This window comes from Panthera onca, chromosome B1 (genome assembly GCF_046562875.1).
Source record: "Panthera onca isolate mPanOnc1 chromosome B1, mPanOnc1 haplotype 2, whole genome shotgun sequence".
In the NCBI taxonomy this organism is placed as follows: domain Eukaryota; kingdom Metazoa; phylum Chordata; class Mammalia; order Carnivora; family Felidae; genus Panthera; species Panthera onca.
Genome location: NC_138342.1, coordinates 182373168 through 182517346, shown reverse-complemented (window position 1 = coordinate 182517346; position 144179 = coordinate 182373168). Strand labels below are relative to the sequence as shown.

Genomic DNA, 144179 nt, shown 5'->3' with positions numbered 1-144179 from the left:
CGCCTAAATGGTTAAATAACTGGCCTACAAGGTCAGATCATTTTATTGCTAAGTTATTTTAAATTTAATATTTTCCTTAAAATTCTGGCTGATTCCATAAACTCAAAGTATTTAATAAGGTAAAACAATTGGAAAATGGGAAAGAATTTTTAACTCATTGTATAATTATCTAAAAATCCCAGGAGAATATTAAGCCTAAAGAATATAAATAAAAGATCTACACAGACACACAATACACGCCCCAAACACGCCTCTGTGTGAATGCCTGTGTTTTACTCAATATCTTTCCTATCATGAAGCAAAACAATAGTTGGAAGATATTTTATCAAAGCAAAACAAACCTTACATTCAAATTTTAAAATAACGTGCATGATTGCAGTGATAACAAGTTAATGCCCAGGTCTCACGGGATTCCAAGCAAAATTCCAATTACCTGAAAATTAACAAAATTATTTAAAAAATTTTTAAATATTTATTTTGAGAGAGAGAGGCGGGGGGCGGGGTGGGGGGGGGGGGCAGGTGTGAGGAAGGAGAATCCCAAGCAGGCTCCAAACTGACAGCACAGAGCCTGACACGGGGCTCAGTGTCACCAATCATCATGACCTGAGCCAAAGTCAAGAGTCAGATGCTTAACTGACTGAGTCAACCAGGCACCCCAGATTCTAAATTTTATCATGAATAAGAATACCTATAATTTAGAGTGATTACATAGTCTTAATAGTTTAAAAATATATAAAACTGTAATAAAATCATTTGTTGTCAGCACATAAACTAGTACATGAATTAATTGGGACAAATTTATATTATTATTAATATTGAGTATTATTTTATTATTTAATATACAACATAACCTTCATAGAACCAACTTATTTATTTATATATTTATTTATTTTTGTTTACTTTTGAGAGAGAGGCAGGGTGTGAATGGGGGAGGGGCAGAGAGAGAGGGAGACACAGAATCCGAAGCAGGCTCCAGGCTCTGAGCTGTCAGCACAGAGCCCGACGCGGGGCTCGAACTCAAGAGCTGTGAGATCATGACCTGAGCCGAAGTCAGGCGCTTAACCGATTGAGCCACCCAGGTGCCCCAAACCAATTTAAAAACCACATAATAATCTCAAACAAAAGCTGACATTGTTTCTGATAAATTGTATATGGCAACAAGACTTTCTATAGAATAACCATAATATGACACTCTTAAAATCAACTTCTTAGTTTTGAACGGGTTTAAGAAAGCTTCACAAACTGAGGAGGAAAAACAGTGGTACTCAACACTTTTTCTTCTGAAAAAAAAAAAAAATGTGCCCACCATAAAAGAGGAAAATTCAAGTTAGTTCTTGGCTTGCCACTATATTCTAAAATATCGAGGTGGATTAAACATTTAAATGCACTGGTAAGCAGAAGCCAGCTTCCACAGGCTTGCAAATGCTGATGGTTAAATTTCCAGAAAGGTCATGAATGGTTTTGTTAGTAGCTTGGAATCCGTCAGGAGGGCAGTATTTATACCATGGAATCAGCAACCGCTACTAATCAGCCTACACCCCAAAGTCAGTTTTTAAACATTTGCCAGCATCCCAACCTCATCTTTCTATGTAAAAAGAGGAAATTGTTATTTTCTTAAACGTGGAAACACACCCAAGTAATTTTAGGAGCAGTGAAAAGTTGCTGAAGTGTGAAATCATAATAGAAATGACAATAGAAAATACTAATAGATTTGTAAATATAAAATTGTTTAAATTTTTTGGATGCTAAAGAATGGCAAGTAGTAGGTAGCAAGGAAAGCAATCTGTAAAAACGTGTTTTGTTAGTTTTTTGAAAGAGAAGAGAGTGCCAGCAGGGGAGGAGTAGAGAGAGAGGGAGAGACAGAATCTTCACCAGGCTCCACACCCCGCACCCGGCATAGGACCCAACTTCGGGCTCGATCTCATGACCGTGAGATCATGACCTGAGCTGATATCGAGTTGGACTCTTGACCGACTGAGCCACCCAGGCACCCCAATACAAAGCATTTTGCATTTAAGAGTTACTATAATACATGAAGATATCAGAAAAACACTAATCTTAAAAAATATTAAGCAAACAGAAAAATACTGAAAGTTCACATAATTAAAGCTTCAAATTAAATTTAAATTTGTGAAATATGAGGCACTGCATAGTAACCAATAAATATAACTTAAATATGGGTCACCCATCAAATTGGCAAGTACTGTTTGTAAATAATTCATGGTGTGAAAAACTGCTGGGTAAAACAGGCAAATCATATCTTGCTGGTTGAAATGTAAATTAACCTGAATATTCTGACATGAGGTCATGGCTTTAACCAAGAATTCAACTTTTAGGATTCTGTCCTAGTAAAATAACTAAGTGTATGTATGAGAATTTATGTGTAATAATTTTTATCAAAAAGCAATATTTATGCCCCAAAGCAATCTATTTATCAAAAAGAGAGGAATGTTAAGTAAATCAATAAAAATAGTGGCATAATAGCCAATAAAAATGTTTTTTTCTATGACTATTTAGAGATGTGGAAAAAGGGGCACAGTGCAGGATGAAATATAAAAAGCAATTATACACATACTGTGATCTTAATTAAATAATATCTTATGAACTAAAAAACGATGAATGCCAGAAAATATGCCAAAATATTAATCAAATTTATTTTTAAAGGAATGCAAATGAATATATAATATACACATTTGCAAATTATCTGTGATGTTCACATATTACATTCGGAACATAAAAATACAAGATAATTCTCAAGTTTTTAAAAAATACTGTCAGTTGAATATATACAGTTCTATCATTTGCTCTTATACATAATTACAGAGAATTTTTCCATGTCAATTACAGTATTACTAGTTGTGAAAACATTACTCACAATATATGTAGTCTGTTAGATATCGTAGCAATAATAAAATTTATCATTCTGCAACTATCTTATTTTCAACAATTTGTCTTAAAATATTGTAGTTTTGAGGCACCTGGGTGGCTCAGTCGGTTAAGCGTCTGACTTCAGCCTGGGTCTTGTGAGTTCGAGCCCCGTGTCGGGCTCTGTGCTGACAGCTCAGAGCCTGCAGCCTCTTTCAGAGTCTGTGTCTCTCTCTTTCTGCCTCTCCCCCACTTGTGCTCTGTCTCTCTCTCTCAAAAGTAAATAAAATGTAAAAAAAAAAAAAAAAAGTTTAAAATATTTCAGTTTTAATACCATTTTCAAAACTTAAACCTACTCATTTTTTGAGGCCTGTCTGCACACCAAGATTTGGGGAAGGAGGACTTTACTTTTTAACTTAATTTTGAGGCAAAATGTTTCAACTCAGTATTTGATAAATGGCTTGAATATTGCCCACCCAGAATAATCCCCCTCCACACTTCTTGGGATGTTAGTGACGGACGGCAGGAGAAGTTTTGTGTGATGCTCTCATGTGGACTTCGGAATCTGAGTTTCCATGATTGTATAACCAATATCGTCATATTATTTCTCATAAATAAGATATGATCCTGTAGAACAATTACCACTAGAATGATGATAGAGGGATACATGTCTTTATTGCTTCTTAATGAAAGAGGGTATAAGAAATAAACTTTAAGCCATGGTGACAAGGAGAGTAAACATGTGTTGAACTAAATACAAAATAGTCTTTTATAAAAATGATGTGTATAAAAAGACAAGACATAAAACAATTTAGAGGAAAAATCAGTGATACTTGGATATTTTCAAAATAGATGTCTGAATGAAAATTAAGACAAAGTATAGTTGTTTAAATTTTTTTAGAGGTTAGATCTTGAAAGAAACAGAATCAAAACAAAACAAAACAGGGGCACTTGGGTGGCTCATTCAGTTAAGCATCCTACTCTTGATTTCAGCTCAGGTCGTGATCTCATGGTTGGGTCTGTGAGATCAAGTTGGGCTGAGTTGGGCTCCGCGCTGGCCATGTAGAACCCGCTTGGGATTCTCCCTGCCCTTCCCCTGCTTTCTCTCTCTCAAAATAAGAAATTAAACATTAAAAAAAATTAAAAACAGGGGCACCTGGGTGGCTCTGTCGATGAGCGGCCGACTTCGGCTCAGGTCATGATCTCGCATTTGTGCGTTCGAGCCCCTTGTCAGGCTCTGTGCCGACAGCTCAGAGCCTGGAGCCTGCTTCAGATTCTGTGTCTCCCTCTCTCTCTACCCCTCACCTGCTCACACTCTGGGTCTGTCTCTGTCTCTCTTTCTCTCAAATAAATAAAAATTTAAAAAAAATTTTTTAATTAATAACAAACCAAAAGGAAAACCGATGTGTTTAGCATCTTTTGCAATTAATGAAGAAGATTTAGAAGAAACTGATTACCTGTGAGAGTGCTGTAAACATAGGACTGTCATAAGAGAACATGCAGTTCTTACATTGCCTTAAATTAACTTATTTCTGAGCAATTAAAAATATCTAAATTTTAAATTTAGAGGGGGAAAAAGGATCTTAAAATTTCCATTTTGTTTAAGTTCATTAAAAATAGAAAAAACAATGAAGACAGGAAAGAAGAAGACAAGGAGATGTCCTAGAGCTCACAGGTTTCCAAAGTTATTTCAGGATTCTGTTTTAAAGTGCCACTCGAACAGGAGATAAAGCACAGGATAGAACTCACTTCCTACATGGACAAGCCACATCGGACTTTACAACTAGCTCAGGGTCTAGGTAAAATTCTAAAGTGAAATGTGTGTTCACCGTCTATTACGGCCTTTTAAATAGCTTCTTCTCCCATCAGGTACCCAAAACCATCTCTTGTTAACCCATTTATCCTATCTTTACAGCAGCCACAAGGGGGAGTCACTTACCTCTTGGATCCAAGGTCCCCAATTTGCCGTTAACTGCCTAGATCCCAACCGCTGCTGCTTTATTCAGTCATCCTGTCGCTCGCCCCGAGTTCCCTCCTGTTGCCTGTATTACTGATGCTGAACATCAAACATGCTGCACCTACTGTCTGTAGGGATTGTCTGTTGAATGTCTTCTGGGCTCTGAATTCTGTTTTTTATTGTGCGCGGTGTTCTCTTAGATTTTGATCTCTTTCAAGTTCTTAATTGCTTTTTGAGAGTGTTTTCCTTCCTCTGTTTTGAGTTATTTGTACGGATTTGGTGTAGGAAGAGGAGACTTCAACATATGATCAGTCTGCTGTCTTGAATTGGAAGTATTGCCTATGTTTCTTGAAAAAGACACACCTAAAATAAGACAAGGCATGGTAGCCCTGAGAATGTACCTCTCAGATCTCTGACTACAATGATCAGAACAGACTGGGGTCTGAACTCCTCCGAAATCCCAGTGCTTACTCTGAGGCCATGCTTCTTACAGGCTGTTCCCCGTAGTCACTGGGCATGATGGTGGTACCAAGGCAGCTGTTCCTGGGAGAGACACAGGACTCCTCTGACACACAAGGTTGGCTTCATGTTTGCACCAATGGCCTCGCTGAGTTCTCTTCACAACAGCACTGTAGTCTCAGATGTTTCCATTCAACCTTCCTTCTCTGTCTCCTTCTCTGGGAGCCCTTGCAAACCTCTCTTGGCTTTCTTCCTATATTTTTCTCTCAGTTGTTGACATAATACATTTTTTTTTAACAGGATTAAATCCTGTTTTGATGTCTATTTCTCAAGGATATGGACTAACACACAAGGAAACAAACTACACACACATATGTGTATATGTATATATGTGTGTGTCACACACATAGATATATACACAGTTTTTACAAGGGTTTGTTGGACTCTTAGTCCAGAAATATGCCATCAAATTTGGTAATGAGTAGTAGGGACCAAAGGTTCATATAACTAGTGTCCTAGAGAAGCCAGGCTTCTCTACTACAGGAGACTGAAGGCTGAGGAAAAGCTCCTCTTACGTGACACAGACCTGAAAAAAGCTGGAACCACTGCCCTGGCCTGTGACTACAGAGAGCTGTGAGCCTCATCGGATGGAGAAAGAGTAAATGCCTCAGACAGGACTGAAGTGGGATCACAGACCGACAAGGTAAATGGATCCACTGTTGTTTGGATGAGAGCCCATGGCTACCAGCCAAAGGTCAGGTTTCATACTTTCTTGCTGGTTTGGAGGCAATGAGGGGACTTTTAGACAAGAGGGGAAGGTAGAAAAAGAAGAAGAATGTTCCAATCCAGATAAACTTTCTGGCTGAAATTACAAATCATGTGAGAAGACTAACACCAGGGAAGACAAAAAATCAGCAACACGAAGTCAAATCATTTCAAAGTAAAAACTTTTAAAAGCACAATGCTAAACAACTTGAAAATAAATGCACTTAAAATCTTCAGAAATACAAAGGTAAGAATAACATCTATGAAAATAAGAAGATGTGAAAAATTACCCTGTGACCTGTATGTTTTTATTTACCCCATATTTGTATAAGAAGATAAATAAATACGAAATAAATTAAAATGAGCAAACTTTAAAATTACATGGAAGATAGACTTAGAAGCTCCGATAGAAGCCTAAACGTAGTTCCCAGAACCGAAAAGCAAAATTGGAAGGGCAAAAGTTAGGGATTTCCAGAAAAAAAAGAAAGATGTGAATTTTCCAAGAACACACCAAGTAATAATAAGGAAGGATTAAAAAAAAAATCATAACCAGACACATATCATTGTCTACGAAACACCAAGAAAAAAGAGACAATGGTAAAAAGCTATCGAAGACAAATGAGAAAAAAAAAAAAAAAAGACTGCGTATTAGTCATCTTGGGCTGCTATAATAATAAAATACTGGGTGTCTTAATCAACAAACATTTATCCTCACAGTTCCAGAAGCTGGAAGGCTGAGGTCAGGTGTCAGCATGGTGGGCTCTTGCCGAGCGCCTCCCTCTTAGTCTGTCATCACATGACCCAGAGCTATGGTATCTCTTCCTCTTTCAAGGACACTTATCCCATCTGGCAATTAAGCCAAACTTTCTAGCGGTTTAAAACTCCCAGATTTAGGACATGGTAGAAAGCAGTATACATTCTTTTATTTGAGTTCTTTTCTTTTTTTTTTTAATGTTTATTTATTTATTTTGAGAGAGAGAAAGAGGGAGCGAGGGGAGGGAGCAGAGAGGGAGAGAGAAAATCCCAAGCAGGCCCAGTGCTGCCAGGACAGAGCCCAATGCGGGGCTCGATCTCACGAACCATGAGATCATGACCTGAGCCAAAACCAAGAGTTGAAAGCTTAACCAACTGAGCCCCCCGGGTGCCCCAGTAATACTTGAATTCTTAAAGCCTCCAATGAAAAAAATAAATTTTATATCCTTGATATGTGTAGACTTCCCGAGTCTACCTTGAATGTTTACATGAAAAGGAAATTAATTTTGTAATTGAGTGGGCGCAACATGTAAGAAATCAGAAGGAAGGAGAAACCTGGAAAACCACTACCACCTGAGCGAAAATCAAAGCTTGGCAATTCTGTGACATAAAGGGAGTCTAGGGCCAAAGCAATCTTAGAAGCCAGGGGATTAAAAGCCGACTTTTGTCTTTTAATCTACATGCACACATCTGCAAAATGTTGAACAAATGCTGTAGTGGTGCCATGAGAACTGTCAAGATTGATCTTGCTTATGGATAAAGGGAGATCACAAAGTAAAACGGACTAAGCAAACCAACTTCACGGGGTCAAAGAATTCCAGCATTTTTGTACCCCCATGCAACAATCTATTCATTACGCCTTTCATTAAGTGTGTCATTATATCTGTATCATTTTGTTCTCATTATAAATTGTTTGATTTTAAAAGTGATGTATTTGTATTTAGTTTCTTGACCATGCTATTTCAGATCACAACTTCTACCGTGATCCCATCTTGCTGGCAGAGTGCCATCAGACAGAGCAATGTGTTTAATTAGTTTTCTTCGTGTCATTCTGTCTGATGTTTTAGAAGGAAATTGTCTACAAATAACATTTTCGTTCACATAGATTGTCGTTATATGTTAATTGCTATTATGTGTTATGTTCACACAATATGTACAGACTGGCGGTTAGATAAGCCATCATCCCACTGTCATAAAAGCACCCGCTTTAAATATAAGCAGTCCTCACTTTGAATGACAGTGTGGGACAATGAAAATGACCATGCCAGTTGAAAATGCGATAGACAAGTTTAGTCAATGAGAAAAATTAGCATAGTTCCATTAACTTTAAAATTAACTTTTGTCCAAACATTAACTCTGTTACCAGAAGCTACAAATATACAGGAAAATTAAAAACAGAATAAAACTGTTATTTCTTTAATACACTGTAATTTTAAAAATGGAAACGAAGACTTAAGTGTTTTGCTCCTTTATAAAAAGAAAATATACCTGGAGTAGTATCAATAATGCTTGCTCCTTCTGATTGCCTAACGTTCTACAGAGGAAGCATCTTTTTTTATATGTTGCCAATTTTTAGTATCGTTTTCTATGATGGAATAGCTTCATGTTATCTTTTGCTTTCAAGCCATGAAATATCTCTGAGAGTTCCTTTAATGTGAAGTTTGAGCCAGTATCAGTTTCTCTAGAACATCGTAATTATTTTTGTCAAAAGCCACTTTCTGAAGTTTTGTTAGTAAGTTGGCCTTTGCTGTGTCCCTCTAGCTGCATCTCTAGTCTCTTGAATAGTAGCTGTTTGAACCCTCCCTACTCAACTGTTTCTCCTACAACTCTTTTTACACTTGATTTGAATTTGACTTCTAGCCTGAACACCTTTCATTTTCCTCTTCCTCCTTTCGTCTTTCTTGGCCAGTTTCCTCGTCTGATATCCATTTTTGTAAACTGTCACGTGGACTTATCGCTAGGGAACAAAGAGGCAACACAACCATGTGCTTCGCTGCCTGTGCGTAAACCTGATACCAGATATGCGGGGATTGACAAAGACATTGTGGGAGATGTGCCTGTTATCTGATGTAATGGTATGTGGGCTAAAGATTTATTTATTTATTTTGAGAGAGGGAGGGGCAGAGAGAGAGGGAGAGAGAAAAATGGTATTTGGATTAGAGAGTGAGCCTTGAGGTGGTACTTTACAAAATTACTAGGAGTGAATAGACCACCGTTAACTGACAGCTGAGCCATGTTGTTGAGGGAGTAACAACAAGTGTATTTAAGTCAACTGTGGTGCTAAAGAACAAAATTTAACTCGGTAAATTTCAAAGATCTTATCAGCTTTATTCAGTGAGTCATAAATTGCGCAGTATCCAAAGGATGGAAAGGAGCTCTAGGGATCTGTGCAAGATTAGAGATGTTTATAGACCTAAAGAAGCAGGAAGAATACTGGGCATTTGCTGGTATGTTAAAGCAGAGTTACTTTCATTATAGAAAGCAAAGGGAAGTCTTGCAACAGAGTTAGATAATATGCTGAGCCCACAAGCACTGATTTATTGACACAGGCCTTCCTTTCCTAGAAGATCTGAGCATGGAAATTCAGTTAAGTTTTGATTTCCTGATGTGGGGCTTAGAATGAGCAAGCCCATCGTGTCCCCACCTGGTTACTTCACCAACGGTAACTGAAAATTACTCATGTCAGAATTATTTAAAGTCAAGACAGCCTGTACAAGGACACAGACAGGTTAAAAGTTAAAGCATAGAAAACAATATTCCACGTCAGCACGCACACATAATGCACACGCACATATGCACATGCATATGCATGCTGGCTGTACTGATATCAAACAAGTAGATTTTAAGAAATATGAACAGGTTCAATAAAGCTCCTTCATAACATTTTAATACTTGTTTATTTTCTTGTCTTTTTTTTTTTTTTATTAAAATATTTTTATAGGCCAAGGAGCAGGTGCTAGAAAAACTGAAATAGTTGAAAGAACAGACAAGAGAGAGCACCAGTGATGGGGCAGAACCCAGGCTACAAAAAGGGATTGGATACAAAGATGAGATGCAGATATACTTGTTTAATATCAGGGATTGGAGAGACAAAGCCACCCTCTGCTATGAGGGGCAGTAGACATCTATTGCTGTAGACATCTATAAGGAAATTTGCATGTGGGAGTCAGTAACTGGAGGAAGTTCAAGCTTCTGTTCACGTTTCTATCAGGGATGCATGAGTGTAGATAATTTGCTAGAATTTGCTAGAAGTTCATTAGACTCGGAGGGGAAAAATAAGAACAAGTAAAAAGATTGAGATTTGTAGTACAGCCTTCTGCAGCATCTTATCTGTCCCTCACCAACCCCACAGCCCAGGAAAAGGAGCTGAGGAGTTAGGTCATAGGTTTGATTAAAGAAGGAGATTCGAGGGGCAGCCACTCAAAAGATAAAGGAAAAGGAAAAAAAAGATAAAGGAAAGTTTGTTGAAAGTGTTAGCGATCAAGTAGTTCTAATAGTTTTTTTTTTTTTTTCCCTCCTGATCATCCACAATGATAAAGGCAGTGGAGACTAGTAAAATAAGGACCAAGGACAGCATTGCCTACAGAAGTGACATTAAGTCATGGGTGGTCTTGGGTTAACTTGACCATTTCTTTCATTCTTAATTATGCCCGATTATATTGATGATATCTGACAGACATTTTTAAATGAAGATCTGTCCTCTGAAATATTACAGAATTCTATTTTAAAACTTTTGTTTCATATCTGGAATATTTACCCTTGAATTATGAGATTTTTTTTAAAAAATCACAGCTCTATAATTATTATATAGTCAATATAACTCACATGCAAATACAGTAAATTTGCACACAGGTGTCTCAAATCTCTGAAGGGCATTAGTGAATTATAAAATAAGAAATTTAGAAGTTGTCAACCCTCTAAGACTTAAATGAGAGCTTGAAACATGATATTGCAGTTTAGGAACAGCTAAATTGTTTATGTTTAAGAGTAGTTGAAGGCAAAGGTAACAAACCATAACAGCCCTTTCTTTATGTTGAATTATGGAAAAGTACTCATTTTTCTCTTTATTCTAAATCTGAAGTTTCCATTTCTTTTTTTTTTTTTTTCTTTTTTTGAAGTTTCCATTTCTTATACAATACTGAGAGTCCAGTGATTTAATTCAGAATCATTGTAAAACAGGTCTTTCTCCTACCTGGAAAGAAAGAAAATGTGTGTATTATAATATGAGTATTATACAACTATTTCAGCTTCTGACTTCAGAAACTGACTTTCAACTATTATTCAACTTCTGACTTAAGAAACTTTATATTTATTTCTGATATTGATACACATCATATGTCAACTTCTAGAAAAAAGGCTATTAACTTTATTGCCTCCACTTTAAAAGTCCGCAGTTTTTCAGTGTGTTTTTCAGCTTTCATATAGATTTACAATATGTCTTAGTAAGATATAAAATTACTACATTCAGGCAACAACCTAAAAGGAATCAGTATTGTTTATTAATGGTTGCAGAAAAAAAAATGAGATTATAATAATGAGAAGATTGAATTATCTGTTAAAATACTTTTTTTCCTCAGCCAGATTTTATTTCTAGATTTTAAAATATATCAAGAAATCACAATATATTCTCATAATTTGAAACTCCACGGGGTTTATGACATGACATAAAACTTGATATAGTTTGATTCGATTTACATTTAAATTCAGAAAATTTTTCAGAAATATTTACTTACTATCTTTACCAATATTAAAATAGGCTAGTTCACGTTTAATATAAATTTAAAACAGTGAGAATATTCTCTTCTTTAGAAAGACTAATGGCTCACTAATTTCAAGCTTGACACAGGTGTTAAAGGAATGATAACCCTTTTTGCTCAACTTCTGACTTATTAACGTTGCAATTCTCCCCTAACTTGAAGGTTAACAGGATCTAGCCAAGTTGTTACTCTCAGCGTCAGCTGAAATTTCAGTTTCAAAACGTTACCCAGGAATTATTTAATTAAAAACTCTTGTCAAATTGTATAATTAAAAGAAGACAAGTCACTCCTTTTCCTTCACTTAGAACAGATTTCTTTCATTTATACTAGGGATCTCATGGTAGTGAAATGTTACAGAAACTAGTGAAGGGATTTCTTTACATGTCCAGGAAATATTTTTAGTGACTATCACAGGACCGTGATTACTCAGCTTACTACAAAATCGCAGGGTGTGACGTCTCCACAGCAAGTGCACATCTCTGAAATCTTTCATTTTCCTCCTAATATTTTGATGAGTCCCTTCCTGAATCTCCATAGCCATCCTTTCAAACTGAATTGTTGAATTCGTTTCACAGCCTTATTCCTAAATCAAATGCTCTCCAATTCACTCTGTCTACATTCTTGCCTCCCTGCCTTCATACTATTGTCCTCAAGAAAGTCTACCTACTAGGTAAGAGTCAGTAACTACTCATGCTTTGGTCTGGGCTTCTTATCAATGATCTCTTCGTAGCATGTTCTATGTCAACTAACATGGCAATAATCATATTTCTATTAATTCTATGGAAATGCTCCTACATTAATATTATTTTTTACTACTCAAGCTTGCAAGGGGACTTTGCATGTTTTCTGATTTGATCAGAATCAAACTACTTTTAAGTAAAAGCTGTCATGACTCTAAGTATGAACAAATGTACCAATGGATAGCATCACTGAAACCAGTACATATATGCCAATCGTTTAGATTAGGATTATTTGAACATAAGCTGAGGTAACGTTTAATGTAACCTAATAAATTCCAAATATATTACTGTTGAAAAGTAAGCAGGAACAAAAATGACAAGATCCAGTCCCTACCGTCTAAAACATGTTAGTAACTAAATGGTAGTAAAAATCATGGCGCCACATTTAGGTTTAAACCCACTAAGGTCACCGGAGAACTCTCCTAATTAAACACATACATTGGTTTCCTTCTCTGAAATAAAATTTCTCATTTCTTTTTAAAAAAAAAATTTAACGTTTATTTTTGAGAGAAAGAGACAGAGCCAGAGAATGAGCCAGGGAGGGGCAGAGAGACGCGGAGACAGAATCTGAAGCAGGTTCCAGGCCCCGAGCTGCCAGCACAGCTCGCGGGGCTGGAACCCATGAACCATGAGATCATGACCTGAGCCGAAGTCAGACCCTCAACCAACTGACGCCCCTAAAGTTTCTCATTTCTAATGAATTAATGTTCAGGTGGACTTTACAAAAAATTAATAAGAATTAAAAATTCACAGCAAAACCATCTTCATATATTATCTTTTAGTTTTAATATTTATTAGTTTGACATTCACTAAAATAATTTTGCACTATTACCCAAGTTTTCATTTTATATACCCGGCATCACTTTTCCATATGAGCTCCAATAAAGTACATCGTTTTCAGGGATCCTGTTTAATAAAATGAAGAGTAAATTAGACATTTGCAGTCCTGAATAATTAAGTCCTGAATAATTAAGTCACAATGATGATGTCACATTAATGTTGCTATGTGATCCGTGAGATTTTCTCATTAACTAAGATATGTTCCTATACAACACCCTCCCAGCCGTGTGTCATCTAAATTTGTGCCTCTGCTAATTTACAAATTACTACATATTCTGAACCCTCAGGCTATTTATAAATTGCCAAACCTCAAATACCAAAAGTCTACTGTATCTTTTCTTATACAGGCCAGCTTTCTCTTGATCTTTATAATCTATCGCCAGAGAAGGGTTAAAAAGTAAGCTTCTTTTTTAGACACGCAAACTTACAGAACATATGGTTAAGGGGCCCTCATTATGCAATCTTTGGAACAGACAAGAAGAATATATGTGGGCTGCAATGGCCCATGATGAGTAATAGGTCAAACAAATTAAGCAATAACTCTCTGGGCAAAAAAAAAAAAAGAAATTAAACATGAAGTAAGTTGACTACCACAACTATATGAAATTTTACTCCACATGCAGTGTTAGACATTGCTTTGGAAAAGGGAAGAGTTACAAAGATCATAAACGTTCCTTATGTGACTTTTCAAATCAGTAGAGAAAAAATAAATCATCTAAAAAGGGGTGGTGGGGCATATGACTAATATTTGGGAAAGAAAGGCTAGACTCCTTCTCTACATCAACAAAGATTAGAAAATAAGAACAAAAAAAATGAGAATAAACGAGAAAAATAAGAATAAATGTCCATGCACCAGTTGTGTTACTTAATTTTGCATACGCTGCACATACAGAGAAGTAAATGAAATGGTATATATAGTTTAATAAATTATTAGCAAATGAACACGCAGAGCCACTCCTCAAATTTGGAAATGGATCGTTTTACAGCCTTTGAGAAGCCCAGCCTATTCCTGTCCCCATTCACAACTGCATCACTTTCCCAGATGTACAGAGGTAACTACTATGATGACTTTTGTGATGAACGTGTTTCTGCTTCTATTTTTTACCTCATGTATGCATCCCTAAAATAAGGGTTTACTTTTGCTTGTTCAAAACTTTATATGACTAGAATCATATGTGTTATTTGGATCTTGCTTCTTTTTTAAACAATGTATAGGAGGTATACGATTAATCTGTACTATTAACCTACATCTTTAGTTCGCCCATTTTCATGGCCGACTACTACACCATTATGGTAATGCACTAAAAGAGTATACCACTTCAAAGTGTGGTCTGTGGATACCTGGGGTTCCCAAATCCCTTTTAGGGGGTCAAAAAGATCAGAGCTGTTTTCATGGTAATAATATGATGCTACTTAACTTTTTCACTGTGTTTCATTTGCATTGATATGTCAAAGTCACAACTGGGCAAAAGTGCTGGTGCCTTAACATAAGTCAGTGCAGTGGCACCAAACGGCCCTACTTCCCATTGCTTTCTTCACTGCCCCACATTCACAGGAAAAATAACCCTGGCAGTTTCACTACAGCGTATCCTTGATGAAGCCCTTAATGTTATTATTTTTTTAAACACAAAGCTCAAGTACACTCTTCAAAATATTCTACATGTTAAAATGGGAATATGTGAAGCACTCTTCCAGATACCAAAATATGAAAGAAAAACACTTGTGCAGTTGTCTGTGTTGTTAGCTAAATTAGCCACTTTTTCATGAAATACTTTTTTACTGGAAAGAACTATCGGCAGACAAAATATGGTTGTTGAGACTTGAGTATTTAACAGACATGTTCTCAACAAAGAACAAAGTGAGCTTATACTTTAAGGGAGAAGGGGGGACATATTTGTTGCCAATAATATAATGAATACTTTAAAGCAAAAATTAGACATTTTGAAAATGTGAACTTGACAGATTCCCCAAACTTACTGACTTTTAAAATGAGACCAGCCGTGTGCTCGCTTCCGCAGCACATATACTAAAATGAGATCAATAGTGATCCTTTTAAAATGTATTTTTTTTAGAATACTGTATGAAGACAGGTATAGATATCTGGAAGATTTGCATAATAAACTATATTTTCCAAATCACCTTACCTAATGTTACAAAATCAGGCAGAGTAAAAGTTTTGTTCAAAGGACAAGACAGGTCGATCATTTTTAATGTAACAGAGTAAAAAAAAAAAAAAAAAAAAAAAAAAAAAAACGCTCATTCCACCCTGCAGTTAATCATCAAGGAACCATCACTTATCAAGGGTGTCTGGGTAGCTCAGTCAGTTAAGTGCCCAACTCTTGACTTCAGCTCAGGTCATGATCTCATGGTTCATGGTTGAGCCCCACATTGGTGTCAATGTGGAGCCTGCTTGAGTTTCTCTCTCTCTTTCTCTCTCCCCACCCCTTTAAAATACACAAATAAACTTAAAAAAATGAATCATCACTTGTCACATTTCGGTGTAGTATCAACATAGGATAGCAACAATAGTCTTAACAGTTTTTAAAATACTTTTCACTTTTCAAATGATATATCTGTAGGAGACTGGTCTTTCACATACTTTATTACATGTAACATATTGCATCAATTGAATGCAGAAGCCGATATGACAGTCGCCAGCTATCTTCTAATAATCAGGCATTAAAGAGATTTATATTTGCACAGATGTAAAACGATGCCAGTGTTTTCCTGTGTGGAAAATATGCTTATTTTACATAAAATAAAATATCAATATGAGTGCATACGATGGCTTTATTGCTATTTTAAATCATTTTTTAAATCCTCAATTTTAATTTCTGATATGATAAATACTGACAGATATAACTCACTAAAGGAAGCCCTGAGGTGATCAGTAATTTATAATAGTATGTCATAGCCTCTAAGTCTAAAGTTCTCTTTTGGCCAGCAAAAGAGCGGTCGCAGGATTAAAGCGAGAGATGGCTAATGTCCGGGAAAAGACAAGAAACCTGAATAAGGGTCCTTGCCCCGTATTTATCCAGATCAGAAGGCTTACAAACGTGATGGGTGTGTACAAAGAGACAAAGAAACTAGGAACATTAACTTGGGGACATGAGGGGGGAAAAGGGGATTTTGAAGATATACAGTGTTTGGGGTTTGGGTCAATATAAAACAAAATCCGGGAGCTGGGCAGATGGGTAGGTGGTTGTTCACAGCAGACAGGAGGCGCCATGCCTGTTTATCTTTGCTGGCCCAAGGGATAAGACAGATAGGAGGGTAACCTCAAGATTAATAAGGCACCTTTTCTTTTGTTAACGCTCTCCACTCCGGGCTGCTTTGCCTGCAGCACAGCGGTCCATAGTCCAGTTCACCAATTTACCTAACTGGACCTATCTTCCTGTGAAAGCAGCTTTCTGCCATAGTACTAAATTGGGGGTGCTTCCACTCTGAATATCTAATCTTGTTTCTTTCATATACCTATATTGGGCACCTTTGCACCATACCTATTTTAGGCCTTTGCCTCTCCCTATCTATTCTGGGAGCTCTGTCCCCCTCTCTATTTGGGGGTGCCTTTGTACCTCCCTATTCCTGGCACCTTTACATCTCCCTATTCTCGGGGTGTCTTTGCACCCCCCTATTCTTGGAGTGCCAATCTGGTTTACCCAAACTCGGGTGGGAGCATTTTATGACTTTGTATTTCTTTATGCCTTGTTAACCCGGTATAAACCCGGGGGATTCCTAAGTTCCCCCACAATAGTATAAAAGTTTCCTGAGATGAAAGGGTTTGGGAATCAATGCACCACGATATCTGTTCATTTTATTCCTAATGGATGTTTCAGTTGTTTCCAGTTGGAGCGGTTACAAAACCACTTATTTGAAGATTATGGGTAGTTACATCTCTTTGTGCATATATGCAAGAATCTCTTTGAGGTATTGGGATGGTTAATTTTATGTGTCAAGTTGGCTGACCACAGGGTGCCCAGATTAAAGCTTATTGCTGGGTGTGTCTGCAAAAGGGTTTCTGGATGAGATTAGCATTTGAATCGTGAACTCAGTAAATTGCTCACCCCAGTGTGTCAGCTGGACATCAGCTAATCCACTGGGGACCTGAATAGTATTTGCACAATTGGCTCCCCTCTTCTCAGGCCTTCAGCCTCGGACTGAATTACACCACTGGCTTTCATGGATCTCTCGCTTACACATGACAGATCATGGGATTCTCACCCTCCGTAATCACATGAGCCAATTTCTCTTAATAAATCTCCTTTACATAGCCATGTTACATCTATATACAGAGAGATCTCCTACTGGCTCTGTTTCTCTGGAGAACCCTGATTAATACAGGTGTATACTTAAAAACGAAATTACTGAGCTAGAATATCTTCTATTCTTTCATATGTTTTATTTACCAGGTAATTATTTGTAGGAATATTTCATATGGTCTGGATATCATTTTTTTTAGTTTTTAATGTTTGTTTATTTTGGAGAGAGAGAGAAACAGAACATGATCAGGGGAGCAGCAGAAAGAGAAGGAAACACAGAATCTGAAGAGCCTGATGCAGGGCTCAAACCCTTGGACCGCAAGATCATGACCTGAGCCAAAGTTGAACACTCAACTGACTGAGCCACCCAGGCACCCCTGGATATCAGGTTTTTTATATTAGGTACATTACAAGTATTTTTCTCTCATTTTGTGGCCTTTCTTGTCATTGTCCTTACTAAAACATTGTTTATATGACAATGAGTTAAGAATCTTTAAGAAAGAAAAAAAAAAGCAGAAAATAAAATCATAAAGGACTGATAGATTTGACTACCCAAAAAGTTTTAAAAATCATATTATAAAAATACCACAACAAGCATAACCAAATGCAAAAAAAAAAAGAAGGAAATAATTATAATAATAATCAAAACACAGGAAGTCATGGTCCTCAGTACATAAGATCTCATAAAATCAATAAGGCAAAAAGAAAAACTTCAAAAGACTATCCAATGGTCAAGTGATTCATAAAATAAATGTAAATAACCAATGCACTGAGAAAATCATCTAAATGCACAAGACATATTAACAAGAAGAAACCTTACTTGTTAAGTGGCAAAATTAAAAATAACAGAACAGTGGCGCCTGGGTGGCTTGACTCTTGATTTCAGCTCAGGTCACTATCTCACGGTTTGTGAGTTTGAGCTCTGCATTGGGCTCTGCACTGACAGTGCGGAGCCTGCTTGGGATTCTCTTTCTCCCCCTCTCTCTGACCCTCCCCTGCTTGAGCTCTCTCTCTCAAAATAAATAAATATTTTTTTAAAAAAATAACAGAACATGGGAACGCAAGCTGGTGCAGCCACTCTGGAAAACAGTATGGAGGTTCCTCAAAAAACTAAAAATAGAACTACCCTACAACCCAGCAGTTGCACGACTAGGCATTTATCCAAGGGATACAGGTGTGCTGTTTCGAAGGGACACATGCGCCCCCATGTTTATAGCAGCACTATCAATAATAGCCAAAGTATGGAAAGAGCCCAAATGTCCATCGAGGGATGAATGGATAAAGAAGATGTGGTATATATATATATATACACACAATGGGGTATTACTCCACGATGAAAAGGAATGAAATCTTGCCATTAACAACTATGTGGATGGAACTGGAGGGTATTATGCTAAGTGAAATTAGTTAGAGAAAGACAAGTATCATATGACTTCACTCATCTGAGGACTTTAAGAGACAAAACAGATGAACATAAGGGAAGGGAAACAAAAAGAATATAAAAACAGGGAGGGGGACCAAACAGAAGAGACTCATAAATATAGAGAACAAACTGAGGGTTACTGGAGGAGGTGTGGGAGGGGGAATGGGCTAAATGGGTAAGAGGCATTAAGGAATCTACTCCTGAAATCATTGTTGCACTAGATGCTAACTAATTTGGTTGTAAATTTTAAAAATACGAAATTAAATTAAAACAAAAACAAAAAAATAACAGAACAAACTTCAGAGCAATAAAGATTTAAGGAAACAGGTATTTGCTTCCATGAACTGCTAACAGAAAACAAAATAGTATAATTCTGGAACACAACTTTGGTACCTACCAAATTAAGTTTTAATCTTAACTCAATGAAAGCTATTCTTAACTATATACATAATGTGATTAAATGCATGTTTTTATTTCATAATGTTGAAAGGTAGATGAAAACCAGCAATAATTTCACCACATAGGCATAATCATTATAAATATTTTGGTGTATTTACTTTTATTGTATATGTGTAATTTTCAGTGGAGGTAGCATTGAAACAGTATGGGGTGAGAAAAAAAGAAGGAAAAAAAGTAAAAGTGTCAGAATTGCCTGGGAAAATTTTAAATTCACATCAACTCTCCCTTTGCTTTGAGATTTTAATCTGTTGTGAGCTAAAAGCACTACATTAACTGAAAAAAAGCAATATGTTAACCAGAATATATGATTGCAATCCCACTGATGGAATATTAGCATTTGACTATTTATAGATGTAGGCGTGTGTGTGTGTGTGTATAATTTTAGATATGCATTCTAAATATCCTGTAATATTTATCCTCTAATTAGATAATTTTAATGAGTATAATTGTTTTTATTATGTTATCAGGTGAGTTCTCCGTATTGTCTCTTTCAACAACTGTCCATTCCACCCTTCTTCTAGAAGGAGAGATTGAAAGCAAAAGACAAAAAAACAAAAAAGACACATTTAACATTTTCCAGACTCTCTTGCCTGGGTGCAAATTTCCCAATTAGAACAATTCTTTTGCAAATAAAGCAGAAGCAAGGTAGAGGCTGTCTTCCCAGTGTCCTGACCCATTGCTTCCGGCAAGCAGATACATGGAGCTTTGTACCCCATTCCTGAAGCAACGTTCTGAAGAATGGTGTTTATTCTTCAGTTCTCTGAGTGAGAGAAACAACTGAGGAGGCAGAGGCCTGCGCCTATTTCTTTGGGCCCAGAAACCTCCACTGGACACCTCCAAGGCAGTAGGTCCCCAGGGAGGTCGTTTCTAAATTGTTCTGGGAGAGGTTCCATGAGCCCCTACATAGACTTTTCCCTTTCAGCTCTTCTGGCAATTTTGTGGATACCTTATTCCTTGAATTAAATACTTTTCTGCTTGGGGGTGCCTGGCTGGCTCAGTATGGTAGAGCATGTGACGTTTGATCTCAGGGTCATGAGTTCAAGCCTCACATTGAGGATAGAGCTTACCTAGAAAAAACAAAAAAAACAAAAAACAAACCGTTTTCTGCTTAAAACTCCTAAATACACTAAAGAATATAGGTTTCTGTTTTAGTGCATCGAACTCTGAGTCAAATTAAAAATATTTAAAAGTTGATAAATTAATAAAAATTCTAAGTCTATAAGCAGGGCTAGTAAATTTGTCTCATTAAGGGTCATACAGCAAATATTTTCAGCTTTGTAGGACATACACTGTCTGTCACAAATACCCATCTCTGGAGTTGTAGTAAAAGCAGCCATAAATAATATGTAAGCAAATTGTCACACCTGTATTCCAGTAAAATTATATTTATAAAAACAGGCAGTTGGCCATAATTTCTTGACCCATACTATAAGGATAAGATCATTCAGGTTATAATAAAAATTTGAGTAAAATGTCTTGAGAAACTTAAATCTGTTTTTAAATGAGATTATTTTATTAAATTCCATGACTTAATATAGATACCCACATTTCTATAATTTTCCTTTTGTTTCAGTAAATAACAGAAAATAAGATTTTGAGTTCCTGTGATTCATGAACAAGATGGCATTCTTTTTCACAGAGCCTGTAAATATAATGAAGTTGCTTTCATTCTGAAGATATTTCAAAACATTTCTGAGGGTTCTATAAAACTCCTTTTATTTGGATTTTTTTAAACTATTCACAGTGACATTTTGCAAAACTAAGATTTTAAGATGTTCCATTTTTTTTTTGAAAAGAGACAAAGTTGCTACTCTAAGAAATGGTATTTTTAATACTAACATAAATGAATTGTATTTTTATATGACATGTTATTTTTGATGTCATGTCATTTTCTTTGCAATGTGTAATTCATTATTGAATAACCTTTGCAACTGTAAGATTCTAGTGTGCTTTCCTACCTGAACTCACACTTTGCATTGCCTTAGTCCAAAAGTGACTCAGATGAAAGTATGATCTCCCAAGGAAAGTAAGGAGAACCTAGTGTTGATGAGTGCTAACACTGTCTTCCATGTACGTGTCTCCCTTCCAGCTTTTCAACCTAAACACAAGGGTGTTTTATGGTTACAAGTATTTCACCCACAAGTCTTTCAAAGTGTCTAACTCATAAAAGATCCTCAGTAAACATATTTTTGAAATGCAGGTGATGTCAAAGAATTTGACATCTACCAAAAACTACAGCAAATATACATTCCAAAGGTCCAGGAGTGCATAAATCACACCAAGAATTATTATAATGATGCCAAAGTATGGATTATTCACTCTGTGAAAGTGATGAGGGCAGGCTGAGTCCAAGAATCTAGGGGAGGACCCCACAGGACCAGCCAGGAGGGTCCTTGGCTTCACACAGGAAGAAATCAAATGTGAGCCAGAGAAAGGGAAACAGAGTTTACTGAATGCTGTAGGTGACAGGTAGAGAATCGAAGCCAGTGTCTGGGAACTCTGAAAGGAAAGGAGAATGGGTCTGGTTACTGCTTGGGGCTAGGGGTTTATATTAGAAAAGGGTCTACAGTACACGCTCCTCGAGGAATCCAGGGTGGGTTCCAATCAAAGGGTAATGTCAGGTGAACGATAGGTGGTTCCATACCAAAGGTAGGGGTGTTCATGCCAGCATCAGGCAAGATTTGTTTGAAGCTAATATCCTGGGACATGTTTGGGATCTGGCTCTTCTTTGTCATCTGGTTTTGGAGCCTGAGAAAAAATTTTTTACTTCCACCTTGAAGTAGGAACATAGCTTCTTTGGCTACTTTATAGGCAAAATAAGGAACATGGGTAAATGGGGCCTAGCAGAAACATAGCAGAGACCAAATGGAGTCCCTTCTAAAGTGGGACTAAAATGGAGTCCCTTCAGATTCTCTACTTCAAAAGCACAGCTGTAAACTCATTTATTATTATTATTTTTTTAACGTTTATTTATTTTTGAGACAGAGAGAGACAGCATGAACGGGGGAGGGTCAGAGAGAGAGGGAGACACAGAATCTGAAACAGGCTCCAGGCTCTGAGCTGTCAGCACAGAGCCCGACACGGGACTCGAACTCACAGAACGCGAGATCATGACCTGAGCTGAAGTCAGACACTCAACCGACTGAGCCATCCAGGCGCCCCGTAAACTCATTTAATTTTCACAGCACACCTATGATAAATTGCTCTTTTCAGTAGTTTCCATTCCCAGCATGAAGCCCAAGGTGAGGCCGAATTCAGGACCCTGAGATCAAGACCCTGAGGTCAAGACCTGAGCTGAGATGGTGGATGCTTAACCTACTGAGCGCCACCCAGGTGCCCCAGGAGCTTGCTCTTGTATTATTTTATTTTAATTTATTTTTTAATTTTTTGTTAACGTTTATTTATTTTTGAGACAGAGAGAGAACATGAGTGGTGGAGGAGTAGAGAGAGAGAGGGAGACACAGAATCCGAAGCAGGCTCCAGGCTCTGAGCTGTCAGCACAGAGCCTGACGCAGGGCTTAAACTCACAAGCCATGAGATCATGACCTCAGCTGAAGTTGGACGCTTAACCTACTGAGCCACCCAGGAGCCCCTCTTGTATCCTTATTTTATAGATGAGAAAAGCAGAGACACAATGAAGTTAAATACATTGCCCAAAAGCACATAAGTAATAAGTAGTATTTCTGGAATTTGAAGCCATATAATTTGGTTCTAGAATCTGTAGTTTTTCCCATCACGCTAGATTTGATAAGCACATAAATCATGATGATTTACATAACAGGAATCTTTTCAACCATTATAAGATTTAAATCATTAATTCAAATTGCTGAGTTATCAAGGACAAAAAAAATTCTGTCAGAGGATAAAAGTAAATAAGAGAATAGAAAATACAACAACCCTTCATTTATAATTTTTTCAGTTCAGTTTACTCGGTAAAATGGCATGTCAATATTAAAAATCAGCTGCTGAAATTAAAAGAATATGACTAATTAGTTAATATTTCCTGAGAAATTGCTCTTTTGGGGAAAAATGTAATATTAATAAAGAAGATTCAATGCTGGTGTTACATTTTCAAATTTTAACATTTCAATTTGCTGTTACCAATTCAACAATGCACTTAGATAGGAGGTTCTAGAAGCCAAGCACTACTATATGTGCTTTACAAATATGAATTTATTCAATTCTAATAGTTTGTTTTAATCCTCATTTTACTGCTAAAAAAAACAGGTAAAATAATTTGCCTGATGTCACGGTCTGTAAATTCCAGAGGCAGGATTCAACTCTTGGAAGCCCATATTAGCATCCACACTTAATCTTGCATGCTATTTAAATAAGAATTCTGTGTATGATAATGAGTAAATTAGCATAAGAAAATAAAAATATTTAGGTCCTGGAAAGAGTGAGGATTTCATAATGTGTTTCTTGAATAACTAACACCATATTTCTTTATTGACTAGTTTGTTACTAGCCGCTTTATATAATTTTGTCATTAGAGGTCTCACCTTGCTCCTTTTTTTCCTATGTTGTGTGAATATAGAAAGTTATCTGAATGCAGGGAATATATTTCTAACATAAATATAATGTTACTAATGAATTTCCTAACAACTCTCCTTAATCTGTGTTAGCTGGTCAATATTTTTAAATGTAAGTACTGTAATGCAATGTTTTTTAATGTACTTTTAAAGACCAGCTGGAATATTTAAAATGCCAGTGTCCAATGTAGTTGAAACACACACGCACACATACATACATACATACATACATACATATAAACGGAATCTCTTCCATGTGATGTAAAAACCGCCAGGGAAGATTGTTCCCTTTGGTGAAGATCAATGCCATGTGAAGTCTATGTAAATTTGTTGTAAGCATTATGACAGATGAGAAAGAACTCATTTAAATTTCAAAAAACTTTTGCCTCACAAAGGAATTTTCCTGAGATAATGTGTATTCGTATCTAAATAATAGAAGGCTCAAGATTAAGCACTGCAATTGCCATTTATGTTACAAAGAAAAATGCAATCTTGAGCAATTTACATTAGTTCTATTTCTTCATTTTTCTGAATCATCTGCTTCTTTGAACTATTATTCAAAAGATGATGGTGCTTTTTGTCCTTTGTGGGGTATCCTTCACTTTGGCTGATGATAAAAAATTGCTATTTCCTTTCATCCTTATTATCATATTCATGGTTCCCCTTAGTTGGGTGCTTTTTAGATGACATCTGTGTCCCACAGAGAGCTGCAGGACTCCATCAGATCTGTTCAGGCACCTGAACTAATTAACACAATTCTAACTATTCTTTTTATCATAGATTTGGTAAATTAAAGTGTTTACCTCTATGTTGCTAAGGATTGAGTATTTTTAAATGGATCGTTATTAAAGATCACAAAGCATATCTCATATTCATATTATGTTTCTAATGAGAGGAAATAGAATATGACCAGTCTCCATGTATGAAATCCATTTTTTTCAAACTTGCCTATGATTCGGGAAAGATAGCATGCCATTTATAAAGCTACAATTAGAATAGGGTAAACTATTAACATTTTAACTCTTTACAACAGATTGAAAAAAAGGAGAAGAAAGAAAAAGAAACAAAGAAATAAAGAAAGAGAGAGAGAGGAAAAGAAAGAAAGAAAGAAAGAAAGAAAGAAAGAAAGAAAGAGGAGGAAAGAAGGGAAGGAAGGGAGGAAGGGAAACTTCTGGACAATGGTGATTACCCAGAGAAAAGTAATCAGGATTCTTGAGACTATCTGGTTTCTCTACATCAGCTTCTATTTGATTACATCAAGTACCATCACCATTGTAGTAGTAAGAACTCTGTTTAATGTAAGCAGCAATGAACTTTACTGGAAGACTATCTGGTCCCTCACAGAATCAATGGGAAGGCTAGAGAATTCAGCTTGAGAAAAGGGCACAAAGCAAAGACTTAAGCACACAAATCCAAGCCTCTTTGAGTTAAGGACGATGCTGATAGCACTACCAACACGGGATTCTTGATAACAAATCTTCCTCTAGACCCTCAGTCCTTCCACTGCCATGGATTGTTTCTTACCTATCCTAACATCTTTGTCGTATTTTCTCAAGACTCCAAACCCAGGCAGGGTTCAGTCTTGCCCCGGCCTACCTCACAGCATACACCCTAGTGATCAAGAGACAGGGAGAGAGAGCCTTGGAGCTTGCCTGGTTGGGGAAGCCTACCTGTTGAAAAGACACTCACAGTGGGGAATTTACAAATATGGAAAGGTTCTTTAATGCCATTTTGTCAGAAGACAGTGGCCCACATAGATTATCATTATCATATTTACAGATAATACAATGTGGCAAAGAATCATCAGTTATTCTGATTCAAACTGAATCCTTTATCTTCCTCGTGATTGTTCCTAAAGCAGTACCTTCTCTTAGACTTTGTTTCCTCAGTTTTAAACTAGGATTATATTATTCTGTCCAGAATATAAAGTCATTATAAAGAAGGAAATGAGATAAACTGTGTGCTTTCATTTTTTTTTCCATGCAAAAAAAGTATTAGGGCCTATTATGTGTGAGACCAAAAATAAATAAATAAATTAAATAAATAAAGGGATAGTAACAATTTATGCCCTAAAGAATGTATAAATGTGACATATTATTAACACTTTAAAATACATTGAGAATATGCATGCCTTTATTCTGTTTGGAAAATAGGACAAAGAGATGAAAAGTCAAGTGACAGATTAATATGAAACTTAGGAGCACAGAACGTTACTGCTGAAGTGTCCCCTCTACTAACACACCTGAGACATATTCCTTCTCCCAATCCAACCATCCATTTTTTTGTGAGAGATCGTCTTACAAAACCCCACCTTTAGACAAGAGTGATTGGTCTAGCAGCAGGCTCCTCACCAAACTTAGCCAATCAGAGCTCATTCCTGAAGCCTTTAAACTTGGAACCATTCATAAAATATGCTCCTTGGTCAGAAGCAATATTGCGTGGCATACATTAGTGTGGAATAAGGGATCCAGTGTATCTGCTGACTTGGTACTGAGAGAGATGCTGAAAGCAGGAGAGGAAACTCCACATCCTAAACAAGTGTTTATCCCAGTGAGATTGGACATTCCTCTCTGGAAGAGATCCAGTGTGATCAAGGTGCCCTCACATGACTGGTTGGGTCATATCATGATGCTTCAGTGTTTGCATCTGCTGTTGACATACCAAAAACCCAGCAGCAGCAGTATCCAGAGCAGCCCCGTTGAGAGAAAGCTCATGTTGTTCAGCCCATGAGTCACTTCCATCTCTGTTGCATTACTTTGTGTATACAGTGACTGGAAGAAAAAGCTGTTTGACTTTCACCAAAGAAAGTCATCTTGTTAACCAGATCATTGGACCACCATGGTGGATGCCCTCTAGTGGACATTTACATGGGAAATGAATGTTTTCATGCCCTTGCTCATTCTGAAAATTTCATTCACATGTCATTCTCCCGAAATCACTGCTTTGCAGTGTTAATATTTGATTGTGCCCTGATCCACTAGTCTTCCCAAGGGTCTGGAATGGCTTTTGGATTACCATCCTGGTGGAAAGGGAGAAGTCTCTAAGGCTTCTATTTGACCCTTCCTGCCATGAGAGTTTCTACCCCACAGATGAATAATATGTGGATTCTGCAAAATGTTTAATGTGTCTATTTTCAATACACATTTTGTGTCTGAGGAAATAACCACAGGGTAGATCTGTAGTCCTATAGTATCTACTATGAGATGAACTTGGGTCACGACAGTCCATAGGCACACAAAGTGGCATGAATTCTGAGCCTCTATTTAACAAGCTCTGGTAAGTCACCTTAGTATATTGCTTCAGGACCCTCTGGAGAGGGCGTCAGGGGAGGTTTATGATATAGTTGTCGTTATTAACTGAATTGTGTTCTCCTAAAATTCATAAATTGAAGCCCTAAGCCCTCATACCTGAGAATGTGACTATAGTTGGATATAGATCCTCGAAAGAGGTAATTAAGTTAAAAAGAGGCCTTTTGAAGGCCTTTTTAAGTTAAAAATCCAACATGACTAATGGAAACTTGAACACTTAAAGAGATATCAAGGGCAGTGTAAGCACCAAGGGATGACCATGTGAAAAAGAACCAAAAGGAGAGAGACCTCAGGAGAAATCAAACCTACCAACACCTTGATCTTAGACTTCAGCCTCTAGAACTGTGAGAAGTAAATTTCTACTGTTTAAGCCACCCAGTGTGGTCTTTTGTTATGGCAATCTTAGCAAACTAACACAGTCGTGTGTTCGTTTTCTACTGTTGGAATAACAGACACAAACTTAGTGGCTCAAAAGAATGCAGATTTATTTTCTTACAGTTCTATAGGTTAGATGTCCAAAATGGATGTGTGAAAGAAAGGAGAGTTAGTTAGCTCTTCATATTAATGGTCCAGAAATGAAATAAATATTGATAGTCTAGGAATGTTGAGTGGCCTCTTAAGGAGCTACATGACCTACATAAGCAGAAAACTTCTTAGTCTGCTAGGCAGAAACCTAGGGATTTTAATGTCTAAATGGGCTAAACGGCAATGTGGGCTAAAACCACACTGCCAGCAACGCTGCATTATTTTCTGGACACGTTAGGGGAAAATTTATGACCTTGCCTTTAAAAAAAAAAAAAAGGTTTATTTTATTTATTTTGAGAGTGCACTGTGGAAGGGCAGAGAGACAGAGAGACAGAGGCGAATCTCAAGCAGGCTCCGTGCTGTCAGTGCAGAGCCCAATGCAGGGCTCGATTTCATGACTGTGAGATCACAACCTGAGCTGAAATCAAGAGTCAGAGGCTTAACCAACTAAGCCACCCAGACACCCATATACCCTGGCCTTTTTTAACTGCTAGGGGGCACCCCAGTCTTTAGCCCAAGACCTTCTGCCTCCATTATCAAAGCCAGCAACCCTGTGTCTTTCTGGCCATTCTTCTACCATTACAACACTTTCTCTGATTTTCTTCTTCTGCTTCCCTTCTCTACTTTCAAGGATCCTGCTTATCACACTAAACCCACTCAGATAATCCAGATTCGTCTCATTTGAAGGTCAGCTAATTAGCAATCTTAATTCCCATTTACCCTGTAATACAACATTGTTCCTGGAATTAGGATGTGGATATCTTTCCGGGGGAGGCCATTATTCTGCTTACCCCAAGTCCTATGACCAGGTTTCTGGATTGTTTCTCAAGGGACCCATCGTTTAAAAAATAGTGGACTTTTGTTAACTATCATAGTTGTTGAGCTGGCTAAGACATTAAAATCCCTAGGTTTATGCCTAGCAGACTAAGAAATTTTCTGCTTGTATAGGTCATGTAGCTCCTTAAGAGGCCACTCAACATTCCTAGACAATCAATATTTATTTCATTTCTGGACCATTAATATGAAGAGCTAACTAACTCCGTTCTTTCACAAATCTGCCCAGCTGCCCACCTGCCCAACCTCATCAAAAGCCAGAGGTCAAAGAAGCCATTTGTTTCCATATAAGAAGGATAGGCTCTTGGGGAAAATAGAAGGGGAGTGGGTTTGTAGTTGTACATGAGAAAAGCTCAGGCCCACCATCTCTCACCATCAAGTCCATTATCAAGTCCCATTACATTTGCCTTTTAATATATCTCTGTCTACTCCTCCCCGTCACCACTGACACCAACACGTCCAAGCTGTCATCACCTTCCCCTGAACTTTTGCACTAACTTTCTAACTTGTTGACATGTGCTCAAACTTCCCACTTTCAAGTTGTTCTCCACGTGGCAGAGGCAATTTTCAAAATCCAAATGTGTCTTATTCATCCCACCACAAAATGAATGTCTTTCCACTGCTCTTAAGGTAAAGAAAACCTCCTCCACCCGCTGGCCTCCTACCTAACTCTCTGCCCAATCTGGAACCTTGCTTGCCACCTTCCGCTTTTTTTCACCCCACCCACATTGGCCTTGCCTCGTTTTTGATGTTTTTCCTGTTCTTATCTTCCTCGGTCATTTGAATGCACAATCTCCCCTGTGAAGTTCTTTCTTTTCAGCAATTCAGCTTCTCCTCCTTTTTCGGATGGTAGGTGTAGCCAGACTAAGTGGGTCCGCAGTGTTGTTTTTGCCTTGTGACACTACACTACCACGCATGACCCCCTCCCCATTGTTACTGTCTTCTCTGTGCCCCAGAGGAGATGCCAGAAACTACACTGCTTAGAATCACCTTCCCCATATGGCTCCTGGCTAGGGTTTGTGGTGCTCTCAAGAGATGTGAAAGGTGAAAGACAAAGGGATCTTCATTCTTTGGCAGCCATGTTGTGAGGAGATCAAACAGCAAAAGAGCAGAAGCGCTTTGGAAGCACTTCTGGAAATCATCAGCAATAGCGTCTGAAGATATAATGGAAGAAAATGAAGATGTATAGAAAAGCAATTATGTGTGTTCACAAAAGTGAAGGATCTTTGTGGTACAGTGGAAAGAACATCAGAGAATATAGACGCTTGTTTGTGTTCTGTCACTAGCCGGATGCCCCTAGAAATATTTGTGAACAGTCTTTAAGTTCTGCATTTTAAATTGGAAATGTTTCACTCTAAAAACAGGCTATGGAACATGAGAAATTGCTATACAGTAAGTATCCACCTTGCTATAATTCCCTTGGCTAAGGTACAAATCCTGTTCTCTCGTAGAGTGCGTGGGCTCACATCTCGACAATGCCAGGAGACTTCTGGGTAAGAATTTGTTTAATGAACTTTGCTCAGGCTTAAGTGGACACTTCCACCACTTTTTTTTTTTTTTTTTTTTTTTTTTTCCATTTTGGAGAGAGCTAGCGAGCACAGGGCATAAGGAGAGACTCTTCAGCAGTCTCCCCACTAAGCATGAAGCCCAAAGCGAGGTTTGATCCCGCGATCCTGGGATCATAACCTGAGCCAAAATCAAGAGTTGGAGGCGCAACTGACTGGACCACTTAGGCACCCAACACTTTTACCACTTTTAAACCTATTTAAATCGCATGGGTTTGCCACTTTAATTCTGAAGCCACGCTTCCCTAAACCCCAGGCAATGTGCATTTGTGTTTTTAAAATATCACTTAAAAATGAGCTCACATTTACTTGTTTTCTTAGCCGATATCTCTGTGTCATTAAGACATGAATCACGAGGAAAGGGTGACTTGTTAATGTTGCATTGGGGAGACAGCTGAGATGGCCAGGAAATTAGTCACTAGTATTTTGTGCACACTCTACCCCCTCCACTTCCCTAACTACCCAAGGACTGTGTGACTTTTAGGACCTGGCATGCACTTTCTTGACTTTTAGCCTGTCTTTTAATTTTGTGTTGAAAGTTAGAGATGATATATCATGTAACAGGAACCGAGGCTAATAGGCCTGGTAGGGTGAGCTTTTAGGATGACCTGGATAGGAATTTGGTTGGGCTGAGTATTTGCCGCATCTGTAGCTGTCTTTCCCTACAAACTTCCCTTTAAAAAGAACTTTGTTCTTTCAGCCATAATTCACTATTATCATAGGGGAGCCACATTGCTGGGTGGTGAGGTAGTGGGGAGGGAAGTGTTCCGTAATCCGGGACTAAATCCCAGGCCCAAACCATGTTGATAACTTGGTTTCTTAGCTCCCCCCCTCCCCCTTAAAATGGACAGGAAGAAGCTGGAGTTGGGTAATTGCCCTTCAGCCTTCCCAGGTGAGATAAGTTTCTAATAAAGCCTTTATAGTGGAGAATGCTTCTGGGTGTGTTTTAAAATGGTTACTTTTCCCCCCCTCCCTCTGCCTGAGGCACCAGGTGATTCTCCTTGGCTCTGCATTCTCAGAACCTGAGGGGCGTTCTTGGAGGCAAAGCCCAGAGAATTGCAGAGGTCCACTAAGACCGCAGCCCCAGGAGCTTCTGACACCAGCCCTCACTAGTCCTCCCAACAGTTTGTCAAAATTGCCACTTAAGTGTCCTCACTATTGTTGGATCCAGCGGCCTCTGCTCCAGGTAAGCTGCGAGTTTCTGTATTTACCTCTCTAAAATGTGGGTGGGAGTTTGCCCCAGGACCTCAATCCTCTGAGGGCTCCGTGAAAAGTCATTGATTTTCAGTTCGTTTGGCTTCTTCCTTGGTGTAGGGACCTGCATTCGAAGCTCTTTGGATATTGAGGCTGGACCTAGAAGACTATCATGCCCTCCCTTAAAAACGAACAGTGTGGTAAAGTGCATTCTCAAAGAAAAGTAAATATATTGGTCCCTCCACCTCACTGAGTGTTGATATATTGTTTTATTGTAATTTTATGTTAAAACAGAAACAGAAATTTAGACCTAAATTGCATGAGTGTATAGCTCCTAACCAGCTATGGAAATACGGTGCATTTGTAAATTAAATTAAAATTCCTGCAAATATCCTAAAACTTTAACCAATAATAGGACTTTAAGATGGTGTGGTTGAACCAAAACATTTTTATTAGATTTAATAGAAAGAAGATACCGTTCAGTTCTGATACCACACTTAGTCCATTTTAACTTTAATGAGTACTTCTGTAGAAAATTTCTGTTTATATAAAGTTATTTAAAATGTTACTGATAACATCAAGGGTTTTTTTTTTTTTTTTCTGTTTATAATCATCAAACAAAAGTCTGCTGGAATGAAAGTTTTCAATATCCGTTTGGATGAGGTATGATAGTTCTATAAATGCGTTATATTCACATGGAGAGGTGTGTCCATTGCAACATTATTGTATTTAAATCACTGCTTTGGGTTCTGAATAAGAAAAAAATAATATCTTTGCAAATTGATCGCATAAATCTGTGGTATAGCTTGGGCCCATGAGACTTAAGTCATTTTTTCTATTTAATTGTAAAACTTTATTTGAATATTGGCTTAATGTTATATAGCCTTCACACTAGATACGTATGTTCATAAGCAACCCCCAGCTGATAGTAAAGCCACTATGTAGATGGTCTGGTATGGACCCATGTTTGTGGTTTATTTTCCATATAACATTTGGGATAAAGACCCCTGATAATACATACACCGAGAAAATGAAGAGAAAAATGTCTATTTTGCCTAGTTTTGAAATCAGACTTAATTGGGTTTAAATACCAGCTCAGGTGACTCATAGTTCTGTGATCTTCACAGGTTTACTTAATATCTCTAAGGCCCAATTTCTTAATTGGGAAAACCACCTGACAAAGTTACTGCGGAATCAGATGGAATGATGAATGTTAAGCCCGACTCCTGGACACTCCTTCTGTTCTTTCAATCAATCATTAGCTTGACCTGAACATTTTCCACCTGATCCTCTGAGGAGACATCATACATAGAGTAAGCCCTAATAGCGAATATGTAATATAGTATAAGATTAATATATGCATATATATAGTTCACCCTTAAATGATGTAGGGGTTAGGGGCACCGACTTTCCAAACCCCCCCCCCACTTGAAAATCTACATATAAGTTTTGACTCCCCCAACACTTAATCACTAATAGCCTACTGTTGACCAAAGACTTAGCAATAACATAAACAGTTGATTAACACATATTTTGTATGTTATATGTATTATATACTGTATTCTGGCAATAAAGTAAGCTAGAACAAAGGAAATATTAAAATCATAAGGAAGAAAGATACATTTATAGTACTATACCTCATTTATTGAAAAAAATCCATGTATGAAGGAATCCATTTTATTCAAAGCCATTTTGTTCAAGGGTCATATGTGTATGTGTGTATATATATATGTACATATATATATATATTTGCGTGTATGTATATATACAAACACAGAGAGTCTGGCTGAAGATTGTGGAAGGAATCAAATAGAGAAGTGGTTAGCATTATGGCAGTAAAAATGCATACATATCAATATTATAGAGACATCCCAGAAATACAGTCCACTCTGACAGAAATAAATCTCATTAGCATAGAATTTTGGAAAGTTGATCTTAGCCTGCTATTCCCAGAGTCTGACTTCTAATCACATAGTGTTGACAGGGGCACATAAATTTAACCATATACAAAGGAGTTCTTAAACTGCAGATTTTTTAAAGATGCCGAAAGGACCATATTCTATAAAATGATGTATTTACAAATGATTATAAAGGAAGTAGAGTGAGTTCTGATGTTCACCTCCAGTTCTTCTTCCCTAAGAATTTGGTGATAAATTTAAACTAACGTGGTTAAGGAGTAGCCTAACCATCATCCGGGTCTGTGATCCTGACTTCTTGTCTAAAGCTACCTGGCTAAGTGGCTTTGCTGCTTGATTAAATGTCTCTGTTACGATTACTGCTAGCCTTTAAGAATGGCTGTGTGACACTGTTAATTTCTGTCTCCCAAACACCGTGTACTGTTCCTGCACCTGCATTCTTTCCACCAGGCCTGTTGCCTTCTGAGCTAGAGTTCTTTGGTGTCCACGGGCATCATGGCAAGGCCGTTTTGGCGGTCTTTTGTTAGGAAGTATGATCCCTCCCTGTTGGGAGCACCAAGAAGTTTCCATGACACGTAAAGAAGCACTCTCCCCCAGAGGAATTAGATCTAAAAATTAATTCATTAATCGAATGGTGTATGCTTTTATGTGTGTTCTACTGGGATTTGTGATTAAGTGAGATGCATAGCAGAAATGCTGACAGGGCGGTAGAAGGTGAAGGCAGTTTTTTTCCTGGAACCCATGTGTGAGACCTCTTTGCTTCACTGCACTCCTGGGGAAATCAACAACTTGTTAGGTGCTCAAAAGAGATCTATAAATAATGTTAACATCACTATAGATAGAGCTGAAGTGAGCATTATTGGACGATTACTTTTACTTAGTAGGTGTCCATATTCCTTCCCTCATATGTTTTGTGTTTGAAGCTCGAGGTGAGAGTTACAGGAAAGAGGGTGAAATAAAAATTACTTAAACATGGAGTCTTCCCTCATGTAGAATATGAAAGAGGAGATAATTAGAATTAATAGAAGACAGTGAGATTAAACAAAAATAATAGTGATAATGTTATAGAAGGCATACGTATTTTATAGAAAGGGAAAAATTAATCTGCCACACATCATGTATCCTGTTAACCATAACCCTTGTTTCTTTTTCCTTTTACTTCTCTTTTCTTTTGTAATGTCCTAAATGGGAAGAGGAATGAGTTATCTTACAAATTTAGATTTTGCAAACTTGTGCACTGATGAGAGTACTATTGAAATGCATTGTTAAGAAAATTTTCAACACACCAATGTGTCATTTCCTTTCTTCATGGACCAGATGCTGAAATACTATGTGATAAAGATTTTAGGTCTCAATTGTAAAGAGAGGGAAGTGGATAAATCAGTGCTGCCGTCTTTAGGACAAACGGTAAAAGAAGTTTATTTTAATGTTTTTCCAAAATTGCTTCTGTTGATTGTATGTGTCTACTGTGTGTGTGTGTGAGATAGGTGACATGTATAAACGTGTGTGTATATATGTATGTGTGTGTGTGTGTGTATATATGTATACACATATATACATGCATACACATACATATATAATTGATTTTTTATAGAATTTTTTATCCTAATCACTAATTATCTTGTCTGGTTGTTTCAGTGATTTTAAAAAAAGATTTCTGCTAGGTTTTCTGGGAGCAAAAAATGTGTGTGTACATAAATATATATGAAATATATTAAATACTTTGTAGGCTAAACTAGCAAGAAATTTTTGGCATGTAATTGTCCATATTTTGTTTAAGAGTTGTTGACTTTATTCAAAATGGGATTGAGGATATTTTAATTGGTCTCATTTCCTTTTCTTATAATACTTTTGGCTTTAACCTAATATTATTACCTGTTTTTGCTTATATAACAAATATTGGTCGGATATTTACTATAAGCACTTTACTGAACTATATGTAGGGAAGGGATCAGAAAAATATAATCTATCTCCGGGAAGTCCATGATCTAAGGCAAATAGGTATAATATGATTTGAGCACCTTAAGTAGCTGTAAGAGTGCTGTGGATAACTACTATGGTGAGGTAGGAGAGGCCAAAATCACTTAGGGGGAAAGGATTTGCAAAGATCTTCATGGAGATGTGTGAATTTAGGTTCCTCTTGAAGAACGGGTAAGATTTACACAGCACAAAATGGGGGTTAGCATTCTCACTGGCCATGTGAGAATAGTGATAGAAAAGTCACAGAACTGAGATTGTAAATGTTTTATGCAGCATTTAGGAGGTAATACTCTCTAAGACATTGCCTATCTTCAAATCCAAACCTCCCTACTTCCTAGTCGTGTAACATTAACTAGTCACTTAAACATTTTAGGTCTTAGTTTCCTAACCTCGTAAAATGGAGAAAATACCGTGTGTCTCATGGAGATACTACGAAGGTAAAAGAAGAAAAGTCCATATTAAAAAGCAAAAATGGTATTTAAAAGTGATTATGTATGGATATTACCTGTGTACCAGGAAATGTATAAAAAATATTTTAAGTGTTCATAATTCTTAAACCGACACTTTAATCCTTTTTACATATATAAAAACATCCAATTAAAATATTTGCCAAAGGTCACATGGCTAGGAAATGGCACAGCCAATATTCAGACCTAGACTTCCAATTCAAGGATGAATTCACTGCCAAGGTTGGGTGTCAGTAGCATCAGGCACGATATGGATATGTCCATCCAGGCCTTAATCCCTTTTATGGATATATTCCCTAAGTGTAGAGCGCTTGGAAACCTATTAACTCTGTTTTCATTCATATATACTTTTGACTGTTCATACAACACCCAACTTTTTGTTTTTAAATAATAAGGCTACAGAGTTATTATTTACCCTGAATCTTAAAGATGAAATTAAGAGTTTGATGCTAAATCTGAATAAGGAACACTCGTAGAAGAAAGAATATACATTAAATATATGTTACATATGAAGACTTTATTCATATCTACATAAAGAAACTCCTACTAGGGATGTATAAGCAATTGATAAGAAAAATAAAAAACCCGAGAAGAAAAATAAACAATAATTACTTGAAAAAATCTCCACACTAATAGGTAAAACAAATAAAAGCCACTTTGAGGTATCATTTAATGCCTATCAAAATCTAAGTGATTCTAAAATATTATTACTGAATAATGGTAAATTTGCCTAAAAACTGCCATGTTCCTCTATGACTGGAATCTTTGTGAATTTGTATAACCTTTATTCATTCATTCATTGATTCATTCAATCATTCCCATGATCTTTTTAAAGAGTTGTCAGGCAATAGATACCAAAAAGTTTAAATAGTTTTTCTTTGATCTGGTAGTGCAACATATGCTGAATTATCCTAAAGAAACAAAAGGGGCACCTGAGCGGCTCAGTCAGTTAAGTGTCTGACTTCAGCTCAGATCATGATCTCATGGTTCGTGAGTTCTAGCCCCGCAACGGGCTCTGTGCTGACAGCTCAGAGCCTGGAGCCTGTTTCGGATTCTTCATCTCCCTCTGTCTCTTCTTCTCTGCCACTCACGTTCTGTCTCCCTCTCTCTAAAAACTAAATAAACATTAAAAAAACTTATTTTAATAAAAAGAACAAAGCTAAATTATGCAAATATTTGTAATATCATCATCTATATTAGTGAAACATTGCCCTCCAAAGAGAAGGGAAAAATTTTTTTAAGTTACATTATAGGTAAATAGGTATATAAATAAGATACATACATTTGATGAATTATTATTTGGCCCATCTGTTTAATTTGAAAAAAATAATTTGACGTATAAAAATACTGATAAGATTTTAAGGGAAATGTGTGAGACCAGATGGTAATATACACTGTGATATTAACTATATAACATGGCTACATATGAAGGTATTTTTTCTTATATTAAGGTGATGAGGTGACCATTTTTTTATTGAAGTATAGGTATAGTTAGTTGACATATGATATTGTATTGATCAGGTATACACTATAATGATTTGGCATTTATGTACATTACAAAGTGATCACCATAAGTCTAGTTACCGTCTGTCACCATACAAAATTATTACAGTGTTAATAATGGCTGTATTCCCAATGCTGTGCTTTACATCTCTAGTTACTTAGTTACTTTATTTTATTTTTTTAAATGTTTATTTTTGAGAGCGAGAGAGCGAGAGCGTGAACATGAGCCTGGGAGGGGCGGGGAGAGAGAGAGATACAGAATCCAAAGCAGGCTCCAGGCTCTGAGCTGTCAATACAGAGCCAGATGTGAGATCATGACCTGAACTGAAGTCGATCGCTTAACCGATTGAGCCACCCAGGTGCCCCTTACTTCGTTATTTTCTACTGGAAGTTTGTACCTCTTAATCCCCTTCACCTGTTTTGCCCAAACCCCTATTCGCGTCCCCTCTGACTACTACTGGTTTGTTCTCTGTATTTATGAGTTTGTTTCTGTTTTGTTTTGCTTTGTTTGTTTACCCGTTTTGTGAAATTATGGTAGTTGTCTTTGTCTGACTTATTTCACTTAGTATAATATCCTCTAGGCCTATCTTAGGCTGTCACAAATGGTAATATTTCATTTTTTATGGCTGAGTAATCATCATATATATATCTTAAGCATGTCTTCTTTATCCATTTATCTATTGATGGACACTTAGGTTGCTTCCATATGTTGGCTATTATAAATAATACTACAATGGGGGCTCCTGGGTGGCTCAGTCGGTTAAGCAGCTGACTCTTGGTTTCAACCCAGGTCATGGTTTCACAGTTTGTGAGTTCAAGCCTCCCATGGGGCTCTGCACTGACAGTGCAGAGCCTGCTTGGGATTCTCTCTCTCTCCCTCTTTCTCTGCCCCTCCCCTGCTTGCTCTCTCTCTCTCTCTCTCTCTCTCAAAAATAAACAGACTTAAAAAATAATACTCTAACAGAGTGGTACATATATCCTTTTGAGTTAGTGTTCTTATTTTCTTCAGATAAATACCTAGAAGTGGAATTGCTGGATTATATGATATTTATATTTTTGATTTTTTGAGGAAACTCCGTACTTTTTCCACATTGTCTGAACCCATTTACATTCCCACCAACAGTGTACGAGGGTTCCCTTGTCTCCACGTCCTTGCCACCACTTGTCACTTCTTATCTTTTTGATACTCGTCACCCTGACAAGCATGAGGTGATACACTCACTGTGGTTTTGGTTTGCATTTTCCTAATAATGAGTGACGTTGAGATTGTTCTCATATGTTCGTTGCTCATCTGTATGTCTCCTTTGGAAAAATATTTATTCAATTCCCCCACCCGTTTTCTAATGCAGCTGGTTTTTGTTTTCGTGGTTTGTTTTTGTTTTTGGTGTTGAGCTGTATGAGTTCTTTACATACATCGAATATTAAGCCCTTATCAGATGATAGGATTAGCAATCTTCTTTTATTTGACCCAATGTATCTTTCATATTGTGTTAATATTTTTAAAATTAACACAGGAAAAACTGAAGGGTATGTTTTCAAATAGATTAACATTGAAACACTTTCATTATGGTTTTCCTATTGTAGCTTCTGTAAACTTTTCCTGACTTTATAAAAAGCTGATATTGCAGAGATGTGTTTCACTTCTCATGAGAACATGCTTTTAATAGATTATACAAACTCAAAAGATTTCACAACCCTTTTTCAGTGCATTGACATTTGGTAGGAATTGCAACTTGAGTCAGTTTACTTTTTCTCTTAACGTAGGAAATGACATTTAAAGACACATTCGAATTGTTTGAATTGTTCACCGGCTACTGACAAAACTTTACATGAGTATGTTCTCTAACATGTCCAAAAAAAATTACAATGATAATAATCAGAGTAAAGAACTAAAGTAATCTGGCAAGTCTAATAAATGGTTTGAAGGTAAAGTGAGAACGTTGGAGGTGAAAATTTTTGTTTCAGTTTCTTATGCACAATTCAGAGAAGAACCTTTCATTTCCCAATGTATAACAGAAGAACTTTTAAAACTTCCACATGAGTGAAGTATGAACTTATTTTGAGGAATAACCCCAAATATGAAAACTAATCATCTTGCAAAAAATTCTTTATTTCATTTATTTATGCAATTTCTTATAATGCATTTATATATGTGAGAATTGGCGGGAACTTAGTTTATTAAACCAAAGAGAGAAAAACTCCTGAATCCTGGATCTGTGGTGAAAGGAGACAGACAATAGACAAGATAAATAAGGAAAAAGTATGGCATGTTAGTCGGTGATAAATTTGGGCAGCAGGGTGCCTGGGTGGCTCAGTCGGTTGAGTGAGTCTTGATTTTGGCTCAGGTCATGATCTCACAGTTTGGTTTGTAGAATCGGGCCCTGTGTTGGGCTCTGCACTGGGCTCTGTGTGGGTGGTGAGGAGCCTGCTTGGGATTCATATTCTCTCTCTCTTTCTCTCTCTCTCCCTCTCTCTCTCTCTCCCTCCCTCTCCCTCCCTCTCCCTCCTCTGCTCCCCTACTTGTGTATGCACACATGTGCTCTTTCCCAAAATAAATAAAGAATAAGAAAAGGGGGGGGGGGGGAGGACGGGAATCCAGCCAGGAAGGAGAAGAGGAAGTGAAAGAGGTAGGTTATCATTTTAAATGTGATGCTCAAGAAAGGTATGAAACAGTGAGGTTTTAGTCAGGACCTGAGCAAGATGCGAAGGGGTTCACAAGTTTGGAGCGGATGAGTAAACCTTACCAGTTAGGGAGCTATTAAAACAGTCCAGGTGAGCAGGATCATGAAGCTTGAGCAAGGATGGTTGTAGCAGAGGTGATAAGAAGCGGTCAGTTTCTGCCGAGGATTTGAAAACAAACTGACAAGATGTGATGGTAGATTGGATGGGAGGCTAAGAGAAGGTGGGGGACAAGGAAGACCTCTAGGTTCGGGTCATACTAGAAATCCAAATAGTGACGTTATTAGGCTGTTGCGTATACACGTCTAGACAGTTCCGGGCTAGATATTTCTAGGAGATAAAGAGGGGATAGGTTGGGAGATGAGGAGTGAGCAGGGAAAGTAAAACTGCCCTCAGTGTACGGTCTTAGCGCCTTCATTCTTCAGTTGTCCCTTCTCAACAGAAAAGCTTGGCTGTGGCCAGATTTCTGATGTACACTTAACACCTTTCATTTGTACTCATTACTCCTTTTGGATTTCTCAAGTCTGCTTCTGCCTCTACCATACAACCAAAACAGCTCAAATTCCACGTGGCAGGTTATGGATGTCCTTTTACATCTTGAAATTCTTTATTTTATTTTCCATGACTCTGACTTGCTTTTTTTTTTTTTTTTACCATGATGTCAAAGGTTCTTGGCAAAAATACTTGCTTTTCTTCCTTTACTTGCCCACTCAACCTGTTGGTTGTCAACTTTATGTCCCGCAAATTTTTTTTTCCTGAAAGATATTTTCTCCTCTGATTTTTTTTTTGTCCCATTCTTTAAGTGCTACATTCTTGTGCTTGTTCATCAATTCTTTTAATTTCCTCCTCTTTTCTAATGCGTCTTGGATTCTCCACTTAATTGCCCACCCCATTGCTGCTATCCAAGATGCAAGGCTGGGGTAGATAAAAAATGAGCTGAAATCGAAGAATTGAGGTAGAGACGAAGGAATGGCTCCAGGGAAGTCAGAAGTTGTTTTACAGTCAGATATGGGTCCTGTGGGTAACAGTAATCTGGAATAAAGCCCTAACTTTTGGTTTGGGTTATCATGCTTTGCTTGCACCTCCGTATTACCAATATATATACCCATATGTCCAGCTGCATCATGTATGTCCCAGTACACAACGAATAGAAGGTAATAAATAATTATAATAACAGGTAATATGAATGGATGATATGCCAACATAAAAAATTCTAGAAAAAAGAAAACTTAGGTTAATGTGGAAAATATACCATTGTGACCAGTTGTATTATTTTTAAAAATATGATTCTGAGACTTGAGATCTGAGCTGAATATACTGGCTTGGTCAGTATGCAGATAATAGTCTAAGCCACAGAAGTGGATGAGATTCTTGGAAAGAGTATGGAGTCTAAGAACAAAAGAAAGTAACAATAGAAAATACCAGCAGTCCTATGACAGCACCATCTATGATTAGCCTAAGCAGCTTTTTAACATTTTTTTTCTGGAAAAGCCTATGCCAGTGTTTCATACAGTTCAAGATTAACCACCATCTCTCATACACTGTCCTGGAAAACAAACAGAATTTCCCATGGTGCACAGGAGTAGCCAGAGGGGAGTATTTTCACTCACCATTCTACTCCACAGATTTGAGTGTTCATCTCCCTTCCAGCCCCCCCCCCCCCCTTACCTCTCAGGGGTTTTATGTAGCCCACATATGGTCACTTAGACTAGTCTACTTGTAGATACATCTTAGAGGATTTTCTTTTTCAAGGTTTTAAAATATCGACTCAAAGAAACTATACTTTGAAATACAATAACTTGTACAATGTCATCTGCATAAGTCCATAAAAGGTAGATGAAAGGTTAGAGGCCTAAAGAAAAACAAAATTGAGCCTCAGCTCTATTTCAGTATGAAAGGGAGATAAATAAGATATTTAATGGGTGGTGTATATTTTATCACTTGTAATGTAAACCAGATCACAACTGCCAACGCAAAGAATAATTTTTTACTTAATTTGTATAGGTACTTCCTCAATAATATATTTTGGGTAAGTTGTGAAAGCCAGATAAATTTATGCAATCAACAAAATTAAAGAAGAAATTGATGAATAGAATTACCCCAGCCACATGCTTCTCTAGGCTCGTCTGCTCAGCTGTCCAGAACTGCTGCTTCTGTGATGCTGATCCACTCAAGTCTCAATGCCGTCCATGCCCTTGTGCCCTTTAATAGATTTGCCATCCCTGGGATATTCTTCTAATTCCTGCTCACTTATCAAAACTTGGATAAAGGCATCATCTTTTCTGTGTTCTCACCTTGACCACCCACTTGATGACGAATTAATAACTCCTTTTTGGACTGCGTCTATGGTGTGTGTGTGTGTGTGTGTGTGTGTGTGTGTGTGTGTGTGTATCACTGTCAGAATATTACTTCTAAAGATTTTACTCTTCCATATTAATGCATAAGAACTTTAGTGGTTGTGAATATTCTATACACGTTGATTTTGGCATATTAGTGCTTTGCACAGTGCTTGATATAAAGACACAAAATAAGAATTTGTTGGACTGACCTACATGAAGCGATAGGTATTTTGGGGGGAGGAGCGTGGGGAATAGGTATTTCTGCCTTAAGGTCATTGATTGAAGATATCCTAGAGGCACCTAGGGTGGCTCAGTCCATTAAGCGTCCAACTCGATTCCCTCATCCGGCTCACTGTGCTGAGTAGAGCCTGCTTGAGACCATCTCTCTTTCCTTCTGCCCCTCTCCCCTGCTCACTCATATTCTCTTTCTCTCAAAAAAAGAAAATAAATAAAAAAAGAAAATATCCTAATATCATCTTTTTTTTGTTTGTTTTCATGGTGTAGCATCTAGCATTCTAGAGCCACTTAAAAAAAAAAAAAACAAGTGGAATTTTTTCTTTCTCCGAAGAAAAGTCCTTTAAGCCTATGGGTTCTAAATTAAAAATTTAGTTGAAAGAACATGTGGCACTTCTAAACAAGTATATGGATAAAAATAATTCATCCTGCTTTATTGAGGGCAAACTTAGATCAGTAAATTATCATTCTGGACTTGCCACCTTCTTTCCTCTTTAATAAAACGTGTACGTTTTCTATAAGAGCATTTATATAGACATTAAGAGTTGTCGTATATGTATACATAAACAGGGAATGATTTGAGAGATACCTATCTCCAAAAAGCAATTTGAGCAATCTGTGTTGTTGCTGAAGTTCATGAAGATGTTTTTTTTTTTTTTTTCATGAAAACAAATCTTCATTAAAGACATGTTAACAGATTGCTCACGGCAAATATTGCAGAGAGAAAGTTCCCGACCTTCTATCCACATTGGGGATTTATGTTGAAGAGCAGTTCTCCAAGACAAATTGGTATTTGGAAATGTTATAGGGATAAAATTTTTGGAATTGTTTTTGGGGGGGCGGGGAAGCAATAATATAAGGACTAGGAAACATTATTGACATGGAGAGGGTGGCAACCAGGGATGATAAACACCCTCTACAGCAAAGATGGTCTTTTGCAAAGAAGACTTGTCCTAGCCACGATGCTCATAATCCTCCCTTGAGAACTACAATGAGGTGTGGCCGTAGCTAGGTGCCTACTGGAGCTGACAAAATAAAAATGGGTGCTGATAAGGAAAAGGGTAGGATGAATGGCAGTGTCTCAACAGCATGACTTAGTCACCCAGCCCTAAGATGTGGTTCACGTTCAAGAAAGCTATCAAAAGAGTAGGAATGCAGGAAAGGAAGGAAGTGAGGGGAGAGAAAGAAAGGAAGGAAGAAAGAGAAGGAAGGGAATGAATCTGAATCGTGGACACAACCTATTTTACTAGAAATTTCTCTGTTGAAAGAAGCACATCTATTTTAATTTATTTTGAGAGAGAGAATCCCAAGCAGGCTCCGCACTGTCCGTGCAGAGTCCAACGCGGGGCTTGAACCCACACTGTGAGATCATGACCTAAGCCGAAATCAAGATGACTGGCCACTCAATGGACTGAGCCACCCAGGCACCCCCACCTCTTTTTAAAAAAAATTTTAATGTTTATTTTTGAGAGCGAGAAAGGGAGCTTGTGAGTGGGGGATGGGCAAAGGGAGAAGGAGACAGAAGATTCAAGCAGGCTCAGTGCTGTAGCACACAACCTGATGTAGGGCTTGAACTCTCCAACCATGATATCAAGACTTGAGCTGAAATCACTTAACTGACCGAGGCACCCAGGTGCCCCAGAAGCACATCTTTGTGGTCTCAATAGCTACAAACCTCCATCTTGTTTAAAAAAACAAAACTAATATGTTTAAGTCTTCCACCTTACCAAAAAAAAAAAAAAAAGTCTAGACCATTCATTCAGCAAATATTTATTTGTTCTTTCTTATAGGTTGCTATAGGTTCTTGCTAATTCAATATTGAATGAAAACAGACATGGTCACCCCTCTTATGTAGCTCACTGTCTAGAGAGATATATCAGATTCAAGAGGTTTCATCTTTTTTACAAAAATATTCCCATCTGGAAGACCAAATAATATAAGAGATATTTCTTTTGCATTTAAGTGAAAATGAAGTTCTCGTACCACAAATATTAGGGCAAAGCCATGGTCATGGCCAAGGACAAGGGGACAGTAAGCAGCCTGACAGGACAAGATTTCTAGTTAAATGGCAGGCTATGTATAAATGTGTACTTTTTGAGCTCATTCTTTATAAGCTGAGTTAAAAGATAAAAACCTTTGCTACATAGTCCCAAGTGCTTTGAACTATAGTTTTAAAATGAATTCAGCTAAGCTTTCTTGTCGTCTCAGGTTTTAAAAGTGTTTGTTTTGCTTGGCAAGTAAAGCTATCCTCCCAATCAAATAATAGAATAAATTAAAACCAGGGAAATAGCAGGAGAGGCTCCATCTGAATTATCCAGTTTGGGTTTCTATAATGGTCAATTTTCCTAGATAATTGTCTGTTTCTTTTTCTTTGTCTCTGCCCTAATGAAAGAGGATCTAGGGACTTCCCTTCCACCTGTGTACCCTTTGTCCCATGGCCAAACCATTTAAAGATGGTCCTTGGTCAAATCATCAGGGAATGATGCTTACACAAGGAGTGTCATTGCAAACTGCAAAACAAAAAATCACCTGGGTAATCCTTAAAAATATATATTGACAGTGAAGTCACATCCTTACTTGCCAGTCTCCCCAGAGCAGGATGAATGTTTGCGTGTGAATGATTACCCTCCATTTCCCGGACAGGAGATGAGTTTGGTGCCCCAGAGATGCCTGTGCACTCAGTTAAAACTTCAGCTGTACTAAATCCCTAACTCAGCATTACAGAAAATAAGAAATGATCAGAAGATGTTGACTTTATGCTAAATTTATCAATCAAGTGAACTGAACTGTTTCCAAGAAAAAGTCACGCAATTTTTTTTTTTTTTTCCCCTGCAAAATGTTCTTCAGATGTGGTCCTCAGAATGGTGGCTGCAGCATCATTCAAAAAACTGGTTGGAATTGCAAATTCTTTTTTTGTTTTAATTTTTTTTAATGTTTGGGAACACAAGTGGGGGAGGGGCAGAGAGTGAAGGAGACACAGAATCCGAAGCAGGCTCCAGGCTCTGAGCTGTCAGCACAGAGCCTACCTGGGGCTCAAACTTACGAACTGTGAGATCCTGACCTGAGAAAGTCGGACTCTTAATGGACTGAGCCACCCAGGCCCCCCAGAATTGCAAATTCTTGTCCCCCACCTTAAATATCAGAATCTTTGGGGGTGAGGCCCATCAGTCAAGCCTCTCAAATGATTCTGATGCATCTTAAAGAGACATAGGCATAGGTTGTGTTACAGAATATAAATGTGCTTAAGCTGAAAAGACACACTTGTGTTGCTACCAGTCTATAACGAGGGAAGCCCTGAAAGAAAACAATATAGAAAAATTCCGTTTTTTTCCTGTGGTTCCTACTCTAGTGACTAGACTTTGTCTCTCTAAAGTGATAAACAGATGTCCTGGCCCAAGAAAACCTGGCTCATGAAGCTCTGATAAAAGATCACTGGAAATACTTGCTATAAATCATTCATAACTCTTTGTTCTATCCAGAAACTCTAATAAAAGATCACAGGAAATATTTGCTCCAAGTTTTGCACAACTATTAGCTCTAAGGGAATTTTTTTTTTTCAGCTAAACAGTTGTTTTCTGTCACGTGAGAAAAGTTGTTTTTTGTGTTTTGTTTTTAGGTAAGAAAGAAATGTCACTTCTCACTCTCGAAAAACACACATCTACAAACACAGATACACATCTGTCCATAGAACGATACATGAGTAGATTCCATGTAGGGTAGGTCTCTCTTTAGTGTTAAAATTAAAACTTGGTAGGTACAATATATTGCGGTGGATATGTAAATTTAAGTAATTAATGATACTTGTTTCCTTGCTAAAATTGAACTGTAAGTATAAATTTCAACCTGAGACATTCTGCCCAAGGGCCCTAGACATTTCATGGGTAACGAATGTCTTTTTCCACATGTCTGCTAGAAGTATGGAACCGTGGGATAGGTTTCCCGATCACCAGGATGATGCTGATAGCTGCTCAGAATCTGTGAAGTTCGACGCCCGCTCCATGACAGCCTTGCTTCCTCTGAGTGAGTAGAAGGGTGGGGTGCCCATGGAAGTTGTGTCCTTGTAGTTAATGACACTACGTAAAACTACAGCCCTGGGATTTACCTTACTTGTGCATGAGTGTTAACATAAGATTTATTGGATGAGTAGATCTTCTCTTCTTTTGAGACAGACTGGAAACTAAGCTTAGGTTCGAGTAAGGAAGCTTTGTCATAGGTTAAATTAGTCCACAGGTTGATGGAGTCCTCTGATTTCTCAGCCACTGGACTAGGTCCTGGCAATGGCAATACCCTTTGCACCATTAATTAATATTTGAAAATCAGGGGTGGTATGTACTTGTATTAGTTTCCTAGGGCTGCTGTAACCAATCACCAGAAATCGGGTGGCTTAAAATAATACTTATTCTCTCATAGTTCTGAAGGCCAGAAGTCTGAAGTCAAGATGTGCAGGCCATGCTCCTTTCAAGGCTCTAGGGAATAATCCTTCCCCACCTCTTGCTAGCTTCTATTTGCTTCTGCCAGTTCTTAGTGTTCCTTGCCTTATAACTGCATCATTCCTGTCTCTGCTTCCATCTTCACTTGGTCTTCTTCCTGTGAATTGATGTGTCATTTTCCTGTAAGGACACCAATCATTGGCTAAGGGCCCACCTTACTCCAGTATGACCTCATCTTAACTTGATTATACCTGCAAAGACCCCATTTCCAAATAAGGTCACATTCACAGGCAACTAGTGTTAAGTCTTCAACAGTAACTTTTGTGGGGGAAACAAGTCGGTGCACAACAGTACTGCACCATTTTTGCACAGGTTACAAGAGCCCAAAAGAATCCATATTCGGCTAGATCTGGACAGGCTCTCTTAAGGCAGCAGGACAGAGTTGTGTATGATTCTGCTGAGCTTCAAAGGTTGAATACATTTCACCAAAAGTTTTGGGTGGGTGAAAAGGATCCACAGAGAAATCTGAGTCACCGGAAGGAGCATATGCAAGTGACAACATCTATGAGTTCTTCTATAGACAAACCTGAAGTACAGACCACAACCCCAAGGCGCGACGGATACTGCACCACCAGTGGATGGGAGAACATGGCACCCATGAGGCAAAAGGAAAAAGACCCTAGTGAAAGCTGTTAAAGGTAGAGACGCAGAGAGATTGAAGAGGAGGACAGAGGTATTGGAGACAGAGGAAAGACGACAGAAACTGGGGAGCTTCTGAAAAGGCACAATGCAGAGGACTGATTGTAAATTGAACATAAGGGAGATGACTGGGTTTCAGGCTCATTCAACCTGACAAAGCGATCGCCCATCTTACCTGTATTGTGGGTTGTTCTTTTTCTTTTTCCTTAGATCTTTCTCTTCATAACTTTTTTTTTCTTATTTTTACTTTTAAAAATTTTCTCTAAGTTTCCTTGCAGTCTCTCATAGAACATTATCAAACAATAACTAAACTTGAAAACAAAATATTGTTTATTGTGTAATGAAAACAGTAGCCACAGGAAAGAATTTTTTAATGGACGTTTTATTCACTAATCAGAGAAAATGGCTTCGTTTTCTAACATTCCCCTCTACATTGAGTTAACTTTTCCACAGTTAGTATCCCACTATGTGAATTGCTGTTCCAAGTAAATGGATAATATAAAAATATTAATATTTTCTGAAACACCCAGAGGATCAGCTTCATCGATCCATTCCAAAGTTTAGTCAAAATGTGAATAGTTTTCTTTCTTTTTTTTTTTCTTTTTTAGTGTATTGAAATCAAAAGAGATCTCCAAATAACAAAATTATTGAGATGAAATTGGAAAAGAAAATTTGCATAATTACCGTTGAAAACAGATGTCTTTTACCTGATTTAAACTCTGAAAAAAATGCATAATTATGTAATGACTTGAGAAATGTTATTTTTACTCAGAATCTATTCCCCAATGAACCAGAAGAATAGCATTTATGTTTGAGTATGTTGGTATCATTATTAAAATTTATCAACTAACTAGTGCCCCAATATGAGACAAGTCGTGGAGGACACTAACTTTGTCATAGATATTTAGTTAATGGAAAGTAAATCAGATGTTCATAGTGATAGCTGTATTGGCTTATCCGGTGACTGTTCGTTTTGCTTCCTAGTAAATACACAACGACCTACTTTTGTGTTTCCCTGTCATTCCAACAGGCTTGGTAGTAATGATAGAATTGGAGATTGCAAAAATGTTAAGTAAATAAGAAGAGTAAGTTTTCTAACAGTAGGTTGGGCTTTTGTTGTTTTAGATCCTAAAAATGGTCCTACCCTTCAAGAGAAACTGAAGTCTCTCAAAGCTGCACTGATTGCCCTTTATCTCCTTGTGTTTGTAGTTCTCGTGCCTATCATCGGGATAATGGCAGGTACAGTATTCTAGAGTTTTGAAACTCAACAACGCATCTAGTTCTTGTAGAAACAAAAGAAAGCATTCAGTCTTTCACATATGGGAGATTCATAAGGGAAACATCATATGACAAAGTATTCCTCAAATTCATAAATAAAAAGATTCTTCAAAGTTATTAAGTAAAAAATATGAAATAGAGAATGGAAGATGAAGGTAAAATATAGATATGTAGAAAGGAGATGGGATGGATTAGACAGTTTCAAAAAATAGGTTATCCTCTGGAGTTTTATGCACTTCAAGCGGTGGGGGCACACATTTTATGATCAGTATTTCAGGTGCCAAGGTGAAGATATAAACAGGATCATTTACATGAACAGTGCCTAGAACAAAACAAAATAACAACAAAACAAGCCAGTTCGAGAAAAAGCTTTTTTGTTCATAGCATTGGGAGGAGAAAGAAATATTCCTATAAGTCTTCAAAGGGAGTAAAGCTTGTAAAATAATGGTCTACGCTTCAGTAAAATCTTTGTGGTTTATATGGTCACATGTTTCATAAGGCTATTATTTTAAATATTTCTAAAAATAACCTGATAGCATCCCTCAAACTACTTAGGAAGAATATTTTATAGGCACATGTTTCTTTGGCAAGTCTGACTTGAGTTGGGGATAGATTTGAGGGTTTCCACAGGGGTGGGTGGCCCACTTATAACTGAGTCAGATCCGTAAAAATGACTCCCCTTGGTAGCCTTTTTGGTGGATTTGATTGGCATTTGAACTTCTGTGCCTTGTGGCTGTCCTCATCTCTATGACTGGCAAAATGTCTGGATGTAGGCTCTAACAAGCGAGGGGTAAGATACATTTTTATATGCATACTACTCAGCTTAACAAGAAAGTGCTCCTAACACAAGGCCAAACCTTCTTGGCTAAGGGGTAACCTAAAGGAATATTCTAGGACAGAGCCAAAATTTGCTAAGAAATGATGATAAAACCACAACGGTTGTGACAGTAGCTGTCATTTGGGGGCATTTACTACATTCAGCGCACAGATTATCTTAATACACCTTTACAATTATCCTTGAGCAGACATACCATTATCCTCGTTATCCACAGAAGGAAACTGAGACTGTTGAGTAGTAGAACTGGAGTTCTTATCCATGGTTCTTGACTCCTAACCTCTATGGTCTACTATCTCCCAGTATAATTAAATTTTTAGAACAAAATGTGTCTGGCCAATTAAACACACACACACACACACACACACACAAACAGAACAGTCTCCATAATTTTAGCTGAGAAAATATTTCCACAGGTAAAAATTAATTAATTCCTATTTTGGCCATTAAAAACAAATAAAAACAAAAAACAATCACAAGAAACTAAACTGACCAATCAAGCCAACCACAGCCATCTACATAAAAGGACCTAATATAGTACGTCTGTCATTAAACAACTGACTTCCTGATGAATTTAGATTATCTGTATGTTGATCATGTATATGCTTGTTCACTCAAAATGCACAATTGAAAGGTGCTTCATTGCTTGGAATAATTAGCTATAAGCCAGTTAGAATTTGGGTAAATTTCATCACTTTTATACAAACCATGGCCTGCAGAGTCAACGGCAGGTAGTGCAACTTCTGCCTAACAGGCATGTGCAGAATGGATCCATGAAGTCTGGAGAGAATTCAGTATTCTAACCAAGTTCAAAATCTTTGGGCGGTTCGAAAATACTACCAAGTTTCCACATTCATTGTTGGGTTGAAATGACTGGTCTAAAGTACTTTTGTTTCCTAAAACTAAGCAGGCACCTGTAGGATTGACAAGAAGTTAAAAATGTTCAAATCTCCTATGTTCACATTAACATTCAAATTCACCAGAATTTGGACTAGATGTCACTATTTCTATCATACTTGAATAAACAATTGACAATCCATTTTCAACTTAAGTTACCGATCAGAATATTTTCCGAAAAATAAAAAACACCCAAATGTAATACAGATCTCTACTTGAGACAGAATAATTACAAATAAGGGCAAAATATATTCCTAAAAGATAAAAATTACTGTGTTTTTGGCAAACAGGAATTGATTGATGAAATAAGATGTTGTGCATAAAAACTCTTTCAAATTGAAAATGTCTTACACAGTGGAAGATACTTTTAATGATGAAGTCTACTCCATATGCTGTCATCTCTTAATGAAACTACTGGATCCTTGTCCTAGTACAACGAAATAATATCTCTGGACAATAAAATACAATCTAGGATTAATGTATACATAATTGTTGCTGAAATACTGAAGATTCTTTAGTTCATAATAATACAAATTTTTGGCAGGAGAAGATATTAGCGACATGAAGGAGTAAATGTGATCTGTGAAATCAAATATCACTCTCTCCCTGGGGGTTTGCATAAGCCATAAAAGTTTGTCTCCTTTCAAATGTGAAACAGAAAAGTCACAAAATGCCATCTCCCCAGTGATAATGAAAGAAATGAACATTTGAAAATCTGAACTCTGACGTTCTTTACCTAGATTTATGATACAGAGTTAAACAGTTTTTTGAGAAGTTAGTTCGAAATTAGTTTTTATACAGGATTTGGGAAAACAAGCAGTGTTGTGTTTGTAAATCTGTAAGCGAAATGTAGCCTTTATTGTCAACTGTATGTTGAGCTCAATGTCAGATAGAAACCCTTGATCACATGATATTCTGTCAGCTCAAGTCTTCCCTTTCCGTACTGTGGGAAAGATTTGCTCTCTCCATATGAATTAGAAGTCATTTTCAGTGAGCGAAGAATTCCATGGTTGAGCATTAGATCACTACGCTGACTAAAATAAAGTGCAGAAAGTACAATGCTCATTGCAACGCCCCACCTTCCCCCCTGCCATGTTTTAATATTAAACGATATTAATTCCCCCATCGATACTTTCAGTATTGTACATACAGATACATAAGTCACAGATTTGGAATCCAAAATATTAATAACAAAAAAGCTCAAAGTTAACAAATGCTTGTTGTATGCCTGGAAGTAGTGTAAGTACTTCACCTCCATTAGCTCATTTAATTACGTGAACTCTGACTGGTCGTATCCTGTCACACAGGTAGTAAAATAGAAGCATTGACAGAGGATCTTGTCCAAGATCACAGATTAAAAAGAAAAGAGCAAGAGTTGCTAACCCAGGCCATTCTACTCCAGAAACTGGATTCTTAGCTGCTACTTAAAAAAGCAATAATCATCGTGAAATGAAAATTTTTAAGGGACATCTTTGAAATAGTTTTGTAAGAATTGTTAGTTTGAGTCTCTATTACAGTCAAAATCCATTCCCGGTATGATCCTCCCAGAGTTGCTCAGACAATGCTTTATACGTAGCAGGTGCTTCATAAATAAACCAGAGAATTAAATGTATGAATGAGGCTGTCGGTCCAGAGCGTGCTTCCCACACTTAATGTAATAAATGCGATGAGATCCAACTAAAAAATACACTTTTTGTCCACTTTCTTGATAAATTAAGTATAAAATAACACACACTCTGGGATCTTGTCAAAATGTAGTGCGAGAGTTCATTCAAATAAGCTAATTTTGAAGAGAGCATAATGAGGAAAATATAATGTGCTTTTTAAAATTGGGATTGGGGCACTTGGGTAGCTCAGTGGGTTTAGCGTCTGACTCTTAATTTTAGTCCAGATTGATCCCAGGGTTGTGGGATTGAGCCTGGTGTTGGGCTGCACACTAAGCATGGAGCGTGCTTAATTAAGATTTTCTGTCTCCCTCTGCCCCTGTCCCCACTTGTGCGCACATGCTCCAAGTATATGTATATATGTATATGTATACACACACACACACACACACACACACACATATATGTATATATATATAGTTTTTAGAATTATATATAATACTTCTAAAAACTAACTTGGGATTTAATTGCATATATAGTTTCATGCTTATTCCTCATATGATAATAGTTACAATAACAAACATTATCAAACAGCTTTTTTTTTTAAATTTTTTTCTTTTAATGTTTATTTATTTTTGAGACAGAGAGAGAACATGAACAGGGGAGGGGCAGAGAGAGAGGGAGACACAGAATCTGAAGCGGGCTCCAGGCTCTGAGCTGTCAGCACAGAGCCCGACACGGGGCTCGAACTCATGGACCGCGAGATCGTGACCTGAGCCAAAGTCGGCCACTTAACCGACTGAGCCACCCAGGCATCCCTATCAAACAGCTTCTTTAAAGCTAGTGAAGACAGTCTCTAAGATCATATCTTTCATGGATAAGGCACTTTAATTTGAATAGAATTTTCATAGAGGTCATTTATATGCTATGAGATTTACATGCCTTATCTCACCCATCCTCCATACCACTTAGAAGTAGTTACTACTTTTCAATCTTCGGGGAACTTAAGCAAGAAGAGAACTTTCCCAGAGTGCCTAAGCTAGTCATTGAGAAAAGGAGCTAGATTCTAGAATCAGGCAGCTTGTTCCTGGGTAAATACCAGCCTCTCATTTGTTTAAGTACCCTTGAGCTTGGAGTGGAAATAATGATCTTTTATATGTTATCTCACTGAATTCTCAAAAATCTATAAGGCTGATCATATTGCCATATCATTTTTATTAAAAAAACTGGCAAAAAAAAAAAAAAAAAACAAAGGTGGGGGGCACCTGGGTGTCTCAGTCGGTTAAGTGTCTGACTTCCGCTCCAGTCATGATCTCACGGTACGTGAGTTCGAGCCTTGCATCGGGCTCTGTGCTGACAGCTCAGAGCCTGGAGCCTGTTTCAGATTCTGTGTCTCTCTCTCTCTCTGACCCTCCCCTCCCCCCGTTCATGCTCTGTCTCTCTCTGTCTCAAAAATAAATAAACGTTAAAAAAACGTTTAAAAAAAAACAACTGGCATGTCACGTATAGCTATTTATGTAGATCTATTTTTAAACTATATGAAGTTACTCTTTTTATTGCTCAGTAATGGCCAAATATGAAAAATAAAATGTATTCCAAATAACACAAAAGACTGATAGACCTGTACATAAAATAATATAGATAGATACAGAGGGAGATAGGGAAAAAATCTCACTGGCAGGGATCAAATGATACTTAACATTTTCTTTATTAGGTATAATTTTGTATTATTTTTGTCTGCAAAGCTAACGTTTATGCTTTTCATTATTTGAAACTATAAACATAGTGCTCTAGATCCTTTCAGAAGGACAGTTAGCTTATTTAGAGAACATATGCCAATTTGGAAATCCATATCAGCGGCTCTGTATATCCCCCAAATACCATTTAGTAGATTCTTTTTTTTTTTTTTCTTTTTCAGGAAATGATTACTTAAAAGATTGTTTGTCAAAGCATTGGATCTCTTAGTAAAAACAGAACAAATGAAGTGTGGGGGGGGTTGTTAAATAAATCTGGGAGTCCATTCAGAGAATATGGCATAGGTATTAAAATTATGTTTGTAATAATTGTATACTAGTGAAAAAAGAGATTTGGTATACACACACCAAAATGTTAGCATTTGATTGAGGATGGTGAGATTAGTGGTCGATTATTCTTCATTACCTGTCTTTAAAATTTTTTCTGTCATGAGTATATATTTTATCATAGGTAAAGGGGAATCTTAAAAGAACAACATTTTTTAAAGTGAAAAAAATTATTTGCCCAATTTCCTGTTCCACCAATAATAAATGAGGCCTGTATAAACTGAAAATGACAATTCTCTGCCCGCTTAAGCGACTGGATGAGGAAGATGAGCCAAAAATTTGTTCATACAGTGGTTAACACTGATACTTCTACTTTTACTATATAGTGTTTTTGTCACATCATTTATCTTAGTAACAGCTAATGTATTCAACATACTTGCTTCCGACATTGTGTTAAGCATTATCTCATTTTATCCTAACGTATCTTGAGGAATAGGATACAATGCACTTCACAATCTGTAGAATTTACTCCCACTGTCAAAGCCAAATGCGGTGGCTCGGAAGATGAATAGAAGCAGCAATTCAGAAAGAATGACTTGATCCTGGAATAAATTCTAAAGTAAAGTGGGAGAAGGAGAGTGTCTTCCTCTCGGCGATAGGTGTAGTGTGGTTCACACATTGTGTATTTAAAATAAACACCTGGTTTAGTTTGGATGGCTTTTGGAATGTTACAGTAGATTGGAACGATATGGAATGGAATGGTGTGTGCATTTAAGGCTACTGGTCATGACTTTGTTTATTTTTCCTTAAATATACAGCACAAGTCCTGAAGTGGGAAATGAAGAATTGCACAGTTGGTTCAATTAATGCAAACGATATGTCTCAAAGTCTCGCAGGAAAAGCAAATGACAGTGAAGAAGAAATGAGATTTCGAGAAGCTGTAATGGAAAAAATGAACAACATGGAGAAGAGAATCCAATTTATTTCAGATACAGAAGCCAGTCTCATAGATTCAGAGCATTTCCAAAATTTTAGTCTGGTGACTGATCAAAGATTCAATGATGTTCTTCTCCAGCTGAGCACCTTGGTTTCCTCAGTTCAGGGACATGGAAACGCAATAGATGAAATCTCCAAGTCATTAATCAGTCTGAATATCACATTGCTTGATTTGCAGCTCAATATTCAAACACTGAATGGCAAAGTCCAAGAGAATACATTTAAACATCAAGAGGTAAGAGTTTTTGTATTAGAAGGTCACATGCCAGCACTGAATCCATCTAGATTCTATCTCCTCAGTTCAAGAAAACATAATATGTAAGCCCTGTTTCAACATCATCTGACTTACCCTGATTCCTCTGGTAATCCTACCAGAAGATTTTACGTGAATTTACCTAGTGTCTTCTCCAGATTCCCAACAGAGGGTGATTTTTTTCCATTGGATATAGACTCTCTTAAGGTATTTTAATTTTATAAATCCTGTTATACTATCTCTTGAGACTGTCTAAGCCAATTATAATTTTTAGGTGATCTTTGTAGCTACTCTGTATTTGTGAGTTTTACAACAGACCCAGATTTCTTCATCATCAAAGAAATGGAAACATCATAGATACATACAACATCTAAATTTAAAATAGTCTATTTTGTCATTCCCAAGAAGTATACATACGTTTTAATGTGTAAAGATAACTATAATTAGAGTTGAATTTGGAATGATAGATACAACATCTTATTTTTATCGTAGGATCAAAGACACAGGATAAGAGAGCAAGACATGTTTAGATAGACCAGCTTGCCAGCAAAAGCTTTTATGCAAAGAGCCAGATGTAAACATTTTAGCCTCTGGGGACTCTAAGGTCTCTTTTCAACTACTTCACAAAAACAGACTTTGACCCTTGGCTTGTAGTTTTCTCACCTCTTCTATGGACTATTGTGTGGCCAACCTGCTGGATTACTTTGTACTGATGAGAAAGAAATTAAGCAAGCCCCTTATTTCAAATTGTGGGGGGGTTTGTTGTGAAATAATTATAATTGCTCCATCCCATGAAAAATAAGTAGACGACTAAAATTTAACTACTCATGTGAAAAAATGATCTTTACATCACAAAATATCTAGGGCCTAAGAACATAATTAACGTGAAGCCTATCAAATTTCTACCCTTAGCGAAGCAATGTTGGCATCTTGGTAGTAGATTTTATTTGAATAGAACCCTTTTTGATTAGTGAAGTTGTTTTCTGTATAGATACAGTATTAGCTGTAGTGATTTTTTAAAAAATGGATTATCACTTACAGAGCATCAGTAAGCCTCTAAAGCTGTAACATTAAATGAAGATGAACTAAAATATTGACTAGAGCATAGACGAAACAGTTTAAGGAAAAATAGCCTACATATTTATTTGCCAGGTACAATCACTCAGAACTTTTGAATTTCACATGATCCTGATCTTAAGGTGTCAGAAGACAATGGCATGGCTATATAAATAGGAGGACTTTGTTGGTAAACCTCATGCCAACACCAGCCTTGATACTCTGTTTCTATTCCATATCATCTCTTCCAAAATCTCACTGTTTCCCACACTGTTAATAAGTATGTAAGCATATCAGCCACTTTGAAATATCATTGACTTGGGCTACAAAGGGGTAGAGATTCACTAAGAAGGAGCTGTCTACGGCGTAGATGAGTATGGGAGACGGATAAGTAAAATTTCAATGGTAAGAGTAATAACTGATTAACTTGGGGGAAAAGAGGAAAGGAGAAGGTATATTACTTTATGTAAAAACAGAAGAGCAGTGAGGTAGGCCCCCAGATTCAGTAGAGACTGTAGAATATCTATGAATTCACATCGAGAGTGGAAACCAAATTGGAAACCATATGGAAGACAGTAAAAATCCTGAGCTTGTTTAAAGTGATAATCACTGAAAATGATCAAAATGTGATGATCAGTGAACTGTTTGGGTTTGGATAGATTGCACTTATGTTTTGGACTGGGTCCCATCATTAGAAACGAAGGTACAAGGGAATGGGGGGACTTCCAAAGCTGTTTATTTTTTTAAGGCAGTAATCACTTGTAGAGATTTAGAAACTAGGTCACTACGAGCGTGTGTGCACACGTGTGCTCACTGAAAACAATATTCGGCCTCTTATCCCATGGCTTAAACACTTTTACCATCTTTGAATCTTTAACCTAATTCAGGAATAAGTAAATTAAATGAATGCCCAAATCAGTAAATGTTGTTTGAGAGAAAGGCTTCCAAAAAAAAACGATACCAGCATGATGCCTATCAAGGACAGACCAAACATCAATTTGAGGGAAAAAAAGAACACCAGCGCAAAATAAGAGAGGTGGGAATTCATCATGTCCATTGTTCATAGAAAGGGCTGTAAGACTGCAAAATTAAATGCCAGTTTCCAGCAGGGCCACTGGTGGTAGAGTCTGGAAGGTGTGTGTGGCCGCTGAATAGGCTTCTTAAAAAAAAATAAAATGCACTTTCCGTCTTCCCCCTAGAAACAATTGCAAGTGAAATCTGGCTAATATGAGCACCATATGCAGTTTTCAGAAAAGGGAATAAAAAACAAAAAAAAAACAACTTCAGCTTTGTGTGTGAAGAACGTGGGCAAGGAGTAACTTTTTGGTAGCAAAATCAGCTGCCAGTCCCCTGACCTCTGCTCCATGGGCGTCTTTAACTACCTAACCAGCCTACAGCAATCTGTAGGCACCCAGATTAAGCTGGGCATGTTTTTATGTTGCTATGCTTTATGAACGTCCTTGTTCACTATTCTACTTTTATACATATTTTTCCAAATTTTATTTCTTTTATTTTACTATCGAAGCACGGTTGACATACAATACTGTACAAGTTTCAGGTGTAGAGCAGAGTGATTTGACAACTCTATACGGTACTCAGTACTCACCATGAGAATGTAGTCACTGTCGGTCCCCATACATCATCACAGTGTTATTGACTATATTCCCTGTGCTGTACTTTTCATTATCATGACATACCATATTGCATGGGAAATGCCAAATAGTCAAGGAAGAAGGACACAGAGGGTAGAGATAATAAAGAATAGGGTTTTGGATGGGGGAAGGCAGAGTTAGAGCGGTAAAATTTGATAAGCTTCTCTGCTTGAGTATAGTGCCACTGAAGAGACAAATCTAGATATCTGTTCATTTATCTCAAAGGCTTTACACCCGGACTGCCTTGACCCCCTCACCTCAACTTGTCAAGTCAAGGCAAGTGTGATTTTCTCTTTGTACTAGGATTACAGAGCAGTGTGTCCCTGGTTGATTTCTATATGCCAGTGGGAAATGAGAATACATCAGCAGTTAAGTAGAGATTTCCTTAGAAAAGTATAGAGCATACCATGAAGACAGAGGATGCGACCAAATTAGAATGGAGAGACAGAAAATGTAGCCAGAATGGACGAGAAAGGTTGCTGCATCAGAAACAAGGCCCAACACCCAAAGGAAAACCAAGCCAATGTCTTGAAAGGAGAAGTAATAAACATTGTGAAAAACTTTATGACTATATATTTAACCTCATCGTAATTCAAAAACCAAATAAATAGAATGATGTATTATGTATTGACTCTTAACTCTGCAAACCTAAATACGTTGAAGGTACCCAGCATATTTGGGTGCAAAAGTAGACACTGATATATGATGAATAAGGTTTAAAAAATAGTGCCATATATTTGGGGACACTGTGGCAGTATTGAACAAAAAGCTTAACATTTAGTCCCTCTGATCAGACCTACTTTCAAGCAGCTGTCCTATAGAAGCACTTGTACAAATATGTTTAAAATATATGTATATATATGTATATATATATATATAAATATATATAATTCATTACAGCATTGCTTGAAGAAGTAAAAAGAGAGTATGCAGCTCAAAACTTGATCTCTAGGAATCTTGCATTATGAAAAATATATAAATATAATTCCACTAAATTGTTGAAAATAATCTAGTCTCTGAATATTTTAATAGGTAAATATCTTTAATATGTTATTGAATGAAAAGTGAAAGCATATTCTAAAATGTATATCGTCTGTTCACAATCTATGTATACACATATGTATATAAATACTATATATATGTACTTGAAAACAAAATGATATCTGAAATACATAAATAATAAACAGTGAAAGTAAGATATTATTAAAATTCTAGTTGAGATTTTACTGAATATTTTTTAATATATTTAAAAAAAAATTTTAATGTGTATTTTTTTTTTAATTTTTTTTTTTTCTTAACGTTTATTTATTTTTGAGACAGAGAGAGAGCATGAACGGGGGAGGGGCAGAGAGAGAGGGAGACACAGAATCCGAAGCAGGCTCCAGGCTCTGAGCCATCAGCCCAGAGCCCGACGCAGGGCTCGAACTCACGGACCGTGAGATCGTGACCTGAGCTGAAGTCGGACGCTTAACCGACTGTACCACCCAGGCGCCCCTAATGTGTGTTTTTGAGAGAGAGAGAGAGAGACCAAGCAGGGAAAGGGCAGAGAGAGAGGGAGACACAGAATCCAAAGTAGGCTCCAGGCTCCGAGCTGTCAGCACAGAGCCCGACGCAGGGCTCGAACTCAGACCGCGAGATCATGACCTGAGCTGTAGTCGGCTGTCCAACTGACTGAGCCACCCAGGCACCCCGAGATTTTACTGAATATTAAAACCTATCTTGAATGTTCATTATCACTGAGATAATGAAAATCATAAAGTTTTCATTAAACTCATACAAAAATCATATAAGTTTTTGTTTCAAATCACACAAGTTTTTGTTTCATTTTCAGCATTTTGACATGTATACATTTAGGAATCAAAGCATACCTTGGATATATTCAACTAATTTTGTGGGGACATAGGGTGTAAAAATTCAGCCATTCAGTTAAAAGAGGAAATGCTTCAAAGCCAAAAAATTACTGGCTTAGCACAGTTCTCTAATTTCTACATTCTTATTCCATAATGTTCTATAGTATTCTTGTTTAAAAAACAAAACAAAACACCTGACTTCCAGGGCTTCTTAAACTTACATACTGATAATTATGTATGTAATAAAAATTGTGGGTGCTTGCTTATGTTTCACAGGACATGAGTAGATTAGAGGAGCGTGTGTACAATGCAACGGCAGAAATTATGTCTATGAAAGAAAAACAAGTGAATTTGGAACAGGAAATAAAAGGAGAAGTGAAACTACTGAATAATATCACTAATGATCTCAGACTGAAAGATTGGGAACACTCTCAGACGTTGAAAAATATCACTTTAATTCAAGGTAAAATATTTTCTCATTCCTCCAGAAAATGACATATTAAAATGTACTGATATGTGCAGAGATTTGGTGTTTGAAATCTTATGGTATAAATTAGTTTTTGAACATATGTTTACTACAAATGTCCAGAGAAAGGAAGTTTGAGATCTCATCGAGACATGGTAAGATATCAGCATCTTGGTATTCTTTAAATGAAAATGTTAAAAAAAAAAAAAAAAAGTCTTTAAGGTCTAATGAGTCATTATTCAAAATATCCCATATTAATGAAAATGAATACAAGTTTTCTGTAAGGCACCAAATTCTCTTCCTGTCCACATATCAAACCTGTTAATTCTGTTTTTCAAAACTTCCAGATTCTTTTTTACTTCTTACCTGACTGTATTCTTAATTAGAAAGGCTTTTGAACTCGGCAAACTAACAATAAATTTGTCAATTTCTTCTTTCATTCCTGTTGGTAAACCACAGTAAATTGAATCTTACTGATTTTTAAATTAATATATACATACTATATATTTTTACTCTAAATTTTATTTCTTTTTTAAATATTTTCCCATATTTTACTTTGTGTTAGGTTTGTCTTCTATAAAGAACACTTTTTTTTTTATTAAAGATTTTATTTGGGGGACGCCCGGGTACCTCAGTTGGTTAAGCATCTGACTTGAGCTCAGGTCATGATCTTGTGGTTCGTGAGTGTGAGCCCGCCTACACTGGGCTCCCTGCTGTCACCACAGATCCTTGGTCTTCCTCTCTCTCTCTGCCCCTCCCCTGTTTGTGCACACAAGTGTAAGTGTGTATGTGCACGCACGTAAGCATGCTCGTTTTCTCTTCCCCTTTCTCAGATAAATAAACTTAAAAAAAAAAAAAAGAAAGATTTTATTTTTAAGTAATCCCTACACCCAAGTGGGGCTGGGATCGAGAGTTGTGCGCGCTACCCACTGAGCCAGCCAGGAGCCCCAAGAACTCTTAAAAATATGCAATCTAACCTTTCTTTTTTTCACTGTATCTATTTCTAACATCTTATTTTGTGCTGCTTTTGTCCAGTTCTATGGTCCTTTTGCTTTCCTTTCTTGTCTACTTTCAGATTGAGATTTTTCTCAATGAATTTTTCTTTCTGCAAAAGTCACCAAGAAGATTTTGGAGACTTTTTAATCTATTCCTATTTTGTTGATAGTTGTTCTTGAGTTTTATGTTAAAGTTTAAAGTTGATGTATAGCTTCACCTCAACCCTAAAGATCCAAAGAACTTAAAACAATGTATCTGATGACCCCTTTCCCTGGTTTCCTGCTGTTTTTGAGTATAGTTTATTTCTATTTTATCCAGTTTAAAAAGAAAGTTAAGAATTTAGTCAGTATATACATACAATATTTATTAAAATTTGCACATAAGTGGATTAACTTTCCCTTCTTCTAAATGCACTTCAGACATCTCTTCTGGGATCATTTCCCTTCTTCCTAAAGTATATCTTTTGGAGGTTCATTAAGTGAAAGTCCAAATGGTGAGATCTTTGGATTTCATTTTCTCTATTTTGTCCTTGATGTTTAAAATTGTTCTACTACATACGTATACAACAGCTCTTCCGGTTATTTCTACCAGTATTTGGAAGACATTTCCCTGGCTTTTTGGCTTTCTTTGCTGTATTAAAAATGATTGCTCCGAATCTGCTCGTCATTCTTCTTGTCTTTATTACCTGCCGTTTCACTAATTGTGTTTCTTATATTGAGAATTGATTCGTATCACATGTGTTTTACTTCTCCTGTTTGTAAATTTAAGTCAATCACAAGTTCAGGAACGTTTTCAGCATCGGTCTCTTCCAATACTGCTTCTTCACAAACGTCTGTACTCTTTGTTCTGTGATTCTACCTCAATTCATGCTAGGTCCTCTTATTCGAGTCTGTTAAACTCTATTTTATGATTGTAACCCTTTTATTTTATTAGTAATTAACAGAAATCCATGAGGTTTTTATTACATAACACTAGGAAAAAATATTTTCAGGCTAATATACAAGTATTTACAGGGGAAAAAATTAAAGCAAGTCCCAGAAGACTATATAGTGTATAATTTTTGTTTCTAATGCTCATAATTTAGCAAAAGTAAACCATGTGTATTTATAGCTGCATACATATGTAATGAGAATTGGTAGCTTTTCAAGTGCAGGAAAGTGGGAACCACAAAATTCAAGTTAAAGTTTAGGTCTGGAAAGAAACAAGATGAATGTGATTGGGAAGCACCCAAATAGATACCTGTTTCTTGATTTGTGACGTTGCAGGAGTGTTCTCTTTATTATTGTGCTTTATAGCTGACTTATATAGAACACGTTGCTTCCATTCTTTAATTATTACTTTAGAAAAGCTGATAAAGAAAAGTTTGAATGAATCAACATTCCTTCTAACAGTTAGATAACTCCACTTTGGATTTCAAATCAATATCCAAAATTTTATAAATCCAGAACCAAACCCTTGATTCTCGAGCATCCCTCCCCATACACTCTGCCAGTCTGTTGAGTTCCTGGGCTTATGTGTCAGCTGTGTCATTACCTAACTAGTTACTCACCCCAAGATGTCAGAAGCTGTCTTTGATGTCTTTCTGTGGCTTCCTACGTGTGATCCATGTATGAGTCCTGTTAACTCTTGTTACATACACTATTTCAAATAAAACCACGTCTCACTATCTCCTCTGTCACTATTATAATTCAAGCAACTATATTTGGCTGAGGCACTGCATCAGCTTCCTACTCATTCTCCCTGATTCTACTTTTAATCCATCCTACATAACGTAGAGCAAAAGAGCGGTGTAAGAAATTAGTAGATAGTTTAGCTCTCATGCTGAAACCCTCCAATATTTTTCCTATCGACTTAGAATGAATCTGAAATCCTCCTTGGTTTCACACCCACCTACTTATCTGCCCTCATTTTCCCACTTCCCCTCTGGTATTCTCTCTGTCTGGCTCGGAAATCTGGAAGAATGAAAGTGCTAAGTGTAAGTTAGCATAGTAACTTACATGGTAAGTAAGTTACATAGTAACTTACAAAGTGTAAGTTCCTGAGGAGGAAGTGCTACTTTCATTTCTTACTGTCCATCATGTACACTCCTGCCTTGTCTCTTGAAACGTTGTTCTCTTAGAACGCCACTCCTTGGATCCACTCAAGAACACTATTTTAGGGCTGATTTTTTTTCCCTCCTCTATTCTCATTTTCCTCCCCCCATCTCTTTATGTCATCATTTGCTTTAGCTTCCTCATAGTACTTACCACTGCGTGAAATTGTTTCATCTGTGCATTTGCTTATTTGTTTAGGATACATCTTCTCTAATAGCTCGTGAGTTTCATGAGGTTGAGTTTCACCTTTCTTGTCTATCTGTCTGTCTCCAGTACCTGTTAGAGAGCTTTCTGTGCAGTGGGTGAGCAATTATATATGTGCTGAATAAATAAGCAAAACTGGCACTTTCTTCTCCTTAAGTCACACTTTGTAATAGCAGTGTCTTGGGTAAACTTTTCTTACCACTGCTCTACCAGACTATTGAAATAGTCTCCCAATCATTTCCTTCCCCAATCTTTCAGACTGTAATTCTATCTGCATTCTTGGTAAAATGCAGTCTTCCTGAAGAGAAAAAACCCTCGATTATAAGCTTCTCTATCACTTCCTCATTCTATGTTTCTCTCTGCAGCACTCAGGATCTTGTCTAATGTGTATTTAACCACTTTTCAATACCTGATTTCCTCCTTTTCCCTTTGTGATACCAAATACTTCAATTGATTCAATTATGATTCTAACATACCAAGTACTTTTTATATCCTGACTCATGCCTTTGCCTTTGCTTGAAATATCTTCTCTTCCCTTTGTATTTGAAAATATCCTATCTTTCATTCAATGCCCATCTAATATCCGAAGCCTTCTCTAGTTCCATCAGAGTAATACTTCCTGACATCTACATCTTGTTTAATATCAAACATTAGGTATTCTTTCATAAGAGAAATCTTCACATGATAGTCATACCTAAAAGTATCTCACATCGTCTTCTAGTTCACTGTTGCCGCTTCCTGAAAACAATACATCCCTTAAAACCAGGGACTATCTTTTATATTCTCTACCACATATAAGCATAAAACAAATGTTGAATAAATACCCTTGAAATTATAACCCAAGAAAAATGAATTGTCCACGTTAATGAGTGCTTTATCACTTGCTGGTTGTAGGATTTGCCATCTTTGGGTCCCTCCTCTTAATATCAACACCTGCTATGTAATCATGAAGATAAAAGAGACAAAGATATTTTAACATATTTATCAAGTAATTACAGTCATTAGCGTCTTAAGGACTAATGGAATTTCATCATTGAAATCATGAAGTAGAGTTTGGTAGGGAGTGAGGCATAACATGATTTAAAGAATCAAAGTCAGTGAACATTCAAGGAGAGGAGTTAAGAGAAATAAACTACAATATGGCTCAGTGGTGAGAAGAGAGAATGTGATGTTTATTTGAAATGAGATTTTAGACAAATGTTCCTTGGAGGATCTAAAATCATACATATATTCATACATGTATATATTCATATCAAGGAAGAAGAATAAACAATTGGTAGAATTTAAACTTGGATATTTGTACACCTAGTTACCGTGATTTTAAAAAACTGGTGTGTTTTTCACCATGAGGTAAAAGAAAAATTCATCCCAGAAAAAAAGTGGGAAAACAGAGCCAAAAGTGAAGTCAGTTAAACACGGAATAGTGTAGCCTAGAATGTCAGGAAAGAAGTGGTCTAGTTCTGTTTTTACCTGACTAGCCTTTAAAACCTTGGACAATTTACTCTCTCTGACCTCTCTATACGTATGTTTGACTAAGAAACCTCTAAGTCCTCTTCCAGATTAAAGATATCTAAGTCAATGAGCATGAAAACTAAAAAAAAAAAAAAAAGAGAGAGAGAGAGAGGCAGGTTTAAGAACCAATAGCCAAGAAGATTTGGCAGATTTTTATGATGATCTAAACAGAAGGCAAGATTAAGACTGAAGTAGAAAATATATGATCATAATGAATAGGACACGGAGAAGCATAGCCCTGGAAATTTAGGCAGACATTATTAGTTCTTTGGTATCATCTGAGGATTTTAAATGATATGATATGCCTGGGTTTGCTTTTCCAGTGAACTGTATAATTTTGATCTCTGGTATTTATGGTTACTGAGTATTCTAAATCAGTTCTTTTTTGTGGCTATCTAGAAATCTTAGTTTTCGTTTAAAAAAAATCATAGGGAGGGAGATAAGTAATGGATTTTGTATGTGTGTTTTATAGAGGGAATTGTCCATGGCAAATTATCGCTGCAGTGTTTATGAATTATCCCTGTAACTCTGGAGTTAGGAGGCATTAAATTTGAAGAAAAATAGTGTGAATTCTTATATGGCTTCTTGAACTAGAGCAAATCAGACATTTGGGGCAATATTAATCTAGTCTTGACATCGGTTAGCAAGGGAGCTGACAGGTAGCATTATGTCCATTTATTGATGTACAGAGGTGGTTATTGATGTGATTATGGAATAGAATTTTGAGAGACTAATAATTCAGAACAAAGAAGGCAACTGCAAAGAAACTAAGTCTCCTGACTTTAAGTTCCTCGTTCTTTTTTCCATAACATGGCGGAATAGATAGCTGTATTTCTGTATAGTTGATGGAGATAGTATTTTTTTTAAGCTGAAACTTAAGGAAATATGAAGGTGAAATAGACACAATCCATTCCGACCAGATTAAAAAAAAAAAAAAAAAAGTCTAGAATAGTCCAGCTGCAGGATGATTAGGATGTGAGCTACAGCAGGGATGGAGAGGAGATACCATTTTTGTAAGGTAGCATGAGAGCATTATATTCACAGTATTCTTAAAAAGTCTACACACAAAGCTAAGAGAAAACTGGTATATGATCTGTATACTTCTATCCCACCAAAATATGTAAAAGACACTAAAAATATTTATTGAGATACTTCCCACATTTCGGTCTAGGCAGTGCAAGAGATATAACAATGTATAAAAATGAAACATAATAAGTGAGATTATTGTTACATGAAGAATAAAATAACAATAAAAATGTAACATCCCACACACCCAGCTAGAATTCTTTAAGGTTTACTTGGTTTTCTTACTCTGGCATTCAGAAACTTGGTATAGTATTTTATATAAAAATACAGAGAAGGATCTTTGACTCCGAATTATATAAAATAACACAGAGGTGTTTGTTATGATTGGATTAATTCTCCAACATTAGAGCTGTATACAATTACTCTACACAGTTACCTGCAAAATAAGTGTAAGGATTGTGTTTGTGAAAGAGTTCTATTTCCTACTTGCTGAATAAATGGTGAGCACTTTTTTTTTTGCTTTTAAATGTTTATTCTTGAGACAGAGAGAGACAGAGCATGAGCAGGGGAGGGGCAGAGAGAGAGAGAAAGGGAGACACAGAATACAAAGCAGGCTCCAGCTTCTGTGTTTCAAACTCTTGGACCACAAGATCATGACCTGAGCCAAAGTCATATGCTTAACGAACTGAGCCGCCCAGGCGCCCCAAGTGGTGGGCACTCGTAATCACAGAGGCTAAGAGCCTAGATATACTCTATGGGTCCCTTGTTTCTTGTCTCACACATTCCCCTTTTTTCCTGAAATGTCTGTGTCTTGCTCTAGAGCTCTAATTACTAAATCAGAATCTTTCCTTGTGCACTTTTTTTTCCTTGAGTACTGTGGATTTGCTTCCTTTCAGTTTGCTCAGCAAAATCTGGGCTGCAGATTGAGTCTTTCCATCCTGCTTGCCTTAACTTTGTCACTGTATAAAGATGACTGAACCACAGCTGTGTTCTTGGTGGTGGACGTATAACCCCTGCTGTTGGGAATGTCTGCCTTCTGCATGGAATGGAAGATGTGTACAGATTGATGTAAAACCGTGACATTTCTTGTGCAACATCAAAATATGTGTGTCCAACATTAAGCCAAAGCTTAGGAGAATTTGTTTACGTGATTATATGGAAAAAAAATAGGCAGGCAAACAAAACAAAACAAAAAGTACAGACACAGGAAATAAATATTCTCTCAAGATGATAGAATTATGGGGGTGCCTGGGTAGTTCAGTTGGTTGAGCATCTGATTCGATTTTGGCTCAGGTCATGATCTCGTGGTTTGTAGGATCGAGCCCCACATTGGGCTCTGTGCTGACAGCATGGGACCTGCTTGGGATTCTCTCTTTCCCTTCCCTCTGCTCTTGCTCTCTGTCTCTCAAAATAAATAAATTTCTAAATAAAAAAGATGACAGAATTATGAATTATATTTTTTCTAGGCTTTATATTTCTTATAATAAGTTGCATTGCTTTTATAACAAAAATGCAATGAAATATTACTGCCCCATGTTGCATTTGAAGAGAAAGGGACATTGTGCCATTGAGAAGAACAATGATGTCTTAAAAACTGGGGAAGGAAGGTTCTAAAATCTAAGTTGGACCTTGAAAAATGGAACAGATCAGAGAAAATGGAGAGAAGCAGGGATGGGACTTCAAACAAAACAAAGAAAATGAATAGAATATACTTTTTCATGAGACAGTCTTTATTTATATGGCCCTCTCCAAATTCTTCAGGTATTTTATTTCCCACCTGAGTAAAACTTGTCAACAAATGCTCTCTAACCAGTGATGCAAAATATAGTTGTGTATCATCCTTGGGCTATGTATTTGGCTGAACAACAGCGATTGAAAATGCCTCTTTTAGTTTTTTAAATAATGTTTTTAAATGTTTGTTTATTTATTTTGAGAGAGAGAGAGAGGGAGAGAGAGAATCCCACGCAAGCTCCACACTCACTACAGAGCCTGACATGGGGCTCAATCTCAGAACCGTGAGACCATGACCTGAGCCGAAATCAAGAGTCGGATACTTAACCAACCAACTGAACCACTCAGCCACCCCAAAATGCCTCTTTTAAAGGATCTGTATTTATTATTCTATGGTATATCCAAGATTGTTTCTTCCTTGAAACAAAGGAAAATTGTAGAGTGTTCTGCATTAAGTGAAGGGGTTAATACTTGTCCTGTGCGGTCCATGTAGAAGAGGGGATACTAGCAGTGTTACCTTAAATTTCCAAAGTGCCATCATTCTAAAGAGGTGATCACTAGGTTTCTGTTTTTCTGGGCATAGAAAATTCAAAGACTACATCAGTATTGATCAAATTCAGTATTCAGGGGTCTTTGGGGAAATTGTGAGGCCAGGCAGTCAAAACTTTTCCCTGAGACCTCTCCAACTTATTTTGTAGTGTCTATATCTATTTGGTCATTCTACTTGATACAACTCTATTGATCTATTTAGTCATTCTACTTGATACAACTCTAGTTGAACAATACAGGGGTTAGGGGCACTGATCTCCTGTGCACTTGAAAATGAGTGTATAACTTTTGACTCTCCCCAAACTTAACTACTGATAGCCTACGGTTGACCAGAGCCTTACCAATAAAAATCAATTGACACATGTTTTGTAAGTTATATGTATTTTATACTGTATCTTACAACAAGGCTAGATAAAAGAAATTTTATTAAGAAAATCATAAGCAAGAGAAAATATATTTGCAGTACTGTAGTGTATGTGTCCAAAAAAAAGTCTGCATGTGAGAGGACCCATAGTTTAAACCCATGTTGTTCAAGGATCAACTGTGTTTTACTTGAAAAAGTATTCTTTTACTCATTTTCACCTCCCTACCTTTCCCCATGTCTCTCCCACTTACCCAGAATTCTCTTTCACCTCATTCTATCCATTCTTCAAACTACCTTTCAACTCCTACTCTGTCAATAAAGGCTTTTCAACCATTGCCACTCCTGCTGATTTACATCTCTCTAACAAATATCTGAGTTTGCCATTTTCAACAATATGGGTTTTGGTTGTCTACTATGTGTGGATCACACATGATTGATAGGTCCTTACTTACACATTTTCCAGATAGCAACTAACTGAATATAATGAAATCTGCCTAGTATGTTTAGAGTACTGATGTGGGTTTATGCTGTCATTGACTCAGTGTCTTTCTCTGCTCCTGGGTTCTAAGAACCTCGAAAAGTGGTAGCCACACATAATTATGTAATACATAATTAGGTTGTCTATTTTAGGTCTATCTCCTCCTTATCAGGATAGAACATTGCACTCCTCTGTAGCAGGGCATGCTCCATTCTGGAAGGTCAGTCTTATTCGTGTTATTGCACAACAAAGAAAAGACTTTGGATTTACTTACAGAATTGTCTTTTTTTTTTTTTTTTAATTTTTTTTAATGTTTATTTTTGAGAGAGAGAGACCACAAGTCGGGGAGGGGCAGGGACAGGGGAATAGAGGATCTGAAGTGGGCTCTGCACTGACAGCAATGAGCCCAATGTGGGACTCAGACTCGCGAACCGTGAGATCATGACCTGAGCCAAAGTCCGACGCTTAACCGACTGAGCCACCCAGGCGGCCCTACTTATAGAACTGTCTTGAAACGTGACAGATCCATTTTACCTCTGTTTTCAAACTTTGACCAATAATTGTAATTTATTTTGTAAAGGTCCTCCTGGACGCCCAGGTGAAAAAGGAGAGAGGGGTCCTGCTGGAGAAAGTGGTCCACGAGGCATTCCAGGTGCAATAGGTATGGTAATAGTAACCATTTAATCATACACTATAGGGCCAGGTAATATGTATGTGTGTAGGGGAAAATGGTTATTCGATTTTTCTCCTGTGGAGCATGTGCGCGCGCGTGTGTGTGTGTGTGTGTGTGTGTATTAAGGGGGATATTAAGTATTTTCCAGCAGCCTAATCACTATAATGTACCATATGTAACTGCTTTAGGTTTTTGAAACAAGTTAAATGCTTTAGCCAGAGTTACCATATGGTGTTTTCAAGAAGTCTGGGGAGTGCTGTCCATGTCCTTGATCACACATAGTGTATGGCAGACCTAGCTTTAGGTCACATGAAGAGAATATGAAAATCATCTTCACATTGAATATATTTGCATTATATATATATAATGTGTGTGTGCGAATATATATATACGCACACACACACACATATATACACATATGTATATACACGTGTGTATATATATGTAAAATGTAATGTATATATGTAAAATATATATTAAATGTATATAAATATAAATAATACATATACTATAGATGTATATATACGTGTGTATGTATATATGTGTGTGTATGTGTGTGTGTATATATATGTATACATGTGTATATATATACACACACATATATATACACATATGTATATATGTGTGTGTGTATATATGTAAAATGTAATGTATATATGTAAAATATAAAATGTATATAAATAGTACGTATACTATAGATGTATATATATGTGTGTATGTATGTATATATGTGTGTGTATGTGTATGTATGTGTGTGTGTATGTATGTGTGTGTGTATATATATACGTGTATGTATACACACACACACATACACACACACACACACACGCACACACATCTCAAAGGAATTTGGATTCCTTGTATAGTCCTTAACTGGAATATATCTGCTTAAACTTAAGAAATCTAAATGTAAGTATTGACTAGAATACAAATGACTTCTACCTTCATTGTCAGCCACTCTCTGTATTGTGCTTCAAGCAAAATAGTTTTAAATTATTTTCCTCTGTTGATGTTGTAATCTTGAAAGCAGTATTTTGAGAGAAGATAATAGAAGACAGAAAAGGAGAAAGAGCATGAACTCTCCTTGCTCTCAAAAACATAAAGGAGACAAGAACAATAGCATGATTGTCATGTTATTCTTCACTAGAAACCAAATACCCACATGCTCTTTGAAAGTGGGGAGTATACCGCTTGGCTTAATTATATCTGGGAGGGGCTGTGCCGCCCAAAACATGTCTAAATACCATGTAGTTCATCCTATTATTCTGTCTGTTGGTTGTATAAAATGTTCTTCTTTCTGATCAATATATTGACCGGCCCGGGTTACATCAGAAAACTAACGTTTAAAAATGAAAAACCTGAATGTGACACCTCTGACCTTGGCATCATTATACTTAAAAGGCCAATGCATAGTTTACATGAAAAAGGCTTTAAAATTGTTTAAAATCTATTTGTGTATCTATTTATTACATATGTATACACAATATATACATAATTTTTTCTATTAGGCAGGTTGCTGGTATGCCTTTGAAAACATTGCCAGGTAAGATTCTTTATTCGGAAAAATCTTTCTACTTGACTAGCAATCCAGAGATCTTACCAATGGCGCGTTAATGTCATAGCAGGGGAAGTAACCAGTATTCTGTCAGCTGTCAGAGCTGCTATTGTCAAAGGTCTGTCAGCTCCTCCATTACAGACTGCAATTGTCAAAGCTTTATAACTCAACCATGTAAGTTCAGTCTGGGCTACAACTCGCTGTGCAAAACTTCATCTTGGGAGAATCTTTTGCAACTGTTTCTGAACTATGGATGTATGAAATAGAAAAAGGGATTTAAAAGTTTCAGCTTTCGTTAATACCCTGAGCAGATACCATTGCAAAGCTGCTCTGATTCTTTTAGTGAGGGTTTAGTCTGTTGCCGTTGGTACTGCTCTTTTACGCAAGTAGGCGTTATGTAGTTTCTCATGTAAGAGAGTTAGATTTCATTGTTGGGTTATAAGTTGACTCTGGTAGATTATTAAGTTGCCATTTGGTCTGGTGCACTGCAGCAAAAGTATTCAGGTTACCAGGCATCTCTCTTAATGGATTCTTCCTCGCTTGATTGGTACGTTCTGTTTTGTTCGCTGCCAGATTACCTCATTGCTCAATATGGGTACTAGAATCAGGAAGTAAAGAGTATATGATGAACAGTCATGATAATTCTACTTCCTGATTACAGCAAGTTCATTGACATCTCACGAATACGTGCAGTCGAGCTTATTAAACTCCGCTTGACCAACTAACTCAAAGTCCTCTAGATTCACAACCGTGATCTCTAAACCTGACAAACTTTAATGATTATTCTAGCGGCCTGAATAACCAATTCATTAATATACTGCAGTAGATACTCAGGTACTGGGCTGGGTATTATGTTCAAATTTGCTGTATCTCAAATAACAGAAATTTCAGAGTGCCAGTTCCTTGGAAGCATGCCAGGGAGAATGACCTATGCCTTTTACTCAACAAAATCTTTGCTGAGCACTTTTCCTGTTCCTTGTGCGCTCTACAAGGCCTTGTGGATCCTATACTCAGAGGTTGAGAATTTCTGCCTGCACAAAACTTCCAGTATGATAAGTAATTCTATAAACGATAAATGTCGTGGTACAGGATTCTTGACATCCTCTGAAATCCTTTGGGGGCACTTTCTGGGTTATTCCCCCATGACAATAGTGCTTTAAGGAAAGGACGCTGAATTAGATCCTGAAGTATCCTTTCTGTAGCCATCTACTAGGTTGTTTCTGCCCACTGCGATCAATAACAGGGTAGCCTGACCTGTAGGCATGGGAGCGCTACCTACACGAGACGCCTTGAGAGGGAACCACAGGGTCCACTGGCTACAAAACATTGATCATTATCCAGTGCTGTTTACTTTTCGGACATAGCTTGAATTTTCTTCCATAAGAATCATGCTTCTGGAAGAGAAAATGAAGTCCATCTAACTGTGGTTATTGAAGGACCAGAACTGTATTTCATTAATCTTTATATCTACCTGTGTCTTTACCCCACCCACCCCTCTTCTTCCAGTCTGTGGCCCAAAAAGGTTTCTCCCCCAGCCTGGAACCAGGACAGTGCTCCCCAAAATATGCATTTGAGTAAGGAACATTGCTGGCTGCAGACTCTTGCTATGAGTGTAGAAAGCAGGTTTCTTTGGGAGGTAACTAATTATGCCAATGAATCCAAAAAAGTCTGCAAATTATGTACATGCCATTAAATAAAATTAAATTAGCAGCCTTGACAAAAAGCTGGTGAAAATAATGATTATATTACAAAGAAGAACATCGGGGCACCTGGGTGGCTCATTCGGTTAAGTGTCCTACTCTTGGTTTCGGCTCAAGTCATGATCTCATGGTTCGTGAGATTGAGCCCAACATCAGGCTCTGTGCTGACAATTTGGAGCCTGCTCAGGATTCTGTCTCTGTCCCCCCTTTTCTTTCTGCCCCTCCCCCACTCACATACACAGATGCACACATGTTCTCTCTCTCAAAATAAATAAAAATAAAGAAGTATCATTAAATACACAAGTCACATAACTCTATAGGTCATATAGAGTCTGCCTAAATATCTCCCATCATGGAGGTCTAATGATCAAGTGATTTCTATGAAAGTATCACATGGCCTTCATTTATGGGTTCATTTGTTCACCCCCTGAAAATGTGACATAATTCCTAATTGAAGAGCTGTATTCTGAGCGTCACCGAAATGTATTCGGTAAGCCATTATTGGAGAGGTTTTTCCTGATCTCCTTGCTAGGCATCCTCTATTACATTTCTCTCTTTTTTCTAAAATTATCATCTCCAGGGGCGCCTGGGTGGCTTAGTCAGTTAAGCGTCCGACTTCGGCTCAGGTCATGATCTCGCGGTCTGTGAGTTCGAGCCCCGCATTGGGCTCTGTGCTGGCCGCTCAGAGCCTTGAACCTGTTTCAGATTCTGAGTCTCCCTCTCTCTCTGACCCTCCCCCGTTCATGCTCTGTCTCTCTCTGTCTCAAAAATAAATAAATGTTAAAAAAATTTAAAAAAAATTAAAAATTAAAAAAAATTAAAAAAATAAAATAAAATTATCATCTCCAAAATCACCTTCTTTCTTGATTTGTTAACTTTCTTGCTGTATGTCTCCATAGTGGAAGATCTGTTCAGATACGAACCTGTGTAACTCCAAGAACATATAGGGACTGACATAATATGTGTGCTCAGTGTATCTTTGTTGAATTAATGGAGGAAATTGTAAAAATGGGAGTTACCAATGAGCAGCATTCTATAAAGAGTGGGCAGTGGCCTAAGATTTAAAAACAGAGAGAGAAAGAATTTAGAGTCGGTGTTTTTATATGTAAGTTTGAGTGACCTTTTAATAACTATAAGTACAGATACTGACTGTCTTCCTTGGGTAATGAAGAAAGGTATAAGTATTAATCAATTAGCCCATCTTGAGAATTGACGATAATTCTTTTTTAGGCTGTATGCTATGAAATCCAGCTAGTAGATACTATAAGGTAGAGTGTGTTTGTGTGTGAGTTTGTGTGTGTATTCAATATATGAAAATAGCAATTTATGTATCATATATTGATATAGTTAGGTATATATAGACTTATACATATACATTTATATATATAATGCATATATACAGTATATCTATATTTATGTAAAGTAATGTATATTGAATTATTAAATTGAGATGCCCTGACTTTACTCATATTTCTAAACATAATTTATCATTTTATTGCTTTGGATATCTGCTTAATATACAATGGAAGCAAAGTTTAGGCTGGCATAAATAATATTTCTTAACTATTTAAGAATGTTAAATTTTAACTTTAAACTTTAACTTAAATGTTGAACTTAACATTTCTTAAAGAATATTTAGCTCAATTTTAGGTATCTATATGAATGTACCTCAAGAAAAGATTTTTTTTTTTTTTTTTTTTTACTGAATTAAGTATGGATAAGTCCTGCCTCCTGGAACTTGTAAACTAACAACAATATATTAACAGATTGATATTGGAAAAAGATGTATAGTTTTTAAATTTTTCATAGTGTGCTTCCCAAGGAGTTAACTGAAAATTGAATTAATAGAATCTCTGTGAACTGATAATAACATCTAAAATGAGATTTTTACAATAGTTTATTTCAAAACTATTTGAAATCCTGCTGGACTCCAGGATGAAATAGTTTATTCTACTGGAAAATAACACTTTTATGTGCAGTTTTCATGGTCACTACAGTAATGGTGGGGGGCTATTTTCATTTAATCACATAAAATCCTGGGTTTGTATATTTATATAATATGCACCCATAAATGGAAGCTTTGTATAGTACACACACACACAAATGTGTATATATCACATGTATATGGTCACATTATTGTTTGGGATTACAATAGAATGTGTAAAATCAAGTGCTTGAAAGAAAGCTTAATATATTCCAGCAGTAGGACCCAATTTTTTAAATATTTTTTTTATACTTCTCATTGCTTGAGTTGTGTTTTTTCAGGAACAAATCTTAAGAATTCCGTTTTCACCTCGTACATTTCAAAGTTACCATTTCAGCTACAGGCAGAATCCTGCCATTTGAGGATTCCTGATTGGATTACATAAGCCTTCTGGTTAAAACTCCAAAAATTTTTTTCTCATATGCTTTTTACTTGTAATAACAATATGTTTTTTATTGAGTATCTACATTGTACTAAATGCACTAATGTTTCTACCAACTGCTTATATTGTTTATCAATGGCACCCATGAAATGTTATGATCGAATATTATCCCTACCTTTGGAAATTTGCCTATTGGATATTCATTGATTTTCTTATACTCACAAACCTATATGAAAAATGATTTATTTCCACTGTGTTTTTCTTCGTTAACGACATAGGTCCTCCAGGTCCCAAAGGTGATCGGGGAGCAATTGGCTTTCCTGGAAGCCGAGGATTCCCAGGACCAATGGGGAAGACCGGGAGGACAGGTGTGGTGATCATCTAGATGTTCTTTGTAGATAATGTAATATATACATGGAGCAGAGATACTTTCCCATAGTCTTGCATAACAAAAACAATAGCCATCCCAGTATGAACAGCTGATGCACATGTAGTTTGTCTTGTGGTCTGAAACATTTAGAAACTAATTTCTGTCTACCTGAGCAGTTTCTATGTCCCAAAGGAAAAGTCTTAAAAAAAAAAAAAAAAAAGACAACAGAGGATTTATAAACTCTACCCAACCGTAAATCACATGAAGAATGGTATCTATCTTAGAAGAAGAGAGTGGAAAGGCTCACAAAGAAAAACAAAGTATAAATATACTTTTAACTAAAATGGGCCAAACCCTGGGAAGTTACAGTCAGCAATCCACAGATAGGTCAGAAATCTTAGTCTCTGTAAGATAAACTGGCTGCTATTATATATTAGTTCTTAATAATCTGCGTGATTCAGGCTCTTTAAAATTTACATACGTGATGACATTATTTCTACTCCTTATAACAGTAGCCTAAGCTTGAATTGTGAGCTTTACAAGGAAATTTTAGAAGGAGAGAGGCTTCTTGTTTCCTAATCTCAAAGAAAATTATGACAAAGGGTCATAATCACCTTATCATTGAGGTGGGTTTTTTTTTTTTTAATACATTTTCTTTTTTGGAGTGGTTTTAGGTTTATAGAAAAACTGCACAGAAAATACAGAGAGTTCCCATAAACCCACATCCAGTTTCCCTATTATTAACGCCTCGCCTCGGTGTGGTGCATTTATTAGAATTGATGAACCAATACTGATACATTATTATTAATTTAAGACCGCAGTTTATATTAGAGTTCACTCTTAGTGTTATACATTCTGTGGGTTTTGACAAATATATAAAGACGTGCCCACCACTGGAGTGTCATACAGAGCAGTTTCACTGCCTTAAAGATCCCCTGGGGTCCTCCTACTCCTCACCACCCCACTCCCTCCCAGCCCTGGCTACCACTAATCTGTTTGCGCTCTCCGTGGTTTTGCCTTTTCCAGAAGGTCATACAGTTGAAATTATACTGTATGTAATTGTTACAGATTGGCTTATTCCATTTAGCAATACGCATTTAAGCTTCTCCACGCCTTTTTGTGGCCTGAGAGCTCATTTATTTTTAATGCTCAGTATATCCTGATGTATGGATGTATCACAATTCGTTTGTGCATTCACTTATTTGAAGGACATCGTGGTACTTTAAAGTTTGGGCAGTCATGAATAAGACTGCTGACATGCGTTTGCCTAGAAGTTCGACTGCTGCATCAGGTGGTAAACCTGTGTTTAATTCTGTAAGAAACCGCCAGACTGTCTTCCAAAGTGTCTATACCGTTTTGCACTCCCACCGCAATGAGTGAGAGTTCCTGTTGTTCCACGTCCACACTGGCCTTTGGTGTTGTCAGCGTTTGGATTTTAGCAGTTTTAATAAGTGTGCTGAGGTGTTGTTTTTTGTTACTCTTTACCTATGTAGTTTTGAGAAAGGGAGGGAGGAAGAGAGGGAGGGAGAGAGAGAGATCGATCTATCCAGATCCATCACGAGTGAAGGAGGGGCAGAGAGAAAGGGAAGATCCATCATGAGTGGACGAGGGGCAGAGGGAAACGGAAAGAGAGAACCCTGAGCACACTCCACGCTCAGCATGGAGCCCTGTGCCCATCGATCTCACAACCACCAGATTATGATCTGAGCTGATATCAAGAGTCAGACATTTAACTGACTGAGATGCCCAGGCGCCCCAAGGTGTTTTTGATGGTGTCAGTGGCAATTAAGCTTGGAGAGAAATCAGCCAGCCACCAATAAGCAGCCTTCAATCAGACCCAATTACCTGAACTGAATGGTATATTTATACACCAACCATCTCTAAAACTGTCTAGCTTTAATCAGGCCTTTTTGGCAAAATGGGAAGAAGTGTTCGTTTGTTAATTTGTTTGAAATTATCTACATCCTTCAGGAATTGCTGAATTTACTAAATGAGCAACTTGTGTGCGATAGATAAATATATTTAAAAACCCTGAATTTGACAAAATTGCAAAGCTACTTATAGTTTCCGAGATAATTTAAAATAGTTCCATGAAATGTGAAAACATATTTTATCTGTATTCTAATTTTAAAGCTAAAATGGCATGCTAATCTACCATCTCATTTATTATCCCTGGCAAAATCATGGTAATAGTTTGTTTGGGACTCTTTCTGGTACAGACTATTTGTAACTTTCTATTTACATTAAATCATAAAGGGTAACTTCATAAATGAGTATCAATATGAGCTCTGAGTAAATCAGAGCTATTAATTTGTCTTTCTGGAAAGTCTACACAAAAAGGGGAAACATGGGAAAAAATTATGAATGTTAAGAAGGCTTTATTCTTTTTCACACCCATCTGTTATGTATAATCTTCCTATATGGTCAGGGATGATGTTAGAAATAAACCACAGAAGAGGCCTGTAACTGTAACGTAACTTAGCTGATTTAATGAAAACTAAGCTTCCTCATTTATTGAGTGCCTATATTTCCTTCTACACCATGCTTGGAGCTGGGAATACAAAACTAGCCGGCTCCCCACCCTTGAGTTTTCTCCCAGAAATTTCCTCACAATGGCTACTCTTCTAAAACTTAGTCAACAAGATCATTCTGTAATGTGTAGGTGCACGATCTAATCTTACGTGGTTCATTTGAGAAGAATGAATGTTTGTCACAGTGGTTTGTATTTGAATTTCACGTTGGCACCTGGTTACTCCATGTCTGTTATTTATTTTACCCTCTTGGGAAATACAGGGAAAGCATAGTATGGTAGGTACTTGACAGAAATAGCATAGTGTATCCTTAAAAAAAAAGAGCACCTCCCCACACATTTAAGCCTCTCTGTGCCTCAGTTTCCTCATCTAAAAACAAGGCTATTAAGAAGACCCATATTTTAGAATTTCTGTAAAAATAAAATGAATTAATAAATGTTTTTAAGTACTTCAAACAGTTTCTATCAAAAAGAAAGCTATATATACAAGCTATATAAACATGTTAGTTATTAGCTGCTGCCTATACAGGCTCTAGTTTGTTTCTTTTTCCCCACTATCAAGCTCCTACAGTTCAACACATGCCCTCTAATCAAAGTATTTGAGAGAGCATTCACTGATTCATTCACCCAGTCAGCATAATTTTATGAGGGTTCGCTGTGTGCTGCAGATAAAACATAGCATATCCCCTAAGGAGCAGGAATAAAAAAATGCAGAAGCAATTAGCTATAATGCAATGCGGGAGGTAATAAACATTCGTGAATTAGGACCGAACACTATGGAAGCAGAAAGTAGAGAGTGATTAATTCTGTAGAGCAAGACAGGGTGTTACAGAGGAAGCAGTGTTAGTGCTGGCCTAAAAGATGTATAATAGGTTTTATACCTGAAACTACTAGAATATTGTATGTGAAATATACTTAGGTTAAAAAAAAAAAAATGCATACAATTTCTTTAGGTCGGAGGTTCTCAAGATTTACCAGGCATTAGAATCGCCTGTAAGTCCTGTTAAAATGGCTTACTTGGCTCTACCCCAGAGTTTCTTTTTTTTTTTTTTTTTTTAAGTTTATTTTGAGAGAGGAAGAGAATGCATGTGGGAGCAGGGGAGGGGCAGAGAGAGAGAGGGAGAGAGAGAATCCCAAGCAGGCTCCACACTGTCAGCACAGAGTCTGACAAGGGGCTCAGTCTCTCCAACTGTGAAATCATGACCCGAGCCAAAATCAAGACTCAGATGCTTAACCAGTTGAGGCCACCCAGGCGTCCCTATCCCCCAGAGCTTCTAAATCAACAGTTTGGGGGCTGGGGGCTGGGATCCCTTGAAAATTTTTAGTCCTCACAAGTTTCCAGGTGATAGTGATGATGTTGTTTCGGGGAACACACTTTGAGAACCATATGTTCAGGTAAAGAAAAGGAGTGGAGAAAGAGAACCTCTGCAAAAATAAAAGCAAGGGCAGAGGTAAGAATTCCTTTGACAAAAGATATCCTTAGGATATCACTGCCTTATTTAAGACTCAAATTCAGTAGAAATGTGAACGTCATGCCTGGTACTACTTTAGTTATACTGTAGATTAAAACAATGAATAATAGAGTCTCTCCTCCAAAATGATCCAAAGAAGGTAGTAAAACTAGAAATAAAATCCAGTAATTGTCATATTCTAACCAATGACACGGCCTGGACTATCTGAATAATATTTAAAGCACTGACAGATTTAAAAGCAAAAAGCTTAAGAAGGAGCACCCTGTCGGGGTGCCTGGGTGGCACATTAGGTTAAGAGTCTCGCTCTTGATTTCGGCTCAGGTCATGATCTCACAGTTCGTGAGATTGAGCCATGCACTTGGCTCTGCACTGACAGCAAGGAAGCTGCTTGGGATTCTCTCTCTCCCTCTTGCTCTGCCCTCCCCTGCTCGCTTTCTCTCTGTCTCTCTCTCTGCATGTCTCTCAAAATAAATAAACTTAAAAAAAAAAAAAAGAGCACCCTATTTATTTTCTCTTCTGCTCTCCTTTTCTTCCCCCTCCCCTTGTGTCCTTCCTTCTGCATGTAATAATTACTTGCTGTATATACACTGCAATGCTAGATCCTGGGAAATGAGGGGTAAATAAGACACGGTCCTTAATAGTCCTTAAGAGAAAGGAAAGACTTTATGTTGTCTTGATATCTAACGGATCTATAGAGTAGAGCAGTTATAATCTGACATATGTATTTCAGAAAGCTTTGAAGATTTAACTGAAATGTAACCTTACCCATCTTCAAAATCTCTGAATGTAACCTCGCTGAATGAACTAGGTTTTAGAGCCTGTAAATAAGGTGCCTCCCTTTGGCTGGAGTCACAGAGCCCATTCAAAGTCCGACTGTAAGGGTGAGTTATGGTCTTTCTTCAGAGTATCTGAAACTCTCGACCGTAAATGATCCATGTATTTATTTGACAGATAATTACTGAACATTTTCTCTGTGACATTCATGGAAATAGTCACAAATCAGTGAATATATGGGTTTGGAATTCAGAGGAGAGGCTAGAGGTAGACACACTTGTAGCTATGATTATATAAAAGTTTATTGGAATCTTTGGTTTTAATACTCTTTCATGGGCAGATGGTGAGAGGAGAAGGGGCCTAGGATGAAGCCTTAACCAGCGAGGTACAGGATCCACAGTAAAAGCCAAGCCGTAGATTGAGCAGAAGCAGCCAGGGTGATTAAGAAAAGCTGGGGGATGTGGTGAGAAAAAGCCAAAGGCAAGACGAGTTTCACAAGGTGGTTGAGTAAGATGAGCTCTAGAGAAGTCCCTTTGCTGTTGTTGCTATTGTTGTAAGGATGTCACCTTTATTTTCCATGGGGTGAGTGGAAACCAGACCGGGGGATGCTCAGAGGTGTGGAGGATCCAGGATCAGCTGGAACATGGAGGTAGAGTCAGTTCTTGAACAGTCTTGACTCTCAGAGAAGATATCAGGTGTTTCTGTGTTGTGGTATTCATTTGATTTATTTTGTTTTTCTTTGAAAGAGATTTGAATACCACTTAGATGCAGATGGCAGGATAAAATAAGGGAGGGGTTGAGGAGACCCAGGAAGAAGGGGGGAGGTTAATGAGAAGGTCAAAGGTGAAGCCTTCAGGAAACAGGAAGCAGTCTTCGGCTTAGGGCGGAGGATGGTCTCATCTAAAATTGAAATACCTGAAGACCTGGGCTCATAGGGCATGTGTGGCAAAATAAATAACCTAGTGTTCCAGCCCGTAGCAGGGGCACTAAAAAAACTTGAAATCATAATGTGATTGAAAATACCCCCTCCTCTACATAAAGTTAGAATGTCAATATATTACATACTCTTTATTTCTTGTTTTTTAATGGCTTTCAGAAATATAAGCTCCTTATTTTTGATTGAAGAGTGCCACTTATGAAAGGAGATTACCTCCAGGTTTTGACAATTCTTGGGCTCCGTTTTAGCCAAAGGTATCCTTGTAAAGGAGGGATGCACTCCTCTTCTCTAGCAAGGATGTTTCTGATGTGTTTACCTGTGAGAAAAAAATCTCCAAGTAACTTCGTCTGTGAGGAGATCTTTGAGTCATGCTAGAGTAACCTAAAACATTTGTATTTACTTATAAGAAGGAAAAAAAAAAGTTTTGTTTCATTTTATCATTTTTAAAAAGTGGTATGAAATAAAAAAGCAAAATTTAAAAAAAACCTGATTTTTTATTTATCATAAGATCCTAGAGCTAACAGGATTGAAGTGGGTCGTTCCCTCAGGACTCTGGCTGGAGCATTTCTATTTTTAAACTATCCAAAACAAATTGTAATATAAAAGGACTGCCAAGAAGAGTGTACAGCTCTTTCTTTTTTCTAAATAAAGCAAAAATGATCAAATTAAGCTTGTTTGTTACATTACCTTCTCTGAAAAGAATTAGAACTGATCATTACACCCTTTTAAGTACCCCTGTCCCGATTTTTGTTTAATATCTTAGACTTTTCCTCTTGGGGAAATGGAGATACAATATCTCATAAAAGTATATCATCGAAAAAATTGGAAAGGAGTTGTGTACTTTGATAAATTAATGATTTTTGAAAGTTTCACATTACCTGAAATGACTGAACCACAATTAAAAAGTGAATATAATTATGTACAGTGTAATCATGTATGGAAAATGGTTAGAGACAATCTATTCATACTCTAAAGAGGAATGGTTGGCATTTCATGAAATCTTCACAATGAAATTTTAATTGGAAACAGCTTATAATTTTTAAGTGTTAAATCTCAATTTTCATGTTACTTATCAATGTAATTTTATATTTTTAAATCTGATAAATTGGGGCTCAAAAAGTCTTTAAATGATGAATAAGAACAAATGTTCAAAAACAAAGGTGAATACAAAGTAAACTAAATGAGGGAAACAAAAAAATAAAAAACCCAAATAAATATTAAAACTTTAAAATTAAAAATAACTGTATCATATTCTCTCTCTCCTTCCCTCTCTCAAAATAATAAATAAATAAGCATTAAAAAAATGGTGCCATAAAATGTGAAGTGAGATGAAAAAGTCCTTTCTCGTTCACTGAGAATAAAACCACAGTGGGACCATTCTAGCTAAGCTTTGGGAGATGTCGTAAAACGGTAAGAGCTACCGTCTCTTAATTTATTCATCTCTTATGGGCAAGAGGCTTTATAAACATCGTTGCTGATTTTCAAGGTAACTCTTCAATGGAAGGTGTTATTTTTTCATTTGATGGAAGAATAAACTTTTAGTTCAGAAAGATTTGAGGGACGCCTGGCTGGCTCAGTCAGTTAAGCATCTGACTTTGGCTCAGGTCATGATCTCACGGTCCGTGAGTTCGAGCCCCGAGTAGGGCTCTGTGCTGACAGCTCGGAGCCTGGAGCCTGCTTTGGATTCTGTGTCTCCCACTCTCTGCCCCTCCCCTGCTTGTACTCTGTGCTTGGTTGCCCACACTTGTGCTCGCTCACACACGGGGTCTCTCTCCCCCTCCCTCCCTCCCTCCCACTCAAAAATAAATAAACATTTAAAAAATGAAATAAGGGTGGAGCTGTGGTTGAATAGCAACCTTTAGCAAAGATTTTAACATTGTTTCTGATACCTATTTAAATCCTGACCCTCCTATAAAATGCTAGCCTTGTACCACACCCCTATGTAAATAGATAAGGTTTCTCAAAGCCAAAGTAAGTAGGCTTAGAGGTTTAGATGCCCCTCAGACCTTCTTACCTTCCCTCAGAAGGAGGCGATCAGGATCTTAGCACTCTCAGAAATTCATTCCCAGATGTTTGGGATTTTCCCCCTTAACAAATAGAAAAACAGATGAAGTATAATGGAAAATACAGAAATCAAGGCTTAAGATGGGATAAAAGACACAAGACATCCTGGGGGGAGAGAGAAAGGCAAAATCAAAGAAAGAGGGAAAACAAACACAGAAGATGAATAAGCACAAATTGTGCTTATACCTTAGTTTTGCCTGCTTTAGGAAAATCGGATGTTTAATGCCCTTGTAGGTAATTTGAGATTATGTAACGGACCTAATAGACTTTTAAAATGATGGCCATCATTGGAGTGCCTGGATGGCTCAGTTGGTTAAGAGACAGACTCTTGGTTTCAGCTCAGGTCATAATCTCAGGGTTTGTGAGTTCAGGCTCGAGTTGGACTGCTTGGGATTCTTTTCTCATTTCCTCTCTCTCTCTCTGCCCCTCCTCTCCTTGCATTTTCTCTCTCTCTCTGTCTCTCAAAATAAATGAATAAACATTAAATTTTTTAATAAAATAAAATGATATCCATTGTTATTACCATCAACATTATTGTATTTGAGCATCTGTAGGTTGTTCTAAGTTGAGATTCCAGGTTACTTTGTGACGCTCTGTCTCCATTTAAAGCAATTAATTTTTGTCTCCATTTACAGCAATTAATTTTTTAATTAGTTACAAATAAAATTGGTGCTTTTTTTGTTTATTTCCAAGGAAATCCTGGACCCAAAGGCCAGAAGGGGGAAAAAGGGAGCGGAAGCATGCTAAGTAAGTTTATGGTTCATTGTTTTTATGTGTGCCTTGTAATAAATAAGCTTGTGATGATAGTGGTCTGGGCTCGAGGCAAATATTGGGAACTTACAGTATTGAGCCGTAGAGATTCTTTGCAAGCCAGACACAGTGTTCTACAAATAAAGCTTGCTAATTGGAGTAAAACAAATAGATTAAATTATTCAACTCTAAGTTTCATTACCCATTTGTATTTTGTTTTCTTGAGGAGCACAGTTTTCTAAAAGTTCCACATAGAAAACTGTTCACTTTTCAAGCCACTTTCAATCTGCTCAAGGAAAACCAAGTTTATGAATAGAAACAATTATAGCCTCCTTGCCTACTGAGTAAATTTACTGAAAGGCTACCTATAGGAATTTGGACAATCTGAGAACCCTGACCTGTCAATTCCCTGAAGGCTGGGGTTTTTGTGTTTTGTTTTGCATCACTAAAAACTTGAAAGGTTGTGTTCTACATCACAACCTCAACAGAATACATTTCACACTGGGATCCCTTTTGATAGGATTGTTAGAGGAGATGTCTTCAACATACCAGGCTGTAAGTCAGTTGAATGTCTGGGCTGCGTCCACAGGGATCCAGTGAAAGGATTATGAAAAGGGATTGAGGGACCCTCCCCTGCATCCCCAGTAGGACCTGTGTGTGCTGTGTGTGCTCTCTGGGAGTAGCCGCTCGCACACACAGTGATCATAATCTCTACCCAACCAGGGTCTGTTTTAGATAGATTATGGCTAATCCTTTAATGTACCAAAACTCTAGCACTTTTCAGTCGTAGTTATTTTAAAAACGTAGTACCAATCTCTCTGCCTTAGAGCAGAAGGGATTATTTTCACCTGTACCGTGCACGGATGCCACACTTAGATAACTGAGGGTCGGCACTGTGAATGCCAGCCACTAAAGCATCACATAGCTACAGGATGCTTTTCACAGTTGTTGCACTGTTGATCCCGTTGCCCCTAAACTGAACAACATTTAGTAGTGTGTACCTCCCCCACGAGCTTTGGCATCACTCGGTGATTATTAGCGTTGCTGTTATTATATTAAGATACGGAAACATTAGTATACATTTTCTCCTTTGTGTTCATTACTTCTGGAATGTGATCACTTCTGACGGCTGGAACACTTTTTTTTTTATCCCACTTACCTTCCGTGCTCCTTTTCACTCCAGTTATTTTCACTTAAGCTCTTTGTAACTCTTTTCCCTATCTTCCTGTTGATCTCTGTCTTTATCTCTGCCTTTATCTCTGGTTGTTTTTTTTTTTTTTTTTTTTATCTCTTTTGCTCCCGTTCCTGAGACTTTTTCTGAGCCACTTAACCTTGACTCTGGGGAAGTTTGGCAAGGAAAGAACTTCGCTGTTTTGCAATCTATACACTGAACACCCACACTGCCTTCTGTTACCTGGGGTTACCAACGCTTTGAACGTGTTTTTCAGATACGTTCAGAAATGTTTCACTTACAGATATTTTCATGGCTGTTTTGAACTTAAGTGCACACTTGCTTTGTGAAAGCAATGATAGAGACATTTCTGTGTATGAGTGTTTATGATCTGTAGACTTCCCTCCATGCACTCCCCCCGCCCCATAGAGAGTATGTATAACTCCATAATGTTTCTAAAAGAGAGAAAAAATCATATACACAGACATCTATACAGTATGTTCTTCTTTTTCCTCATTTAAGTCAACATGTCAGTGGTCTGCCCACGTCGGTCCATGTGGCTTTAGCTCTTTTTTCTCGATGACTGTGCATTGTTCCATTATATAGCTGTGCCACAGTGACTATAGTATTCTATCCCCTAGTCAGGAGCGCCTGATGATTTCTTGCTTGCCATGGTTTGGCTTTATTAAGCAATGCTACATTTAGCAGTCTCGTACATGATCTTGTGGAAATACTCTATAATAGACTATTTGCTAGAAGTAGAATCAGTAGTCCAAAGGTGGCTTGCAGTTTACAATGTGATGGTTTCTTGTAAATGGCTCCAAAAAGGTTGGACCAATTTATTCTGCATGAAATTGCCTGATTCCCCACATCTTCAGTTACTTCTGATAAATAAAACTTTATATGAAATTATTTTAACAAATACATTTAATATTTTTTTAGGCATGATTTAAATATAAAAGGAATAATCACTGATTTCCTCTTTTGTACATTTGTCAGGACCAGTGCAACTCCCGGATCATATTTGGGCAGGGCCCTTTTAAGATCAGGCAGGTTGGGCAAGACACCCTCTGCTACCATCTCATTAAAAGGCCCCTCACCTCCGGACAAATCATCCGCACAACTGACTCCAAGATCCCTTTGTGGCTCCTTCAAATGACTCTGGTTCCTGTGTCGTACCCAGCTTCCACATGGCTTTCTCTCCGGGTCTTTTGTGCTGTTTGGACCTCTGTTCCTATGCTCAGACCTCTTCCCACTCCAGTAACCCACCATCACCACCATCTGCCGGCACCCTTAGCTGGGTCACCTCCCATGTACTGACTGGCAAGCTGCTCCTACCAGTTCTCAGAGCAAGACCAGGAGCCCTCTGCTCCCCACTCATCTGATGTCTTACTGAACCCAAGTTAACCCACTGGGTTCCAGGAGACATCTCATGGATATTGATTATATTTGGGTTCTTTACATTCAAAAACAATACTCTCAATAAGTGATAGGGATAACATAAAAGAAAATTCGTTCATTCATTCATTCACTCTGCACATGTTCATTGTGTGCCTCCTGGAGCCGAACATAACAGCTAATAAGATAACTATTGTCTCTGGCCCTCATAGAGCTAATAGTCCCTGAAAGCCTAGACATGGAAACAGGTGATTATACAATACAACAGAGCTATACTGGGGGAGGAACAGGGCTGTACAGGTGTTCAGAGGAGATCAAGATTATTAAATTCTTTAAAATATTAAAAAATATTTTGATTCACTTAGTTTACCTTCTTACCTGCTTACTCTACAATTATACCACCCTCCCCCCCCCCCATTTTCCCCCAAGTTTATAGTGAGGTAAAGTAGAGCTTGAACAGTTCATTCAACACATTTAGACCAAAACACAGAACTTACTTCCTTCAATTACCTGGCAATTTCAAGAAAATATTTTGATCGTGAAAAAATAATGCTGAAGTTTTCTATTGCAAAAAGCTCTTTTGTATTTTACGCTTTAAGTATCTAGTATAGATCCTGAAGATAAGGAAATATTTCCATAGAACTGGAAATATTTTATGTAGGTGAAGAAAGGGATAAAAAAGAGGGGAAAGAAAAGATAAGAAAAGGCAGACCGAAACAAGGAATAGGAAAAATATAGGCTATCATGTTGTTTTTGAAGTTCTTTCTGTTTATTAGCAGATGACGTTTTCACACCTCTCATTTTCTTCACGGTTTACAAATAGTCGCAGGCGTCCCAGTCTTGAATTTCTGGTAGAATTTGAGCGTGTCCATGGGTCCCTCAGCCCTTCCATTCCCTCTCCTGGGAAAAGCGTTTCATGACACCTACCTCACAGGGTTGTTGTGAGGGTCACGTGAGATACTGTGTGTGTGAAGATGCCCTGTAAAATCATAAAGTGCTTTAAACACGCAAGGTCTGCTTCGCCGTGGTCTCTCTGAACCGGAATTGCTGTTCCGTGCCGGAATCACGCAGACATTTAAAACCGGTCCTGAGGATAGGAGCGAAAGCAAAATGAAAATGCAAGAAGCCAAGTAAATGTCACGGACAAAAAGAGAGAGATGCTAGAGAAGAAGATGAGATTTTACGCGAGACAGAGGAATGAAAGTGTGACCAGATCACAAATCACTGAGTTTGTCTGGGCCGAGCAGAAGAGCGTAAGTTGTAAATAAAAGAAGTGACTAAACGGAGCGTGTGCCAGAGGCCAGAAGCTGTCAACAGAGGTCCGAACAAAATGTCAGTCTAATAAAACAAGAGAGTCCAGGCTCTGAAGGACGAAGCGTGAGCCCAAGACTCTGCTGATGAGAAAGCTCCAAGAAGGGTTGAAACAAATTAGAGTTGTCAGTGGTCCTCTGGGTCTGCCCCTAATGACACCAGAGTCTCCAAGAATAAAAACAAAAAAGAGGAGGGGGAGGAATCAGCCAGTCTCGAGATGGTCCTTAGTATTAGAAGACTGGCCGTGTCGACTAGCCAGTTAATGCAAACACCTGGAGGGGAGTTGAAGCTCTTTGTCCAGGGTTGAATTAGGTGTCACTTCCTACCCCACTCTGTACTGCGGGCCAACTAGAACCTGGGAACCCGTCTTCCCTTGCCATCAGGCCGTGGTCCACACTGGCCACAGAATGACCCTGATCCCAGAGATCGTGGCAGATAATTGCAGGGCACTCCATTCACAGGTTGCTTGACAGCCCAAAGTGCAAGTAGATTCTGTCTGAAATACTGATCCAGACTTTGCAAATTAGGGGAGAAGGATTTCTCTTTTCTCCTTAGACAAAAATAGATCTGAATGCCCAGCTCAGATGCACAAATTATACCACCCTGAGTAATGTGCGAGGAAGAGACAGAAATCTGCCTCGAGCTCTCCTGCTTATCACAAGGATTCCTCTGTTCTGTTCTCGCCCGACGTGGAAGTGTGTTTCAGTCAAGCAAAAACAGTTCCTACTATACAATTAAACACTTTGTGTGAGGCTCTGTCCTAAACACACCGATGACCAATGTGTCATTGGTTAGTATTTTTTACTGTGCTTTATTCATGCCCAATGAGACTATAATTAGAATGTGAATTTACAGTGTCTTAAAACTCGTGCAAGGGTGTGAAATATCAGTTTGACTTCCAATTGATTTCTGCTGAGGACAGCACAATCACAAATGAATTTTGGTCTTTCTCAAAGCATTCAGCCAACCGAAGTAAAACCTTCTCCTCCAAACACTAAATAATGATAACAGTGAACATTTAGACAACACTGGGTGTGCACCAGGGGCTTTTGATGCATTATCTCATTTAATCCTCAGAAGAGCCTTTGAGGTAGGTACTTTGTTATTCCCATTTTGTAGATTGGAAACTGAAGCTCACTGCTGATAAATGGAAGGGCAGAAACTCAAAACCAGGTGTATCAATCTCCAACGTCCCATGTTGTAACTATGACTGCATTCAACACCCCCACACTAGTTTTATCTTTGCTAAATATAAATGCCGCAAATGCATAGCGTGGAGGGTGTGGGGAAAAGAGGGAAAGAGATTTGTAATAAGCAACTTGGTTTTCCAGAATGGGCCTAATAATTTGAAGACACAAAGCAGGTGGAAATTCTTAGAGTATGACTTCCATTATTTCAAATTAAAAAAAAAAAAAAAGCATTGCCAATTAATCTTGATTTGTGTATGTTTCTACCTTCACATACTATGTCGGCTCTTGCCTCCAGTTCTGCCCCACATCTATTATTCAGAACCATAGTCTCCCCGGAACATCTGCGAAGTTTACATTGTCGGTAATAAGAGTTATTTACTTATGGGCGTGAGGAGAAGGAACCACCTGTCAATACTCTGTTTTTATTTCGGTAACTGGCTCACTCTTAACATTTTTTCAGTAACTGGCTCACAGATATATTTTTGAATATAATCTGGCTGCTTTGATGTCCCTCTTCTGTTATTGTGTCTCTTTTTCCAAACTCAATTGTGTAGTTTTCTCGGCGGCAGCACCCGTTATGATTGAGCAGAATACGCCATCGGGAGCCACGTGGCTCCAGGTAACTTAGCTAAGCCTTCTTGTTCTTGACACTCTGTGGTTTTTAAAGCTTTATGCGAGTCCATGAGGTGTTGTCAAAACGTGTAACGTTCCGTTAACGCAATGGGTGTGTTCCCGAATAGTGGAGATGACTAATACGTCGTGTAAGTTGAAATAAGAGATTTAAATCGGGGATGGATCCAGCGGTCAGCATTTACCCTGTTGAGTCTCTCTTCCGAGCTGACTCAACACAGCCCGACTCCTACCTGAGCCACTTAGAAGGAAAAAAAAAAAAAAAAAAAACCAATCAGTACAGCTCCACCCAGGTCTCTCACACCAGCAAAATTTGAAATCCATCTAGTTACGAGCCTGAAAGTGGTGGGCTAGACCCAACACACCGGTTCCCATCATCCACAGCCTCAGAAGACCAGACGGCTTGCCTGCCCCGCTTCAGAGAACCGGGTGCTGGCTTCCCACTCTGCAGTCACTGTGGTCTCACGCCAACACGAGATCGTTCCCTTTGTTCCAATTAAAGCACCTTCCGACTTCGGGCTCACAACCATACTCGCCCCCTCTCGCCCTGGACTTCTCTGGAAATGCACCATCCTGCAGAGGGAATCTCAACACCAGATTCCCCAGAACCACACAGTTGCTGGCTTGCATGTGAAGTGCCCGAGAAATAGCTCCCATTATGGCTTAACCTACAGACTGGCCCCTTCCCGGGGGTGCTCTGTGTGATTTCCATTCCCTGCTTCCCTGAATTACTCGCATTCTGCCTGACCCACTCACTGCAAAATGGAACACCTGAATCCCAGAACTTTTCAGATGCTCATTACCGGGAACTATTTAAAGGAATCTTAATGTGAATGATTTAGCAAAATGAAAACCACCCTTCTTCCTAATGATGTTCTGTGTAATTCTGATTTTCCATTTCCTAGAAATGCTGAAAGGTAAATTGCTTCACCTGAACACAAATATTCAGTCTCTGTGCACAATATTTTTGCAAAAACTCCACATGGCTTATAGCATAATTCATTTATTCCCTACAAAATGATTATCTGTTCTATTCCAAAACAAGCTTTCATGCCAAACTCTCTCCTGTCGTAGTCTCCTGTTATATTCTGTTACCTTCTATTTCACTCGCACATAGAAATACTATGTCTATACCAAAAGAACATGTATTATATTAATCACAGAAAGTAGCCAAATGAGTAATTATTATTACTGTAGCAAAACATCTAGTAAGCCCTTAATAAATACTTTTGCAGGTTTAAAAAAAAAAAATTTAATGTTTGTTTATTTTTGAGAGAGAGAGAAACAGAGCACAAGTAGGAGAGGGGCAGAGAAAGAAGGAAACACACAATCTGAAGCAGGCTCCAGGCTCTGAGCTCTCATCACAGAGCCCGATGCAGGGTTCGACCCCATGAACCAGGAGATGATGACCTGAGCTGAAGTCGGCCACTTAACTGAGCCACCCAGGTGCCCCTTTGCCGTTTTCTTTCTTTCTTTTTTCTTTTTTTTTAAATAGACTCTGCTAAGCCTTTAAATAAAGTTGGCATTTCAGTGGCACAGTGATTTTGTTAAAGGGAGGTTTTTACTGTGCTCAGATCATGACGTAACAGGGATGGCTGCTTCTAACTTATAAATTAGAGAAAAAGCTGTATTTTCAAATTTATACCCATTGAGGGACTCTGTTACTCATTTCATTTGCAGCTAAACACAAAACAGAGAGGAAAAGAGAGGGAGACGTGGATTAGTCTGATAGGGTTGTGAGAACAAAGTACGACAGACAGGGTGACTAAACCCAAATCTGTTCCCTCCTAGTTCTGGACCCTGGAAGTCCAAGATCTAAGTGCCCTCAGGACACTAGTCCTGTTGGATTAGGGCCCACCCGTATGGCCTCAATCAACCTGAACTATCTCCTTAGAGGCCCTATCTCTATATATAGTCACATGGGTATTAGGATGTCCACAGTTGTGTTTTGGGTGGATGTAATTCATCCTATAACAGGAAAGTATCAAGAATTGATGTCAGTGTCTGAAGTCTCACATCTAAATCTTCGCGGGGCAAAGCTGGAACTTTCAGAATGAGGAAGATCTGCTTCAGGTGTCTCTGCCCATCTTCCTGTCCCTCACTTCTCAAGGCCTACATTGTATAGTAAGTAAATGTGAGACCTTCTGCTGTTTTTGTAGTTATAAAATCAATTTCACTTTTATTTGTTTCTTGTCAATGTTTTGTTTTGACATTTCAGGGATGTTCTTTTACATTACGGTGTTTTCATGGAATAATAAAGATCGCCAGGCTAATTCAGTTTAAGTAGACTGTAACCAATGGTGATTAATTAGATCATGAGAAAAAGAATGACCTGGGAAGCTATTTCTTGAGAATTTTTATTCTCAAATAATCACCATTTATGCCTTTGTAAGAGTTTTTTAAGTAGAAAGTAGTGGAAACTTGCTTAATGGAGACACAGAACCTATTGATTCACATAATGGAGAATTCCAAGAGATGGTTTTGCTTCAGGCTTAGTGGGATCCAGGAGTTCAAACTAAGTCATTTAGATTCAGTATCTCTCTCCTTTTCTCTCTCTCTCTCTCTCTCTCTCTCTCTCTCATATCCATTCATAGTCTATTAGGCTCTTGCTGTGCTGCAGAATCTGCACATTTATCCATGTCTGAGAAAGAGTGCCACCTTTTTCCTTCAAAAGAACTCTTGTGGTCTCTTTTTGGAATCTGAGTTTTCCCTTGACTAAGTACTGTAGTCCGTAAAGGATCAATACCAAATGATGGGTTGGGCAGGATCACCCCTTCAGAATCTCAGAGTGCAGGGCTAAAGTTCCTGAAAAAGTGGATCAACTTAACTGCGCTGCTAACTAATACTTAATAATATTCTTGTTAAGTGCTTATTGGACAGCAATATTAGGTCATTTCTTCCATGATGCAAAAAAATTCTTTTATTGTTCTGACATTTGTTCTCAGGCTATGGTGAGCATCAGAATGATCTCTCAGGCTTTTATCACATATGGATGGCTGGACTCAACATACAGAGATGTTTATTTCAGGAATTTGGGTTGTGGGCTGCTATGTGCGGTTTCCAGAAGCTTTCTTTGGAATGCTGAAGCACAGTGTAGTTGAAAATTTCTTTTATACATGATACTTTTGTCGTATCATCACCGATTCCCAATTAGGCCAGAAATCTGAATTTTTAAGAAATAATAATATTCATAACAATACCTATAACAGAAAGAGTGAGTCTTCTGGGCCAGGTGTTCTACAGAGCCCTATGTATATACCTACTTCACTTAATCCTCTCAAGAAACCTATCTGTCTGCTGTTTTTCCCATGAGGATTTAGAACAGGTCATTAACCTGTGCAAAATCACACAGCTAGCATATATGAGGCCGAGTGTGAATCCCGGTTTATCTCATTTTAAATCCTATCACATTAGAGTCTCTTTAGTCTCTTTTGCAAACCTCTTCAAAGTACATTCATGGACTAAACCAGTTCTCACGAAAGTCCTAGAAGGCAATTCCACAAGATGTCATAACAAATGAAGAAGTTAAATACAATGAAAGCAGGCAAAACAATTTGTCCGAAGTCATAAAGGAAGTTTGCAGCCTGACTTCCCATCTAAACAAGCTTCCTGTTTTATGATACAGATCCTCACCGCCCACCCCACCCCCCCCCCCAGCCCCCTCTGGTAAATAAGCACTAGGACCCTCTCATGTGAAATAAAGCATTTAGTACCCTAACCTAAGGACCCACATTTTGCATTATTTTCTGCTTTTCTTTCTGTTATTATCCAAACAAAATTTGCTATCCTGTGCTTTTTTTCTTATTTCTAAGAGTATCTACTTTGATTACACCAAAACAGCCAAAGTTTAAGCTAAGCAAATGGAAGCAATGAGTCCTGGAGGAGAGAGAAGCAGCTTTTTTCGTTGGATATTTGAGACGTCAAGTGATGTGTCCTCAAATATTGTGGACACAGCTTTCGGACACAAATCATGGCTTCTCCTATCAAATGCAGACTGTCTATGCTATTTTCTACCGGTCCCGGCAAGTCAGTCGTGATGGCCCCCTGGAGCTCTGAAAAGTTATGAGCCTAAACAAAATATAGCACACAATGACAAAGAGAATGTATATTGGCTTTTAATTTACCTCCTGATCCAATTCAAGGGGCAAACACTCAGTTATTTTAGAAAATAATTTTCTTTTCATAAAAAGTCAAAGAATCTGTCCTGGGTTGTCAGCCTTGCCAATAACTGGACAGATAAATCTTCCTTGGGCCAAAGTTAAGACATTTTTCTCCACGAAATCCACAACTCAAAATCCCCACAGTCTATGATTTCATAGTTTCCTAGAATAACTTTCAGAATGAAATAAAATGAATAATTCTATCACTACCTTTTGTATAGTACTTTACTATTTAAAATACATTTTTTCCACATAATGTCATATTCGACACCTCAAATGTAGGAGGTACGTGTTAATATATTTATAAATAGTCAAGGCTCAAATAGGCTAAATCACTTATCAATGTCTTAACAGATTATAAAGAGGGACACAAGGACATTTATGAGGTCTGACTGATGTCTACATTTTCAGAAATCAGAAAGAATGATAATGTAATTAATGCTATTTTGTGGTGTGAGTTTTCTAAATTAGCTCCATTCCGTATCTTAATGGTTTTAAGTGAAGAGCAAATTGTAAATAGTCTAAAAATAGGCAAGTAAAATGCACCTTTATAAATTTTTTGCAGTTCTCCTCAGCAACTCTAGAAACTAAGACTCACGTAGAAATGAGACATTAAATAATAACAAAATTGGTCTAAAATGATAATCAATACCCTAATATATGGATACGGTCCCTTGAAGAAAACAATATGGTCTTTGAAACACAGACACGTCTGTTTAACTGACAATTTGGAAATCCAGTAGTAGAAGCAACATTAGCGCCCAGGATTCTCTCAGACAACTTACACTCCCAACCACACTTGCTTTTCTTGTCTTACTCAACCTTTCCGTTTTGTTTGTCCCCCCCCCCCCCCCCCGCTCCCCGCAACATAAACTTATTCTTAACCATCATATCCTTGTGGGGATCTGCACAACAAGAGAGGTATTCTTTTTAAACACAAAGTTCTTCCATCTTAAAAATTTACCACTTCTTCCAGCAAGATTCTTTTAAAGCTATCTCCGATGAGAAAGCTCAAAAACTGACAAATGAAATATAGGCAAGAATAGCCTTCTGCTACTTTTTAATTTGCACACACTGAAGTAATTCACTCCCATCCATAATTAAGTTAGATTTACTCAGTGCTATGTGAGTTTGGTATCGTGGATTTTGAAGCAACAGATTCTCAGTCTTTAGTTATTCAGCAGTTGAACTATGAGTGTTCAGTATAATCACGGTGGAGTTTGCTAACTAATTTCCAGTGAATTTCCAATGTCGCCAAAATATCTACTACCTGCCTATTCTGCAGTCCTCAAATCTTGGGCCTTTAGTTTGTTCCTCAATGTTAAAGTAAAACTGAACACCAACCTCATGTTCTAAGGCAATTTGAGTGCCTCCTATCTGAAATAGTTTGATGAAAATACAGAAAAAATTACCTTCCATCATGTATCTTCCCTGCTACCTCTGTAATACTGGGTTTAAGAATGTGAAAATTCACATCCGCATGAACCCTCAGAATATGACCTTACTTGGAAGTCGCATCTTTGCAAGTGGAATTAAGCTAAGATGAGGTCATATTGGATCCAGGTGGTCCCTAACTCAAATGGCATCTTTATGAGAGGGACACACAGACCCAGGAAGAAAACAGAGGCAGAGATTGGAGTGACACAGTTACAAGCCAAGGAACATTAATAACTGCCAGGAGCCACTAGAAGCTAGGAAAATGTGAGGAAGTATTTCTCCGAAGAGCCTTCAGAAGGAGTATGACCCTGTGGACATCTTGATTTCAGACTTCTGGATTCCAAACCTGTGAGGGAATAAATTTCTTGTTTTAAGCCACACGATGGGGATCATTCGTTGTGGTTGGTTTAGGAAACAACCTACATACCTTTCTTTCTCTCCACACTGCTCATTCCACAATGAGCACTACATCTCTGCCTTCATTTGAGGAAGAAGCCTAGTGCTGCCTGGGGATCTGAGAGACATAGGAAAATGCAAGCAGAACAGTCTACAAGGTAAAGGTGAACCTCAGATTTCATTGTCTTGAAATTCCCAGCCAGTGTAGACACTACATTTTCCTCCCTGGCCGCTCTCAATCTCTCCGCTGTCATCAGACTACACTGCACGCCTCTTCTCCACTAAGACCCTCTCCATCTACTTTGTGCTCTGCTCTGTCTCGGATTTCCAAAATGTTTGTCTCCTTCAACTTCCAGAGTAAGATTCAAAATCTGTTACGGTAATTTTCCAGAGAGGTTTAACTCTGTTTCTCCAGACATCTGATATCAAGGTTGTGCGGTTCATAGCTGACTACCTCATGAAGCTAATTATCATAAAGAAGACATCACTTTCCTTTCTAGAGGAATTTGGCCACATGGTGAGGACTTCCAGATCAAACTGCAATCAGATTTTTTTTTTAATTTACTAAATTTGGAAATAAATATAATAATTATCATTGTAATAAACTTAACCCTGAATTCTAATTCTAATAAATGATATGAATAAAGAAAACGTGACCATGAGGTAAATGATACGGTAATAGTTGAGATAACTATACTCCTCAAGAATTGTTTTTAACCTCTGTTCTTGACTTCTACGCAAGTAGCGGTGAGGGACACATGCAAAGAAGCCCCCATAGTTCACGTCCTTCCTGATCTCTCTTTTCAAATTAGAATTTTCCCTATCTAATAGAGCCTAGTAGAGTTAGAATCCCTTTTTTTCAAACTCTTAAGACTGGCACTGAAGCACTTTTGTAACTTACTTCGGGCTCACGTGTGGCTCCATCAACAGAGCTGTAGATGTGTTCTCTTTAAATAAAATATATTTTATTTAAATATATAAATATTTATATTTATACTTTTTTTAAGGGAAAAAAGATGAACATTTATAACAAACAGCTACCCAGTAGTCATGTACACATCACCTGGATTTTGGAGAATTTGACGTTTTACCATACTGACTACAGGTATTTGTTTTTTACGAAACAGAATGTTAACTAATACAGTTGAGACCCTATTTATGCCAGCGTCCCTAGCTTTTCCAGGGTGAACCTTTATCTTGGAATATATATGTCTCTTTCCATTTCTGGTTTTATACATTTGCTACATATGTATTATGCACAAACAGCAGATAATATTGTGTGTGTTCCTTCCATGAATGCCCTTATATCTCGCTCATTCTGAGCTTGTTCTTTCCTCTCAATTTTGTGAATTTCAGCCTTGAGTCATTGACCCTTTACAACAGTAAGGACATTAGTGACTCTCCAGCCACCACTTCTTTTATGAATCTGAGTTTTTAAAATAATGCAATTCCAGAAAATAAGAAAAAGATTATATATTCAATTTCTTGCCCCATATACAAAATTACTGTAATTTCCTTGGGTACTTCTGGTCTTTTTGTATAATACTTGTATTATCATCTTTGTTTTTCCATTTCTACATGATCTTTTGATGTTATGCTTAATGCCCCCAAAACTCTTCATTTAATGTATATATAATAATCAACTCTTTTTTCTATTCTAAGATATTTATTATAGTTATGTTTTATTTCCTCCTTTCAAAATTAGCCCACAATAAACAAAACAAAAATAACCTCCAAAGTTGTTAACTTTTATTATGTTTTGAATTATTTCTTCACATTACATTATAAAACTTTTTGTAAATTATCTGCTCTATGACATATTTTTCTTTTGAAAAATTTTTCTTATGATCATAGAAATATGAGTGAGCTATTAGTATAATAAATATTTTATATATTGGTTTTATTTTATATACAGACTTTTAAGAATATACAGAAATTATCAGTACTATACCCTTCCCTTCAAAACTGGGAAATAAGAATAGTCAGATTGCCTGCAGGAAGTTAAACGAAAATGAATCAGAGCAGAGATATGCCAAATCACCTAACCTGATGGAATGTATTAACATATGTAAAGAAAAATGTATTAACCAAACAGTGTTGGCCAGTCCCAGAGGCAAAATCTCATTGCTGTGTCTCATTGTAAATTAATAAATTAATTAAAGTAATAATTCACTGATTGCAATTTGACTTCCTGTGCAGATTGCCCACGGGGAGAAAATGGCCTTGTCAAGTAGATACAAATATTCCAGTTTTTGAGGCAATTACATTTCTTGCTGTAAATTGAATTTAGTCCCAAGATTCTGTTTAACGTTAGTCTGCCACTAAGAAATAAATCCTCTGAACCTACAAAACTGGGTTTTAGGATATATAAAGGCTTTTGATCATCCCTCCCACCTTGGGGGGCTCTCAGTAAATAGCCACATCCTTTCTTCCCAGAATGGGACTCGTTTATCTCAGGTAAACCAGCATCTTCCCTTACTGCTTCTACACGTAGGAATTATAGTCCCTCCAGACACCTGTGAAATATTGAATTCTATGTCTTCTATTGTTTGATATTTTCAGCATTTACTAACTCCATCCACTCAGGAATGCACTTTGCACATCAGGAAGAGCTCACGGTGATTCATTCACTCACTCATACCATAACTCTTCATCAAGTGCCTCCTAAGTGAAATCCTGTGCTCTGCCAGGTGCTGAAATGTTAGCGGTAAGGATCTCAGTTTAATGGAGAAAACAAACTGGTTTAGAGTGCTTTGGTGGGTCATTAGTGCTGCTGAAGCTTCAAGACGGAAACCTATCCAAACCCTGGGACTGGAGGCGGCACGGGGAGAACTGGATGGTGTGTGTGTGGGAGAAAGGGTGTAGGGGGTTGAGGGAGCATTTCCAACAGCGATCAAAGCTCCAGAAATAAGGGAGAGCAAGGCTTATTTGGGAAATGTGACCAGTTATGTAACAGAAGTAAAAAGCAAGAAGTGCATGGATGGAGTGGTTCTCAGCGAAGCTGGAAAGGAAAGCAGAGATGAGCCATGACCTTATTTGTTCCAGGACCACTTAGCAAAAGTATCCCTACCAAAATCCTCTGGCATTCTAGTCCATGGATTGTGTTTTCAACTACACCAGGGGTTGGCAAGCTTTTTCTGCAGAGGGTGAGATAGTAGATATTTTTGGCTTGCTGAAAAACTTGGTCTTAGGGTAGTTAAACGCTTTCATAAGGTCATAGAAGCCATGTGAGAGGCAGAACTAAAATCCAGATTATCTGATTCTTGGGTTTTTCACTTCAGCTATACTCTACAGTGACAGATATGAAAAAGAAAGAAAACACATCTAAATATATAGTATAATTAATATTACATAACTATATCAAGATTTTTTTAAATATCTATTATGAGCTGGACTTACTGTCTTTGCTCAAAACTCACCTTCAATAAGGAAATAGCTCCCCTACTCTTTCTTACTTGACAAATGCATTAACACTGTCTACATGCCAACAAAGCTGGCCACACCACCGACCAAATCTGTCACCACCTTGGTCTTCGACTTCCAGGCTCCAGAACCGTGAAAAATACCACGTTGATTGTTTAAGCCACCCAGTCTATGGTGTTGTGTTATAGAGCCTGAACAGGCTAAGACGATACTAATGTTTGAGAAATACTACCCCAGGATACACAAGGCTTCTTAATGACATTTTGGGAGGGGTAAGTGGTAAAGAATACACAGCCATAACACTTTCCTACGCCTATTTGGGTAAGAAGAACATCAAGCTCATGTAATCAGCTGTTTGAATATGATGTGTTTTGTCACAGCATCATGATAAATATATTATGTGTGGGTATATTTGACTTCTGGAAAGACAAAACCTTTGGGGGTGGTACTTGTTAATACTACATGACTCTAATATTTTAAAACATTAAACAATCCACGCCTGGATTATTATTGCCCATTTTCTTAAGCAATTATAATGAATGACTGGGTCACATGGGTATTTTACTTGGTAATTGAAAGTGTGAATACTGTAACAACAAATTATTTTGCCTTTAAGAATGTTTTAAACTCATGTTTATTAAGTGAGGAATGGCTTATGCACTTGGGCCTGATTACATTAATTCGGTATTTAGCACTGAATCCTATTTTGGAAGAATCAAGAAAATAATTATAATTATAAATACCACATATTAACATGTTAGCTTTTTATGTTTTTGAGTGGCTCAGTCAGTTTTGTTATAGAATGTTATAGAAAATTGTTGGTATTCTTTACTGGATTATGGTTTCAATAAAATTTAGAAAAAAAATGTTGCTGAGTATTTCTTCAATTAATTGAGCTTTGTAAACCCATTCCCTAACACTCCATTTTCGTATGACAGGGATATATTTGGTGATAGTCACATCTTGCTTTTTTCACTATAGTGTTTCTCAAACTTACATTAAAAAGATACATTTAAATAGAACTGTACTTATTCGTTGGCTTTTATAATTATTAGAGAATACTGTTATTTTTATTTAGCCATGAACTAAATTTTAAAAGTATTTTCTGTCTCTGCCTTTCATTCTATTCTTCAGCCAAATGATTTATAAATGAAAACTTACTAGAATAATAAAGGTTCTTTAAAGAAATTTTGATTCTCTGGGGGCACCTGGGTGGCTTAGACGGTTAAGCGTCCAACTTCGGCTCGGGTCATGATCTCGCGGTCCGTGAGTTCGGGCATTATGTTGGGCTCTGTGCTGACAGCTCAGAGCCTGGAGCCTGTTTCGGATTCCGTGTCTCCCTCTCTCTCTGCCCCTCCCCTGCTCACGCTCCGTCTCTCTGTCTCTGAAAAATGAATAAGCCTTAAAAAAATAATAATAAAAATTAAAAAAGAAATAAAAAAAGAAATTTTTATCTCCAAGTGACTTGTTTTTATAATATTTACATACTTTTATTTATCTGTCCCTAAGTTCATTATATATATATACAATATATATATACATATATATATTGTATATATATGTTGTTTTCTTTAAAAATAGGAGGCACGGGGCACCTCAGTGGCTCAGTCTGTTAAGCGTCTGACTTTTGATTTTGGTTCGGATCATGATCTCATCGCTGAGACAGAGCCTTGTGTCTTTGGATTCTGCCCTGGGTGTTCTCTCTCTCGTGCTCTCTCTCTCTCTCTCTCTCCCAAAACACAAAACAAAACAAAAAAACCAAAAGAGTCATTTAATAGTCATTTAAACGTGCACATGATCAAAATTTTATAAAGGTTTATCATATATAGCAATTTGATTAATTTTGCGAACAAAATTTTTATAGTTAAACACATAGTATATTTCTTCACAAAGTTTATTGCCTTAGTAATTTCTCAAAATATCCAAAATAATAAATATTGTCACTATAGTTATCTTGATTCTCTTGTAAAAGATAGGATGTTTGGTCATCTATTTTTATGTTTATAATTTATAAAATATCTTCCACTTCCTACATCATCGAAAGTCACTGGATTATGTGTTCTGGTTTGTGTGTTAATGTGGCAAGAAAATAACCAATTTGTTATTATTTTTACTAAGTAGTATGAAAAGTCTTTAGCATATTAATAAACTTTTAGATGTTGAATTTTAAAGTCTTTGGGGCATAATATTTGAAGTGTTCTCATATATGTAACTTATATAAATTGTATATGTCACTCATAGAAGTGTTGAGACCGAAGAAATTCGACTTCAGTTTTGACTAATGCAATATCTGCAATTAAACTCTTTACCAACAGGTGGTGCTAGAAAGTTTAATATTTGTTTCAGTAGTCCTACTTCTTGGGGGAAAAATGTGGCGATTTTTTAAGCACTATAAAACAATAGTTATATATAATTAACCCCTGCTTGCTTTTGTTCCAGCTCCACCTAGGACCGTACGATTGGTTGGTGGTAGCGGTCCTCATGAGGGCAGAGTGGAGATTTTCCACAGTGGCCACTGGGGCACAGTCTGTGATGACCACTGGGAGCTACGAGGTGGACAGGTCGTCTGTAGAAGTTTGGGTTACCAAGGTGTTCAAGCTGTGCATAAGGGAGCTTACTTCGGACAAGGTAATTAAAAAATATATTTCATATATATATATATATATATATATATATATGTATATATATATGTATATATAGTTTTTTTATATGTATATATAGTTTTATATATAGTATATATATAAATATATATGGTATATATATATACTATACTATATAGTATACTATATACTATAGTATATAGTATATAGTGTATATATAGTATAGTATATACATATATGTATATATAGTTTTTTTTAATGAAATGTTGGCCCCTCTCTAATACATAGGATATAGTAGCAGCAGGAACATATAAAATAGGAAGAGATATCCTATGTAGGAGTTTTTTTCAAAATCCCTTCCTAGAAAGTAGAAATGAAAAGAAACAGATCTTAAAAATAAATGGCATATGCTCTCAGGCGATCTTTAGTGTTTAAACGGTGTTTAGACTCATTTGGTTCAGTAGACAATACCAGAGGAAAATAGTGATTGGTGCAGTAGAAGAGAACTAGGGACAAGTGAACCATAGGCCGTCCTGGGAAGCTCAGTTTATGGATCCGGGTCTTGGGGGCATAGGAGCATTTCCCTGTGCTTGCTCACATTCTCTCCTCTGCGGAACTGGAGAGCCGGGCGCCGGCTTGTGCATTTTCCTCGCAGTCGTGTTCCACAGCAGTGAGATCTATCCTTGGTCCCTGATGGAGCACCTGTATTCTAAAAGGACAGTGAGGAGCCATGAAAGAGAAAGAAGCGATTACATAGGCTCTCCCTACCTGCTCCTTATGATTTCTCTAAATCCTTTAAGAAACATGATGAGAAATAAGGGAAGAGGTAGGTTACTTTCCCCTCTATTTGAGGTTAGTAAAACACTGAGTAATTCTGCTGCTGCATGCATATTTGTGTATTTTTATCCAGCTGACTCCATAACCTGCTCTATGAATGTATTAAAGAGCTAGGAAGAGAGGCACCTGGGTGGCTCAGTTGGCCTAGCGTCCAACTTTGGCTCAGGTCATGATCTCGCAGTTCTTGAGTTTGAGCCCCATGTCAGGCTCTGTGCTGACAGCTCAGAGCTTGGAGCCTGCTTCAGATTCTTTGTCCCTCCCCTCACCACCCCCCCTCTCAAAAATCAATAAACGTTAAAAAAGAATTTTTTTTAAGAGCTAGGAAGAAAATTTGCAGGGGCCAAAAGTATTTGAATGTATACATCTTAACATTTTTACTGTCTCATTTATTTTTCCTAAATGGGTACCTTACAACAGGTTTTATGTATAATTAAACATATGAGCGTTTCAATTCTAAATGATAAAGAGATTAGAAAAAAGTAACCACATAAATTAGACTTTTAAAGTCACTATTTTTTTCCTTATTTACTCTACAAATCTGACAAATACATAATTAGTTTCTCTGAAATTGATGTTGACAAAAAAAATTGGCCTTCTTGATTTTATTAAGTGTTATTTTAGATATGAGCAAGAAGAATTTTCATGCAAAGTTATAAACATAAGATTATCTGGTAATGCTGCTATTTTGTCTATAGCAATAAAATAAGGGAGTGTGTCAAGATAAATAAACTTTAAAAGAAGAGATAAATTGGGGCGCCTGGGTGGCTGAGAGCCTGCCTGGGATTCTCTGTCTCCCTGTCTCTTTCTGTCTCTCTGTCTCTCAAAAATAAATAAGCATTTAAAAAGAGAGAGAAATTTAAGCAGAGATCCAGGTTCCAAAGTCTTCAGAGGTCAGAAAAATCATTTAGTCTCATATGAAGAGGTGAGATAAGACAAAAGAGTGTGGTGATGGCGAGAATTTCTGTACCTAGGCTCAGCCCCTGGCCCCAGTTTTTAATTTGTGTCTTACAGCTTTGAACAAAAGAAACAAAGGAAATAGAAAAGATCCATAATTTTCTACAACCATACATCTTTGGAATTTCCATATGTTCCATCTCTACTAAATTTTCAGAACTTTCTCCCCAGGTTGGAAAGTATGGGACTAAAATCATTCTTGCACCTCTAAAATGTACCTCCTAAAGCAAAACGTTTTAAATATCAATAAGCCAGATAATTGTTTTTTCTAGAGAAGAAAACAAAATTTAAAAATCCCCAACTCTTGGTCACTGGAGAGTCAAATGAATCAGTCAGTCGTTTAGCAAGACTGAGCTACCAACCTTGGTTTCAACAACATATGAGGAGAGAATTTATTTCTGTGGAAACTAAGACCAATAGCATGAAAGCCCATTTATTTCAAATATTTAATCATATAAAATATTTCAGATGACTGTTAGCATCTATGAAGTGAACAACCACAGTGCTTAATGGATGAAATACAATTTTCATCGATGGTGACTTCTTCACCTGGTAGATGGATAAAATTATTCAGTTGTAAGAATAACAACATGTAGATTATTTGAATTTTTAGGATGTGCCTTTGTTGACAAAGTGAAATACAGTTTGCCATTTTTCAGATAATTTAAACATGGGCTAGCTGAATAACTGAATCCAAAAAGAGAAAACTATCCTAAAATGGGGGAAAACTCACCTTTCCTCAAGATGAGTGATTTTATAGCTTACATTATACAGAGCGACATTTAACTTTGTGTCTTTAAGAAACAAGTCTCACGCACCCAGGTGACTCAGTTTGTTTAGCATCTAACATGGGCTCAGGTCATAATCTCAAGGTTCGTGAGTTCAAGCCCACCTCAGGCACGCAGCTCTCAGCGGAGAACCCGCTTCAGATCCTTTATCCCCCTCTCTCTGCCCCTCCCCTACTTGTGCTCTCTCAAAAATAATAAAACATGGGAAGGGAAGGGAAGGGAAGGGAAGGGAAGGGAAGGGAAAAGCCCCACACCCCGTGGGACGCCTGGGTGGCTCAGTCAGTTGAGTGTCCAACTCTTGATTTCGGCTCAGGTCATGATCCCAGGGTCAGACTTTGCACTGAGCATGGAGGCTGTTTAAGATTCTCTGTGTCCCTCTCTCTCCCTCTGCCCTTCTCCCCTGCTCATATGCGCTCGCTCTCTCTCAAATAAAAATTACAAAATCTATGATTAAAAAAAGGAAACAAACCCTGTAGGTGCAGTTTATTAATCTCTTATACCTTGAAGTAAACCTTTCATCTATTATAAAGGGTAAACCAAATTCAGAGCAACAGCAGTAGCATATGTACTGTAATTCGCGGAAAACAAGTAACGTTTGGCAGAATATGATCTGTGGAAGGAAAGCAAACAAGATGTTGTTCCCCAGCTTCATTTCCTCACTGAATATGAAGCCTTGCCCTACACTTAAAAGCTTTTTTCTCTTGTTGTGCAAGTTTGTATTTAAATTTTAGTTTGTTGACACATAGTGTAATATTGATTTCAGGGGTAGAATTTAGTTGACTCGTCACTTACATGTAACACCCAGTACTCATCACAGTAAGTGCCCTCCTTAATGCCCATCACCCATTTAGCCCATCCCTTTGATGCAACACTTGCTAGCAACCCTCAGTTTTTTCTCTGTATTTAAGAGTCTCTGATGGTTTGCCTCCCTCTTTTTATTTTATTTTTCCTTCCCTTCCCCTATGTTCATCATCGTGTTTCTTAAGTTCGACATGAGTGAAATCATGTGATACTTGTCTTTCTCTGAATTATTTTGCTTAGCACAGTACATTCTAGTTCCATCCACATTGTTGCACATAGCAAGATTTCATTCTTTTGATGGCTGAGTAATATTCCATTATACACACACACACACACACACACACACACATGTATATACATATATATACACACAAACTATATATACACACACATACACATGTATATATACATATCTAAATATATATACACAAACCACATCTTCTTTATCCATTTGTCAGTTGATGGACATTTGGACTCTTTCCATAATATGGCTGTTGTTGTTAATGCTGCTATAAATATCACGATGTACAAAGCTGTTTTCCATTGAGTGTTTACTTTGAGTTTACCAAACATAGGTGGTAAACACAAAGTTAGAGATGTCTTAAGCTTGCATTAACATTAAGGCCTACTCTCACAAGTAAAGTATTCTTGTCCCCATAGCCCTTCTTCCTGCTTGTATCTTCAGGGATTAAGAAAAGACAGAAATAAGTATTCTGAAATCCTGGCAAGAATATGTTTTCCATTTAAATAAGTAATAAAACAATAGAATTTAGTCTAATGTGAAATGCATCATTGGGCTGTATGGAGACAGTTCTCTCATATTTTGTTTGGATAACTGACTACTTCTCGAAGATGAGGGTCCGTTTTTAGTGAGGCTGTGTTTTCACGGTAGTTGGTGATTCTATACATGATACTAGAGTGTTGTTATAATGAAACAACCAGGCATGTCTGAATTTTGTTTTCCTTTAACATTCTTAATTGCCTACTGAAGTGAATTGGAAAGACTAAGAATTTTATAACTGAGGAGATATGAGATGAAACCTTAACTCTGCTACTTCTGTCTCAGATTGCATTTTTTCCCCCAATAAAATGAGAATCATAGCACCAACCCCATCAGATTTATTCTGAATCTTAAATGAGTTGGCATACAGAAAGTACTCAACACAAAGCCTGGCTCATAGCATCGCTCAATATGGTGGCATAGATCACTGTAAGCAACGGCTCCAACTGTATCATTCCAAAGGTATTTGCCATCCTCTTTGAAAGGATCAGTACCATATTGTCGATGACATCAGGGGTATTCCAGGGCTCAAAGTTGAATGTGACTTTGTACTCCACAGAAGTGTGACTGCAGGAGTGTCTTCTGTGGGGAAGCCGACCCTGTCCTCACTCTTCTCAAGACCCTGCTCTTTTCACCTCTCTGTGGATACTTCAATACCAAACAATTGAACGATGATTATGAGAATTTTAAAATAAGGAAGCAAGCTGATCTGGGAGACATAATAGAACTGAGGTTATTTGTTCTGAAGAAAAAGACCCTGAGCAATAAATTTCATGATCTGCTTCATTGTACGTTGTATTTTAAGAACCGGGCTTACATTGTAAGCGGATTTGGGATTAGACACGGCAAACAACCTCTTTATGTGAAGCTGTTTCAACTCCTCCACTCAGGAGGAAAAGAAAAGGCAATTCCGAACGCAGGATAGAGACTGGAAAGGAAACTTAGAAATATGAGTGGAGGTGGGCGTAGGGGAGAGAAAGAGAGAGATGCATTCAGGTTTTAATTACTTGTTCCCTGGGGAAGTAAGAAAAATCAGATCAACACTATATTGTACATTACTCCCAGAACTGAAACAAGAAGAAAAAAGTTTAAATTTATACCCTTTGTATTTTCCCCCTTAAAGAAAAAAACACAATTCTGGACATAGTCATTCCCCTCCTCCCCCTTCTGGTTTTAAAACAGCAAACCTGACTTACCCAAGATAATCCTTGTTAGCTTTAAAAACAATTACTTTTGCAGCTGCAGGCAAAATGTTTTATAGGAATAAAGCTTAAAGCTCACTCCTTTAAATAGGTTCTTTTATTTGGATGCACCTTTTGCATACAGTGGAATGTTCTTTTTTTTTTTTTTTTTTTTTTTTTTTGAGTACACCAAAAGGTTAAACTTAAGGAAGCACTGAGTGGCTCCTGGTCACTGCACAGGGCAGTGCAGGGTGAGGGAGTCACTTCTCTGCCTGACAGGCTTTCCAGTCTCTTGTTCCAGTGGCCTCCCAGCAGCGAACTTGAACGAGCTTTACCGACCATGGTGGTGCTCCAGGAGTTTGTCCCATCAGTTCTTGCTGATGCAGAAAGCTGGAGCTGGATTGGGGTAGCCAACTCGTCTTCTAAGTTTACAGGAGTTTGCGCTGCCGCTCCAAACGTGAAAGCAGAAACTAAAGAAAATTCTAAACATAAATATGATCTTTTTTTTTTCTAGTACCCCTTTCACATTTCATAATCAATTTTCCAAGTGGAAGTTTTTAAATTACAAGAATAAATGGAAGGAGATCAAAAATATCACTGTACCTCTGAACTGACCCTTCAGTGAATGCGAGTAAAATCTCAAATATAAAATATATCAGTGACTCAGAACTCAAATTCTTACAGACTGACCCCTGCCCACTGGAAGTTTTAAAATGTAAATGTTTAGGTACACTGAGTGGCTCAGTCAGTTGAGTGTCTGACTTGGGCTCAGGTCGTGATCTCAGGGTTTGTGGGTTCAAGCCCCGCATCAGGCTCTGTGCTGACAACTCGGAGCCTGGAGCCTGCTTCGGATTCTGTGTCTCCCTCACTCTCTGCCCCTCCCCCACTCACACTCTGTCTCTCTCTCCTTCACAAATAAATAAACGTTAAAAAAATTTTTTTAATGTAGATGCTTAGGGCCACTGGGTGGTTCAACCAGTTGAACATCCAACTCCTGATTTGGGCTCAGTTCATGATCCCAGGGTCGCAGGATCAAGCCCTGCGAGCCCCTGCACTGAGCATGCAGCCTGCTTAAGATTCTCTCTTTCTCTCTCTCCCTCTGCCCCGCTCCCCTACTCATGCTCTCTCTCTCTCTAATAAAAAAATAAAAAATAAATGGAAATAAAAATAAAAAATAAATAAAATAAAAGGTAGATGTTTGGCTGCTGGGTATTATGGAACCTGATTTGGAGCCCACTGAGTTCTTAACACATCTGTTTTGTTACTTATGGTAACAAAGACAATACGAAGTATGGGGTAATATTGTTAATCAAGTACACACTATACGATATCACTTAGTGCTCACGTTGCCTGTGAGAATAGATATTATAGCCCCAGTCTGCATAGAGAAAGTCAGTCAACTTAACAGAGCTGTCACAAAACCTGCCCAAATTTGCTCAATGGTTATGGTGGTTGTGGGGGGGGAGACAAGATTTGCACCTTAACCTATTTCTTTCCGCTAGACAGAATATTCTTCTAAGTTCGTTATCTTGAAGAATTTCCAAAGAGCTTCTTTAAAATCTTAGAATCACAGAATTTTAAAGGTAAATGAAATCCCAGAGCTATATCAGCCCACCTCCTTATTCTGCATCTATGCTAAAACAGGGAAAATGCGTGTCTTCTTCAGAACCACTAAACTAGAATTGATAACTATAGTCTAAGTTTACCCATTCTCAGTTCTGATTCCCATTCCGTTTCCACCTTTGATTTTTAACCTCACCAAAAAACAAAACAAAACAAAACAAAAGGCTTTTTTCTTGAAGAAGTTGTTGACTTCTCAACCAGAAGTCTTTTTTTTTAATTTTTATTGTTTATTTATTTTTGAAAGAGAGAGAGACACACAGAATGTGAGTCGGGGAGGGGCAGAGAGAGAGGGAGACACAGAATCTGAAGCAGGTTCCTGGCTCTGAGCTGTCAGCACAGAGACCGATGTGGGGCTTGAACTCACAGACCCGGAGACCATGACCTGAGCTGAAGTCGGACGCTTAACCGACTGAGCCATCCAGGCGCCCCACAACTAGAAGTCTTTAAAGTAATCCAGATTGAAATCACCCAGCCATGACTAGATTTAATTAAAATTCATTCAGACTTTTAGCCAACAGCAGTTTTTGCTTCTCACACACCTATTCGGCAGCTGCTCTGAAATCTCATCACTATACTACCTCTCATGAAATATGATCACCTTTTTGGTGTTTGTTGTTTCCCAGAAAAGTGGTGAGGGACTGGACAGCAGATTAAATCTGAATCTTTGAAACAGATATCCCTATCTGTAATTTTTTAAGAAGAGATTATGAGGGAATGACATCATCGGTTGAGCATATTCCCAGGCATCACAAACCAAACTCATAAAATTTCAGAAGCCGTGGACAACACAGTGATAGCTGTCTGCTTTTGGAAACACAAAATCAGTCAATTTGCTCTCCTTCCAGCCCCCGAATGGTAAAGGGAATTGTAGATGTGTACGTGGTTAGGTAGATAAATAGATAGATGGATGACAAATAGATAGGAGTATAAAATAAACTGAACACCTCAATTTTGCATAGTTTCCCACTAGCCAGAAAGAAAGTTCAGAGACAAACAATAACAGCGACGGCAGCAGCATCCAAATTCCTTGTGGAATAGTTATTAGGTAAAGAAATAAAAATAAAATTTGTTTTTTAATCTTTGAGGTTTACATCAAGGTAAAATTTTATGAATCTTATGCTACGTTTGAATTAATTTTTAATGCAGAAAACAATTTGGAATGAGATGGAAAGATGCATATTAAACACATGTTTCCCTTAGGCTCAATAGTCCTGAATATATTAATATAAAATTAAAACAAATCTGTGAAAATTATTTTTATAACTCTCTTTGGGCTTCTGTGCAGTCAGTGAATTGTACCTAGTCTTAAATGTCATCATGTTCTGTCTCTTGGTGTCATTCCGTTATTTTGATAAACGCAAACATTTTTCCTGAGTCTCAGTTGATGTACCTGTGAAATGGAGATAACCGCCATTATTTTACAGCGTTATTAGAAGACGTAAATTTTAAACATCAGGTGTAGAAAAGACCTAGGATGTTCACTGTGGCTGAATCTTTTCTACATCGCTAAAGACCAGAGTTACTGAATAGCCCAATATGTCTATCATATCCGGGTCCTTGGTGGAAAAAGCACCGGAATAGGAGGTAGGGGTTCTAGATACGGGTATCAACTCTGCTGCCGATTACGTATGTGATCTCAGTTGCCTCATCTACTCTAAAACATAAGCTGGAAGTCAGTGCAAGGAGGAACGGATTTCGATTCCCTTCGTTCAAGGAGGCAGGCAAAACAGATCTGCTGAACGACTGACTCTAACGACGCAGGGGATTGCAGTGAATCATTTTTTAAAGGCACTGGCTCCACGCAGATGCAGGGTGGAAATTAGCTACATGACCTTGGCCCAACTTACTTACTCTCTTCGATTTTCCCTCTCCTCAACAGTCAAATGGCACTAGAAGAGCACTTCACTTCTTAAGGTTATTTGAGGACTCAATGAGATAACAGATTAAAAGTACTTGGAACGTTTTCAGCCACATCATTAATTCGTCACAGAGTGGGCTTAAATGTTCACGATTACTACTACAGCTTTGGCATTCTGACATTTGTGACTTCCTTTATGGAGGCTGCTCAACATTTGTGTTCACATATCAGCACATGAATGGACTCTTTTCCGTGTTGTGCTACCCCTGCGGGGCTGTCCTGCTGGTGCTCCAGCCACCGGAGGGGAGGGATTCTCATTCTTAATTCTCTTTTCCCCGGATTGTGAAATGTCTGCACTGCTGAGATCGAAATCCAGTGACTGAACCTACAACATGAGGAGTGAACGCATCACATTGCCCTGGAACAGAGACTCTCATAGAGCCATCCCGTTCTTGGGCTCCCGTTATGACAGACCCATGCTGTCCCCAAAAGTTTTACTTACATTTGTTGATACACTTTATGAATGTCTGTATGTGTAATAGACACAATGTAGAAATGTCCCACTGTTTTGGCTCTCTTCTACGTGGACATGGGCAGAGCTCCATGATTTGTGCAGTTGTGATTATTTGCATATATTTTTGAGTCCCTTTGGGGCTTCCAAAAAATTTAGATAGACTTTATACATTTACAAGGAAGCACACGTGTGCAGACACGCCCACACATACGAACACTCACAAACACAAAAAAGATGGGGCTATACCTTGGAAGAGCCCCTTGGGAACAAAAATGTATTCCTGGCAAGGTTTCTGATTTTGAGGTCATATTCCCCTAATCTTTTTCTTTTTTATCTGCCTTAAAATTTTAAGTCAAACAGGCTCAATACGGTTATAAACATTTCAAAATATACTTGAGTTCTCAGGTTACTACTTTTATAATTGATCAGCCCAGGAAAACCTTTCTTTTCTAATAGAAATATTGTTTGGGCCCGAATGATTTAATTACTACTATATGAACTGAACAATGCAGTGTTCCGAATTACCTTGAGAACGTGAACCCAAATATAATTTTGTCTCATGTTTGGATCTTTCTAGTAGAGGCACAAATTATCCAAAGATTAAGAGAATGCCCCAATTTTGTTATAGGTGGAAATAAAAATTTCCTATCTAATTCTGAGAGTAAATGAAAACACAAGTCTTCAGAGAAAAATCTCTCCATACACATCCTATTAACTGTCCTTCTAGCTTACAGACTTTCTTCTTTAATCCAACTTCTACATTTCTGTCAGATATACATGTCTAAAATGTAGTTCTGATGATAACATTTAAAAATAATTTTTTTTTTAAGTTTAAAAGAGAAAGAGAGAGTGAGTTGGGGGGGGGCAGAGAGGGGAGAGAAGGAGAATCCCAAGCAGGCTCCACACTAAGGGCAGATTCCGGTGCGGGACTCAAACCCACCAACTGTGAGATATGACCCTGAGCCAAAATCAAGAGGCGGTCTCTCAACCCACTGAGCCACCTAGGTGCCCCAATGATGTCACTTCTTTTGGCGACTCACAATATACAATTCAGAGTATTGTAAACATGGTCCTGGCTTTCTATACAGGCTTCCCCTTGATTGCTCTCCCCTCATTAATGTACTTTGTGTTTTAGATGACAGGATCCTGGTGACTGTTGTAATACATCAAGCGTTACCTTGCGCCCCCACTCTATGGAATAACTTCTTTTATACATGTGGAAAACCTCTCTCCATTTTTTTTTAAGTTAGGTCAAATGTTATCCACAAAGTGGTTCCAAAATTCCCAATATTTGTAACTTATTCATATGTACACACACCACTATATTATTATGCACATCACTCACCATGTATATAAACTTTTATTTATTGAACTCATAGAATATTTGAAAAATCAGCATGAGTAATGTCATTATGTATGCCATTATAGAGGCCTCTTTGAAAAAAAAAAAAGTCTTCACTTAATACCGTGTTTTATAAGTCACAAGGTCTGTTTCTAAGCTGAAGTGATTTCTAATTATGTTTTATATAGCTCTTTGACCGAAAGAGAACCTTTCAACATCACATTGATCTGAATTGAAGAAAATGTATTATTGATTATGCTGACGGTATTAAGATATTTATTTACCATCCACCAGACTTGCTAAGGGGTTTCTGGAAATTTAGCTGCTAAATCATCAGTTTCTTGATAGCATGAAATGTCCTTAAAAACACATCAGGAGGTTTGCATTATGTATATTTAACAAAACCCCACATCTTTCATTTAGAAGTCTTTCAAAGGTTCCATTTCTTACGTGTAAAAGAAAGGGGAATTTTTAAATGTGACACTCACAGAAAATCTTTAGAGTGTACCAGGAAAACATTTCTAAACATTATTTTTCAAATGAGCTTCTCCTGGCATGCATGGATTCCTTTCAAAAAGCAGTTGTTTTCCTTATTCATTGATAGAATAATGTCCTTCTCTTGAAAGTGGCAGTGAAGTCTGTGTATTTAGTTGGTTAAATATCTTCCGAGGAGCCTACTGCTGATGGCCATTTACCCTTTAATGTGTCTGGGGAAGAGTTCAAGATAAAGAGAGTATTAGCTCTGTCATTTTGTTGTTGTTTGTCTGTGTTTGCAATTAATAACCCATGGTCTTTTTGCAGGATAGTTTGTAAGCCCTTTGCTGATTGTATTAGACTTAGTTTAATTAAAAATAGATAATATGCTTTTTGATTGCCGATGGAACCGGAGGGTATTATGCTAAGTGAAATTAGTCAGAGAAAGACAAAAATCTTATGACTTCACTCATATGAGGACTTTAAGAGACAAAACAGATGAACATAAGGGAAGGGAAACAAAAATAATATAAAAACAGGGAGGGGGACGAAGCATAAGAGACTCATAAATATGGAGAACAAACAGAGGGTTACTGAAGGGTTGTGGGAGGGGGGATGGGCTCAATGGGTAAGGGGCACCAAGGAATCTACTCCCGAAATCATTGTTGCACTATATGCTAACTAATTTGGATGTAAATTAAAAAAAAAAAAAAAAAAAATAGGTAATATATTTGGTAAGCCAGGCACACGTAAATAGCATTACACCAGAAGCTAAGAAAAGAACTCCAGTACCTGTTAATGTTTCAGAGAATGCCTCATACAGATGGCCTCAGACCATCAGGTCATTGCACATACCTATGATTAGCAAAGCTTATTTCCCTTCTTATTTCTAAAAATAAAATGAATCTGTTAAAACCAATCATTCTTTTATCTGTGATTTCATAGAGCTGTGGATATACCTTTGGTATAGATCTTATTACGTTGTACTCTTACTAGTTTACACAGTGACAGAATATCAGGTTTTCCGGGGCAGATTAATTTTTGAATCCAAATAGAAAGCACGGCACTTGGATGTAGAAAATAAGCAGCACCTTTGTCTTAAGTTAGAGGGTCAATTAATGTTTTTGTCCCATTCAGACATCAACCCCAGACCGTGTTTACTGATGCATTTGTATCTGGTTTCTTCAGGTACCGGTCCAATCTGGCTGAATGAAGTGTTTTGTTTTGGGAGAGAATCATCTATCGAAGAATGTAAAATTAAACAGTGGGGTGCGAGAGTCTGTTCACACTCTGAAGATGCTGGAGTCACTTGCGTTTTGTAATGTTTTGTTTTCTTCCACATTTATGAAACCACTGTTGCAAAATGATTTTATAAGTTTGCTGCATTAAAATCAGTCCAGTGAATGTTTAAGAGATTAGGAGTCTTGTCTAAAGAAAGGAATTGTTTAAAATCACTGGTTAAACATACTGAATGCCGTCACACTTCCTATATGTCTATATTTAAACCATTTCAACTTCTTCAGGTTTTTGAATGGAATTTCTAACATAACGACATGCATCAAAAGGAACGGATTAAAGTCTAAGGCTCCTGGATTATAAATGCCAATGATAATGGAAACACCTTCCAATCATTGACCTCAGCTGATACCTTCACAAGATGACAAGTTTTGTCATTTTTGTCTTCTCTGTAATCTTTTGAGTTGATTTTAATTAAATTACTGTCTTAATAATGAGAGGATTGGGAAGAGGTTTTTTGTGCCGAGTTCGCAAAATCTCTAACCATACACGTTTGTTGAGGAAAAATTTTACCCGGCCATCAAATTCTCTGAATGTGCAATAACTTGGCTGTTAGAGAGCAATGTTCATGACATACTTTGGCCATGATGAAAAACTTATCAGGAGATTTACAGGTCAATACAGGCCAGTAATATGATGATAAAGAAAAACAACACGATTATTTTACGTGTTCATGTATTGACAGTTTTACTTTTTGTTTGTTACTTTGTCTGAACCGTAAATTAGTTCAAAGCAGAGCATGTGAGAAAAGGTACAGACCGCCATCACTATATGTGTGTGGATAATTGGTGGGTCAAACATGTCGTTTTCAACATGGAGCTCAGTTTGTTATGCATTTTAAATTAAGTTGAATAGTTGTTATAATTCTAAGACACTGTGTTTGAAATGTAAATACATGCAATCATTCTATTTTAAATAATAGCATGCACATGTCTTGAGCACAGAAGCAAGTTTCAGCCACTCTTCTTTGGAATCTTTCATGAAGTCCCTCAACGGTTACAACCAGCAAAAGAGAGGTAAGACAGAGAGATAAAGAGAGAGATCCTCAGCCCTAAAGGGTCAGTGACCCTACAGGTCTGTCTATGCAGGTCTAGTCTGTCTTAGAGTGTGAAAGGCCACCAGGAACCCAGGGCCTGTATCCTACTAAGTATACAGCCAGAAAGACCAGTGACTGCTATCGAAGCCAAGCCAAATCCAATCGAGCCCTGAGAAGAACATACTCTTTCAAGTTTCCTAAGCCCAACCCAGAGGGACACATGATTAGATAGTGGTACTACTATGGAATGGCTCTACCATTCCCTCTGTAATGGTGATAAGCACAAAAGGGCTTATGTATTTTTTCATATCCTGAAGTCTCACTTCACAAATGGTAACCACGTAGTAGATTCCCTACTTCTCACTTGCAAAGGCAAAAATGTTGTCTTGGAAATGGCCTGCTGAAAATGGCCTTTTACCACGTTATGTCCTTCTGCTTGTTAAACATAGGATGATTTTCTCCAGGGTAATTGTGACTAAGAGAATGGATTCTCAAGGTAGACAGACTGTCTCTAGAGCCTCGCTCTGCATTCATCTGGTTATTAATTCCTTGTGCTCAACTGCACCATATTTCCTTCATATGGGAAACAAGATGGTATGAAAAAGAATCCTTGGGGCACATGGGTGGCTCAGTCAGTTAAGCATCCAACTTCGGATGCTTGATTTCGGCTCAGGTCACAATCTCGTGGTTCGTTTGATTGAGCTCCACGTTGGGCTTTGCACTGACAGCATGAGGTCTGCTTGGGATTCTCTGTCTCCCTCTCTCTCTTCACCTTCCCTCTCACTTTGTCTCTTTCTCTCAAAATAAATAAACTTATTTTTAAAAAAAGAATCCTTTGCATATCAGCCTATATGAGATGTATGAGATCAGTGCCTATGGGTGTATGTGCTGTACTGATGTCGACTGTATGGATACTTATTTTCCATGGAGGTATAGACATTTGTTTCTTGAAAACCAAGACAGGCCTTTTTGTAATTGAGGTAATCCATTACACTCCGTCCAGTCTAGAAATGGGCTTAATTGTGCCAATATATTTGGGAGTTTTACTTTGGAATGCTAAATTGCATTTTCTCCTTCAGGAAGCAGTACTTTGTGATTTGGTGAAGGAAGGAAGGGAGGGAGGAAGGAAGGGAGGAAGAAGAGAGGGAGGGGGGAAGGGAGGGAGGGAGGAAAGAAGGAAGGAAGAAAGGAAGAAAGAAAAAGAAAGAACACCTGACCACAATCATTGCATCCTACTTGTCTAGCCATCTAGCATCAAAATAAGTGCAGTGTGAATTAATTAAAAAAAAAAAAATTAAGGAAGAAATAGAAAGAAAGGAAAGGGAGGTAGAAAATAGGAATACCAGTTGATATTTGAGAACCAAATATATTTTACCTCAGTTGCCTGAATAAATAATTTCAAGTAAAAGCCTCCAGTTTTGCAAAACCTTATGAACTATGATAGTCTGTATTCAAAAGATTTGATTAAGGCATATAGCTGTCACAAATCATATAGTAATATTTGTGATTAAGGGGGAATGGAATATTTGAAACCTCAGTAATTTATGTGTGCTGAGGATTGCATTTATACTTATATCTAAGCCAGTCACTGACAAGAGATACAAACTTAGCATCATTGGATTTGCATAATAAGAATTATTCATGGGGGCGCCTGGGTGGCTCAGTCAGTTAAACGTCGGACTTCGGCTCAGGTCATGATCTCACAATTCGTGAGTTTGAGCCCCGTGTCGGGCTCCGTGCTGACAGCTCAGAGCCTGGAGCCTGCTTTGGATTCTGTGTCTCCCTCTCTGTTCCTCCCCTGCTCACACTCTGTCTCTCTCTCTCTGAAAAATAAAGACTAAAAAAAATTAAAAAAAAAAAAAAAGAATTATTCATTCTCCAGAGTTGGAAAAGCTCAAGGTTCATGAAAGCTCAGGGGCCCATGTTAACTAAATGAAATCCCTGTTCTGGCAGAGAGCAGGAAGAAGTGAATGGTTATGAGGTAGACCATTAACAGTGTTTCCAGAGAAAGTACAATTAGGAGATTTTTATGTTGAGATATTTTTTAACACATTGGAATGGAATATAGGAATTTTAGGAATCACTGTTTGGCACTAGATATAGCTTTCTATCAGGCATATAACCACAGCATAGCCTGACATTTTAACTCTATTTTTTCTTTAGTGAATGTTAGGTACCATATCTTTAAGTGGTTTTGTTTAATCGAATCAGTCTTCTTGTCCCATCACAACACTATTCCCATCTGGTATTTATCAGCTCTTTTGTTTTACAGGGTACTCTAGATCTAGAAGTTTAGTTATGTCATTTACAAAAGTTATTTTTATGCTTCTATCTCTTAACGAAAGACCTGTTTTAGGTATAGGTTATTATTTAGAATATTTACTTAATCAAAAAGAAAAATGAGGGAGCATGACGTCAGCAAAATGGTAGAATGACTCCACGAGCTCATTCCCCACAGAAACATTGAAAACCAAGTACAAACTGTCAGAACCAACCTCGTCAGGACTCTGGAACACAGTCAAGATTTTACAGCAACTAAGCAAATGCAGAGTCAAGAGAAAGGCAACTTCCAAACAGCAGGGAAGTTTTGGAACATTTCTACTCACCCTTGTCCTACCCACCCTTGGATTTGGACTTCAGACTACCACAGCCTACATTCTGAGTCTGGGGCCCTGGTCCCCGATTCCAAAGACGCAGGGCGAACCTTCTCCGCAAATGATTGTGTATGTCAGTTCTAACTCGTCTGAGTTGTTCCTGAAGGACTAATGCCAGCGTTCGTCTCTGCTGTGCCTCGCTTGAAACAAGCTGGAAAAGCAGCATGCCTTGATCGAAAACTCTGCAAACTTAACACCCCTTAGGGGCCGGGCACCAAAAGTTACAGTCGAAACATACAATAGACTGCATAAAGCCTGCTAACAAAAGCCAGAAAGAGTTTCTATGGACATTTTTTAAAAAGCCACGTACACAGAGAAATGTAGAAAACTGTGTCCATGCCCAAGGCAAGATGTATGCACATCTGCCAAGACCAGAGAGGTAGCTTTTGTTGTTATTGTTGCTGTTTTGTGTGTTTGTTTGGTTGGTTGGTTATGGGGATTTGGGGGGTGCTAGTTCCTAGCATTCAAAAACACTAATGAAACACAAGCTAAGGAACAGAGACTTCAGTGACCATGCACAACAAGGGATGCAGTCTCTGCAGAATTAGTTCAGGGAAGTAACTAAACAAATAGACTACCACAGCCTTCAAGAAACACAAACAAAGCAAACCATAGGGAAGGGAGAGAATCTGCTTTTCAGAGTCACCACATTATGATATTCAAAGGTCCAGTGTTCAACAACAACCCAAAATGACAAGGCATAAGAAGAAACAGGGAAGTAACCCACTGAAAGGAGCAAAATCAATGGACAGAAATGGCCCCTGAGAAATCTGGATGTTGGACATACTCAACAAAGACCTTAAAACAACTGCTTAAATATGATTTAAAAAAAAACAAAAGACAACTAAAGGCAATCAGAAATACTGTATTAAAATGAGAATATCAATTAAAAGATGGAAATTACAAAATGAGAAAAAACAGCCAAACCAGAATGTTGGATCTAAAAAGCTCCTAAATTACTAAAGCAAAAATATTCAGTAGAAGAGTTTAGCAGCAGCTATGAACAAGCAGAGGAAACAACCAGCCAGCTTGAAGATCAAGCCATCAAAACTACTGAATCTGAGAAGCAGGAAGAAAAAAAAAATGGGGAAAAGAAAGAAGAGCCTGAGGTATCTGTGGGATACCATCCTATGGACCAAAATATGCACTGAAAAATCCCAGAAATATATATACAGAGAGAGAGAGGAGAGAGTCATAGTTCTATACTAGAACTACATTTTCCAGAATTCACTTCCCTGCATTGATTTATCATGGACCTCAAAAGACATTTTGAATGGGAGTTTAGCAGGAGACACTTATTTCTTCATTTTTGTTTTCAGAGTTTATTTATTTTGAAAGAGAAGAGCAGGGGAGGGGCAGAGAGACAGGGAGAGCGAGAACCCCAAGCAGGCTCCACGCTGTCGGCATGGAGCCCGACATGAATCGCATACTCATGAACCTCGAGGTCATGACCTGAGCCAAATTCAAGTCGGATGCTTAACCTCCTGAGCCACGCAGGTGCCCCCACTGTTCTTTTTATGTGCCAAAAGTCACTGCAGTGACAGCAGGGCCTGTTCCAAGTCTGTACCGATCGTCACTGCTCTGCCAGCTTACGAGATTTGCAGGACAGCAGAACCATAGCTCCTAAGATCCTTCAGGAGCCTCCCTCAGATCCCCTCACTCCTGAGCCGGATACATGAACTCCATGATGAACTCATCACCTTCTCCAGCAGGCCCCCTGGATCATCAAGTTGCAGGCAGCGAGAAACATGCAGTTTCCAGCTCACCCACATGGTTTCATTTTCTCCTTGCACTCTTTCCGCTCCTGTCCAACTTCCCTTCGAAAATGCTGATGCTGCTGACCTCAGATGTCATGGCACCAGGCACAAAAACGGTAGACTGGCATAGACTACTTAACCAGCAACCCAAATCCCCCGGTGCAGAAGGTCACATCTCTTCAAGGGAAAACAGGAAGAGTTAGCTCTGGATTTTGAGACATTGGCCTTGGGCAGAAAAATGCACAGAAGAATGTAGGGCCTTTAATAATTGCAGTTGTGACCTTGATATTTAGAGTCTCTTCCAGTTTATATTAATTTTTTTAATGTTTATTTATTTTTGAGAGAGAGAGAGACAGAGTGTAAGCAGGGGTGGGGTAGAGAGAGAGGGAGACACAGAATCTGAAACAGGCTCCAGGCTCTGAGCGGTCAGCACAGAGCCCGACGCGGGGCTCGAACTCACGAGCTGTGAGATCATGACCTGAGCCGAAGTCAGACGTCCAATCGACTGAGCCACCCAGGTGCCCCGAGTCTCTTCCGATTTATAAAGCAGACAACTAAACGATGGAATTATTTTTAGTTACTTTGGCTATTGAACTGTGCTCTCTGAAGGCAACGGCTCTCTGAGAGTAAAATACATCGACCCAGGTTTTAAGAGTTAGGTAAAGTATCAAACCTTTGTGCTGTGGGTTTTTCTACAAAAATGTCAACTGTGCCAAGAATTTTTAAAAGGGTATTTACTACATTATTTCAATAACTCTGAAATTCAGTTGTGACCCTTAAGCTCTTTGGGGTTTCCTGAATAAAAAACTTTAGGATTGCATGCTTTTAAATTTTAGGTTAGGGAGAAAAACAAGACTGAACTGTATTTGTTAATCATCCATCATGAACCTCCCTAGGGCCAACTAATTTCAACCAAACCTGTAAAACATTGCAATTAAAAAAAACAAAAAACAAAAAACAAATCTTTGATGCTTCATGCTTGGAACATCACCCTAAAAAGACTGATAAGATGACTGATGTAAGTTGTTCATTTATTTTATTTTGTTAAATTGCATCGAATCGTCCAGTTCTGAGGGTTCTATGGCAGAATACAGTGATACAGAAAACAGAAGAGCTACTATTCTGAATAAGCACCTGTTAGGGAAATCAGGCCTATCTTTTAGAAAGCTAATGAATCCTGTATCCAAGTCAGCTGCCAGAGTGATTGCCAGATAAAAAGGATAACCTGAAAAAGTTTCGAACCAAAAAAGAGAAAAGGAAGGAAGGAGACAGAGAACGAGAGAGATCTGAGGAACAGCAAATCCGTTAATCATCTCTTCATTATATGCTGAAAAATTTGAATGAGAAGGTAAGTGGGTTTCTGGTATTTTTACACATCTTATGCTAAAGAAACAAGGTAACAAATGAGTTGGGGAAAAAAAAAGGCTGTGCAGCTGTAGTATCAGTCAATTATTTTTATCTTAGTGCTCAAATTCTAAATTGAATTCCTGCTCAAAAACACTTTCACTCCACATTGAGGTAGGAAGGAAATCGAGAAATTGAAAGGAACAACTTTATCCTAAAATTTTTTACCAGTGACTGGGCGCTCAAATTATATTTGGGGCAGCAATCCACCCGTCAACTTGACCTATGCTCATTCACATAACGACCACAGAAAAGCATTTCTTATTGTTGTGTTTTTCATTTTAAAATAGAATTACGGTATTGTTTTCTTTGATAGGGGGAAAAGTTGCATCACATTAAGATAAAGCACAAAGACATCGCATTCTCTGTGGCTTATGTTCTCGTAGAGATGAACTTAAACAGTTGAGTATTAGTGGTCAAGTGCCTTCTCCGCGAACAAGGACGGCTGTGTCATTTCAGGAACGAAGGTTTCTAGGAAGCCGTGGGATGTGGTCAGTGTAGCGGGCAGGAAGGGAAGACCCCCATTTCTGTCCGGGCTCTGCCTCGTGCTGGCAGCACGTTCTCTAGGGAAGTCAGCCTCTAGTCCTCAAACCCTAGCACGGAAAGTGGGAATGCTTATCCGTGACCTTGTTACCCCCCGGATGTGCGTGTGAGGACCAGATGACAGCATGAATTCCTGACAGGTCAGAAGTTAGGCATTTTCAGGCAGTCCTCATATTTATTAGCCTCCCCACATTTGACAAGGTTAAAAAAAAAAAAAAAAAGTAAAGAAATGGAATTATTTTGTAGTTGGTTTTGTTACCTAGGCTGTTCCCTTTTTATTTTGATGTGGCTCCGAGACCTCCACACGTCATAGCTTCGTTAGGGTTAAAACTGTGATAATGCCCTGTAAATAAACAGAGGGTTTACTGGGTATCTAGAACTTTTCACTGACTCAGATCTGTAGGGAGGAAGAAATGCTGGGTGAATCAGCTGTGTCTAACTTAGTGAAGGAATTATGTTATAAACTGAAAAACACATAAAACAAGGGGACTTTCCAAAGCCGCCTGGGGGCGGACTTTGGCTTTGGTGTAGACACTCAGCTCTTGACATCCACAGAAGCTCTGAGAAAGAGAAGGGAAAGAAGGAGGAATTTTCACAGAGACTGATCCTACGTGGAAACCCAGCTGAAATCCCAGATCAAGAAGCCTTGGCCAAAATACTCCCAGATGAATCTGCTTCTTCTGCCTTCCAAAGATTTGATCCCTCTCCTGAGTAGTTTGCTCTCTTTACGTAGTTCTCTCCCATCTCCCCTTTCTTTACTTTCCCCTCTCGCTCCAGAAAAGGCTTGGGGTTTAATTTAAAAGCTGTTAGACTCAAACTGGCCAGTCCTCAAGAATGCCTGCCAAAGTCTTAATCCAAAGCACTTACTCATTGTCGGTCAGCCAGCATCTGACACAGCACATGCTCACCCGGACAGGCTGTGGAAAGTTACAGAGCGGTAGAAAACGAGAAAGCAAAAGGGAAGCGACTTGAGCCCTTCTTAGGAAGTGGTTATGATCTAAGGGGGGAAAAATGTGGTTTGCCACAGAGGGGATTTTATTAGGGCCACAGAAGGATAGAACCTGAACAACCTGAGCTGAACACCAAGAGCTGCAAACAAACAAATCAATCCCTCCAAGAACAAAAACTCCAACTCAGGAGATTTTAATTGGATTTAAGAGGCATCTGGGAACCCCTGTAAAGTCGTGGAAAGAGAAGTAATATCTAACGATGATCGTGGCTGGAAGAAAAGCTGGTTATCTTGAGGCTTGAGGGGATTGGTGGTACATAATACCAGGCATCCGTTAAACTCAATTATGGGCTCGTTTAAAGTGAAACTGATAGTCCCCTCTGTTGCTCTATAGATTTAGTTCACTACATCCAGATTGAAGCCTCCCGATGACCCTGGTGATGAATTAGCATGAAAGTAAGCCAATGACCCTTTCCATGCTTAGCATTTTTTTCATCTTCAAAATAATATATTTACCCCTTCTATCAGCGTCACTGTTGTGATAAAATTAGAATCTGATACAAAAATCTGTACAAGTTGCACAGCCTAGCGTCCAGGAAGAGAAGGTGAGAGAGAGGCAAAGAAAATTTGTTTCTATTTCATACTCAAGGAATGAGTCCAGCTTGGTATAATTCTGAGTATAGAATTAGGTGTATAGGATAAATTTTTAATATATGGTAATAGGAGTTTCTTAGTGGTTCTGATGAATCCCTGTGGCGTCCTTACCTTGCTTTATTGTATGATTCATGTTATGACATTACCAGGTGCTGCCCTCTTTAGGAAGAGAGGCGCTGCGTTCATTTCCATATATTTTTTAAAAGGCTGAAGCAAGACCCACCTTGACGTATTAAAGGTGCAGTTTTGTGTGGAAAGTTTTAGGGAAAGAATTTTGGGCATGCTGACCGTGATGGCTGGACTCCTCTCTCTCTCTTACCAGAACCTCCTGTTGTTCAGGCCTCCTGGTCAGACCTGAGTTTAAAATCACACCGGGGTTAAACTCCGCAAACATCAGCCCAGGGGCATCGAGTTTCTTGTGTGTATATAGGCGGATGATAAATATACTTCTAGACTCCTGTTTAAAATCCCTAAAATCATGTGAGAGCGAGCGGTGGAGGGTAATTTTTAAAGGTTGGTATAATGTACAAAATCGTTTTGAAAGAAGGGTTTCTCAATATCAAAATACTGAAGGGGACTTTATGTAAACCTTCAATAACGAGGTCAGTGGACAACATTCTGTACACCCACTTTAATGCTTGGCGTTGAAATTCTGGCTTCCCTCGTCTAGACTCTTAAAAAATACACTTGTATGATATGAAGGTACATAGTAGGATGCTGATTTAAGGAATTCGTCATTTTGAAGGATTATAATTGTGTTTTTATGGTGGTAAGTTCTTGATGATCCTGATATATATTATTTTCATGCCAGATCCATATTAAATTACAAAGCAGGAAGATACAGCATGTGGAGTTTCTTTTTGCTCTACTGTTCTTGGAACTGGGAAGTCTTTCAAAATTAAATGCTTTAAATTTACAGTAAATGGATTGATTTCGCTCTCTACCAGCAGAGGGATACCGAGGTCTGTCCCTCCTAGTCTCTCCAGGACTTTTACTGGTGTGAACAATCAGCACTAATGTTTGACCTGTTCGACCCAGAGTTCCCATTCCTGATTTCTCTGAGTTCATTAAATTTAGGATTTATCTTCGTGTTCCAAGAGTACCTTTTCCTTCATTGCCTCATTATGGACACCATATGAATTCCATCATTTCCCAAATACACAAACACAAAGCCTGAGAATTCAAACACATGAGCTTCCCAATAACATCAACTCAGAACCCAATATTAAATACCCCTGTTGTTGACGCTCCCAACCACTGGGAAAGTCTCCTTGGTTGACCTGACTTCCCCTTTGCTTCTCAAACACCTACATCTTTCTCTTTCCTCTAAGGCTCTAATGTACAGCCCGATGCCTATTAATTTTTGTGCATCTCAGATGATTTTATTTCATTTTTTTCCCCACTCTGTCCCTGACCAAGGAGTCTTAATTTTTTTTAAACCTATGGACAAACATTCACCCAATAGAGTTACCCTCTCTGAGAAGATCTGTTATGAGCTGCTAATCTTAGAGTTGAGTTTTGAAGAGCGAACACCACCATACATTTACTAAAAACTCAAAATAGGCAAGCATTTATCTGGGTTCTATGAGGAAAACAAAGATGAGTAAAATAAAACTGTTGAACAGAAAGAACGGACAGAAACAATCAGCACAGTTACACACGTAGGAGTTCATCATTCATAATCTGCCGAAGGCTTTAGCAAATAGGCTCTGTGGCTTAATGACTTGGCCTGGGTAGCTCTTGAAATAAGACTGAACACAAGTTAGAAACCCCATGTCCATCAAGCAGGTGTGATGTCAAACTAGGAGAGCAGCCAGAATCCTGGTACAAAGGCTTCCTGGGACCTTGCGGGGTGGTGTATGATGCCACTGAGTCCCTGCCAGCAACCTCTCTGTTTCACTCCAGCTGGGGCCACTGGTCCAGTAAATGTGAATGCACCCTTGCTTGTATCAAGAGAGACCGTGAAAACTACAACCTCTTGTGCCCTGATTTACGGCATTATCACTTATTATTTGGACTCCAAACGGAATATCCATCTTCTTTACCCCAGTCAACATTCAAAAGGGATGGAACTCTATTTAACTGGACCCCATCACTCTCACGCACCAAACTCATTGATCCTGCAGTGTCTCTCCAGCTATCATTTGAAAGTAGTTCAACTCTTTTATCACTTCATTCTACGGGTAATGTAATCCATAATACTACAGTCCGGTGCTTCTGGACAATGCTCCATTTACAAGATAATGTGAATAACTACTAGTTCAAGCACAGAATTGCTAATAGACCATAAAAAGGTATTTGTTCATATAAAGTATCACTCATTGCTTTCCTATCATACCCTTTATCTAAGCACTGCATTAATGTCTCTATGCAGTAATAATTTCATTTTTGAACTTTAAGATAAGTCTTTAAATGACTTACGCGTCTGCTTAGCTGAGGAGGCATAACCTTCCCTGAGTGTTGCTGCCAGGGCAGATTAACTGGGCTCTCTGAACGTTTTGTGACTCCTCACTGCACATTTTAACAAATTAAAGCCTATGGAAAACAATTTACAACTTAAATAGTAGACAACTATAATAAATAAATATAACAGCTTAGTTACGCAACTTTTTCTATAGCTGAGTATGCGCTCAAATAATAATGGTGGCAACTCGGAATCAATAGCTTTCATAGAGTGGAAATGGATAGATGAAACTTGAAATAAATAGAAATGTAAAAGAGAAAACTGATGATTTCTCAGCATTTGCAATTTCTGAGGATTTATCAGGAAGGTAGAGTAGTAGGAGAAGGTGAGGGGTGACACCCCCATTTCAGCCATGGCAGCTTGGGATCCAGGGTGGGCCTGGCTGAGCAAGCTCGTCAAGGTTCAGGAACACACTTTGTACGTAGATACCTGAAACGATGCATTGGATGGATGAGCCTTAAATGGGCCTTAAATAGGCCATTTGAAGGCACACCATTCAGGTTAAGTTAAGCTAAGTTAAAAGGCACAATGGAAGGAACACAGAATCTGAAGTGCAGGAAGCCTAGGTTCAAATCCCAACTCTTCATTTCATGGGTTTGCAACCCGTGTAGACTTAGGCGAATGACTCAACCTTCCTTAAACTCACTGGTCTTATCTCTCAGAGTGATGTCATAATAATTATAAAGAACCATGGTTATCTTCGGCCTCATTGGATGTCTCACTAAGTGTTGTGTGCTATAGCGTGGTTCAGGGCTTGGGAGAGCAGACCAGTTGGTCAGCATATTTGGTCAGAAATAGAATTGAGGCTCCCAGACCAAAGGTGAAGCAGGGAAAGGGGGAGGGGGAGGGGGGTAGCGAGAGAATAGGGGCTGCTAAGACTGAAACTGCTGTTAACAGTGGAATGAAACAAATGACTCGGGGCCACCCAGGAGGCTGCAGAGGTGGGGCAGAACCTGCGGGTGGTGAGCAATTGGAGTCCTAGCATTCCGCCTTGGCGACCATGAGCCGCTGAGCCCTGCCGTGAAGATTGTAAGCACAGTACCCTACAGGAGCTGAGTTGCTGGTAGTGTTGCTGTGTCCCAGCCTAACCTAACCACGGCAGCAGCCATATTCTAAGAGATTTTCTATTCTTCTGCCTGGGGGTTGTTCCAGAAGAGTCTGTCTCAAGGTTAGATTAGTATTCAAACTAAAGGCTGTTGCGTCAGCAAAAAGAGAAGGTTACTCATTCTTGACTTCCTTTATAGATGGATGAGCAAACTCCTCCAATAATTCTCTACTAAGTCCTTAGATAAGGGTCTTCCTTACTTAGAGGTCAGTTGCTAGGCGGTTTCTCCTAGGTTGTATTTCCTGCAATAGTTCCTTGTCTAGACAGCTAGATATTGCTGTAGTGCCATCTCCAGAATTTCAGAGACAGAGTCCAGAGGATCTGTCTGCATATGATGGCATCCCCAAACAGAGGCTGAAATGTTGAAAGGCCAAGAGACCAGTACTCGAACTCTAGAGGTTCGATTCCAGGTTTACAGAACCAGGTTCGTATGCCCTTCCTGAGCTCCGCTGGTGTGTGATTCTTGGTCTGCTTGTTCCTTAGTCTCTTTCTGGAGGCAGGACTCAGGAATCCTGCTCTTGGCCCTTTATTTCCCCACAACTTAAATCTTAGCTAAACGAGGATGGTGGAAGATGGCCAGTGTGCTCCCACTTTAGTGTATCCTCAGGGACTCTGGCCTAGCATGGTTATGAAATTCTTTCTTTCTGCTTCTTTTCACACCTTTTGTGTATGGAATGGCATGAATTAGGCAAGTACACAAAAATATATCCTAGTCCCTGTGTTCAACCTCTCTCCTCCAATAGCAATCTTAACCTTAAATATTTATCAAAAATCTCATAAAAATCTGATAACTTTGGAAGAAAATTTGAAAGGTGTTGTTTTTGTTTTGTTTTGGGTGCTCTAAGAGGCAGATGTCAAGATACAATTGCAGTGAAATAGATGAGGAAAATGTCTAAGGCATAAGGGAGAAAGAAAGTAGGAGAGCTGTAGACTGTATTGAGGGGCTGATACCTGTGGAGGGAAAGCGGAAGGAACAAGGGTTGGGTAGGAATAGTCTCAGATCACAAAGCAGTTTTAAGAAAGTTTCTTCCAGGCCACTGAGGAGTCCCTGAGCCAAAGAAACCCATCAGAGGAGACCTGAATTAAGGACCGCGTTAGGACACTGCAGTGCTCAGTCATCAGCTAGGAGCAACCTGGGGCGAGTGCAACATCACCTTCCCAAACATGGTGCTAGATCCAGAGGGGTGGCAACTGGGGCCTTCCTCGATCAACTACGTCCTCTAGTAGACACTAAGAGAGTAGAGAAGTGCATGTTCACGGTCACTACAACATAAAGCCACAAAAAAGTAGCAAGAGATTTCATCTTGATGAATAGAGAGATTGGATTTCACACATAAATCTCAAATCTTCCCAGACTAATCTAGGGTCACATGATTCCAATTCAAATGGCAACAGGATTTTAAAATCTGTTTCTTGTTGGTTTTTATTTTTGTAGAACTTAGGCTGACTCCAAAATTGCATGGAAGAGAAAAATAAAAGGAACACACACCCTTAAAGACCAAAGAATGGGTGGAATCATTTGTTTCTCCAAATATCAAAGTATCATAGCACTATACTAATGAAGAAAGGTTAGTAATGGTTCTGGAATAGACAAATAGAACAGTGGAATAGAATTTAGAGCCTGGAGTAGACCAGCACATAAATGGAAGCTTGATATATGGTAGAAAGTTGGAGAAGATGTTCTTAATTATTAGGCTGAGAAAATTAGTCATCTGTATATGGGAACAAAAATTGAAATCAGTTGGTGATTTATACTAAACACAAAAATTGAATCCTGGTCAATTAAAGTTTGAAATGTTAAAGCCAACCTGTAAAAAGGCAAAGAAAAAAATAATGCAGACAGATTACCTTTATAACTTCCTTGTAGGTAAATACTCCTTGAGTGAGACAAAAAATATAAATTATAATGAAGAGAATGATACATTTTACTGCATTAAAAAATATGGGATTATATATATATGTGTGTGTGTGTATATAAGACAATAAATCATTGGTCTCCATAGAACTACAGCACATGTAAAGTCAGTATGAAAGAAAACAAAGGACTCAGAAAGTAGACTGAAGATACGACAGAGAGCAAACCAAGTGGTAACTAAGGAAACAAACTAACCCACAATAAAATATCACTTAACGTTGGGGAAATTTTAAAAAGTCTAATAGTTGCAAATACTGGTAAGGGTGGAGAAAAGACAATTCTCATAATTCCAGTGGGAATTGGAGTTATAACAATATTTTTAGAGCAAACTTTCATTACTGAATAAATTTTAACATGCACATTCCTTATAACCATCCATTATACTTTCAGGTTTTAATCTTTTAGAAAATAGTATCACAGAATGGTTCATTGTAGTATTGGGGGAAAAAAAATCAACGGACAGATAAAGTGACTTTTAAAAACTTGTGAGAATTTAGACTCAATCCCATCACACTGAGTTAAACAATACTTTCCTGCCCTACAGTTAAATAAAAGTGAGCTACATTAACAATAACCCTGTAAATGATATTGGGAACAAACAAAGTAAGTTAGCTTGCTCCAAATAATGCTTGCTCCTGGAAATAAGCCTGTGACTCATCTAAAATAATCTGCTTTTAGAACTTAAGATTGTATCATTTCAAAACCACCAGACTCCTGAAGATTCACTTCAGGACCCTTGCTCTGTGCCCCCAAGGCCAAAGACATAATGTCACAAACCCCGTCTAACATCAAACTTTTCTGCCTTGCAAGGCCCACCTAGCATCATCCAGCCCTGTTTCTACAACTATAATCTTTCTTTGCTTTCCCTTCTGAAATACTTTTAAAACGACATCAATCTTGTCCTTTACTGAAGTAAATCCAATAAATTTTGCTTGATCAACAAGTTTTTGGGGTAGTCTTTGGAGCAGTCAACAGTAGTATATTTAAACAAGGAATATGCTGTAAAAAATTGTCTAGAGTTGTAGATATCAATATGAACAAATTTTACATAATATTGACTTAAAAATAATAGCAATAAAACAAAAGTTGCTATAGAGAAATACAGTTTAGCTCCATGTATATAAAGTGTAAATAAATAGTAAAATTTAAGGAAGCATACAAATATGATCAAAGTTGAGGGCACTTGGGTGGCTCAGTTGGTTGAGCATCTGACTTCGGTTCAGGTCATGATCTCACGGTTTGTGGGTTAGAGCCCCACATCAGGCTCACTGCTGACAGCTCTGAGCCTGGAGTCTGCTTCGGATTCTGCGTCTCCCTCTCTCTCTGCCCTCCGCTGTTCACACTCTGTCTGTGTCTCTGTCTCTCACAAATAAACAAACGTTTTAAAAAATTAAAAATATCTGATCAAAGTTGAGAAAATATCTGCACACCAAATTTAGGATTTGGGGGATGACAAGTGAAAGACATAGGATTGCAGTCAGGAAACAGCAAGTTTGAACTGTATTTGTCATGTTTTAACTCCCAAGATAGGTGGTGGCCTCCTAGGTGTTCCTCAGAGTATTATTTAAACATTTTCTACAATTTTAATTATTTCATAAATAATTTTAAAGGAAAGGTGTTGGGGTATGATACTTGGAGGTGAATGCAGAAAGAGGGGACAATAGTGTCAAATGCTGTGTTAGGATGTAGTACGTTCTGATTAACAAGGTGGCCGTGCACTTGTAGGAAGGGAGCATGAGAAGAGGCTGAAAACTGTGGACGAAGAGACAGGGAGTGTGTTAAAAAAACAAAATTTAACCAAATACATTTGAAGAGCTAATTGGCTTTGTCAAATGATTCATGTATCAGGCAGCACCCCATCTAGCCAGTAAGGGAAGTTCCACTGGGCTGTAGAAAATTATAACCATTTAATATATTTTTTAAAGCTCATAGCAAGTGAGAGTGAACTGTGGAGGGGGAGAGAGACAGGGAGAGAGGATCCCAAGCAGGCTCCGTGCTGTCAGTGCAGAGCCCGACATAGGGCTCCGTCTCACCCACTGACCATGAGATCATAACCTCATCCAAAATCTAGGGTTGGATGCTCAACCCACTGGGTCACCCAGGTACCCAGGAAAGGTTTTTAAAGCCAAAAAGGAAGCTGGGCAAAGAACGTATTGTTTTAGGCAAGGTCGCCCTCCAAAGGGAAACAGAGGCAGATGGATTATCTCCTGGTGTTGACCAGGAAATTCCAATTTGTCCATTCCAAGGTTGTATTTCTCAGGAAGGGGGGCTTGGTTGAAGCTGTAGTTGAGGTATTAAGCCTTGGTTTACTGCAGTAGGGCGTGAACATAAGTGACTCCATCTTGGGGCTGCAGTTTTCTTTTAACAATAGAGACGACTTTTAGGAAAGAGCTCTTTTATTCCCACTGGACTCTGTTGTAAGATGGTCTGGGCACAGTTCAAAAGCAAACCTACCGTGAAGAGGTTTATCATGTATGCTTTTCTCTGTGTATATCGCCACACTTTAAACCAACAGGCGCCACACTTTAAACCAACAGGCGGTGTAATTGCCCCTTTACTGAGAGGAAGTGGAAGCACAAGTGTTGGTAGTGGACTGTTTTGCATTTTTAGAGACCATAATGGCTTTGACTACAGGCCACTTTACATAAATGACACACAGCCAAAAAAAAAGGTCAACAGGATGGTTACAGTGGAGTAAATTTACTTAAGAATTTGCAATTGTTGACTTAGCTGTAGGGGGATAGGAGGCAACGGAGAGCCAGAGAGGGATAGATCCAGGAATCAGGAAGAGACAAGAGAAAAGCAGGAGAAATAAAATCATATGAGAAGTGAGGATTAGGAAAAGCCTTCCTCAATTTGCAATTACTGACCCATGAGAGCACATTTAATACTTCCTTCGCCTTCAATAAATACATTCACAATTAAAAACACATTATCTGTGCATAACACATTGTAAAACTATGTGCTCTCTTCTTGAAGCAGCCAAGCTCAAGTATTTAACTAAATGCTTACAAAAATGTTAATCCTGTGGCAACAATGTCTGGAAAGTTCTGTATACCAAGCGAAGTCAGAAATAAATTATCACAAATGAAGGTTAAACCACAGCATGGTACTCACATATAAAGGTGGGAAATAAGAACTTAAGAGTACTAATCAGTGAAATACGGTTGCTGATAGGCTCTTACTAGAGCTACTGGGTTTAACAAACAGTAATACAGAATGGCCAGTTAAGTTTGAATTTCAAATAAACAACAAATACGTTTTTCAAGCAGAAGTATGCTCCGTGCAATATTTAGGACACATTAAATTAAAATCGAAATTTGTAGGGGCGCCTGGGTGGCTCAGTTGGTTAAGCTTCTGACTTTGGCTCAGGTCATGATCTCGCAGTTTGTGAGTTCGAGCCCCTCACCAGGCTCTGTGCTGACAGCTCGGAGCCTGGAGCCTGCTTCACATTCTGTCTCCTTCTCTCTCTGCCTCCCCCCCCCCCCCACTTGTGTTCTGTCTCTTTGTCAAAAATAAATAAACATTAAAAAAATTTTTAAATCAAAATTTGTGGATTACATCAAGTTCAAGTTTAACTGAGCTTTCTGTATTTTATCTGGCAGCCCTACTTCGTACATGTTCCCCGCTGGCTTTTCAATCTGCGTTAAACATTTATGCTCTTTCTCTTTCTCACCCTTAATTTCATTTTCAATTTCCCCGTCATATTTTTCTGGTTTTCCTACATTGTATTTCTTTCAGTGAAGGAACAAACTAAATAAGTTTCATTTCTCCAAGATGTTATATTTTAGACTAATTGCTTTACTCACAACCTTCTCTGAATTGTCTAGTCATGCTTTATTTGATGTATCTGGTAATAAAGTTCATTAGCATGCTAGTCCTCTGCAAAATTAATTTTGTTCAGAAGACCCAGGCCTGGCTTTTATGGCTTTGAATTGAAGGGAGGAAAACAAACTTTTTTCCTCTACCTATCTTAGGGTCACTGTCTGGGGCGCTGCAAATTAGAGACAAAGACAAATTAACAAGAGAAAAACAAACACGAGTTTATTAACGCCTGCACTGCAGGTACACATGGGAGTGCCTGGTGATGACTATCTCAAAGGGGTGGTTAGAATCTGATCTTATCTAGCATCTTTAAAAAAAAAATTTGTGGGGCGCCTTGGTGGCTCAGTCGGTTAAGTGTCCGACTTCAGCTCAGGTCACGATCTCGCGGTCCGTGGGTTCCAGCCCCGCGTCGGGCTCTGGGCTGATGGCTCAGAGCCTGGAGCCTGCTTCTGATTCTGTGTCTCCCTCTCTCTGCTCCTCCCCCGTTCATGCCCTGTCTCTCTCTGTCTCAAAAATAAATAAACATTAAAAAAAAAAAATTGTAGGAAGTGATAAGACAAACAAAAAGGACTTTGAGTTCCGAACGGTGACAAATTGTAGCAATGTAAATATATGGGCAAATTAATGGAAGGTAAGGGCTAGTTAGTCAAATTGATCACGTAGATGGCTCTGGTGCATCTGTGGGCACAGCAGGGTCTAGAGTTGTCTTTGGTGATTAACTTCTGTTCTCTCCTTGGGGGAGGGGGCACCTTTGCCAACTCATGCCCTTCTTGTAGGCAAATATGGAGATGGCACAGAGTTCTTGTTTCTGCTTCCTCTGAATTGCCTTCAGTCTAAAAGAGTACTCAGGCCAAAGTGACATATTTGGGGTAGTATTTTGGTTCCCTTTAAAATACTGGAATTTCAGTAAATGCAGTTGAAAAACACTGTACAGTCATACCGCCATTGTCTTTATTAAAGGAGCAAGCAATGCTATTTTACCAGAAACAAGAAATGTTTAAGATTAAAACAGGGACACCTGGGTGGCTCAGTCAGTTAATCGGCTGCCTCTTGATTTCAGCTCAGGTCCTGCTCTCACGGTCGGTGGGATCAAGCCCTGCATCAGGCTCTGTGCAGGCAGCGTGGAGCCTGCTTGGGATTCTTTGTCTCCTTCTCTCTCTGACCCTCCCCTACCCTCTCTCCCTCTCTCCCTCTCTCCCTGAAATAAACGCTTAAATAAAATTAAATTAATAAATCTTTATAATGTTTAACATTTATTAATTATTGAGAGACAGAGCATGAGCATGGGAGGGGCAGAGAGAGGGGGAGATAACAGAATCTGAAGCAGGCTCCAGGCTCCGAGCTGTCAGCACAGAGCCTGACGTGGGGCTCAAACCCATGAACGGCGAGATCATGACCTGAGCCAAAGTCGGAGTCCCAACTGACTGAGCCACCCAGGCGCCCCAAAGTTAATTAATCCTTTTGAGTCTGCTCTGTGAAATATACATGGCTAAATATGTTAATAAAGATGAATTTTTCAAACGTAGCTTGTATGAAACTATGTACCAATTTTCATCATTCCTTCTTTATAATCTGAGGCACAGTGCAACAGAGTCAAGATACTCATTTAAGGACATCATCACTCCAAATACGAATAGATTTCATCACTTAATATTGTAGTTTAAGAATATGTACGTAAAAATGGATACAAATTCTCTATACCAGAGTGACAAACTTCTCCTGGTAAATTTTAAGTATACAATAAATTTTTCTTTGTTGCATGAAGATATTTTAATATGTTGGGTTTTTCTAAAACTTTTCTTGTTTTGTTACTATACTCAAGTCTATTTCCTCTGAAAATGAAACAAACTATTATAAATTGATTTACACTGAATACCAACTATTAACATTTTAAAGTTTCTTTTTTAAAGTAAATCTTTCTTAATAGAGTCTTCTATTCTTTTCCAAATAAGGTGTACTTCCAAGTAAGGTGTAATAATTGCTTATTATTATTATTATTATTTCTTTTTTTTTTTTTTTAAGAAAGAAAGAACACATGTGTGTTGGTGCCAGGCAGAGGAGGAACAGAGAGAGAGGGAGAAAGAATCCCAAATAGGCTCCACGTTGTCAGCACAGAGCCCAGTGTGGGGCTCAAGCTCACAAATGATGAGACCATGACCTGAGCTGAAATCCAGAGTTGGACGCTTAACCCACTGAGCCACCCAGATGCCCCTAGCATTGCTTATTTATTATAGAAGACGAAAAACTAATAGGTAAGTCAAGGTGAATCGAAATAAGTATATGTGAACCCAGATGTGAGGACTACAAAACTAATATATCTTATCGTTATGAAAGAGTGAAGTGTCATGGAAAATTAGAAGGAAGAGAGAAAATAATTATTGGAGTTACTGAAATGAAAATAAGCAAATGGAATCACACTAAAACGACTTTCTGGAAGAGTTTAATATTTAAGAGTTAGAAGGGGAAATTTTCCAGGTAGTAGAGAAGTACACAGAACTGACTTAATGCAGTGTGTGTGCAGGGGTTGAGGGCACCAAAGATGATTATAAAGCAGAAGAATAGCTTTAAACTGGGGAGTAGAAAAAAGAAGTGTTAATGCCCACTCTGGTGACTGAGAAGGTAAAAAGAGTTGGGAGTCGTTTTAGAATGTTTAGCCAGAGGTAAAGATGCCCATGTCTTCATCCCCCAAAGCTGTGAATGTGTTACATTACACGGCAGAGGGGAACTGAGGTTGCAGGTGGAATTCAGATTGCTATTTAGCTGACCCTAAAGTGTGGGAACTCAGTCTGCCATTGCTGGCTTTGGAGTGGGGGGGGGGGGGGTTGGGGGACGGAGGGGTGGGGGCAGGGAGCCCTGCAGCAAATAATGCCGCCAGCCTCTGGAGGCTGGGAAGGGCGAGGAGACGGGTTCTCCTACAAAGCCTCCAAAGCATCTCTGCCAACACCTTGGTTTGAGCACAGTGAGACCCATGTGACACTTCTGACTATACTACGGGCAAATAATAACTGTTGTGGGAGGCACCGGGTCTGTGCTAGTGTGTTATTCTTCAGGCTTTAGGGAGCTGTCAGCCTTGCATGACTCGTAGCTGCGTCCCTCCAGTCTGCCTCCAACAGCCCATTGTCTCCTTCCTGTGTCCAATATCCTTTATGTCAATATTTGTTACTGGGTTTGGGGCGCAAACTGTAAAATGCAGGATGATCTCCATGCAAAGCTACTAGGAGGAAAAAAAAAAAAAAAAGAAGATCCTAGGGGCGCCTGGATGGCTGAATCTGTTGAGCATCCAACTTCGGCTCAGGTCATAAACTCACAGCTTGTGAGTTCAAGCCCCATGTCAGGCTCTGTGCTGCCTGCTCAGAGCCTAGATCCTGCTTCAGATGGTCTCCCTCTCTTTCTCTCTGCCCTTCCCCTGCTCACACAGTGTCTCTCTTCCCCTCAAATATAAATAAACATTAAAAGAAGTTAAAGAAAAAAAAAAGATCCTGTACTTGTTGGCTTCTAAATTCTAAAAACATATTGTATATTACTGGGATGCTAATATCAAAATCCAGATAACAGAGAATGAGTAAACAGGAAACATGAGTACCAAATACATAAATGAATGAATAAATGACTTTTAAAAGAGAACCAGTTCTTTGGACATCAACTATGTTACAATTTGAGAAGGCTATCAATTGATTAAAAAAAGAAGAAGAAAGCAATGGAATGAAGGGAAAAGAAACAACCCAATACAATATTTGGGGAAGACTATTTGTCTTAGGGGTTTTTTGTTGTTATTGTTGATTTCAGAAATTAGATTTTTTTTCTTATTTGTTTTCCTTATTTGCAAGAGATCACAATTACTTAAAAAATTGGAATTTTTTAAAATTTGCATTAACGTAAAATACCAGTAATGGATATTTTGAAACATTTGAACTGAGATTTTCAATCCTGCAATTTGGTAAGAGCTTGTGTTATCCTTAATTTAGAAAGAAAAATAAGTAAACAGAGGGTTAAGGTCATACAGAATGTAGACAAACTAAAACTTGAATCTAGGTAAAAGAACTCTGAGTTATTCTGTATTATACCACACTGCTTTTTATAAAGTTTGCAACCATTTAACACTGTTATTTCAAAAAGTAGAATTTTTTTTTACATCTACAAAGTTAAAGTGCAATTTGTACAAAGCTTTTACTGAGCTAAACTATAGTAGATATCATCATTCCTATGTCTCTGATCAAGCACTTTGAGCTACCTTATATTTCTACACCTCTTCTCTTTTTTAAAAAAATTTTAATGTATATTTTTATTTTAGAGAGAGAGAACTCATTTATGGTATAAACAAATTTTTTTAACATTGTAATTTAACTTTATTTTTTATTTTTTAAAATTTACATCCAAATTAGTATATAGTGAAGCAAAGATTTCAGTAGATTCTTTAATGCCCCTTACCCATTTAGCCCATCCCCCCTCCCACAACCCCTCCAGCAACCCTCAGTTCGTTCTCCATATTTATGAGTCTTTTGTTTTGTCCCCCTCCCTGTTTTTATATTATTGTTGTTTCCCTTTCCTTATGTTCATCTGTTTTGTCTCTTAAAGTCCTCATATGAGTGAAGTCATATGATTTTTGTCTTTATCAGACTGACTAATTTCACTTAGCATAATACTTCCCAGTTCCATCCACATAGTTGCAAATGGCAAGATTTCATTCTTTTTGATTGCTGAGTAATACTCCATTGTATATATATACCACTTCTTCTTTATCCATTCATCCATCGATGGATGTTTGGGCTCTTTCTATACTTTGGCTATTGTTGATAGTGCTGCTATAAACATTGGGGTGCATGTGTCCCTTTGAAACAGCACACCTTTATCCCTTGGATAAATACCTAGTAGTGTAATTGCTGGGTCGTAGGGTAGTTCTATTTTTAGTTTTTTGAGAAACCTCCATACTGTTTTTCAGAGTGGCTGCACCAGCTTTCATTGCCACCAGCAATGCAAAAGAGATCCTTTATCCACATCCTCACCAACATGTGTTGTTGCCTGAGTTGTTCATGTTAGCCATTCTGACAGGTGTAATGTGGTATCTCATGGTGGTTTTGATTTGTATTTCACTGATGATGAGTGATGTGGAGCATTTTTTCATGTGTCAGTTGGCCATCTGGATGCATTCTTTGGAGAAGTGTCTATTCATGCCTTTGTCCATTTCTTCACTGGATGATTTGTTTTTTGGGTGTTGAGTTGGATAAGTTCTTTGTAGATTTTGGATACTAACCCTTTATCTGATATGTCATTTGCAAATATCTCCTCCCATTCTGTCAGTTGCCTTTTAGTTTTGCTGATTGTTTCCTTCGCTGTGCTTTGCTTTGCTTTGCTTTGCTTTCCTCTGCTCTTTATTTTCATGAGGTCCCAGTAGTTCATTTTTGCTTTTGTTTCTTTTGCCTCTGGAGAGATGTTGAGTAAGAAATTCCTGCGGGCAAGATCAAACAGGTTTTTGCCTGCTTTCTCCTCGAGGATTTTGATGGCTTCCTGTCTTACATTGAGGCCTTTCATCCATTTTTGAGTTTATTTTTATGTATGGTGTAAGAAAGTGGTCCAGGTTCATTCTTCTGCATGTCGCTGTCCAGTTTTCCCAGCACCACTTGCTGAACAGACTGTCTTTATTTCATTGGATAGTCTTTCCTGCTTTGTCAAAGATGAGTTGGCCATATGTTTGTGGGTCCATTTCTGGGTTCTCTATTCTATTCCATTGATCTGAGGGTCTGTTCTTGTGCCAGTACCATACTGTCTTGATGATTGCAGCTTTGTAGTATAGCTTGAAGTCTGGGATTGTGATGCCTCCTGCTTTGGTTTTCTTTTTTAAGATTGCTTTGGCTATTCGGGGTCTTTTCTGGTTCCATACAAATATTAGGATCATTTGTTCTAGCTCTGTGAAGAATGCTGATGTTATTTTGATAGGGATTGCATTGAATATGTAGATTGCTTAGGGTAGTATTGACATTTTAACGATATTTGTTCTTCCTACACAGGAGCATGGAATCTTTTTTCCATTTCTTTGTGACTTCTTCAATTTCTTTCATAAGCTTTCTATAGTTTTCAGCATATAGATTTTTCTCCTCTTTGGTTAGATTTATTCCTAGGTATTTTATGGTTTTTGGTGCAACTGTAAATGGGATCGATTCCTTGATTTCTTTCTGTTGCTCCATTGTTGGTGTATAGGAATGCAACTGATTTCTGTGCATTGATTTTATATCCTGCAACTTTGCTGAATTCATGAATCAGTTCTAGCAATATTTTCATGGAATCTTTTGGGTTTTCCATATAGAGTATCATGTCATCTGCGAAGAGTGAAAGTTTGACCTCCTCCTGGCCGATTTGGATGCCTTTTATTTCTTTGTGCTGTCTGATTGCAGAGGCTAAGACTTCCAATACTATGTTGAATAAGAGTGGCAAGAGTGGACATCCCTGTCTTGTTCCTGACCTTAGGGGGAAAGCTCTTAGTTTTTCCCCATTGAGGATGATATTAGTGTTGGGTGGCTCGTATATGGCTTTTATAATCTTGAGGTATGATCCTTCTATCCCTACTTTCTTGAGGTTTTTTTTATCAAGAAAGTATGTTGTATTTTGTCAATGCTTCCTCTTCATCTATTGAGAGGATCATAGGGTTCTTGTCCTTTCTTTTATTGATGTGATGAATCACGTTAATTGTTTTACAGATATTGAACCAGCCCTGCATCCCAGGTATAAATCCCATTTGGTCATGGTGAATAATTTTTTTAATGTATTGTTGGATCCGGTTGGCTAATATCTTGTTGAGGATTTTTGCATCCATGTTCATCAGGGAAATTGGTCTATAGTTCTCCTCTTTAGTAAGGTCTCTGTCTGGTTTTGGAATCCGGGTAATGCTGGCTTCATAGAAAGAGTTTGGAAGTTTTCCTTCCATTTCTATTTTTTAGAACAGTTTCATGAGAATAGGTGTTAACTCTTTTTTCAATGTTTGGTAGGATTCCTCTGGAGACCCATCTGGCCCTGGACTCTTGTTTTTTGGCAGATTTTTGATTACTAATTCGATTTCCTTACTGGTTATGGGTCTGTTCAAATTTTCTATTTCTTCCTGTTTCAGATTTGGTAGTGTATATGTTTCTAGGAATTTGTCCATTTCCTCCAGATTGCCCATCTTATTGGCATATAATTGCTCATAATATTCTCTTATTATTGTTTGTATTTCTGTTGTGTTGGTTGTGATTTCTCCTCTTTCATTCCTGATTTTCTGGAATATTCTCCATATGCACTGGAGAAGAATGTACATTCCGCTGCTTTAGGATGAAATGTTCTGAATATATCTGGTAAGTCCATCTGGTCCAATGTGTCATTCAAAGCCGTTGTTTCCTTGTTGGTTTTTTGATTAAGTGTTCTGTCCATTGTTGTGAGTGGTGTGTTGAAGTCTCCTACTACTATGGTATTACTATCGATGAGTTTTTTTATGTTTGTGATTAATTGATGTATATAATTGGGTTCTTCCACATTGGGCACATAAATGTTTACAATTGTTAGGTCTTCTTGGTCTATAGAACTCTTGATTATGATATAATGCCCTTCTGCATCTCTTGATACAGCCTTTATTTTAAAGTCTAGATTGTCTGATAGAAGTATGGCTATTCTGGCTTTCTTTTGTTGACCATTAGCATGATAGATGGTTCTCCATCCCCTTATTTTCAATCTATAGGTGTATTTAGGTCTAAAGTGGGTCTCTTGTAAACAGCATATAGATGGGTCTTGTTTTCTTACCGTTCTGTTACCCTATGTCTTTTGATTGGAGCATTGAGTCCATTGACGTTTAGAGTGAGTACTGAAAGATGTGAATTTATTGCCATTATGATGCTTGTAGAGTTGGAATTTGTGGTGGTGTTCTCTGGTCCTTCCTAATCTTTTGTTACTTCTGGTACGTGTGTGTGTGTGTGTGTGTGTGTGTGTGTGTGTGTGTATACGCACATATATACATACATTATACATATATACATATATATATATAATTATATATATAATGTGTGTGTATGTGTATATGTGTGTGTGTGTGTGTGTGTGTGTGTGTGTGTGTATATATATAAATTTTTTTTTCATCTTTTCTCCTCTCAGAGAGTCCCCCTTAAAAGTTCTTGCAGGGCTGGTTTAGTGGTCATGAAGTCCTTTAATTTTTGTTTTTCTGGGAAACATTTTATCTCTCCTTCTATTTTGAATGACAGCCTTGCTGGACAAAGAATTCTTGGCTGCATATTTTTCTGATTCAGCACACTGAATATATCCCGCCACTCCTTTCTGGTCTGCCAAGTTTCTGTGCATAGGTCTGCTGCAAACCTGATCTGTCTTCCCTTGTAGGTTAGGGACTTTTTTTCCCTTGCTGCTTTCATGACTCTTTCTTTGCCTATTTTGTGAATTTGACTATGATATGCCTTATTGATGGTCGGTTTTTGTTGAATCTAATGGGAGTCATCTGTGCTTCCTGGATTTTGATGTCTGTGTCTTTCCCCAGGTTAGGAAAGTTCTCCACTAGGATTTTCTCACATAACCCTTCTACCTCTATTTCTCTCTATTCCTCCTCTGGGACCCCTGTGATTCTGATGTTCCTTTTTAGAGTCACTGATTTCTTTAATTCTTAAATCATGCTCTTTTGCTTTAATCTCCCTCTTTTTTTTCTGCTTTATTATTCTCTATAAGTTTGTCCTCTATGTCACCGATTCTCTGTTCTGCCTCGTCCATCCTTGCTGCTGCTGCTGCATCCATCCATGATTGCAGCTCAGTTATAGCATTTTTAATTTCATTCTGGCTATTTTTTTTTTACTTCTTTTATCTCTGCAGAAAGGGATCCTAACTTATTTTCAACTCCAGCTAGTATTCTTATTATTATCGTGATTCTACATTCTGGTTCAGACATCTTGCTTGTGTCCGTGTTGGTTAAATCCCTGGCTATGGTTTATGCGTGCTCTTTCTTTTGGGGTGAATTCCTTCATTTTGTCATTTTGAAGGGAGAAAAGGAATTAATGAGGTAGAAAAATTGAAATTAAAAAAAATAAAATTAAAAAATATTAAAATTAAAAATTAAAAATACACACAAAAATAGAATAGATGATGCTAGATCCTAGGTGTGTTTTATTCTGGGTGTAGAAAGTGGTTTGACGGATTAGAAAAACAAACAAAAGGGGGAGAGGAAAAAAAGGAAATTGAGAATTTGAAAAAACGAATACACTAAAGTAGACTAAAATGGACAAAAGTAGAGAATATAGTAGTAAAAGATTATAGAAAAATATTTTTAATAAAAATTAAAAAGAAATATGAATTTTTAGTTTTCTGTATTTAAGAAAAAAGAAACAAAAAAGAGAAAAAAGATAAAAAAATTAAAAAAAAGACAAAAAAAGAAATCGTTTGAAAATTTGAAAAAGTGACTACACTGTAGTAGACTGAAATAAAATTATGGGAGTAAGATAGAACTTGAAAAAAACTTACATAAAAGCAAAAAATATAGTAATAAAAATAAAAATATTTTTAAAAGAAATTGAAAGTAAAATGAAGTTTTTCTCTTTCTGCATTCAAGAAAAAGAAAAGAAATGAAAAAGAGAAAAAAGAAAAAGAAAAAAAAGGAAATTGTTTGAAAATTTGAAACTGTGAAGTACACTGAAGTAGACGAAAATAAAATGATGGAAGTAAAGTAGAATTTGAAAAAATTTACACAAAAGTAAAAAATACAGTAATAAAATTTAAGACAGATATTTTTAATAAAAATTGAAAATAAAAATGAGTTTTTTCTCTTTCTGTATTCAAGAAAAGTGTAAAAAAGAAAAAAAAGAAATAAAATTGAATAGATGAACCTGCCAACAGATTGAAGTAGGACTGAAATTGCTTCGTTTTCCCCTACAAGTCAGACTATGTAACACTTTCTAGTCCATAAACTAAGCAGGTGGTGAGACTTGTGTTCTTGAAGCGCGAAGTTGGCCCAGTTGGGTGGGGCTCAATGTAACATCTCCGCTCTCCACTAGATGGCGCTGCTAGCCTACTGGCATGGATTGTGGTGGTGCTGGTCAGTGGGCATGTGCAGGAGCGGTGAAAAAATGGCACCACCCAGCCACCCAGTCTATTCTCCCGGATCAGCATTCGCGCACCCATCCTCTGTCTTCAGCTTTCGTCCACTCCCCGCTTTTCCACTCTCCGTGACCAGGCCCCAGGCAGTACCTCTCTCCCGAGCTTTGCCTCAGATGCCGCTGTTTTCCCCGGCCCCTTACTTCTGAAGGACTGCGGCTTTGACCCAGTCCGCCCCTCTGCGGGAGGGTCTCACCGAGCAATGGCCGAATGAGCAATGGCCGAATATCAGCTGCACCCAGGAACGCTTGCTGGACCCTGTTGCTGCCGGTGCCCCGAGACTGGCCAGGTGCCAGCCCGTCCCAGAAAAAGTTCGCGAGACAGTGTAGCTGCAGCGTTTCAGGGATGATGGAAAATCACAACACACACCCGGCACCAGGCTTCACCCTTAAAGACCTTGTTCCAGCACCAGCGAATGTGGCCGCCTTCCGGGGTCTGCTGGGACCCGGTGGCTTCAACGGTCTCTCCCAAATGTCCTTCCAGCAGTGGAACCGCTTTTCCCCGTGTGGCCCGAGAACCTCCCGGACCCCACTCTGTTCCTGGGGATTCACCTTTCCCACCAGAGCACTGCCAGGTATGGAGCTGCGGAGTTGCAGCCTTTGCCCTCCCCTTGTTTACAGTCTTAATGGAATTTAAACCCTCTCCTTTCTCCCTTTTTAGTTTAGTCCCTGCAGCTGTTTCCAATTTTCCACTCTCTCTCAAGCTGCTTTTGGGGAGGGGTGCTTTTCTCGTCTGCTCCCCCCTCCCCAGTCTTCGTCCTCTGCCCACAAAAGGGGTTACTTCTACCTTTCGGGGCTTCTTGCTCCCCAAGCTCAGCTCTTCATGTCGCGTACCTGCTGAATTCTGTGGTTCAGGTTGTGCAGATTGTTGTGTAATCTTCCAATCGGTTTTCTAGGAGTGTAGGATGGTTTAGTGTTGGTCTGGCTGTATTTCATGGACGCGAGACACAAAGAGCTTCCATGCTGTTCCGCCATCTCGGCTAGTCCCCAGTATAAACAAATTTTAATGACAGTGATGTTCCATTACTACCAGATTAGGCAAAGATACTACAAAGTATGAGAAATTGG

At 38.0% G+C, this 144179-nt stretch overlaps 1 protein-coding gene and 1 long non-coding RNA gene across 3 annotated transcripts; one reads left to right on the top strand and one right to left on the bottom strand.

Annotated features, from left to right (window-relative positions):
* Positions 1 to 34390: 34390 nt before the first annotated feature.
* On the top strand, positions 34391 to 115136 carry MSR1 (macrophage scavenger receptor 1). 2 transcript variants are annotated; one of them, XM_060653088.3, is made up of 10 exons: positions 34391 to 34558; positions 46267 to 46373; positions 48608 to 48721; positions 54936 to 55348; positions 60201 to 60387; positions 69924 to 70004; positions 75916 to 76005; positions 84478 to 84531; positions 102090 to 102278; positions 114592 to 115136. In XM_060653088.3, exons 2-10 carry the CDS (start codon positions 46271 to 46273, stop codon positions 114723 to 114725), a joined length of 1365 nt encoding a protein of 454 aa, XP_060509071.3. In that variant the 5' UTR covers positions 34391 to 34558; positions 46267 to 46270; the 3' UTR covers positions 114726 to 115136. The 2 variants fall into 2 exon arrangements, with proteins under 2 accessions (XP_060509071.3, XP_060509073.1); XM_060653090.2 differs by lacking the exons at positions 102090 to 102278; positions 114592 to 115136 and adding an exon at positions 86705 to 91462 and having other exon boundaries at positions 34392 to 34558.
* Positions 55199 to 63958, bottom strand: LOC132691593 (uncharacterized). Its single transcript, XR_009615885.3, has 3 exons — positions 63633 to 63958; positions 62626 to 62734; positions 55199 to 55306 (listed from the first exon to the last, which is right to left on the bottom strand). It is a non-coding gene; the product is annotated as an uncharacterized LOC132691593 (long non-coding RNA).
* Positions 115137 to 144179: the final 29043 nt, after the last annotated feature.

What these genes read in the sequence shown, in the direction of transcription:
- MSR1 (XM_060653088.3), top strand. Translation starts at nt 46,271, where the DNA reads ATGGAACCGTGGGATAGGTTTCCCGATCACCAGGATGATGCTGATAGC. An exon ending in TATCATCGGGATAATGGCAG is followed by an intron (nt 48,722 to 54,935) that starts GTACAGTATTCT and finishes TTAAATATACAG; the next exon opens with CACAAGTCCTGAAGTGGGAA. An exon ending in ATACATTTAAACATCAAGAG is followed by an intron (nt 55,349 to 60,200) that starts GTAAGAGTTTTT and finishes TATGTTTCACAG; the next exon opens with GACATGAGTAGATTAGAGGA.